A 104768-nucleotide genomic window follows, 5' to 3' on the forward strand; every position below is an offset into this window, starting at 1 on the left:
CATCATGAAGAACAAGGAACACACCAGGCAGGTCCGAGATACTGTTGTGAAGAAGTTTAAAGCCGGATTCGGATACAAAAAGATTTCCCAAGCTTTAAACATCCCAAGGAGCACTGTGCAAGCGATAATATTGAAATGGAAGGAGTATCAGACCACTGCAAATCTACCAAGACCTGGCCGTCCCTCTAAACTTTCAGCTCATACAAGGAGAATACTGATCAGAGATGCAGCCAAGAGGCCCATGATCACTCTGGATGAACTGCAGAGATCTACAGCTGAGGTGGGAGACTCTGTCCATAGGACAACAATCAGTCGTATATTGCACAAATCTGGCCTTTATGGAAGAGTGGCAAGAAGAAAGCCATTTCTTAAAGATATCCATAAAAAGTATGGTTTAAAGTTTGCCACAAGCCACCTGGGAGACACACCAAACATGTGGAAGAAGGTGCTCTGGTCAGATGAAACCAAAATTGAACTTTTTGGCAACAATGCAAAATGTTATGTTTGGCGTAAAAGCAACACAGCTGAACACACCATCCCCACTGTCAAACATGGTGGTGGCAGCATCATGGTTTGGGCCTGCTTTTCTTCAGCAGGGACAGGGAAGATGGTTAAAATTGATGGGAAGATGGATGGAGCCAAATACAGGACCATTCTGGAAGAAAACCTGATGGAGTCTGCAAAAGACCTGAGACTGGGACGGAGATTTGTCTTCCAACAAGATAATGATTCAAAACATAAAGCAAAATCTACAATGGAATGGTTCAAAAATAAACATATCCAGGTGTTAGAATGGCCAAGTCAAAGTCCAGACCTGAATCCAATCGAGAATCTGTGGAAAGAACTGAAAACTGCTGTTCACAAATGCTCTCCATCCAACCTCACTGAGCTCGAGCTGTTTTGCAAGGAGGAATGGGAAAAAATGTCAGTCTCTCGATGTGCAAAACTGATAGAGACATACCCCAAGCGACTTACAGCTGTAATCGCAGCAAAAGGTGGCGCTACAAAGTATTAACTTAAGGGGGCTGAATAATTTTGCACGCCCAATTTTTCAGTTTTTGATTTGTTAAAAAAGTTTGAAATATCCAATAAATGTCGTTCCACTTCATGATTGTGTCCCACTTGTTGTTGATTCTTCACAAAAAAATAAAGTTGTATATCTTTATGTTTGAAGCCTGAAATGTGGCAAAAGGTCGCAAAGTTCAATGGGGCCGAATACTTTCGCAAGGCACTGTATGTCTAGGGTTTTGTATGTCTAGGATTTTGTATGTCCACAGTCCGGAACCTCCACCAACGGGCCACAGTCCGGAACCTCCACCGACGGTCCACAGTCCGGAACCTCCGGCAAAGGTCCCCAGTCCGGGGTCTCCGGCGACGATCCGCAGTCCAGAGCCTCCGGCGATGATCCACGGTCCGGTTCCACAAAAGCGGAGGGGTCAGCATAAGGAGGTGGGGCTGCGTCCAGAACCGAGGGTAGATGCCCACCCGGACCCTCCCCTATAGGTTCAGGTTTACGGCCGGGAGTCCGCACCTTGGGGTGGAGGGGGGGTACTGTCACGCCCTGACCTTAGATATCTCTGTTTTCTATATATGTTGGTTAGGTCAAAGTGTGACACGGGTGGGTACTCTAGTGTTGTATGTCTAGGGTTTTTTTATGTCTCGGGTTGTTGTAGGTCTAGGGGTTTTGTATTTCTATGTTGGCCTGATATGGTTCACAATCAGAGACCGCTGTTGATTGTTGTCTCTTTATTCGGGGATCATATTTAGGCAGCCCTGTTTCCCACTTTCTGTTGTGGGATCTTGCCTATGTGTAGTTGCCTGTCAGCACTTGTTTGTATAGCTTCACGTTTAGTTTTTTTTATTTTGTTTGCTTGTTCAGTGTTCATTCAGTTAAATAAAAGAAAGTACGCATAGGACGCTGCACCTTGTTTCGATCCGTATAACGAACGTGACGTTTAGATATTTTTGTCAGATGTTACTATGGAATACCGAGGTATAATTACAAGCATTTCATAAGTGTCAAAGGCTTTTATTGACAATTACACGAAGTTGCTGCAAAGAGTCAATATTTGCAGTGTTGACCCTTCTTTTTCAAGACCTCTGCAATCCGCCCTGGCATGCGTCAATTAACTTCTGGGCCACATCCTGACTGCCCATTCTTGCATAATTAAGGTCTGGGGAGTTTCGTGGCCATGGACCCAAAATATCGATGTTTTGTTCCCCGAGCCACTTAGTTATCGCTTTTGCCTTATGGCAAGGTGCTCCATCATGCTGGAAAAGGCATTGTTTGTCACCAAACTGTTCCTGGATGGTTGGGAGAAGTTTCTCTCTGGAGGATGTGTTGGTACCATTCTTTATTCATGGCTGTGTTCTTAGGCAAAATTGTGAGTGAGCCCACTCCCTTGGCTGAGAAGCAACCCCACACATGAATGGTCTCAGGATACTTTACTAATGCCATGACACAGGACTGATCGTAGCGCTCACCTTGTCTTCTCCGGACAAGCTTTTTTCCGGCTGTCCCGAACAATCAGAAAGGGGATTCATCAGAGAAAATGACTTTACCCCCGTCCTCAGCAGTCCGATCCCTGTACCTTTTGCAGAATATCAGTCTGTCTCTGATGTTGTTCCTGGAGAGAAGTGGCTTCTTTGCTGCCCTTCTTGACACCGGGCCATCCTCCAAAAGTCTTCGCCTCACTGTGCGTGCAGATGCACTCACACTTGCCTGTTGCCATTCCTGAGCCAGGTCTATACTGGTGGTGCCCCGATCCCGCAGCTGAATCAACTAACAGTCAGTATCTGGATAATATTTTTTATTTGATTTGATTTAACCTTAATTTAACTACGCAAGTCAGTTAAGAACAAATTCTTATTTACAATTGACGGCCTACCAAATGGCAAAAGGCCTCCTGTGGGGAGGCCTTAAAAAAATAAATACAATATAAATACTGTTGAAGTCTGAGGTTTGCATGCACCTTAGCCAAATGCATTTAAACTCAGTTTTTCACAATTCCTGACATTTAATCTTAGTAAAAATGTCCTTTCTTAGGTCAGTTAGGATCACCACTTTATTTTAAGAATGTGAAATGTCAGAATAATAGTGTAGAGTGATTTATTTCAGCTTTTATATGTCTTCCATCACATTCTCAGTGGGTCAGAAGTTTCCGTACACTCAATTAGTATTTGGTAGCATTGCCTTTAAATTGTTTTACTTGGGTCAAACGTTTCGGGTAGCCTTCCACAAGCTTCCCACAATAAGTTGGGTGAATTTTGGCCCATTCCTCCTGACAGAGCTGGTGTAACTGAGTCAGGTTTGTAAGGCCTCCTTGCTCGCACACACTTTTTCATTCTGCCCACACATTTTCTATAGGATTGAGGTCAGGGCTTTGTGATGGCCACTCCAATACCTTGACTTTGTTGTCCTTAAGCCATTTTGACACAACTTTGGAAGTATGCTTGGGGTCATTGTCCATTTGGAAGACCCATTTGCGACCAAGCTTTAACTGATGTCTTGAGATGTTGCTTCAATATATCTACATAATTTTCCATCCTCATGTTGCCATCTATTTTGTGAAGTGCACCAGTCCCTCCTGCAGCAAAGCAGGCTTTTTATGGTGGTTATGGAGCAGTGGCTTCTTCCTTGCTCAGCAGCCTTTCATGTTATGTCGATATAGAACTCGTTTAACTGTGGATATAGATACTTTTGTACCTGTTTCCTCCAGCCTCTTCACAAGGTCCTTTGCTGTTGTTCTGGGATTGATTTGCACTTTTTGCACCAAAGTACGTTCATCTCTAGGAGACAGAACGCGTCTCCTTCCTGAGCTGTATGACAGCTGCGTGGTTCCATGCTGTTTATACTTATGTACTATTGTTTGTACAGATGAACGTGGTACCTTCAGGCATTTGGAAATTGCTCCCAAGGATGAACCAGACTTGTGGAGGTCTACAATTGTTCATCTGAGGTCTTGGCTGACTTCTTTTGATTTTCCCATGATGTCAAGCAAAGAGGCACTGAGTTTGAAGGTAGGCCTTGAAATACATCCACAGGTACACCTCCAAGTTACTCAAATTATGTCAATTAGCCTATCAGAAGCTTCTAAAGCCATGACATAATATTCTGGAATTTTCCAAGCTGTTTAAAGGCATTGTCAACTTCTGACCCACTGGAATTGTTATACAGTGAATTATAAACAGCTGTTGGAAGATTTACTTGTCTTGCACAAAGTAGATGTCCTAACCGACTTGCCGAAACTATAGTTTGTTAACAATATGTTTGTGGAGTGGTTGAAAAACGAGTTTTAATGACTCCATCCTAAGTGTATGTAAACTTGCGACTTCAACTGTATCTTGGTCAACAGGTGGGGCAATGGCATTCTTAATTAAGTGTCTTCTGAATACAGATTATCTTGTTGGAAGTCCTTATGTTATGTGGGCATCCTTGACTTATATCACTTTAGCTGAGCGTTTGCTGGGACTAGCTCAAATCGGGTCACATGCTCTTCATAATACCTGAGAGGTTCCAAAACCTGAGAAGGTTCCAAAGGTGTCAGATTTCTCTGGGTAGATCAACAACACTAGGGCAGTGCTCCAACTTCCATTGATTTTTTTACTAGAATAATGGGTGGGGGCATATTAGTCTTGGTGAGATATTTATGTATACCTTAATAAATAAGGCTGGCAAGAAGAACATGGAGACCATTTATTATGTTTTCCATATGACCGATTTAGTAAGGTCAGATTTTGTAGTTCTGAGAATATATTATGCCCACTCAAACTCAGCAAGGTTATCCCTGCTGTGTATAATTGATTGTGATTTTTAAGTGATCAGCTGGAGAAAAAGTTGAGGTCAAATCAAATGTTATTGGTTGCTTAAACATATTTTACAGATGTTATCGCAGGTGCAGCGAAATGCTTATGTTTTTAGCTCCAAAAATGCAGTAATACCTAACAATACAAAAACATTACACACAAATCCAAAACAGAAAACTAAAATAATTAAGAAAATCAGAACGAGCAATGTCAGAGTCCGGGAATATAAATATATACACTGAGTGTACAAAACTTTATCAACACCTGCTCTTTCCAAGACATAGACTGACCAGGTGAATCCAGGTGAAAGCTATGATCCCTTATTGATGTCACCTGTTCAATCCACTTCAATCAATTCAGGTGAAGGGTAGGAGTAAGGATTTTTAAGTGCCTTTGAATGGGGTATAGTAGTAGGTGCCAGGAGTGTCAACTGCAACACTGCTGGGGTTTTCACACTCCACAGTTTCCAGTGTGTACTGTATCAAGAATGGTCCACCACCCAAAGGACATCCAGCCAACTGTGGGAAGCATTGGAGTCAACATGGGCCAGAATCCCTGTGGAATACTTTCTACACCTTGTAAAATCCCTGCCCCGATAAATTGAGACTGTTCTGAGGGCAAAGGGGGGTGCAACTCAATTTTAGGAAGGTGTCCTTGTGTTTTATATAGTCAGTGTATGTACCGTATACTGTTTGATGGTGGGTATAGACATTATTGACAGTATATGAATAGAAAATATGTGTACAGCAGAAGTTATATAGGATGAGCCTTGGCTAGAATACAGTATATACAGTGGGGCAAAAAAGTATTTGGTCAGCCACCAATTGTGCAAGTTCTCCCACTTAGAAAGATGAGAGAGGCCTGTAATTTTCATCATAGGTACAAAATAAATCCAGAAAAATCACATTGTAGGATTTTTTATGAATTTATTTGCAAATTTATGGTAGAAAACAAGTATTTGGTCACCTACAAACAAGCAAGATTTCTGGCTCTCACAGACCTGTAACTTATTCTTTAAGAGGCTCCTCTGTCCTCCACTCGTTACCTGTATTAATGCCACCTGTTTGAACTTATCAGTATAAAATACACCTGTCCACAACCTCAAACAGTCACACTCCAAACTCTACTACGGCCAAGACCAAAGAGCTGTCAAACGTCACCAGAAACAAAATTGTAGACCTGCACCAGGCTGGGAAGACTGAATCTGCAATAGGTAAGCAGCTTGGTTTGAAGAAATCAACTGTGGGAGCAATTTATTAGGAAATGGAAGACATACAAGACCACTGATAATCTCCCTCGATCTGGGGCTCCACGCAAGATCTCATCCTGTGGGGTCAAAATGATCACAAGAACGGTGATTAAAAATCCCAGAACCACACAGGGGGACCTAGTGAATGACCTGCAGAGAGCTGGGACCAAAGTAACAAAGCCTACCATCAGTAACACACTACGCCGCCAGGGACTCACATCCTGCAGTGCCAGATGTGTCCCCCTGCTTAAACCAGTACATGTCCAGGCCCGTCTGAAGTTTGCTAGAGAGCATTTGGATGATCCAGAAGAAGATTGGGAGAATGTCATATGGTCAGATGAAACCAAAATATAACTTTTTGGTAAAAACTCAACTCGTCGTGTTTGGAGGACAAAGAATTCTGAGTTGCATCCAAAGAACACCATACCTACTGTGAAGCATGGGGGTGGAAACATCATGCTTTGGGGCTGTTTTTCTGCAAAGGGACCAGGACCACTGATCCGTGTAAAGGAAAGAATGAATGGGGCCATGTATCGTGAGATTTTGAGTGAAAACCTCCTTCCATCAGCAAGGGCATTGAAGATCAAACCTGGCTGGGTCTTTCAGCATGACAATGATCCCAAACACACCGCCCGAGCAACGAAGTAGTGGCTTCGTAAGAAGCATTTCAATGTCCTGGAGTGGCCTAGCCAGTCTCCAGATCTCAACCTCATAAAAAATCTTTGGAGGGAGTTGAAAGTCCGTGTTGCCCAGCAACAGCCCCAAAACATCACTGCTCTAGAGGAGATCTGCATGGAGGAATGGGCCAAAATACCAGCAACAGTGTGTGAAAACCTTGTGAAGACTTGCAGAAAACATTTGACCTCGGTCATTGCCATTGCCAAAGTATTGAGATAAACTTTTGTTATTGACCAAATACTTATTTTCCACCATAATTTGCAAATAACTTCATTCAAAATCTTACAATTTGATTTTCTGGGAAAAAAAATCTAATTTTGTCTGTCATAGTTGAAGTGTACATATGATGAAAATTACAGGCCTCTTCTTTTTAAGTGGGAGAACTTGCACAAATGGTGCCTGACTAAATACTTTTTTGCCCCACTGTACGTACAGTATGACGTGGGTAAAGCAGTATGTAAACATTATTAAAGTGACCAGTGTTCAATGACTAAGGTGCAGGTTAGAGTACCGGGTGGTAGCTGGCTAGTAACAGTAACTAAGTTCAGGGTAGGATACTGGGCGGGGGCCAGCCAGTGGTGACTAACAGGCTGATGGCCTAGAAATAAAGCTGTTTTTCAGTCCCTCGGTCCCAGGTTTGATGCACCTGAACTGCCTCCACCTTCTAGATCAGACTTGGGCAATTATTTTCCATGGAGGGGCCACTTTAGAATATATTTTTGAGCATTATAGTACAGGATTATATATGTGTATTACTGTGCTGACAGATATCTACTGTAAATCACGTCCAGATATGCTTCTCATTTTACTTTTGAACATACACAGAAATAAACCACATCCATTTTCTCCTTTTATTAAACATGCAATGAACTACACGCAGGGAAAAAGTACACTGCATTCAGCACCACGGACAGAACTCAAGGTAACGGGTATGCACAAAAACACACGAAAGAGAGAGCTCAGCATTACATTTAAACTACTCAATCAGTGTCAGGAGTGAAGTCTCTGATGGGCATTGACTATAGCAGTGAAGTCGGGTATAGTTTCTGACGTCGCTATGCGCTTGATTGTTGACAGTCAGTAAGAGATCATCTGTGCCTTGACTTGTTATATTTCATCACTGAAAATGTCTGTTCACATACGTAGGTTGAACCAAACAGTACAAACAACAGACTCCTAATCTTTGGAAAGTTTTGTTCATTGAGAGATGCATGGAACCTCATCAGTGACATTGTTTTGAATAGTTCTCCAATCACTGCATCAGACTGAAGATCGATAAGCTCAAGATGCAGGTCAGTGGGAGCGTTATCCACATTGAAGGTTAAAGGAGAGGAAACCAACAGCATGTTATTTTCCAACACTTTGAAATGCTCAAAACAAAGAGAACTCACCGTTCAAATCACGCAGCAGCGATAGGGAACAGACTAGTAGTGTCGGAAGGTGGGTGAGATTGTTGGCTTCTACTTGGTGGGTCAGGAGGACTAATTTTCCCTTGAAGGCTTTGACAAGGCTGTACATCTGATGTGCAAAAAGGCCCTTCCCTTGTAGTTTGGAATTCAGTTCATTCATGAGGGCCATGATGTCCACGTGAAGGCAAAATCAGCCAACCATTCTTTATCTTGCAGCAGAGGGAAATCCACATTTTCCTTTCATTTGCAAAAACTCAGCAATCTCTGACTTCAGGTCCCCCACCCTCTGAAGCACCTTCCCCAAACTCAGCCACCTCACGTTTGTGTGGTAGGGGAGATCTGCAAGACGCATCTATCTATTCCAACAGTGAGGTTTAAAGATGTTGCTCTTATGAAGTTTACCACTTTAGTGACTGTATCCACAACAGGGCTCATTTTCAGAACACATTTACAGAGCACCTCCTGGTGAATCATGCAATGGAGGAAAATCATTTTCTGATCTGGGTTCAGCTCAGCTTCTTGATCTTGTATCCTTTTCAAAAGGCCACTGTTTTTCTTGCTAATCAAAAATGGGCATTCATTTGGCTCCGTTCAAGTAAAAGAGCCGGCTCATTTGGCTCCCAAACAGCTCTATGTTGAAAATGGAAGAAAAAAAATAGTACAAGAACCTTGAAAAATATTGCAATAATGAAATGTAAAGCCCAAAAGGTAGGATACCATTATGTCAGATTGTGAAATGGTTGTTATAAAAGTTTAGCTATGACAATGGTCTGATGACATGTAACATAATACATTTTAGCTATGACAATGGTCTGATGACATGTAACATAAGAAAGTTTAGCTATGACAATGGTCTGATGACATGTAAACATAAGAAAGAAAGCTGTAATGTTACTCACTTGAACAAACAAGCTGAGTTGCAGTAAAACATTCTGTAGTAGAGGTTTGGCTTTTAAATTGACTTACCTTGCACAGAAATTCATCACTCGTTCATCCCCGATAATTGTATTTTCAGCCACCGGTAGCTTGTGGGTTCTTTATATGCGCTACAGTCAATTATGAATGCATGTCTACTTATATTAACTATATAATTATGAATATACGCCTACTGTATGATAGCTAGCAAATTAATTAGCTTACTAGTGTTAGCCTGCCCAGCTACTTCGGAAGAAGGAAAATGTTTTATTTCTACAATTTCCAAAAGCTAACCAAACAAAAACATCATTACTTTTATGAGACGTGTGTGTGCATTAGTAGCACAATTTCTGACTTATTTTAGTTTTTGCTTACACTTGTATGTTGACTCCATATTGACGTTGATGTTTTGGCTGACTTTTCTTAGCTGATTGAATTATTATTGGGCATTTCAGGCCCAAAGTGAACATAATTGTTCACTTGCTCAAGGACCAATGGAATTGCCCAAATTGACTTTAGTTGCAAAATGAATATAACTAGGTGAAAGAATAAGGGGAAAATAACAAATGAACAGATGAGTAAACTAAAAACTAGAAAAATATATATAATTTGTTGGTAAAATAAAAGGGGAAAAAAGGTTATCTCCGGCAAGTTTTTAGTTCAACAACATGAATCGCTCTCCATGATTCCAAATTGGTGCTCCATCTATCTTCTTTTGTATATTTTGCCACTAGTGTATATTCTGTATTTCAAAATATTAGGTGGTGATAAATACAAACAATAAAACTGTACCTTAGTTCCAGAAGCCTACCGTAGCCATTTTTCTATAGCTACCACCACATTCGAGGGAGGATGGTAACTAACTTCCTGTTGATGGCGTTGGGCTTCCCGGTTTCTTTTGTGAGGGTTTAAGAGGTGCCGCCCCCTGCTGTAAGTAGTGTGCATTTCTCTTTTGGCAAGGTTGTAGGAGAGTACAAATCATAGACTGTAGCAGGGTAGGAGGGTAAAAGGGGGGTAGTTCGAGTTTACCCTCCACTATCTACAGTTCAAAAGGCTTGACATCCCCCTAATTAAATGGCTATGGGTGCCCAAAGTTTAGCAATACTGGTTATTCATTGAAATGTACATTGCAAGTTGGAACATTGACTGTGGCTTTGATTTGAACATAGTTTGAAGAAATAAAAAGGCCATTGAATTAAATGTACATTGGAATGTTGGCTTTGTATTAATGGGCTCAATAAAATAGACTAGAGTTGGCTTCATGAGCACAGACAATTTCACCGTTCATGACAGTGATCAACACGGTGTGAAGCAGTTTAGGGAGTGACATCTCTTTAACAAAGCAACTGGAACAGTTGGTATTGCCTCAAATATAGCCAAGTAGATACAACTAATGAAATAAATGTAGGCTATTAATGGCTATTTAAACTTCATTTAACTGGGCAATTCAGCTAAGAACAAATTCTTATTTACAATGACGGCTTACACCGGCCAAACGCGGACGATGCTGGACCAATTGTGCGCCACCCTATGGGACTCCCAATCAAGGTTGGTTGTGATACAGCCTGGATTCAAACCTGACGCCTCTAGCACTGAGATGCAGTGGTCTAAAGGTGTACTTTTATATCATCCTCAATTATTTTAAATGCATTTTGTCCTCGTGTGTGGTTGTTTTTGTTTTGAAATGGGCAAATGAATCAAATCAAATTGAAATCACAGAAAATGTTACCTAAGGTTTATAGATCACAAATTAACAGTTCACAGCCTTCAGCTGGCTGTGGTTAGCTGGAAGGTGGTAGGCCGAATTTGAGATGAGAGAAATTCTTTCAAATGAACTCATGGCTAGATGGCTTGCCTAGGGCCTATAGCTGTCCTCTGAGTGGAGGCTAAACACATGAGATGCAAAAGCAGGCTGTTGAGGGCTTATAGCTGTCCTCTGATTCAGAGATGCAAATCACGTCTTGAGCAGCAAACTTCACCCCCTCGCTAGAATTTATAGCCTTGGGCATAGTGACAGCGGGAAATAGTACGCAGTGGGTCATTTTTGCTATCTGGGTAAGTGACCCAATGCCTGCAACCCTGCAGCTGGGTCATCCAAATAACACAGCATTTTTTAGAGTGCCATTAAAAAGGAGGATGACATACACTCAAAACAATGCTGGGTTGCAGGCGTTGGGTCACTTAGTTGGGTTGTTTTTTTTTTAAACTGTGGGGTTACTGATGCTGGGTTATTGAGAAGTGACCCAGTAGGTCAGCTCAGAAGACTAGAGGTGTGGCTTGGTGGAGGAGTGGCTTTTTGGCCACCCTCTACTAATGTAATTCCGGTTTGTTTGTTCTGTTGTATTGTTATCACATTTTAAGATTGAACACTGACACTTTTGAAGCTTTAATGAGGCTTACACAAGTGTATGAGTTCCTCAAGAGCCAATGCATATCCCAATGTTGAGGTTATATTAAAAAAAGACCCAGCTGCGGGGTCAACCCAACTGATTAAATTAACCCATTGTTTGGGTAATCCAAACAACCCAACATGTTGGGTTATTCACACAACTCAACTGGTTGGGTCTTAACAACACAGTGTGTGTTCTGTCCAACATTTACTGAAAAGTGCGTAGGAAAGGCATTCATTTCCTTATATTTGAATCAGGCCCTTGAGGAACTCATACTCTTGTGTAAGCCTCATCAAATATACAAAAGTGTCAGTGCTTAACCTTAACATGTGATGACAATACAACATAACATGGACAAAAATAACTATTTGAAAGCTGTGCCCTTACTAAGCCACACCTCCAGTCCATAGCTCAATAACCTAGCATCAATAACCCAATTTTAGCCTTTTTCATACTGCAGGCCTTAATGCTCAAATCAGTTTTGTTTTTCAAATCCGTTTTGGACTTCTGACTGTCCAAACAGCTAGTTACAAGTGACCAAATCAGATTTGTGTGTGTTCAGACAGTGTAAATTTGCTGACAAGGCCATGCTAGTTGTCATAAAAGCTTTGGGTGTGTGTGCCCGGTGGTGTATGCTGATTGGTGCTTGCGCTTCCTATCACTCAGAAGCTGTGTAGCAGGCTAAGGTGACAACAATACCTGCCAATGATGTTTCCCAGTTGCTTTAAATGTTCAAAATCATAGGGTAAGAAAACCTTTAAAGCCTCAAAGGATAAGACGATCCAACTTTCAAAATGAGTCCTAGCTAGGTAGCAGTTTAGCTTTCTAGCGCATTCATTCGTTTGTAAACAATCAACAAGCTAGTTAGCTCCCACATGCTCTTTTCAAACTGTCAACAGAGTAGCTAGCAAGCAACAATATATGCCAAATTAAAGGTCACATTGCTGTTCAGACATAAGTCACATTGACAGGAATCAGATGTGTATCTGACTTGAAGTCACCTATGAAGGTGGTAAGAAATGTGGCTGTTCAGCCTTCAGGAAAAAGACCCGATTCGAATCAGATATGTAAATAAATAGGATTTGAGTCACTTCAAACTGCCAATAAGAACATTGGTTAAGTGACGCAACGGCTGGGTCAAAATAAACCAACCAGCCTGTCTAATATCTACCCAGATTGGGTTGTTTTAAAACCAGCCTTTTTTTGGAGTGTACCTTTTGCTTTGTTCATGTCTCTTCCTAGTAGTATGTGCAGTTGGGTTGAATATTTTCCCAATATTTTACAAATGTTCCACCCTGAGAGTAAATCACTTTTCTCCCGGGTACACAGTATTTCCCACCAAAACTGGAAGTGGCATACAAAAGCATACAGTATAAAGCATACTGTATAAATAGGCCTATGTCTGCATTTGATTTGAGCTTTGATTTAAAAAAAGTCAAACCTTGATGCTACCTGAGCCTGATGAGCACTACATGAAATACATTTTATGAGCCCAAAAAATACTAAATGATTGTGCCGTTATCCAATACATACTGTATATGATATATAGGCTACTGAACATTATGCATGATAGAAAAACATAAAAGCACATAGATGTACCTAGCTCCTGCTATATGCTGTCTTGGGTAAATAAATGGAACAAGCTCCAGTTGTTCAAATCAGGATAAAGTGGGAGACAACCTGCGATTCTGGTGCAGCACATGCGGCCTACAAAGTTGCAAGAATAAGCTAGCGAATTAGATTTTAATTTTGAAATATAATAGGGCCTATTTGTATAGTTAGTAGGCTGACGCATATACGCATAAAGTATTCAGACCCCGTAACTTTTTCCACATTTTGAAATGTTACTGCCTTATTCTAAAATGCATTCGATTTGTTTTCTTTTCTTCTAATCAATCTAAACACAATACCCCATAATGACAAAGAAAAAAACGTTTTTTTTTACACTTTTCCAAATGTGTATGGATAAAATAAAATATCAAATGGACATAAGTATTCTCAGCCTTTATTTAATACTTTGTTGAAGCACCTTTGCCAGCGATTACAGCCTTGAGTCTTCTTGGGTATGACACTACAAGCTTGGCAAAGCTGTATTTGGGGACTTTCTCCCATTCTTCACTGCAGATCCCCTCAAGCTCTGTCAGGTTGGATGTGGAGCGTCGCTGCCAGCTATTTTCAGGTCTCTCCAGAGATGTTTGATCGGGTTCAAGTCTGGACCCTGGCTGGGTCACTCAAGAACATTCTGAGACTTGTCCCAAAGCCACTCCTGCATTGTCTTGGCTGTGTGCTTAGGGTTGTTGTTCTGGTGGAAGGTGAACCTTCGCCCCAGTCTGAGGTCCTGAGCGCTTTGGAGACAGTTTTCATCAAGGGTCTCTCTGTACATTGCTCCGTTCATCTTTCCCTCGATCCTGACTAGTCTCCCAGTCCCTGCCGCTGAAAAATATCCCCACAGCATGATGCTGCCGCCACCATTCTTCACCGTAGGGATGGTGCCAGGTCTCCTCCAGACATGACGATTGGCATTCAGACCAAAGTGTTCGATCTTGGTTTCATCAGTCTGAGGAGGGGCTTCCATCTGGCCAGTTTACCATAAAGGCTTGATTGGTGGAGTGCTGCAGAGATGGTTGACCTTCTGGAAGGTTCTCCCATCTCCACAGAGGAACTCTAGAGCTCTGTCAGAGTGACCATCGGGTTTTTGGTTACCTCCCTGACCAAGGCCCTTTTCCCCAGATTCCTTAGTTTGGCCAGGCGGGCCAACTCTAGGAAGAGTCTTGGTGGTTCCAAACGTCTTCCATTTAAGAATGATGGAGGCCACTGGGATCTTGGGGACCTTCAATGCTGCAGAAATGTTTTGGTACCCTTTCCCAGATATGTGCCTCAAGTCAATCCTGTCTTGGAGCTCTACAAACAATTCCTTCAACCTCACAGCTTGGTTTTTGCTCTGACATGCACTGTCAACTGTGGGACCACAGGTGAACTATATTCAAGTTGAAGAGACATCTCAAGGATGATCAATGGAAATGGAATGAATCAATTTCGAGTCTCAAAGCAAAGGTTCTGAATACTTATGTCAATAAGGTATTTCTGTTTCAGTTTTTTTATACATTTGCAAACATTTACAAAAATGTACAATATGTACATATGAGGTCTACAATTTGTTGAGGTCTACAAATGTTTTTTCTGAGGTCTTGGCTGATTTCTTTAACAGTTACACGGGCGGGCCCCAGTGGCAATGCATTTCTAAAACCAAAAGCTTAACTTGACTTGGAAGAGATCCAGTATTGGATAGCCATAACACGCTGGCTAACATATCTGTTTGATCCAGGTGTTTGAGTAGGCTAAACTAGCTAGCTGCATTCTCTAGATAAGTAAGTGAAAGTGATTTTTATTTTATCTCTCTCGCTCTATCTATTCCGTCTCCTTCATTTTTGATGAAATTAATGTTAACTGTTTGAGTCAGCTACTCAACACATGTTATTGCACTGCAGTTTTAATCAATTATTTGGTGACATGAATATATTTAGTCTAGTTTTATCTAAACAAGATCACTTTTGTAATGTTTCACTATAAAAAAAAAATGACATTCACTGTGGAGGATGGTCCTCCCCTTCCTTCTCTAAGGAACCTCCACTGATATATTTAAATCTTGAACAGAATTAGCCTATCTATTTTGGATGCAATTTGAATGGAATTCATAGAGAGAGAAAGACTACGGGAGAGTGCTTGCAAGTGTGCTGATTTAAAGCAACATTGTATGTTTTAAAACTCTGCAGCTTCAATAAATAAATAACATCTTTACACAAAAAAATAAGGTGTCCCCGAAAGCCAGATTATGATGTGTAAATTATTTGGTTCTTGTCAATGCAAATAGGCTATGCTGCATAAAATGTAGGCCTGCCTGTCACAAGAAAAAAAGATACCACGATGAGATGATACATGTATCGTGAACTGTGCTCCATACTGAGATGGGCTGTCTGTCCCCACCCTGAGCATTGATGATTAATCATGCAGAGAGAAGCCAGATTTAGACATTGTATATAATTGAACAGTTCCATTTCATTTTATGTTGTTCATATAAATAATTTATTAGAATTTACCAGTTTCTCGCAGTTATTTATCCCAGGAAACAGGAGTGGTTTTGGGTGGTAAATCTCGGTTTCCAGGATCCCGCCATTCAATCCTAATGTACAACCTATGGTTTTCTTTGCTTTCTCAAATAGCACACACAATGTTCTATCAGTGTTCCAGTAGGGGAACTCTGATAGTAGGGGAGTGTTGTGTTTACTTGTTTAAGGTTCCAAACATATGTAATTTTCTTAACCCACTGTCACGTATAATCCCTCTCCGCCCTCTAGGTCATCAGGTTCCTGATTATCCCGCACACTTGTCACCATCGTCTCGTGCACCTGCGCCTCATGACACTCACCTGGACTCCATCACCTCCTTGATTATCTTCCCTATATCTGTCACTCCCCTTGGTTCTTTCCACAGGTGTTATTGACTCTGTTTTTGTGTTTTGTGTTCATTGTTTCTTTTATTTATTAAAACACTCACTCACTGAACTTGCTTCCTGACTCTCAGCGCACTCGTTACACCCACCTAGTGGCTAAATGACAGCATAGGTTTGAAGTATCATGCTATCTAGTCTTGGGGGTTAGCCAGGGAGAAGTTACAGGAGAGATGAGTAGGACAATGTTAACTCATGACCTGGAATAAAATAAAAGCACAGTTCATTGTCTCCTCAAGTTCATACTGCTTTTATAATGTTAGCCAAATATCAACATGACTGAATGTTTGAAAATTATATATGACTATTAGAATTATGCCTTAATCAATTGACTTGATGAATCAGCTTCTCACATAAGCGTTTATGCATGTTAGTGGTTAAAAATATATGGGTCAAAGACGTATAAAGGTTTTCAAAGTGGCAACAAAATAAAACAGCAATTACAATTCCCTAAAAGGCTTTTTTTATGTTCATTGGAGTATCACTTATGCCCTTAAATTAGTTATTCAAGCATACGGCCAATAATTCATTTTTATTGATTCATATGAATGTACTCTAGTAAAATGTCATTTAAATATATATTTTATGCTAATTTTTCATAATCACAAGGTTCTATATCCATGTTTAGACTGGCAGAAATATAACTACCCAGAAAAAATGTCATTACATTCTTTTGAATACCACATATTTGATGTGTCACAGGTACAACTAAAAATTTGTTCTAGGTTTTTTACAAAAACTTCCTGCCTTACACTGATAAAAATGCAAAAATCTATGAAAATATCTTTCACATGACCCTTTGAGATTTATTTTTCTCTCTCTGAGTCAACAAAACAAAGTTATTATATTTAAATATAAAATACTGGTGTTATACTGTATGACAATATTTTGTTACCCTGAATGACATATCACTACAGCCCACAAATATTGAATGTGACTCCTTCAGCAATAACAATAATGATCCTATGAGCTATTATTAGTAGCAGTAATAGTATTTTTCTTTTAGGTTTTTTAAGTTATAAAACTGTGTAAAAAAAACAGGATAAGATGTTTAAAATGTGTAGACTAGCTGAACTTAGATCGCTTCCATACTAGAGAGAGAGAGAGAGAAATGACCCATACGGCACACACATAAAGAACATGGGATTTACTATGCAACATAGTTTAACTGACACATGAGGTTCAATTTAATTCACGTAAGATTAAATCAGCATTGAACATTTCAAAACAAAGCATTCATCAAAAACATTCCATAAACATAATTTAAATAAATGTTTTGCAACGTGTGCGAGTCGGTAAGCAAGTTCAGGGAGTGAGTGTTTTAATAAATAAATGTAACATAATACAAAACAAGAAAACATGAACAACGCACAGACATGACACTGGAACAGAAACAATAACGCCTGGGGAAAGAACCAAAGGGAGTGACATATTTAGGGAGGTGATTAAGGGCGCTGACACCCTAGACCCACTCCAATTCGAGTACCGCCCCAACAGATCCACAGTGGACGCAATCTCAATTGTACTCCACACTGCCCTTTCCCACCTGGACAAAAATAACACCAATGTGAGAATGCTGTTCATTGACTGCAGCTCAGCATTCAACACCATAGTGCCCACAAAGCTCATCACTAAGCTAAGGACCCTGGGACTAAACACCTCCCAAAGTGTTGATCCTCAACACTTTGGCACCTCAGGGGTGTGTGCTTAGCCACCCCCTGTACTCCCTGTTCAACCACAACTGCGTGGCCAAGCATGACTTCGAAACCATCGTTAAGTTTGCTTACGACACAACAGTGGTAGGTCTGATCACCGACAACGATGAGACAGCCTGTAGGGTGGAGGTTAGACACCTGCAGTGTGGTGCCAGGACAACAACCTCTCCCTCAAAACAAAGGAGCTGATCATGGACTATAGGAAAAGGAGGGCCTAACATGCCCCCATTAACATCGACAGGGCTGAAGTGGAGTGGGTCGAGAGTTTCAAGTTCCTTGGTGTCCACATCACCAACAAACTATCATGGTCCAAACACACCAAGACAGTTGTGAAGAGGGCACGACAACACCTATTCCACCTCAGGAGACTGAAAAGATTTGGCATGGGTCCTCAGATCCTCAAAAAGTTCTACAGCTGCACCATCGAGAGCATCCTGACCGGTTTCGTCACCACTTGGTATGGCAACTACTCGGCATTTGACCGTAAGCCGCTGCAGAGGGTAGTGCGTATGGCCCAGTACATCACTGGGGCCAAGCTTCCTGGCATCCAGGAACTATATATAAGGCCTCAGAGGAAGGCCCAAAAAATTGTCAAAGGACCAAAAGGCTTCTTAACAGCTTCTACCCCCAAGCCATTAGACTGCTGAACAATTAATCAAATGGCCACCCAGACTATTTGCATTGACCCCCCCCCCCCCTTTTTTTTTTACACTGCTGCTACTCGCTGTTTATTATCTATGCATAGTCACTTTACAAATGACTTCGACTAACCGCCATTGACTCGGTACCGGTACCCCCTGTATATAGCCTCGTTATTGTTATGTAAATATATTGAGTTATTTTTTATATTATTGTTTTTTTTAAAACTTTTGTTTATTTCTTGAACTGCATTGTTGGTTAAGGGCTTGTAAGTAAGCATTTCATGGTAATACCTGTTGTATTCGGCACATGTGACAAATTATATTTGATTCGATTTGATTTGAAGCTCAATTTAACCTGAGATTTTGGATACTGGTGCTCAGTTGGGTGCTCTTATAGACTTTGACCACCGTCCTCACATCTATTAAGCTGTATTCTCTGTGCTTGGCTAGAAGCCTATGAATGATGAAACAGTCCATTGGTAACAGCTGTAAAACCAGGTGGTATATTCAGTCGATTCACCTTTAATGGTGACAATAACACCCTTGCTGTATACTTTGGACTTATTGGAATAAGGCCAAAGCCAAATAACTATGGGGAACTTGATCAAATGTCTCTTGAGGTGTTGGCAGAATGTTTTAAACTTTTACAGTGACATTTGCCATATCTGACAGTTTCTGGAAAAAAATAACTATTGTAAATTGTTGTGGACCTGTGTGGATTTTATGGAGGTAAAATAGAGACATAAGCATGTAAAGTATGATTTGCACATGTAAAATATGAGTTGCACCTTTATAATCAGTTCTGATTTTTGTCACTAAGTGTGACTTGTTTCAGGAATCTAGGCTTAAAGGTTAAAAAAATTTATATATATTTAAACATGAGAAAAAAAATCCAGAAAATCACATTGTAAGATTTTTTATGAATTTATTTGCAAAATATGGTGGAAAATAAGTATTTGGTCACCTACAAACAAGCAAGATTTCTGGCTCTCACAGACCTGTAACTTATTCTTTAAGAGGCTCCTCTGTCCTCCACTCGTTACCTGTATTAATGGCACCTGTTTGAACGTGTTATCAGTATAAAAGACAGCTGTCCACAACCTTAAACAGTCACACTCCAAACTCCACTATGGCCAAGACCAAAGAGGTGTCAAAGGACACCAGAAACAAAATTGTAGACCTGCACCAGGCTGGGAAGACTGAATCTGCAATAGGTAAGCAGCTTGGTTTGAAGAAATCAACTGTGGGAGCAATTTATTAGGAAATGGAAGACATACAAGACCACTGATAATCTCCCTCGATCTGGGGCTCCACGCAAGATCTCATCCTGTGGGATCAAAATGATCACAAGAACAGTGAGCAAAAATCCCAGAACCACACGGGGGGACCTAGTGAATGACCTGCAGAGAGCGGGGACCAAAGTAACAAAGCCTACCATCAGTAACACACTACGCCGCCAGGGACTCAAATTCTGCAGTGCCAGACGTGTCCCCCTGCTTAAGCCAGTACATGTCCAGGCCCGTCTGAAGTTTGCTAGAGAGCATTTGGATGATCCAGAAGAAGATTGGGAGAATGTCATATGGTCAGATGAAACCAAAATATAACTTTTTGGTAAAAACTAAACTCGTCGTGTTTGGAGGACAAAGAATGCTGAGTTGCATCCAAAGAACACCATACCTACTGTGAAGCATGGGGGTGGAAACATCATGCTTTGGGGCTGTTTTTCTGCAAAGGGACCAGGACCACTGATCCGTGTAAAGGAAAGAATGAATGGGGCCATGTATCGTGAGATTTTGAGTGAAAACCTCCTTCCATCAGCAAGGGCATTGAAGATGAAACGTGGCTGGGTCTTTCAGCATGACAATGATCCCGAACACACCGCCCGGGCAACGAAGGAGTGGCTTCGTAAGAAGCATTTCAATGTCCTGGCGTGGCCTAGCCAGTCTCCAGATCTCAACCCCATAGAAAATCTTTGGAGGGAGTTGAAAGTCCGTGTTGCCCAGCAACAGCCCCAAAACATCACTGCTCTAGAGGAGATCTGCATGGAGAAATAGGCCAAAATACCAGCAACAGTGTGTGAAAACCTTGTGAAGACTTACAGAAAACGTTTGACCTCTGTCATTGCCAACAAAGGGTATATAACAAAGTATTGAGAAACTTTTGTTATTGACCAAATACTTATTTTCCAACTTAATTTGCAAATAAATTCATTAAAAATCCTACAATGTGATTTTCTGGGAAAAAAAATCTCATTTTGTCTGTCATAGTCGAAGTGTACCTATAATGAAAATTACAGGCCTCTCTCATCTTTTTAAGTGGGAGAACATGCACACTTGGTGGCTGACTAAATACTTTTTTGCCCCACTGTATATATCCTCCAAACACCAGCTTCGAGGGCATTATTACTTAAGGGGGTGGGGAAAAAGATTAGATGTGCAGTTGCTTCGTCTGGTTGATGCAGTGCCCAGACGAGATGAGAGCTAACTGCTACAGAGATAAAAGGTGAGAGCTATCTTGATTAGCTAGCTTGACGTCAATGTCGAACCAATGTCATTATATTCATTTCATTGGCTTACTATATGAGCTGCTTTTCCTGTAAATGTCTAACTGATATACAGTGCATTGCGAAAGTATTCGGCCCCCTTGAACTTTGCGACCTTTTGCCACATTTCAGGCTTCAAACATAAAGATATAAAACTGTATTTTTTTGTGAAGAATCAACAACAAGTGGGACACAATCATGAAGTGGAATGACATTTATTGGATATTTCAAACTTTTTTAACAAATCATAAACTGAAAAATTGGGCGTGCAAAATTATTCAGCCCCTTTACTTTCAGTGCAGCAAACTCTCTCCAGAAGTTCAGTGAGGATCTCTGAATGATCCAATGTTGACCTAAATGACTAATGATGATAAATACAATCCACCTGTGTGTAATCAAGTCTCCGTATAAATGCACCTGCACTGTGATAGTCTCAGAGGTCCGTTAAAAGCGCAGAGAGCATCATGAAGAACAAGGAACACACCAGGCAGGTCCGAGATACTGTTGTGAAGAAGTTTAAAGCCGGATTTGGATACAAAAAGATTTCCCAAGCTTTAAACATCCCAAGGAGCACTGTGCAAGCGATAATATTGAAATGGAAGGAGTATCAGACCACTGCAAATCTACCAAGACCTGGCCGTCCCTCTAAACTTTCAGCTCATACAGGGAGAAGACTGATCAGAGATGCAGCCAAGAGGCCCATGATCACTCTGGATGAACTGCAGAGATCTACAGCTGAGGTGGGAGACTCTGTCCATAGGACAACAATCAGTCATATATTGCACAAATCAGGCCTTTATGGAAGAGTGGCAAGAAGAAAGCCATTTCTTAAAGATATCCATAAAAAGTGTAGTTTAAAGTTTGCCACAAGCCACCTGGGAGACACACCAAACATGTGGAAGAAGGTGCTTTGGTCAGATGAAACCAAAATTGAACTTTTTGGCAACAATGCAAAACGTTATGTTTGGCGTAAAAGCAACACAGCTGAACACACCATCCCCACTGTCAAACATGGTGGTGGCAGCATCATGGTTTGGGCCTGCTTTTCTTCAGCAGGGACAGGGAAGATGGTTAAAATTGATGGGAAGATGGATGGAGCCAAATACAGGACCATTCTGGAAGAAACCTGATGGAGTCTGCAAAAGACCTGAGACTGGGACGGAGATTTGTCTTCCAACAAGACAATGATCCAAAACATAAAGCAAAATCTACAATGGAATGGTTCAAAAATAAACATATCCAGGTGTTAGAATGGCCAAGTCAAAGTCCAGACCTGAATCCAATCGAGAATCTGTGGAAAGAACTGAAAACTACTATTCACAAATGCTCTCCATCCAACCTCACTGAGCTCGAGCTGTTTTGCAAGGAGGAATGGGAAAAAATGTCAGTCTCTCGATGTGCAAAACTGATAGAGACATACCCCAAGCGACTTACAGCTGTAATCGCAGCAAAAGGTGGCGCTACAAAGTATTAACTTAAGGGGGCTGAATAATTTTGCATGCCCAATTTTCAGTTTTTGGTTTGTTAAAGTTTGAAATATCCAATAAATGTCGTTCCACTTCATGATTGTGTCCCACTTGTTGTTGATTCTTCACAAAAAAATACAGTTTTATATGTTTATGTTTGAAGCCTGAAATGTGGCAAAAGGTCGCAAAGTTCAAGGGGTCCGAATACTTTCGCAAGGCACTAGTTAGCTAGTAGTTGCTGTTCTCGTGTCTGTTAAATGTTTCAGCCGCAATATCATGATCATGTTGTCATGTATCTGCAGACCAGCGAGGAGTAGAAAAGCCTACCTTGGGTGAGCTAGCTAGAACAACATCAACTAGCTTGCTATAATATCAGATAGACACATGGGTAGAGCTAGCTATCTGTAGTAACATTAAATATTTGAAACCACCACATGCACATCACCTATATGTTTTACATGACATATTATGTTTTGATTTATTTGTACTGTATTGCGATCTGTCTCAAGTTGTACAAATCATTAGTATGAAGAATACTGAATTCCGCTGAATTATCAAGTGAACTGACTTCTGATTCAAATAATGCTGTGCCTATCTTTCAGATCTGTAAGCACACCTCTGTCTCACTAGCCACACACCCACTGCCTCAGAGTGGTTGGGTAATCTCCTTCCTGTCTGTCCCTGTCCAGGAGTGACATTGGACAGGGCCACAGTGTCTCCCAAACCCCCGTCTCAGACCTGCATTCACTTGGGGCCAAAGCCAGGCCACTGGTACTTTTCAGCTGTTATTTACGTAACAATGGCTAACTTTGAAGTTTAACACCTTATCACAAAGCAACTGTTTTGATTATGCAGAGGTTGTTGATTCTGCTCTTTTTTAGAGATTCAGAGTGTTTAATAGTCAAATGCACTGGGTTGCAGGTATGATTGCAGGATACAGTGACCATCTGGCTTCGAGCTACAAAATGCAGGACTAAGTTAAATAAAATAATTACAATTGTAATTAAAAAACAACAATAGAAATAGCACTATACAGCGCATTTGGAATTAATTCAGACCCCTTTACTTATTCCACATTTTGTTACATTACAGGCTTGTTCTAAAATGGATTAAATACTTTTTTTCCTCATAAATCTATACATAATACCCCAAAATGACAGTTTGCAAATGTACAAATAAAAAAAACGAAATACTGTATTCAGACCTTGCTATGAGACTCAAAATTGAGCTCAGGTGCATCCTGTTTCCATTGCTCATCCGTGAGATGTTTCTACAACTTGATTGGAGTCCACCTGGGGTAAATTCAATTGATTGGACATTATTTGGAAAGGCACACCCCTGTCTATATAAGGTCCCACAGTTGACAGTGGATGTCAGAGCAATTACCAAGCCATGAGGTCGAAGGAATTGTCCGGTGAGCCGGGATTGTGTCGAGGCAAAGATCTAGGGAAGGGTGCCAAAAACATTCTGCCGCATTGAAGGTCCCCAAGAACACAGTGGCCTCCATCACTCTTAAATGGGAGAAGTTTGGAACCACCAAAACTCTTCCTAGTGCTGGCCACCCGGCCAAACTGAGCAACCGGGGCCTTGGTCAAGAACCCGATAATCACTATAACAGAGCTCCAGAGTTCCTCTGTGGGTTCGGAGAATCATCCAGAAGGACAACCATCTCTGCAGCACTCCACCAATCAGGCCTTTATGGTAGAGTGGCCAGATGGAAGCCAGTCCTCAGTAAAAGGCACATGACAGCCTGCTTGGAGTTTGCCAAAAGCCACCTAAAGGACTCTCGGACCATAAGAAACAAGATGTTCTTGTCTGATGAAATCAAGATTGAACTCTTTGGCCTGAATGCCAAGCGTCACGTCTGGAGGAAACCTGGCACCATCCCTACGGTGAGGCATGGGGGTGGCACCATCATGCCATGGAGATGTTTTTCAGCGGCAGGGTCTGGGAGACTAGTCAGGATCGAAGCAAAGATGAACGGAGCAAAGTACAGAGAGTTCCTTTATGAAAACCTGCTTCAGAGCGCTCAGGAATCCGACTGAGGAGAAAGTTCACCTTCCAACAGGACAACGACCCTAAGCACACAGCCAAGACAATGTAGGAGTGGCTTCGGGACAAGTCTCTGAATGTCTTTGAGTGGCCCAGCCAGAGCCCGGACTTGAACCTGATCGGACATCTCTGGAGAGACCTGAAAATAGCTGTGCAGTGACTCTCCCCATCCAACCTGACGGAACTTGAGAGAATCTGTAGAGAAGAATAGGAGAAACTCCCCAAATACAGGTATGCCAAGCTTGTACCGTCATACCCAAGACTCGAGGCTGTAATCGCTACCAAAGATGCTTCAACAAAGTACTGAGTTAAGGGTCTGAATGCTTATGTATATGTGATTTTTCCATTTTTATGTTTAATAGGTTTGCTTTGTCATTATGGGGTATTGTGGGTAAATAAGGCTGTAACGTAACAAAATGTGGAAAGGTCAAGGGGTCTGAATACTTTCAGAATGCACTGTGTACATAATAACAACTGTGGCAGTGATTAATAAATACATGTCCATTGGGGTAGAGGCAGAGTACAGATTGCTGAGGGGGTATGGTGGTTTGACCATAGGGGGAGCAGCAGCATGACTATTGAGTGAAATAAAAACAAGAAACCTTTTTGGGCAGGGGAAAGGGGATGGCTTTTCAGCAGCCCGATGGTCTAGTCTGAGGGTAGAAACTTTTGGCAAGTCTTTCTGTTTTTGCCATGATGCTCCTGTACTGCCCGCGTCTGAGTGTTTGAAGCGGGGAGAACAGGGCATGGCTTGGGTGGTTGGAGACCCTGATGATCTACTTTGCCTTCCGGTGACACCTGGTGTTCTAGGTGTACTCTAGGGCCGGCAGTGTGCACCCAATGGTGTGTTTGCTCTCTCACACTGGCATAACAATTTACACACTAACAAGGGTCTAACAATGTCTTGATGAGTTTCTATGCTACTCTCTGTGCTCCAGGCAATTGAGCAGCTAGTGCGAACCAACAAGATCACTCGGCAGATCCATGAACGTTCCTTCTTCACCAAGCCAGTGCCCGGCATCGTCATGGGGGCATCTTCATCCAGCTATGTGTAAGTAACATTTGCAATCTAACTAATAATTTCTTTGAGCAAGGAGACTGAATTTGATTGATTGTCGAGTATCTGTTCCTGGTATTCATCATTTTCCTCGTCACCTCCTCCAAGGCCACCATCCTGCTGTGCTACTTCCACTTGTGTGCAGAAGTGGAGGAAGCCATACATACAGTACATGGATCTGGTTATCACAATAATGGCATACTGTGATCTTTCTCTTTGTATGTAAGCAATGTGCAATATATTTTTAATGGATTTTGTGTGAAGTCTTCATGACAACACTAAATCTATTTTAGTTTTATGAAAACATTCTAAATTATGCAAATGTTTCTTTCTAATATCACTCAATATCGATCCAAGCACCTAGACCTCACCGCAGTGTCCGAACCTAAAAAGTGTGTTGTGTTTTGTATAGGACTCACTGTTGTTGGTACTCCTTCCTGAACAGTTTCTTCATGGTAGTCTACCTGTTTGTCTACGAAGTGCACTACTTCTTCTCCAAGCTGCAGATCATCAGCGTGGCCGTCGGCCACTTACCATCCTCTACTTCACCATGATCATGGCGCTCATATTCTTCCTTTTCACAGAGGAGTCAAGGACAATGCCACACTACACAAGTCTAGACTCTAACAGATTTTTCCAGAGGAGCTCAAACAAATACAGTATCTCCTGATTTTAACTTTACCAACAGTGCTGGAGCTTTTGGCAGACTTTTGGCAGATTCTGGACGATTGTTTCCAGCCACCCCTCTCAATAGGAATTTTATCCACCTTTATGGAAATTGATGGTGCTGTAATAGCGAACCGAGCCAGTTGAATATATTGATGCCAGGGATATTTTTGGTGTCTGTGTGCTCCTAAAGTGCTATGGCCCTGTGTGCTCTTCCATTATTTTTGTGTTTTTATAAAATCATTTCTGGTACGCTCCTAGCTGAGCGGCATGAGGCCTGTGTGGCATCGCACTGTTAAAATCATCCCAGTGAGGAGATGAAACACTTGCGTCTTGCAAAGCCACATGCTCTAAGTCCTCTCTACTCCAGCTACGTGTTTTAATGGGCTGATATGGGTAATACTAATAAAGAGAACCATTGTAAATGTATTTTCTCCTTTTTAATGCTTTTTGCCTTTTTATGCCATTGCTTTTACCACTTCAATGCCTTAAAAGGCTCTGCATGGTAAATCTGATGTCTGAAGTGGCCGTACTACGATGAAGCTTCTGCAGACTTCAGGGCTTTCATACTTCTTACGTTTTTCAGAGGAGAGCTATTGTGAAGGAAGTTGTTGTTACGGCGCTCGTTTGTGGAATGACCGGACCAAGGTGCAGCGTGGTAGGTGTACATCGTTCTTTTTATTGATGACACCAAAAGCAAAATAACAACGACAAAAACGAACGCGCACAGTTCTGTAAGGCAAAATAAACTATACAGAAAACAAGATCCGACAAAAACCAAGAGGAAAATTACAACCTATATATGATCCCCAATCAGAGTCAACGATTCTGATTGAGTGATACTGCTATATACCCTTTGTTGTCAATGACGGAGGTCAAACGTTTTCTGTAAGTCTTCACAAGGTTTTCACACACTGTTGCTGGTATTTTGGCCCATTCCTCCATGCAGATCTCCTCTAGAGCAGTGATGTTTTGGGGCTGTTGCTGGGCAACACGGACTTTCAACTCCCTCCAAAGATTTTCTATGGGGTTGAGATCTGGAAACTGGCTAGGCCACTCCAGGACCTTGAAATGCTTCTCACGTAGCCACTCCTTCGTTGTTTGGGATCATTGCCATGCTGAAAGACCCAGCCACGTTTCATCTTCAATGCCCTTGCTGATGGAAGGAGGTTTTCACTCAAAATCTCACGATACATGGCCCCATTCATTCTTTCCTTTACACGGATCAGTGGTCCTGGTCCCTTTGCAGAAAAACAGCCCCAAAGCATGATGTTTCCACCCCCATGCTTCACAGTAGGTATGGTGTTCTTTGGATGCAACTCAGCATTCTTTGTCCTCCAAACACGACGAGTTTAGTTTTTACCAAAAAGTTATATTTTGGTTTCATCTGACCATGTGACATTCTCCCAATCTTCTTCTGGATCATCAAAATGCTCTCTAGCAAACTTCAGACGGGCCTGGACATGTACTGGTTTAAGCAGGGGGACACGTCTGGCACTGCAGGATTTGAGTCCCTGGCGGCGTAGTGTGTTACTTATGGTAGGCTTTGTTACTTTGGTCCCCGCTCTCTGCAGGTCATTCACTAGGTCCCCCCGTGTGGTTCTGGGATTTTTGCTCACTGTTCTTGTGATCATTTTGACCCCACGGGGTGAGATCTTGCGTGGAGCCCCAGATCGAGGGAGATTATCAGGGGTCTTGTATGTCTTCCATTTCCTAATAATTGCTCCCACAGTTGATTTCTTCAAACCAAGCTGCTTACCTATTGCAGATTCAGTCTTCCCAGCCTGGTTTAGGTCTACAATTTTGTTTCTGGTGTCCTTCGACAGCTCTGAAAATTACAGGCCTCTCTCATATTTTTAAGTGGGAGAACTTGCACAATTGGTGGCTGACTAAATACTTGTTTGCCCCACTGTATATCCAAAATGTCCATTCATAAGCGCGTTTGATCCAGAAAAAAAACAGCTTACATAAACGCAACTTCACTACAAAATATTTCAAAAGTTGCCTATAAACTTAGCCAAAATATTTCAAACTACTTTTGTAATACAACGTTAGGTATTTTTAAACGTTAATAATCGATCAAATTGTAGACGGGGCAATCTCTATTCAATACAGTTAAGAAAACAAACCAGCGCTGCTTTTCACGTCTTGCGCAACTCACAAAAGTGTCCCCAGTTCTGAGTTGGCCTACTTGCACAAAGGAATAACCTCAACCTGCTACATAAGTTCTGTTATACTCACAGACATGATTCAAACAGTTTTAGAAACTTCAGTGTTTTCTATCCAAATATATGAATAATATGCATATCTTATATTCTTGGCATGAGTAGCAGGAAGTTGAAATTGGGCACGCTATTTATCAAAAAGTGACAATTCTGGCCCCTAGCTTCAAGAGGTTAAATAAAGGTTAAATCAAATCTTATAGAAATATCAGGAACAAATTCAGTCTAAATACACTAGAAGCAGTATTGGGTTATGGTGTACTTCCTGCACTCTAAGGGACTTCCAACATCATTCAAAATAATAATTATTGGTTCAGTATAGCACCAGACAATAGACAATAGACCCTTTTAGGAAGTGTGTTTTTATCATAAGAAAAAGTACAGCATTAAAAGCCTTGGAACTAACCGGCTAATTTACTAGTGGTTTAGATCTGACCTGACACCCTGTATTCAAGTGTATGGTCTAAAACAACCATGTTAGGAGTTGTACATAACATACAGTATATGATCTAGCCTAATTGGGGTCTTTTCGGAGTACATGAATCTACCTCTGTGCCACATTTATTGTGTTTATCTAAAAAAAAAGACAACTGTAACATTATATCACCAACAGTGGCCATTGTGTAAAATGCCATGGCCCTCAGGGACCTAATCTGTGGTGGCCCCAAATCTAAGTATTTTCAGGGTTCATAAATCTAGCTCTGTGCTGAATTTGAAGCCTTTCTCTTCAAATAGTCCTTCTGAATTGTAACCATAATCAGTGGCCATTTTTAAATATGAATTTAAGGTTAATGTTAGCCATAAGGTTTGCAGTGTGGTTAAGGCAACGGTTCATTTTTAAATAATTGTAGAAATAGGCGAGGCTTATGACTGTGGCTGTGGTAACTAGTGAGGACCGGAGAGAACGTAGTTAATTCTCCCGCCACCAGCGCTTGAAGTAAAGTCCACCAGTGCACAAATGCTGTGTTACACAAGTTAACAAACTCCCATTTCAACAGACATTTTGGAAAATGTGTTTTGTCTGACTGCAAAACTTAAATAACAAATGTTACTAATTATACATGTTATGTCCTATCACAAATACATTTTATCTGTCAATTTCTTTTTTTTCAGTTATATAGCTAACGTTAAACTAGCTATCTAAGTCAGCTAGCTACCTCAAATCAACATCTTGCCTGCTAACGTTAGCTCGAGTGATAGCTAACAAACTATTTTCTTCTGTTGTGGTAGCTAGCTATGTTAGCTAGATAATGTTAGCCTCGCTAGCTTATTGGAGCTTACTGTTAACATTGATGTTTTACGTGTCACTGAATATAACTAGCTAAATATAAAGTTTTTGTCGACATCTGGTTAGCTAACGTTATCATCGTTAGCTAGCTAGGTAGCTATGTCAGTGCCTGTAGAAAGCTAGCTAAGTCTGACATTTGACTGGTGTCGGTCACTTTCACGTTGCTTCCATTCAGCCTCAAGAGCATTAGTGAGGTCGGGCACTGACATTTGGCGATTAGGCCTGGCTTGCAGTCGACGTTCCAATTCATCCCAAAGGTGTTCAGTGGGGTTGAGGTCAGGGCTCTGTGCAAGCCAGTGAAGTTCTTCCACACCAATCTCAACAAACCATTCTGTATGGATCTTGCTTTGTGCACAGGAAACAGGTAAGGGGCTTCCCACAAAGTTGGAATTGTCTAGAATGTCATTGAATGCTGTAGCATTAAGATTTCCCTTCACTGGAACTAAGGGGCCGAGGCTGAACCATGAAAAACAGCCCCAGACCTCATCCACCAAACGTTAGAGTTGGCACTATGCATTTGGGCAGGTAGCGTTCTCCTGGCATCCGCCAAACCCAGATTCGTCCGTCGGACTGCCAGATGGTGAAGTGGGATTCATCACTCCAGTGAATGCATTTCCACTGCTCCAGAGTCCAATGGCGGCAAACTTTACACCACACCAGCCGACGCTTGGCATTGCACATGGTGGTCTTAGGCTTGTGTGCAGCTGCTTGGCCATGGAAACCCATTTCATGAAGCTCCCGACAAACAGTTATTTTGCTGACGTTACTTCCACAGGCAGTTTGGAACTCGGTAGTGAGTGTTGCAACCGAGGACAGGCAATGTTTACGCGCTACAGGCTTCAGCACTCGTCCCTTTCTCTGAGCTTGTGTGGCCTACCACTTTGCGGCTGAGCCATTGTTGAGCCTAGACATTTACACTTCACAATAACAGCACTTACATTTGACTGGGGCAGTTCTATCAGGGCATAAATTTGACAAACTGACTTGTTGGAAAGGTGGCATCCTATGACAGTGCCACTTTGAAAGTCACTGAGCTCTTCAGTAAGGCAATTATACTGCCAATGTTTGTTTATGGAGATTGCATGGCTGTGTGATCAACTTTGTACACCTTTTAGCAGTGGGTGTAGATGAAATAGCCGAAAACTCATTTGAAGGGGTGTCCATATACTTTTGCATATATAGTGTACTTTTTGCCATAAAGAGAGTCAGATTTGTCCCCTAAAGGAGACAGCCATCCAGAGGGCAACGTGGATACATGAAAACGGGTCCAAGACCATGGAGGAGATCTCAATCACAGTTGTCGGATACTCCAGGCATGGTGGGTCATACTAAGCACCTCAGCAACAGGGTTAAAATCAAATTAATTTCCATACATGATTTAAAGTATACTCATCAGGGTTTGGGTCAGTTCCGTTTCAGTTCCAGTCAATTCAGAAATGACACCTAATTCTATATTGTCCTCATTGAATTATAGCATTAAAGAGAATTTTAATTTTAGTGTGCTCGAACCGTGATACTCATACTTGTCAGTAGGCAGAATTCAATGCGTGATTTCATTATTCTTGTGCCAGTTTCATGGATGTGCAAAATTATATGCATTACAGCTTAGATTTTGCCATTGAACGTGCTACCTTTCAATGTACCCTTCTAATTGAAATGATAAATAAATGAATAGATTTGTTTGTGTCTACCTGTTCTCCAGATTGCTCCAAATTTTGATTTACTCAACTTTGGATGTTCAACAAAGCTGACCGAAAATAGTTTTCACTAAGAAGATACTGCGTCAGGGCCGCAAGGATATTCATGCTGGACCTGCTGTCAGAGCTGGATGCAGACGTGATTACTGCAGGTACAAAGTGGCAGAGACTCAACACCATACATATTAACATCCTGCACAAAGCGATATACTTATATGAGTAGAAGTATATAGCATGTTCTGAGCAATAGGAAAGGTTTGTAATGGCGTGTACAATGTACTACTACTTTTGGGAAACAATTATTGGCTTAAGATCCTTTTTTTTATTTAGATTTTTTTTAGGGGGTGCTATAGCACCCCTGCTTCCTGCTGCAATGGGTGAATCAGAGAAAGTGGAAAGCTTTTCTAGGACTATAATTTCCTCCTCACACGTAAGCCTAGGCTATTGTTGGATTCAAGACGAGGTCGTTTTTATTGATCTCGGATTCTCAGTTTGTCCGTGTCAATGTAAACTGTCATTTCAATCATTTGTGCGGTTAAAAAAAATATTCTGCTAAAGTCTCCAATCATATAAAATGATGTAGAATTGTTTGAAATGGGTTTATAAAAGGCCAGATTCTTCCTGGACCCAAGTAATATTTTTTTCTCCCATTTGTGCAACTTCTGGAAGCACCTCTACTCCAATGCTCTATGCCACCAAGCAAATGCGATGATATGTATGCACGGCTTTATTTTTTTCTTTATTTTTATCCGTTTCGGTACCTCAGAGTCCCACAGGTCACCCCCCTCTCGCGCTCTCTTTTTGTTCTGGCACCTCACGGTTTACAGTTTAAGCATTGGAGTGCAGGCATAAATACCTTCCGTTTTGTGTGACGCTTTAAGAACAGAGTCTGCGCAATGAGAGCCCGAGAATTGCGGTTGGTATGCGTTGAAATTCAACCAGAGAAATTTAGGTAATCATTCTTCCTGTGAATAAAGCACGGACACAGGACATAAGACTGGAACTCGAACGCGGACTGAGGGGGGAATTTGGGGACAGTCATGGCGGGGCTTGGAGTGAAGAGGAGGAAAGCGGGGCTCCCTGGTTTTTGCTGGAAAACCTGCTACTTTCATATTTTATTCTGGGTTGTCTCGGTCTGTGGTGAAGAGAAGACGTTCATTGTTGAGGTAGGTCAGATGCACGAACAGGGATGCAATTGATTTATTCTATACAGCATCCTTACCGAAACGGACTGGGCAAAATCGCACAGCACTGTATTGCGCTTCTTTATAGCGCAGGTGGAAATACAATAAAATCGTGCGTTTGAATGTTTATCTGTGTATCGTTTATGAATAGCTTATCCGAACTGTTGACAGCTCTATAACAATTACATTATCCAAATAAATAAACCACATAAACAAGATGTCAGGCAGCTCTACCATTTTATTTATTGAGATTTTAGTGGCATTAGCCTATGTATCACCTCACCTCAAAACATCTATAGATTGACCTAGATCTACATGTTCAACTCCTCTACACATATTCACTTGAATGCATGTTGGAAAAAACATTGAACGCTTTTGTCCGTCGAATTGATTGTTTATGAACACAGCTGCCTTCACGATCATTAAGTTTAATTTCGCAATGAGAATTGTTTAACCTTTCTACTCGCATATTCATCCACTAGTGGTAGCCTAGTATATGGGTTGCAATGACAAATGACATACAAAGAGACTGATTATATGTTTTGCATGCATTGGAGAGGAGAATCATTGCGCCACAGCACATGTAGCAAATTCCAATTCGGTATCACTGTTTAATTTAATGTCACCTAGCTATGGTATCCCATATTTGGAGCTGATTTAAACATGACTAGTATTAAAATCAAGGTTACGTGGGTCAATGCTAAACACAACAGTCAACATTCATATATGATATGCACAATGAGTTGAAGCACAAGCTACAAAAACATTAGACCTTTCATAGGGTTCCCAGTTATCTAAAACACTGTTATTATCATAAGGTATTTTGTCAATAACAGCATATCAACAATATGCTAATAAAATAAGTCCTTCCACACAGAAAAAAAACTTATGTGCTTTGTTTTCATTTGGACAGAACAAAGAATCCAGAACTGTTACATGATTCCAAATATAGCTTCCTCCATAATTTATTGCAATAGCAGGGAGTAGAGAGGGCACTGGTGGCATATAGAGTTGTATATGACTTTGTGCTGTGTTTTGAATAAGCTGTTTGCAGTGAAAGCCTTTCCAATTGCTTGTAATGTAACAATTTCAAGATGATAGGTACACACAAAGATAGTTCTTTATAGGTGTTTGACAAAGCATGGTTGGTGAGTGTGGACAGTATGATATGAGTAAAACATTTTTTTTTAAATGGGGCCATGAAAAAAGAGAGTAACTGAACAGATGGACTTTTGATTATATATGTCAGTCCTGCTGCCTTTAAATCAATTTAATTAATCCGCACTGACATTATTTTTATTATGTATGAATGAATAGACCATTTCTATAGTCAGAGTCCATCATTTAGCATAATCCTCACCCGATCCTTTCCTGTGACATCACGTGCGTACCTGAGTGTCATGGCTGAACTTTAGCCTGGTGGTTAATTCTGTTTTTCCTTTGTTAGGCATGACAACAATAAAGGAGTTGACTAAAGCAGAAGCACATCTGGCTACCAGGCTAGATAAAGCTGCTGTTATAGCCTAGTGAATTTAGCAGACTGATAAACACGCAGGACCCTTTTAAAACCAACATTAAGCCCTCTCATTAGGCTCCCTTCGAAGGCTATAGAAATGTCCCGATTGATTATAGAATTCATGACCATCGGCCAGACAATATGTAATTATGATTGCAAATAAACAATTTAGAGATATGTTGTCAATCACCAGTGATAGATTGGACTCTCTAGTATGCTTCCTCTCTCTCTCTGACCCCCCCCCCCACACACACACATCATTATTTATATTGTATGCTCAGAGTATGCATGTATTCTTAATCATATTTATATAGTTCAGTGTTTATCTTTGAGGATACTGTACTGCTAACAGTAAGCCTATTTGTTCAGCTGTATGCCTAGATGACACCGCCATCTCGTTCCAAGTAAGGATAATTGATTGGCCAGTGTTTGCTTAGTTATAAATTGGCATTGGCTGTTTGATGAGAGATGACTTGACACTGTCAAGATTCAGAGGGGGCTTATACTGACATTAACTTGAAACCTGCCACCTGACCAAATCAAATCAAGAGGGAGACAAAACAACCGAGGGAAAGGATAGGACTTGGATGGTTACTAAGTTCAGCAAGCTAAATTCACATCACTCACATTTATACTAAATTCACGCAATCTTGTACAGCTCCAGTCATGCAGATATTTTGGTTCTCCCTGGTACTGTACTTGCAGTAATTGATCAGTAAATGTCACTGATGCCCTGAGTGCACACATCGAATAAAATACATTAATAAAGTTTACCTGGGAGTTATGTAACCTGCATTAAGGGCATAGCGCTTGACTCAATCATTTCAGTCATGTGATGTAATATCCACTGATGATGACAGAAGCTTTTGTGCTTGCAATATCATTTTAACACTTTCTGGTCAGTAGAATGATGTGGTACTGTAGCTTGGTACCTGCTCTGGATTGGATCTAATACGTTGACTTCTTGAATGCATGTCAGGCAGTTTGGAAATCAGCCAGTTAGGTTATGATATAGCAAGGGTTTCATGGTAGTTTGGTAAGATTAGACTGAACTGGGTTGTTGGGAATCCAGTGATACGGCAATGAGTTGTGTAATATTTAAACACTTGGCCTATATAGCCACAGTACAGTAACTGTAAGATGTTAATTTCCCGCTGTCTATTTGAGGATGATGTGCCCACCAACCAAACTGGAAATCTCAAGAGCTGAATACTTTAAAATACATGTTTAGCTAGATACAGTTTTCCCCCCTATATTAATACAGTCTAAAACTGCAGTATGTTACTAGTCTTTGTCTTTAAAGTAGTCTCTACCTCTGTTTTTTAGAGGGCCATGTTAGTATGTTTGATATTTTGTCTGCTTTGTGTTACACTTTGATCAAATCCTTTGTAAGTGCACAAACCATAGGCTGCTGCCAGTTTTGGAAAGATGGCAAATCTTTGGAGAATGTTCCTCCCCAAATAGTATAAAGAAGGTTGTTTCAAGATGTCAAATCCATGCAAATTCACTCAGCTAGCTCAGGACCATGTATTGCTGTCATCTACAACCCAGTTTTTCACAGTTTATTGGAATCAAGATACCACCTCAACCATTTGTCTGTTAATCATTCTCCCATAGTTTGTGCCAAAAGGCAATTAAAAAAATGCCACTGATCTTGCCAACAAATACAAGATTTTACAACTAGCCCAAATGCTGCTCTATCATGAACATCATAATCAATCGCTACATTCAGTGCTAATAACTGTGTTAACAACATAGTAGTTACATAGGTTTTACTATGGTAATAGGGTTGTTGCGGAAACAGTTATTACACAATTGGAACAAGGAATGTGTAATTACACATTCACTTGCTGAAGTTTATTCCACATGTGTAACTACTGATGTTATAGCACATTCTCTTGTTCCACTATGTAACACATTTTTTATAAAAATATGTTTGGAAGTCACCTGTGAATTACCATGTTAATAATTCGAACCAAAATTGGACATGGTTAGTAACTACAAGGTGCCACTACCATCAAATCCAAATGTAATACCAGGGTTGATAAATAGGCTAGGATCTGGTAACAACACTTGTAACAAGGCCCATCCTGTCATTAACTACAGTTCATTTTTAATTAGTTTGTTTCTATGTTATGACCTGGATGAAAGGCTATACCGAATCAAGTTTAATGTAAGAACAATGTAGTTAAATACGATATACTTGTAATTATCATGCACCTACCCAGGAGTAAGCAACTTAATGTAAAGTGAAGCCCAGTAGGGTATAATCTTTATAATTACTATTTAGTTACAATGTAACAATCTCTGCAGAGAATAGGCTAAACAGGAGAAATTAGGAGACAGGAGAGCAAATTAGGTATAACCCTTTTAGTTACATTGTAATTACAATGTAATAATCTTTAACAACCAACTCAGTAATTACAATGTTGTTACACGGGATATACATGTATTTAAAATGTCCTTACCCAGGAGCAGGCAACATATTGCAAAATGAAGTGACATTTTAATTAATTACTTTGTAGTTACAATGTACAAATATTTGCAGACACTAGGCTAATCAGGATAAATAACGACAGGAGAACATTTTTCACTTTTACTTTTCTTTCACGGATTTGGCAATGATTCATATTCAAAATATTGAAATTCAAACCCCCATTTCAGACTCAAAGCAATAACTATTTTAGTTAGTAAAATCCCCATCATTCACAAAATGTAGCTAGCTAGCTAGATGGCTAGCTAGCCATTGTTAGCCTAATGTCAACATGTTTTCCATGTTAATAAACAAAATCATCATAAAGCATTTATTTTACAATATTATTTCACTATTTATGAGACTTACATTGCACTTTTGCACATAACAAACCTTGAAGGGACAGAGGAAATGTTACTGAGGGGGAAGAGCCAGTTCAACTCAAGGTGTCTTAAAAAAATTGCACCTCCCTCCCCAACGTTACAAATATTTTCGCATTACCCTCACCTTGTACTGTAAAATAAATTGAACACCCTCCCCCTAATAGAATTAACTCAAAATAATGTTTATGACCACAAATTAGAATAACTGTAGCGACCCTGTGTTTATAAATGTGGATATCCACTTTGCCACTTCAACATGCTTTTGTGGCACAGTCGATGCCACTCAGGGCTACGGGCCAGAAGGTTCACCGACCAGCACAGACGAGCTCACTCTCCCTGCCTGTTTCATTACACTAAGATAAGAGCCGGCTACAGATAATGATCAGCAATGGGGAAATCAGATTTTCAACATTTCAATGCCATATTTATAATGATATAAAATATGTGCAATGAATTTTCCACCAACAGATTTCTGTGCCAATGCACAGAACCAATAAACAAAGCATACCAACTTCAGGCACCTCAATATTATGGTTTGCGTTTTCAACACCACAATAATTAGACTATATCAATCTCGACAAACAATAAATACATCCTCCCTACCTTTTAGGCTTATCGAAGGCTTGGCTTGACAATCTCTGAATGTCATTAAACGTTTTGGTGTTTTGTAACAGCTCTCTCTTTCCATTCATCAATTGGCAGCTGCACAGTTTGAAATGATTGATTGATTTTATTTGTAAGTTTAAAAAAATACATATACATCAAGATTTTAAAAAGAGACAGATTGCACAGTAAAGTTAGGGACTTATTTCCATTGTGGTCCCTATTTTTTACACAAATACATACATTTGCCACCTCCTGGTGACAGCCCAGCGTTCTTCTGGCTTCTAATTTTATATATTTTTCTTTTGAATGTGCAAACGTACAATTTCAATCACTAAATGGAATACATAAAAGCAAACTAAATGCTTTGTGGTTTTTTAATGATTTTTATAAATGAGAGTTCAACAGGAAGAGTTGTCACACTAATCTCTTACACTCTGCAGACAAAACCTCAGGAAGACTTGTTTCCCCATCACTATTATAAAGGTTTGTAATGTGCAAAAGTACAATGTATATCTCAAAATAGTGAAATAGTATTGTTAACTAAATGTTTCACAAGTTTTCTGATGATTTCGTAATGTTGGAAAACATGTTGACATGGTATAGGGCAGGGGTATTCAACTCCTACCCATACGAGGTCCGGAGCCTGCTGGTTTTCTGTTTTACCTGATAATTAATTACACCCACCTGGTGTACCAGATCTAAATCAGTGCCTGATGAGAGGGGAACAATGATATAAAGCAGTGGAACTGGCTTCAACGTCCAGATTTGAGTTTGAGGGGTATAGGGTGTCCACCCACTCTGCCCAGAGTGGAAGAAAACGTGCTTTGGTGATGCAATTTCACTTCCTTATGTTAGAAAATACATTTTACCAAGACAAATATGATTCTTTATGTTCTGAATCGATCAGTGGGGTCTTTCTCTAACATATCATTAACATGATAAGCAAGAGGTCTGATTTCGTAACCTAATTGTAATGGGTGCGTGCTGGTGGCAGGGAAGTCAGGCGCAGGAGAGTGAACTTGGTATAAACGGAGCAGTTTTAATGAATAAACAAAAACTCAGAAAACCAAAATATACAAAATAAAATAAGAGTGTGCAAAACCCGTTGCACACCAGAACATAACTTGCACCAATACATACAACAAACAATCACCGACAAGGACATGAGGGGAAACAGAGGGTTAAATACACAACATGTAATTGATGGGATTGAAACCAGGTGTGATGGAAGACAAGACAAAATCAATGGAAAATGGATCAGGGATGGCTAGAAGGTCGGTGACGTCGACCGCCGAACATGATGGAAGTCGTGACACTGATACCTAATACAATAATAAGGACCGAGGTCTGTTGACAGAGCTCTGCAGCTTTCTCACTTAAACTTTTAAGGGTTTACAATTTTGTGGTCATCGTCTTCCAAGTTGTTTCAGCGGGTCGCAAATAGCAAAATTAGCATGACCCAAGCTGAATTAAATGTAAAAGGCTTTGACAATAGAAGGCTGACGTACACTCCATTGGCATTTCACAGAGATACACTTGTGTTTGTGAAAGTCTTCGAAGAAGAACAGGAACTTCGCATTAATATGAAAATACTACATGTCATATCTCAAAATCGATATCTATACTACCTCTATATTGTGTTATATCCACCGGATTTGAGAAGAAAAATGACGAGTTCAATCGTAAATCTGTCACGTATCTTTAATTCTTGCACAGCATCCAGCCTAGCTGATGCGATGCTATTTCCAGATTTTTCTCTCTGGCCTCCATTGATTTAGTCGTCTTAATTTTGACCATCAAGGGTAAAAACTCCAATATCTCTTGAACGGATTAAGATAGAGACTTGAGAGTTGGACCATTTTTTTTCTACACAATTTCTACCCATTGGTCAAAATATGTGTTTTTTCATTGGACATCCTACATTGGGCCAGCTCTTAGCTAGCTTACATTAGTGAGTGATGGAAAAACGCTAGCTAGCTAGCTAGCTAGCTAGCTTTACCACCATCCTGTGTTAGTAAAACGTACTAACTAAAATAATTATTGCTTTGAGTCTGATATGGGAAATTTAATTTGAATGGTTTGAATATGAGTCTTTGTCAAATCTATTAAAGAAAGTTCAAACTGAAAACATGTCTCCTGTCTCCTTATTTCACCTGGTTAGCCTATTGTCTGCAATGGTTGTTACATTGTAACTACAAAGTCATCAAAATGGCACTTTAAATTAAATTGCTTGCTCCCGAGTAAGTACAGAGTCCTGTAATTACAGAGTTGGTTGTTAAAGATTGTTACATTGTAAGTACACTGTAACTAAAAGGGTTATACCTAACATTCTCATGTCTCCTAATTTCTCCTGTTTAGCCTATTGTCTGCAAAGGTTGTTACATTGTAACTAAATAGTAATTGTAAAGGTTATACCATACTGGGTTTTACTTTACATTAAGTTGCTTGCTCCTGGGTAGGTGCATGATAAATACAAGTATATCCAATGTAACTACATTGTTCTTACATTACATTTGATGCGGTATAGCTTTTGAACAAGGTCCAAACATAGAAATAAACAAATTGAAAATGACCGGTAGTTAAAGTGTGTAATTACAAAACATTAGTTACATAGTGGAACAAGATAATGTGTAATAACATCAGTAGTTACCAGGCATGTGCACAAATAGGGGTCTACCTGTGCCCTAAACACCTGCACCGTTGCCCTCCTACTTGCCAAGTGCCCTTTTGGGTGGTGGTATAGTATTTGTTAGTGTACAGTTTTTGTCATTGTTGCTCTGAACCCACTGCCACCAAGTCATCGTGACGTCCTTAAGTTTGCCACTCCCATCCTTACCCCTACCTCGTATGTTGGTCTGCCCTAAACAGAGCTCATATGCACCAGGTTGTGCCCTTTTCCAGTCTGCCCTGAACAGAGCTCATATGCACCAGGTTGTGCCCTTTTCCAGTCTGCCCTGTTAGCGGCAGGTATCCAAACATGCATGCACTGCGGGATGCAGTCACCGGTCGAGTGTGTGTACCAAGTTACCTAGTTTAAATTTCAAAAGTACTGCCACAGCAGCATACCATTTGATTACAAGTTGATAACACTTGATTTTCATCATCATTCATTTCCGGTCTGGTTGGCTGATAGCCTACCTGCAAACTCTTTTCGTGCCACTTCGATACAGCTACTACCAGAAGTGATTTTTGTAGCAGGTTAGGAGTGCATTTTCGCTAACTCTTTCCCAACCTTAACCTAATTATCCTAACCTGCTACGTTCATTCTCCTAAACACCTGCATAAGTTCTCCTAACCTGATACAAAAAGTCACTTCTGGTCGTAGCTGTTAAGAAGTGGCATGAAAAGAGTGTTTCTCTGCATGAAAAGAGTGTTTCTCTGCATGCAGCAGCACTTCCTTTATTTCCTTGTATAATCATAGCCGCAGGAAGGTGCTAGAGTTCCCATGATACATTGAAATAAATGTACCAAAGTTATTGAGTTACTGCTGTCTGTTCAGAAAGAAATGTAATAATTTAGAATAGCCTAATACACCACGAGTTGGCCTATAATTTAGCCACAGAGGATCAATAGCTTCTTCTTTTTTTAAATAGCTTAGCTGTGGATTGTGTGTAGCCCAATAACAAGGCATAGACTACAGTCGGGAACACACGGCAAATCTGTAACTGAATAGCATGAAGACAAAACCGGTCTTTCAGAATATTGAACTTCCAAATAGGTCTATTGAGCGTACGTTGTTTAATAAAGTAAAACAAGAGAGATAGGATTTTTATTCTGGAAAGTTTTTTAAGGACTATAATTTCCTCCTCATTTTGAACCATGTGTGTTTCCACACACCTAGGCCTAGGCTATTGATGGATTCAAGACAAGGTTGTTTTTATTGATCTCAGTTTGTCAATCAGCCTGTCATTTTGATCATTTGTGCAGTATTAAAATGATACAGCCAAAGTCTCTATTCAAGGTAAAATGACATAGAATTGTATGAAATATGTTTACAGTATAAAAGGCTACATTTTTACCAGACCCTAGGCTACAAAACAAATTCCCCTTGTGTGCAACTTCTGTAAACGCCTCTAACGTTACTCTACTGTTTTATACCACTAATGTGATAAGGTGCGTCTAGGTGGTAGGTGTAGGAGTCAGGCGCAGGAGAGCAGGGATGCCTGAGAAGCGTGTTTTAATAAGACAGTCCACCAACACAGGAATGGCACAATCGAAAAGGACAACGCCCTCTTTAACAGAGAACCCGTGCAAACGCACGGAGGAACAAAGTTTTGACACTCATACGCTTTACGTAACCGTGAAAACAAATAACGGTAAATCCAACCGATCACATCACAATAAAAGACTAATCCCGCACAAACTTAGGCAGGCAGCAGGTTATAATTAAACACACAGAAATTAATGCAAATGAAACCAGGTGTGAAAAAGAACCAAAGACAAAACAAACAAAAGGAAAAAGGGATCGGTAATGGCTAGTAGACCGGCGACGCCGGTGCGTTTGCACGGGTTCTCTGTTAAAGAGGGCGTTGTCCTTTTCGATTGTACACTGAAAAAAACATATAAACGCAACATGTAAAGTGTTAAAAGATCTCAGAAATGTTCCATACGCACAAAAAGCTTATTTCTCTCCAATTTTGTGCACACATTTGTTTACATCCCTGTTAATGAGCATTTCTCCTCTGCCAAGATAATCCATCCACCTGACAGATGTGGCATATCAAGAAGCTGATTGTCACGTGTGCTCCCTCTCCGGCCTCTAGGTCACCAGGCTGCTCATTATGACGCACACCTGTCACCATCATTACGCTCACCTGGACTCTATCACTTCCCTGATCACCTTCCCTATATATGTCACTCCCTTTGGTTCCTTCCCCAGGTGTCATTGTTTCTGTGTCATGTCTGTTTGTGTTTTCTTGTTTTGTATTATGCTACGTTAATTTATTAAAACACTCACACCCTGAACGTGATCCCGACTCTCAGGGCACATCGTAACAGGGAATCTTGTAACAGCAAGATCATTACACAGGTGCACCTTGTGCTGGGGAAAATAAAAGGACAATCTAAAATGTGCAGTTTTGTCACACAAAAAAATGCCACAGATGTCTCAAGTTTTGAGGGAGTGTGCAATTGGCATGCTGCACTACTTCCGGCACTGATAGAGATGGCCGCCTCGCTTCGCGTTCCTAGGAAACTATGCAGTATTTTTTTTTTTTTACGTGTTATATCTTACATAGTAATTTTAGGTTTTATTACATACAGTCGGGAGAAGCTATTGGATATAAGAGCAACGTCAACTCACCATCATTACGACCAGGAATACAAATTTCCCGAAGCGGATCCTCTGTTTTGCCCACCACCCAGGACATAGAATCGGATCCCAGTCGGCCAACCAAAACAACGACGCCATAAAAGGGGCAGACGATCTTCTGGTCAGGCTCTCCAGGCTCTAGAGACGGGCACATCGCTCACTGCTCCTGAGCATACTACTCGCCAATGTCCAGTCGCCTGACAACAAGGTAGATGAAATCCGAGCAAGGGTAGCATTCCTGAGAGACATAGGAAACGTTCTGTATAACGTTCTTTGCTTCACGGAAACATGGCTCACTCGAGACACGCTATCGGAGTTGGTAAAGCCAGCTGGTTTCTTCACACATCGCGCTGACAGAAACAAGCATCTTTCTGGTAAGAAGAAGGGTGGAGGGGTGGGGGGGTATGCCTTATGATTAACAAGACGTGGTGTGATCATAACAACAACATACAAGTCCTTCTGTTCACCTGACTTAGAATTCCTTACAAACAAATGTCGACCGTATTATCTACCATGAGAATTCTCTTCGATTATAATCACAGTCGTTTATATTCCCCCCCAAGCAGACACATCGATGGCCCTGAACAAACTTCATTTGACTATGTAAACTGGAAACCACATATCCTGAGGCTGCATTCATTGTAGCTGGGGATTTTAACAAGGCTCATCTGAAAACAAGACTCCCTAAATTCTATCAGCATATTGATTGTGCATATTGATTTACCAGCCCTGGTGGCTGGTAAAACCCTGGATCATTGTTATTCTAACTTCCGCCCTCCTTTCAGAAAAGCTGACCATGACTCCATTTGGTTGCTCCCAGCCTATAGACAGAGACTAAAACAGGTCTGTTCAACGCTGGTCCGACCAATCTGATTCCACGCTTCAAGATTGCTTCGACCACGTGGACTGGGATATGTCACAGGAAGGCCATAAAGATCATCAAGGACATCAACCACCCGATCCACCCCGCTATCATCCAGAAACCAGGGACGAGAGACTGAAAAACAGCTTTCATCTCAAGGCCATCAGACTGTTAAACAGCCACCACTAACATTGAGTGGCTGCTGCCAACATACCGACTCAACTCCAGCCACTTTAATAATGTATAAAATTGATGAAAAAAATGTATCACTAGCCACTTTAAACAATTCCACTTCATATAATGTTTACATACCCTACATTACTCATCTCATATGTATATACTGTACTCGATACCATCTACTGCATCTTGCTTATGCCGTTCTGTACCATCACTCATGTACATGTACATATTCTTCATTCCTTTACACTTGTGTGTATAAGGTAGTTGTTGTGAAATTGTTAGGTTAGATTACTCGTTGGTTATTACTGCATTGTCGGAACTAGAAGCACAAGCATTTCGCTACACTCGCATTAACATCTGCTAACCATGTGTATGTGACAAATAACATTTGATTTTGATTTGACTGCAAGAATGTCCGCCAGAGCTGTTGCTAGAGAATTTAATGTTAATTTCTCTACAATGTCGTTTTAGAAAATTTGGCAGTACGTCCAACCCAGTAGGGGCTCCTCAAGGGAGGAAGGGAGAGAGAGAGAAAGTGAGAAAATATATATATTTCATTGTATTTTTCCTCTTTTACTTAGCTAGCGAATGCAGCTAGCTAGTTTAGCCTACTTAAACAGAGAGGGATGCTATGTTAGCTAGCTGGCTATGACTATCCAACACTGGAACTCTTCTAAGTCAAGCTAAGCTTTTGGTTTTATTCATTTATTGCCACCTCGGCCAACTGCAGGTTTACTAATGCGTTAGTTCTAGTAGATATGTTGACTAAGTATGATGTTAGCTAATATGGTTACGATGTAGAAAGTGAACTGTGTTTTCGTGTGATCAGGAGTATATTCATTTCGCAGATTCTGTTGAAAAGCGTTACTTAAACGGAAACAAACAGAACGAAACAGGGATAAACATACAGTGACTTGCGAAAGTATTCGGCCCCCTTGAACTTTGCGACCTTTTGCCACATTTCAGGCTTCAAACATAAAGATATAAAACTGTATTTTTTTGTGGGACACAATCATGAAGTGGAACGACATTTATTGGATATTTCAAACTTTTTTAACAAATCAAAAACTGAAAAATTGGGCGTGCAAAATTATTCAGCCCCCTTAAGTTAATACTTTGTAGCGCCACCTTTTGCTGCGATTACAGCTGTAAGTCGCTTGGGGTATGTCTCTATCAGTTTTGCACATCGAGAGACTGACATTTTTTCCCATTCCTCCTTGCAAAACAGCTCGAGCTCAGTGAGGTTGGATGGAGAGCATTTGTGAACAGCAGTTTTCAGTTCTTTCCACAGATTCTCGATTGGATTCAGGTCTGGACTTTGACTTGGCCATTCTAACACCTGGATAATGGAACCATTCCATTGTAGATTTTGCTTTATCTTTTGGATCATTGTCTTGTTGGAAGACAAATCTCCGTCCCAGTCTCAGGTCTTTTGCAGACTCCATCAGGTTTCTTCCAGAATGGTCCTGTATTTGGCTCCATCCATCTTCCCATCAATTTTAACCATCTTCCCTGTCCCTGCTGAAGAAAAGCAGGCCCAAACCATGATGCTGCCACCACCATGTTTGACAGTGGGGATGGTGTGTTCAGCTGTGTTGCTTTTACGCCAAAAAGAACGTTTTGCATTGTTGCCAAAAAGTTCAATTTTGGTTTCATCTGACCAGAGCACCTTCTTCCACATGTTTGGTGTGTCTCCCACGTGGCTTGTGGCAAACTTTAACCGACACTTTTTATGGATATCTTTAAGAAATGGCTTTCTTCTTGCCACTCTTCCATAAAGGCCAGATTTGTGCAATATACGACTGATTGTTGTCCTATGGACAGAGTCTCCCACCTCAGCTGTAGATCTATGCAGTTCATCCAGAGTGATCATGGGCCTCTTGGCTGCATCTCTGATCAGTCTTCTCCTTGTATGAGCTGAAAGTTTAGAGGGACGGCCAGGTCTTGGTAGATTTGCAGTGGTCTGATACTCCTTCCATTTCAATATTATCGCTTGCACAGTGCTCCTTGGGATGTTTAAAGCTTGGGAAATATTTTTGTATCCAAATCCGGCTTTAAACTTCTTCACAACAGTATCTCGGACATGCCTGGTGTGTTCCTTGTTCTTCATGATGCTCTCTGCGCTTTTAACGGACCTCTGAGACTATCACAGTGCCGGTGCATTTATACGGAGACTTGATTACACACAGGTGGATTGTATTTATCATCATTAGTCATTTAGGTCAACATTGGATCATTCAGAGATCCTCACTGAACTTCTGGAGAGAGTTTGCTGCACTGAAAGTAAAGGGGCTGAATAATTTTGCACGCCCAATTTTTCAGTTTTTGATTTGTTAAAAAAGTTTGAAATATCCAATAAATGTCGTTCCACTTCATGATTGTGTCCCACTTGTTGTTGATTCTTCACAAAAAATACAGTTTTATATCTTTATGTTTGAAGCCTGAAATGTGGCAAAAGGTCGCAAAGTTCAAGGGGGCCGAATACTTTCGCAAGGCACTGTACCTGAATTTTTCCAATAAAAACTCTCGTTGGCAACTGTTGGACTAATAATTACACCCTAGATCATCTAGATGCAGGCAAGACTGTGCAAAGCGATATTGAATCTGTCACCTTGATTACTCAAAATGTTCCTCTCATCCTGTGCATGTGAACTTTCATTCATTCATAAGCTAGATTGTAGCAACCTCATGATAGATATTTGAGTATCATGTAGTAGCCTAAACCTATCGCTGTTACATTGAACTGGGTGAATGGAATATGAATGACAGTCATCCAATATGCTGTAACAGAAATAAGGCCATGCTCATAACAAAAAAAATGTCCTTCCTCATCTTAAACGTCACCGACCGTCACTGGTCCAACCGGGCCTCGCAACCGCAGACCATGTAACCGTGTAACCACGCCAGCCCAGGACCTTCATATCCGGCTTCTTCACCTGCGAGATTGTCTGAGACCAGCCACCCAGACAGCTGATGAAACTGTGAGTTTGCACAACCAAAGAATTTCTGCAAAAACTGCCAAAAACCGTCTCAGGGAAGCTCATGTGCGTGCTCCTTGTCCTCACCAGTGTCTTGACCTGACTGCAGTTCGGCGTTGTAACTGACTTCAGTGGGCAAATGCTCAACTTTGATGACACAGGCACGCTGGAGAAGTGTGCTCTTCACAGATGAATCCCATTTTCAACTGTACAGATGGGCAGATGGCAGACAGCGTGTATCGGTGTTGTGTGGGCGAACGGTTTGCTGATGTCAATGTTGTGAACAGAGTGCCCCATGGTGGCAGTGGGGTTATGGTATGGGCAGGCATAAGCTACGGACAATGAACACAATTGTCGTGTCATTAATCTGCTGCCATCACCTCATTTTTAGCATGATAATGCACGCAACATATCGCAAGGATTGTACAAAATTCCTGGACGGTGAAAATGGTCACCCATTGAGCATGTTTGGGATGCTCTGGATCGACTTGTGGTGGTCACACCAGATACTGACTGGTTTTCTGAAAAAACTGAAAGGTCTGTGCATGGCCCTGGTAGTTACTGTACACATGTGGAATAAACTTCAGCAAGTGAATGTGTAATTACACATTTCTTGTTCCAATTGTGTAATACCCAATTCCGCAACAACCCTATTACCATGTAAATGGCATAGTAAAACGTATGTAACTATTATGTTGTTAACACAGTTATTACTGTGTTAGTTCCATAATAATAAGGGCAACTTAATATAAAGTGTTACCTAATTTCATAATCCCAAATTGAACCTCCACAGCACCACATGGGCTTCATACTACTGTTAATACTTTATTTTCCGATTATTATTATTATTTTATCTATGACATAATGATAATGAAGAACAGTTGAAGTTACTTTCATCACTTCATACGGTCAGGTCAGGTTTGGATAATGTATCAGCCTTTAATTGTGAGTGAGAGTCGTACCTATTTCTCATCTCTTCTAACCTTCCATCCACTAATGATGAGTTAGTGATGTTGTTATTGTTGCTGCTGTTGAGCATTGGTCTCGCCCCTTAACTGTAGCTGGCTTCCTTTGTTTGCTGTACCATGTGATTTTTCTCCTTCAGCTCAGGCAGACTGCACTCCCCACCCCCATCATCTTCACTCTCCTTCCCTCTCATCTCATCTCTCTCTCTCTTGCTCTCCCGCTCCCTCTTGGATGGTTTGCTCTCGTTTTCCATCCCTCATCACTGCTCTGCTGCTCATGCCGTTTTCAGGCTCCCTCCCCCACACAAGCTGTGTGTGTGTGTGTGTGTGTGTGTGTGTGTGTGTGTGTGTGTGTGTGTGTGTGTGTGTGTGTGTGTGTGTGTGTGTGTGTGTGTGTGTGTGTGTGTGTGTGTGTGTGTGTGTGTGTGTGTGTGTGTGTGTGTGTGTGTTAAACAGGGAATTAAAATCAAATCAAAGGTTATTGGTCACATACCCGTGATTAGCAGATGTTATTGCGGGTGTAGCTTCTAGCTCCGTCAGTGCAGTAATATCTAACAAGTAATATCTAACAAATTACACAACATATACCCAATACACATAAATCTATGTAGGAATGAATTAAGACTATATGCATATGGACGAGCGATGTCAGAGCAGAACGGACTAAGAATAGAATAGTATAGAATACAGTATATACATATGAGATGAGTAATGCAAGATATGTAAATATTATTAAGTGAATGAGATGTATTTATTTTTTAACCTTTATTTAACTAGGCAAGTCAGTTAAGAACAAATTCTTATTTTCAATGACGGCCTAGGAACAGTGCCTGTTCAGGGGCAGAACGACAGATTTGTACCTTGTCAGCTTGGGGGTTTGAACTTGCAACCTTCTGGTTACTAGTCCAACGCTTTCACCACTAGGCTACCCTGCCGCCCCATACAGTAGAATAGTATAAAAAACAGGATATACATATGAGATGAGCAATGCCAGCTATGTAACCATTATTAAAGTGACTAGTGTTCCATTCCTTAAAGTGGCCAGTGATTTCTAGTCTATGCCTATATGCAGCAGCCTTAAATGTGCTAGTGATGGCTGTTTAACAGTGTAATGGCCTTGAGATAGAAGCTGTTTTTCAGTCTCTCGGTCCCAGCTTTTATGCACCTGTGCTGACCTCACATTCTGGATGATAGCAGGGTGAACAGGCAGTGGATCGGGTGGTTGATGTCCTTGATGATCTTTTTGGCCTTCCTGTGACATCAGGTGCTCTAGGTGTCCTGGAGGGCGGGTAGTTTGCCCCCGGTGATGTGCTGGGCTGACCACACCACCCTCTGGAGAGCCTTGCGGTTGCGGGCAGTGCAGTTGCCGTACCAGACGTTGATATAGCCCGACAGAATGCTTTCAATAATAAGAAACATTCACTTATGTAGGGTAGGGGGCAGCATTTGGATTTTTGGGTGAAAAGCATGCCCAAATTAAACTGCTTTCTACTCGGGCCCAGAAGATAGGATATGCATATTAGTAGATTTGGATAAAAAACACTCCAGAGTTTCCAAAACTGTTAAAATAATGTCTGTGAGTATAACAGAACTGATTTGGCAGGCGAAAACCTGAGAAAAATCCATTCAGGAAGTAGGATTCTTTTTGTTTGTTGTAGTTTTTCTATTCAATACCATAACAGTATCCATTGACTTAGGACTCAAATTGCAGTTTCTATGCCTTCCACTAGATGTCAACAGTCTTTAGAAATTGTTTCAGTCTTGTAATTCTGAAAAATGAAGGAGTAAGAGCAGTCTGAATGAGTGGACCCTGATGTGTCAGAACTTTTTCATGCGCACGACCAGAGAGAATGCCTTTCTTTGTTTACCTTTTATATTGACGACGTTATACGTTATTGTCCGGTTAATATATTATTGATCATTTAGGCTAAAAACAACCTGAAGATTGAATATAAACATCGTTTGACATGTTTCTAGTAGTGTGGGGGCTGTACTTTGACAAAGTGGGTCGGGTTATATCCTGCTTGGTTGACCCTGTCCAGGGGTATCGTCGGACGGGGCCATAGTGTCTCCCGATCCCTCCTGTCTTAGCCTCCAGTATTTAGGCTGCAATAGTTTATGTGTCGGGGAGCTAGGGTCCGTCTGTTATATCTGGAGTATTTCTCCGGTCTTATCTGGTGTCCTGTGTGAATGCTCACTCTAACTCTCTCTTTCTCTTTTTCTCCCTTTTCTCTCTTCTCTCGGAGGACCTGAGCCCTAGGACCATGCCTCAGGACTACCTGGCCTGATGATTCCTTGCTGTCCCCAGTCCACCTGGTTGTGCTGCTGCTCCAGTTTCAACTGTTCTACCTGCAGCTATGGAACCCTGACCTGTTCACCGGACGTGCTACCTTGTCCCGGACCTGCTGTTTTCGACTTTCTCTCTCTACCGCACCTGCGGTCTCTAACTCTGAATGATCGGCTATGAAAAGACAACTGACATTTACTCTTGAGGTGCTGACCTGTTGCATCCTCTACAACCACTGTGATTATTATTATTTGACCCTGCTGGTCATCTATGAACATTTGAACATCTTGGCTATGTACTAATCTCAACCCGGCACTGCCAGAAGAGGACTGGCCACCCCTCAGAGCCTGGTTCCTCTCTAGGTTTCTTCCTGGGTGTCTGCCTTTCTAGGGAGTTTTTCCTAGACTGTGCTTCTACATCTGCATTGCTTGCTGTTTGGGGTTTTAGGCTGGGTTTCTGTATAACACTTTGTGACATCGATTGATGTAAAAAGGACTTTATAAATAAATGTGATTGATTGAGTATGCGTAATGGTGGTTGCCAGGTGTGTGTAATGTGGGTTGTTGCTGGATATTAGCGGGAACTTACATTGATCCAGAGCATCCAAACATGCTCAATCAGTGACATCTCTGGTGAGTATGCAGGCCATGGAAGAACCGGGCCATTTTCAGCTTCCAGGAATGTTGCTGAAACATGAGGTGATGGAGGTTGATGAATTGCACGACAATGGGCCTCAGGATCTCGTCATTGATAAATGCAATTGTGTTCGTAGTTTATGCCTGCCTGCCCATACCATAACCTCACCGGGATTATGGGGCACATGGGGTACTCTGTTAACTTGTTATGGCTGCAATCCCGTTAACGGTATAATTGTCATCAACAACCGCTGAATTGCATAGCGCCACATTCAAACAATATTTCTAAAAATATTTATATTCATGAAATCACAAGTGCAATATAGGAAAACACAGCCTTTTGTTAATCCACCTGTCATGTCAGATTTTGAAAATATGCTTTACAGCGAAAGCAATCCAAGCTTTCGTGTAGGTTTATCGATCGCTCGACAAAACATTATGTACACTTAGCATCAAGTAGCTTGGTCACGAAAATCAGAAAAGCAATCAAATTAATCGTTTACCTTTGATGATCTTCGGATGTTTTCACTCACGAGACTCCCAGTTACACAATAAATGTTCCTTTTGTTCCATAAAGATTATTTTTATATCCAAAATACCTCAGTTTGTTTGGCGCGTTATGTTCAGAAATCCACAGGAAAGAGCGGTCACGACAACACAGACAAATTCCAAATAGTTTCCGTAATGTCCACAAGAAACATGTCAAACTTTTTTTATAATCAATCCTCAGGTTGTTTTTAAAATATATAATCGATAATATATCAACCCCAACTGTAGGAGAGGGAAAGGCAATGGCTGCCCAAACTCTGTTGTGTGAGCAAAACTCATGCAAACACCTGACGCGATGTTATCTTTCTGGTTCATTTTTCTAAAATAAAAGCCTGAAACTATGTCTGAAGACTGTTGACACCTTGAGGATGCGATAGGAAAAGGAATCTGGTTGATGTCCTTTAAATGGAGCAAAGGCAGGCTATGGAACATGGAGTTTTCAAAATAGAAGCCACTTCCTAGTTTGATTTTCCTCAGGGTTTCGCCTGCAATAACAGTTCTGTTATACTCACAGTCAATATTTTGACAGTTTTGGAAACTTTAGAGTCTTTTCTATCCAAAACTAATAATAATATGGATATATTAGCAACTGAGACTGAGGAGCTGGCCGTTTACTCTGGGCACCTTTTCATCCAAGCTACTCAATACTGCCCCTGCAGCCATAAGAAGTTAACAACGTTGACATCAGCAAACCGCTCACCATCTGCCCTGTACCGGTATAAACGGGATTCATCTGTAAAGAGCACACGTCTCCAGCGTGCCAGTGGCTATCGAAGGTGAACATTTACCCACTGAAGTCAGCCACGATGCCGAACTGCAGTCAGGTCAAGACCCTGCTGAGGACGACAAGCACACAGATGAGCTTCCCTGAGACGGTTTCTGACAGTTTCTGCAGAAAATCTTCGGTTGTGCAAACCAACAGTTTCATTAGCTGTCCAGGTGGCTTGTCACTGACAATCCTGCAGTTGAAGAAGTCAGATGTTGAGGTCCTGGGGTGGCGTGGTTAAACGTGGTCTGCTGTTGTGAGGCCGGTTGGACATACTACCAAATTCCCTAAAATGACATTGAAGGCTGCTGATGGTAGAGAAATTGTAAATTTCAGCTCATGAAACGTGGGACCAACACTTTCCATGTTGCGTTTGTATTTTTTTTTATTTTGGGGGGAGACAAACAGCTGACTGAAGACGGGACGGCCGGGCATTCATGCGGTTGAGTCCATTTCTGCGGTAACATTGACTTTTAACGTGATGAAACTTTGTTTCTTCTTGCTGACGGTTGCCTTCGTTGCACCGCCCCTCCCTGCACACATGCATATAACAAACAGAATCAATAGCACAGGCTTGGAACCTCTAACCCTGGCAATTTGACAGGTGAACTCATGGGTACACTTGCTGTAAAATAGGGGTAGGGTTGTAGAGAATCGAAGGACCATGAATGTAATAAGAAATCTTAGGTGCTGGCTTAAGGCCGGTAGCAACCACTACAGAATGTCCAGTCAGAAATAGGATGAAGCGGGTGTCCAGGTTCGGGGGAGTCTAATGGAAGAAGATGTCCACATTCACACATCACACACACACATCTGACCACTCATGGTTCAGATAACCGAGAATCATGTCCATTGAAAACTTACATTAACTATGCTTAATTAAACATCAGACATACAGGGATTTAGTCCACAGGAGGAAAAGTTCAGCAGGAGGGAAAACTGTGGAAGTGCTCATCAGGATGGGGAAAGCACGTTTCTGACCACACAGCGTGCTGGGGTCATAGACCAACTGAAACTGAAGTCCCGGGAATTAAGGCTGTTGATAGGCTGAACGAGATGTGATGATAAGTATTTGGCGTGACTTTGATCAATAAGACACTAACTAAAGTAAGGGCCCTCTGAATGGGAGACTAAACTGCCCGACTAGAGCTAACCATAAAGGATGGCCAGAATCAGCTGACTGTTTTAACACTTGCAAAGGCTGCCTGGTATTGTGATGCAATAATTTCCATAGTAATGTAGAATGTTAATTCGAATGATGTTAACTGGTGTGGATCATGCAATGGAATGTGTTTTTTGAAATGTCAGTTGAGTTGAATCAACAAATCACAGCACATATTGGTGGGTACACTTCCTTCTTTCACTTCCTGCTCTGCTCCTTGCACTGGCCACCAGTCCACCTATTATGCCATCATTGACATGAATGGGGACACCTATTCTATTCTTTCTATTTATATCGCAGCACATGCAGTCAGGAGTTGTAGAGGAGAAAATGTGTCCTTATAAAAAAAAAATGCTGTCGAACTGTTATTTCGGTGACCCCGGTATTTATTATGGATCCCCATTAGTTCCTGCCAAAGCAGCAGCTACTCTTCCTGGGGTCCAGCAAAATTAAGGCGTTTTATGCCATTTTAAAACATTAAAATACATTCACAGATTTCACAACACACAGTGTGCCCTCAGGCCACTACTCCACCACTACCACATATCTACAGTACTAAATCCATGTGTATGTATAGTAAATATGTTATCGTATGTGTATGTGTGTGTGTCTGTGTGTGTGTATGCATGTGTTCGTGCCAATGTTTGTGTTGCTTCACAGTCCCCGCCGTTCCATAAGGTGTTTTTTAATCTGTTTTTGTAAATCTAATTTTACTGCTTGCATCAATTACTTGATGTGGAATAGAGTTCCATGTAGTCATGGCTCTATGTACTACTGTGTGCCTCCTATAGTCTGTTCTGTACTTGGGGAATGTGAAGAGATTTCTTGTGGCATGTCTTGTGGGGTATGCATGGGTGTCTGTGCTGTGTGCCAGTAGTTTAGACAGACAGCTCTGTGCATTCAACATGTCAAGACCTCTCATAAATAAAAGTAGTGAGGAATTCAATCTCTCCTCCACTTTCAGCCAGGAGAGATTGACATGGATATTATTCATATTAGCTCTCTGTGTACATCCAAGGACCAGCTGTTCTGAGCCAATTGCAATTTTCCTAACTCCTTTTTTGTGGCACCTGACCACACGACTGAACAGTAGTCAAGGTGCGACAAAACTAGGGCCTTTAAGTCCTGCCTTGTTGATAGTGTTGTTAAGAAGGCAGAGCATCACTTTATTATAGACAGACTTCTCCCCATCTTAGCCTCTACTGTATCAATATGTTTTGACAATGACAGTTTACAATCTAGTGTTACTCCAAGCAGTTTCGTCATCTCAATTTGCTCAATTTCCAGATTATTTATTACAAGATTTAGTTGAGGTTTAGGGTTTAGTGAGTGTTTTGTTCCAGTTTTAGAAATATTTAGGGATAACTTACTCCTTGCCACCCACTCTGAAACTAACTGCAGCTCTTTGTTGAGTGTTGCAGTCATTTCAGTTGTTGTAGTAGCTGAAGTGTATAGTGTCGAGTCATCCGCATACATAGAAACTCTGGCTTTACTCAAAGTCAGTGGCATGTCACTAGTAAAAAATTGAAAATAGCAAGGGGCCTAAACAGCTACCCTGGAGAATTCCTGATTATAACTGGATTATATTTGATAGGCTTCCATTAAAGGACACCCTCTGTGTTCTGTTAGACAAGTAACTCTTTATCCACATTATAGCAGGGGTGTAAAGCCATAACACATATGTTTTTCCAACAGCAGACTATGATCGATAATATCAAAAGCAGCACTGAAGTCTAACAAGACAGCCCCCACAATTATTTTATCAGCCAATCATCAGTAATTTGTGTAAGTGCCGTGCTTGTTGAATGTCCTTCCCTAGAAGCATGCTGAAATTCTGTTGTCAATTTATTTACTGTAAAATAGCATTGTATCTGGTCAAATTTTTTCAAGAAGTTTACTTATGGTTGGTAACAGGCTGATTGGTCGACGATTTGAGCCAGTAAAGGGGGCTTTACTATTCTTGGGTAGCGGAATTACTTTAGTTTCCCTCTAGGCCTGAGGGCCCACGCTCTCTTGTAGGGTTAAATTGAGGAGGTGACAAATAGGAGTGTCAATATCGTTTGTTATTATCCTCAGTAATTTTCCATCTAGATTGTCAGACACTGGTGGCTTGTCATTGTTGATAGACAACAATAATTGTTTAACCTCCTCCACACTGACTTTATGGAATTCAAAAGTACAATTATTGTCTTTCATAATTTGGTCCGATATACTTAGATGGTAGTGTCAGTGTTTGTTGCTGGCATGTCATCCCTAGGTTTGCTTATCTTTCCAATGAAAAAGTAATTAAAGTAGTTTGCAATATCAATGGGCTTTGTGATGAATGAGCCATTTGATTCAATAAATAAAGGAGCCAAGTTGGCTTTTTTCCACATATTTCATTTAAGGTGTCCCAAAGGTTTTTACTATCATTCTTTATATCATTTATCTTTGTTTCATAGTGTAGTTTCTTTTTCTTTCGTTTAGTCACACGATTTCTTAATTTGCAGTACGTTTGGCAATCAGTTGGGCTGCCAGATACCTTTGCCTCATCCCTCTCAATCATACAATTTTTCAATTCCTCATCAATCCAAGGGGATGTAACAGTTTTTACAGTTATTCTCTTAATGGGTGCGTGCTTATTAGTAACTGGAATAAGTAGTTTCATAAATGCGTCAAGTGCAGTGTCTGGTTGCTCCTCATTACACACCACAGACCAGCAAATATTCTTTACATCATCATCATACTTTTTGTATGAGCTCTTATACACTATATTAGGCCCAGCCTTTGGAAATTTGGTTTTCGTAAATATGGCTATTATATTGTGAAGCTAATTAGACGTAGACTTACTCATGTTATTTACATTGTGCAGGGCGAGTTGCATAAAGTGGTCTTCCTACTATTGCACACCGCCTCAGTGCTGACAGTGTAGCTCTGGTTTATAGGCTCATGATTACTGCTTACAATAGCTGTAGGATAAACAGATGTATTCGGTGCAATTAGGGGTACATAAATTAAATGACTTAACATCATGTACATTTGATGCAGCATTATGACGACTCATTGTCGGGATTAACTGAGATTAACTTGGATCATTTACCAGTCATTGTTTCAACGCAGCCTTGAAATGCGTGGACAGAGTCCAGGAGCCAAGATGATTTGGATGGACTTCGTAATTCCTGTAGAGTATCTTCTGTTTCCAGAAGTTGTAAAAGTTATCTATAAAAGTGACTCCAGCAGAGCTACAGTAGTCTTTTAGCCAGATGTGTAATGCCAGCAGCAAATTTTTCACACCCGGCGGCCCAACGATGATACTGGACCTGAAATTATTGGTCTTTTTTTGTAGTCTGAATGAAGCTGAGTAGAAATGTGGAGGGGGGAGGATCTACTAAGAACGTAATTAGACAAGAGGACGGCAAAGAGTCACAGCCTTTTCCACTGGGTCAGGGACCAGACAGCCCAAAAACGACCACCGTGTTGGAGAGAATCGTCTTTACCTTCTTTGTGTTGTTACTAGCCCTTTTCCAATACCTCAGAAATGCACAATTATTTCCTTGAGATAATCACAGATCAGTGGTTACCAACCTATTTCTTTCACAAATCCAACCAATTCAGATATATTATCACTGAAAGGGAGGGAGGAAGGAAGGATGCATTTCAAATAGGGCCATAGTGATCCTGGGGAAGTAGCCTAGCTGTTGACTTTGGGGAGCAGGAAATGTCCTAAGGTCAACTGGGGTGTAAACCCTGGATAAGGATTGTGAGGGAGTTAAATCCTAGTTCATGGCCTATAATTTGATCACATCAGTGGCTGTTTCTTGAGTTATTGTTTCATTTTCAATACAAATAAAATGACATCCCTCTTGAGCAAATATTCAATGTTATTCATTAATCCGCTACTACACCTACTATCCCATATTTTCCTCTATTTTTCACACGATATTGCAGAAGTACAGTATGAAGTGGCCTGTCTTACTACCTGCTCATATTCAGCCAACATTTTTAAATTGTTAAGCGAGTGAAGCATGTGGCTATTTTTATTTTTGCTGTGGAAACAATAAGCCCACTGAAGCCTGTCCAAATTACTTATTGTTTTTCCTGGTATGGGGGATAAGGAACCCATTGTCTTGGTTTGTGGTGGCTTCATGCTACATACAGTGCCTTGCGAAAGTATTCGGCCCCCTTGAACTTTGCGACCTTTTGCCACATTTCAGGCTTCAAACATAAAGATATAAAACTGTATTTTTTTGTGAAGAATCAACAACAAGTGGGACACAATCATGAAGTGGAACGACAATTTATTGGATATTTCAAACTTTTTTAACAAATCAAAAACTGAAAAATTGGGCGTGCAAAATTATTCAGCCCCTTTACATTCAGTGCAGCAAACTCTCTCCAGAAGTTCAGTGAGGATCTCTGAATGATCCAATGTTGACCTAAATGACTAATGATGATAAATACAATCCACCTGTGTGTAATCAAGTCTCCGTATAAATGCACCTGCACTGTGATAGTCTCAGAGGTCCGTTAAAAGCGCAGAGAGCATCATGAAGAACAAGGAACACACCAGGCAGGTCCGAGATACTGTTGTGAAGAAGTTTAAAGCCGGATTTGGATACAAAAAGATTTCCCAAGCTTTAAACATCCCAAGGAGCACTGTGCAAGCGATAATATTGAAATGGAAGGAGTATCAGACCACTGCAAATCTACCAAGACCTGGCCGTCCCTCTAAACTTTCAGCTCATACAAGGAGAAGACTGATCAGAGATGCAGCCAAGAGGCCCATGATCACTCTGGTTGAACTGCAGAGATCTACAACTGAGGTGGGAGACTCTGTCCATAGGACAACAATCAGTCGTATATTGCACAAATCTGGCCTTTATGGAAGAGTGGCAAGAAGAAAGCCATTTCTTAAAGATATCCATAAAAAGTGTAGTTTAAAGTTTGCCACAAGCCACCTGGGAGACACACCAAACATGTGGAAGAAGGTGCTCTGGTCAGATGAAACCAAAATTGAACTTTTTGGCAACAATGCAAAACGTTATGTTTGGCGTAAAAGCAACACAGCTGAACACACCATCCCCACTGTCAAACATGGTGGTGGCAGCATCATGGTTTGGGCCTGCTTTTCTTCAGCAGGGACAGGGAAGATGGTTAAAATTGATGGGAAGATGGATGGAGCCAAATACAGGACCATTCTGGAAGAAACCTGATGGAGTCTGCAAAAGACCTGAGACTGGGACAGAGATTTGTCTTCCAACAAGACAATGATCCAAAACATAAAGCAAAATCTACAATGGAATGGTTCAAAAATAAACATATCCAGGTGTTAGAATGGCCAAGTCAAAGTCCAGACCTGAATCCAATCGAGAATCTGTGGAAAGAACTGAAAACTGCTGTTCACAAATGCTCTCCATCCAACCTGTTTTGCAAGGAGGAATGGGAAAAAAATTCAGTCTCTTGATGTGCAAAACTGATAGAGACATACCCCAAGCGACTTACAGCTGTAATCTCAGGAAAAAGTGGTGCTACAAAGTATTAACTTAAGGGGGCTGAATAATTTTGCACGCCCAATTTTTCAGGTTTTGATTTGTTAAAAAAGTTTGAAATATCCAATAAATGTCGTTCCACTTCATGATTGTGTCCCACTTGTTGTTGATTCTTCACAAAAAAATACAGTTTTATATCTTTATATTTGAAGCCTGAAATGTGGCAAAAGGTCGCAAAGTTCAAGGGGGCCGAATACTTTCGCAAGGCACTGTACATTGCCTGTGTGTTGCGCTTTAATGATGCTGTAGTAATTGTTGTATAATGGTACTGGTGAATTATTTAATTTGAGTCATTTCCCCTGAGCTTCAGTTGAAAGTGTTCTACATGCACATATACACAGGCACGCACGCACGCAGCACGCACACACACAAACACATGCACACACTTACACACAGAGTATTCGGAGGCTTTGAGACTCCATTATCAGAGGGAGGTTGTAGTACATTTGCTCTGGACTGGCTAAATGAGACCCAAGATGAAAGCAAGGTGTTGTTCCTCAGTGCAATACATACCAATTCAAATGAAATCCTATTAAGGTTTTTCATTGTTGATGATGTAATTGATCTTGTGTGTTACCAGACCATACCTTCAGTTTTATAATTTTCAGTAAACAGATATGATTGTGTATAAATCACTAATAAAATGTCTTAAAAAAAGAAAAACACCCTCAAAATCTAGACACCCAGCACCTTTCTTCTCACTTGACCGAATATTTACCAACGATTGATCGCTGTCAGGGGTGCAAAGGGTCAAAAGGGGACCACATTTAAATGAATGGAGCTGGATGAAAACAAAACAATTGGATAACAAACAAAATTCAGTGTACAAAACAAATGCATTACAAATCATAGGGGTGCTAAGCCTAGTTAATGTTAAGCCTCTAAGGCTTGACTCCCTTGTGTTAACTTCTATATATCAGCTACCTTGTAGTGTTATTATTGGTGCTGGATCCCCTACAGAAAGCACAGACAGCCTGTGAAACCGCCCTCTGTTAAAATAGTCATGACCAAAATGAGCTCAATTGAGGAGGGCCTTTTAAAGGGCCTTTTATACTGTGGCACGCAGTTAAAGGGGACCCTGCTTCCGCATCTGCTCTCCCCAACCGCCGTCAAAGAGATTAAAGAGAGAGACCCGAGAGGGCTGTCAGTTTAAGTGCAGTGATTTTGTGGAAGATTACGCAGTCACCTGTCTCTCGTGTTCTTTCTCCTCCACAGACATGGCTGAAGAACTATGGCTACCTGCTCCCCCATGACATCCGGACATCGGACCTGCGGTCAGAGAAAGCCATGCAATCGGCAGTCGCTGCTATGCAGCGATTCTATGGCATCCCAGTGACTGGAATCCTGGATCAGACCACCATAGAGTGAGTGTCATGGTCACTTTCTGATTAGCTTTAAAGGGGTAATTTACATAAAAATCAGATCCTCCTATACAAACGAGACGTTTTGTTTGATTTGACTATTATGCATTGTCTTACTACACTTTTTGAAATACTTACTGACTTGCCATGCTGTCTGTATTTTGGAGCTATTCAGTACAGGACCATGGCGATAAATCAATTTCACGGTTTGGATCAATACATTTAAATAAAAGGTTATTTTGTTACGTTACAGCCTTATTCTAAAATGGATTCAATTGTATTTTTCCTCATTAATCTACACACAATACCTCATAATGACAAAGCAAAAACTGGTTGTTAAATTTTGGCGAATGTATTAAAAATAAAGAACTTAAATATCACATTTACAAGAGTATTCAGACCCTTTACTCAGTACTTTCTGAAAGCACCTTTGGCAGCGATTACAGCCTCGAGTCTTCTTGGGTATTACACTACAAGCTTGGCACACCTATATTTGGGGAGTTCCTCCCATTCTTCTCTGTAGATCCTTTCAAGCTCTGTCAGGTTGGATGGGGAGCGTCTCTTCAGAGATGTTAGATTGGGTTCAAGTCCGGGCTCTGGCTGGGCCACTCAACAACATTCAGAGACTTATCTCAAATCCACTCCTGCGTTGTCTTGGCTGTGTGCTTAGGGTCGTTGTCCTGTTGGAAGATGAACCTTCACTCCAGTCTGAGGTCCTGAGAGCAGGATTTCATCAAGGAACTCTCTGTACTTTGCACTGTTCATTGTTGCCTCGGTCCTGACTAATCTACCAGTCCCTGCCGCTGAAAAACATCCCCACAGCATGATGCCTCCACCACCACGCTTCACCATAGAGATGGTGCACCATAGAGATGTGATGCTTGGCATTTAGGACAAAGAGTTCAATCTTGGTTTCATCAGACCAGAGAATCTTGTTTCTCGTGGTCTGAGAGTCCTTTGGGTGCCTTTTGGCAATTTCAAAGCAGGCTGTCATGAGCCTTTTACTGAGGAGTGGCTTCCGTCTGGCTACTCTACAATAAAGGCCTGATTGGTGGAGTGCTGCAGAGATGGTTGTCCTTCTGGAAGGTTCTCCCATCTCCACAGAGGCACCTAGAGCTCTGTCAGAGTGACCATCGGGTTCTTGGTGACGTCCCTGACCAAGGTCCTTCTCCCCTAATTGCTCAGTTTGGCCTGGCGGCCAGCTCTAGGAAGAGTCTTGGTGGTTCCAAACTTCTTCCATTTAAGAATGATGGAGGCCATTGTGTTCATGGGGCAACTTCAATGCTGTAGACATTTTTTGTAACCCTTCCCCAGATCTGTGCCTCAACACTGTCTTGGAGCTCTACAGACAATTCCTTCGACCTCTTCGTTTGGTTTTTGCTCTGACATGCACTGTCAACTGTGGGACCTTACATAGACAGGTGTGTGCTTTTCCAAATCATGTCCAATCAATTGAATTTACCACGGGTGGACTCCAATCAAGTTGCTGAAACATTTCAAAGGAGCATCAATGGAAATAGGATGCACCGGAGCTCAATTTCGAGTCTCATAGCAAAGGGTCTGAATAATTATGTAAATAAGGTATTTCTGTTTTTTTATATGTAATACATTTGCCAACATTTTTAAAAACCTGTTTTTGTTTTGTCATTGTGTGTAGGTTGCTGAGGGAAAACAAATATTTAATCAATTTAGAATAAGGCTGTAACTTAACAAAATGTGGAAAATACTTTCCGAAGGCACGTTATACTTTAGGTGTGTAATTATGTATTTGGGGTTGTGTCCCATTCTCTAAAGGTGGATGAGGAAACCTCGATGTGGCGTTCCTGACCACCCCCACATCAGCCGGCGGAGGCGGAATAAACGCTACGCCCTGACGGGACAGAAATGGAGAGACAGAAAGATCTCTTACAGGTATAGTTCATTTTTCTCTCTTTGCTTTGGGACATTTCAGTGTGTATGGCTTTGAAAAGGCTTGGGCTGATTGTGTTCAAACCTTTCCCATGGTTCTTCTTTTGTCTGTGCTTCTCTGTTGTTTTCTTGACAAATCAAATGAAGGGTTTAACTCCCCCTGAGAGGTGATTCACTCTAAGAACAGCTGTGTTTCCGTGGAGGTATTCATAGATAAAAACCTACCAAAGACATACAGTATTACTTTAAGGAGATACTACACATGTGGAGTATCTGTAAATTGCAGTTCTGACCTTAAGAATGTGCTACTAATATGGAATTATTTTTATGAGGGGGATGTTCTGTTATAGTGAACGAAAATATAAATGCAACAAGCAACAATTTCAACGCTCCTTCAAAACTTGAGACATCTGTTGCATTTTGTTGTGTGAGAAAACTGAACATTTCAGAGTGGCCTTTTATTGTCCCCGGTACAAGATGCACCTGTGTAATGAAAATGCTGTTTAATCAGCTTCTTGATATGCCACACCTGTCAGGTGGATGGATTATCTTGATAAAGGAGAAATGCTCACTAACAGGGATGTAAACAAATTTGTGCACAACATGTTTAGAGAAATATGCTTTTTGTGCATATGGAACATTTCGGGGATCTTTTATTTCAGCTCATGAAACATGGAACCAACACTTTTCATGTTGCGTTTGTATTTTTGTTATATATATATATATATATATACTATCATGACTGCTAACAGCTACACAAAGCCTACATCGTTGTCACCTCATAGTCAACATACACTATATGACCAAAAGTATGTGGACACTCGTCGAACATCTCATTCCAAAATCATGGGCGTTAACATTCTTCTGGGAATGCTTTACACTAGATGTTGGAACATTGTTGTGGGGACTTGCTTCCATTCAGCCACAAGAGCATTAGTGAGGTCGGTGACCGATGTTGGGCGATTAGGCCTGGCTCGCAGTCTGCATTCCAATTCATCCCAAAGGTATTCAATGGGGTAAAGGTCAGGGCTCTCTGCAGGCCAGTCAAGTTGTTCCACACCGATCTCAACAAACCATTTTTTTATGGACCTCGCTTTGTGCATAGGGGCATTGTCATGCTGAAGCAGGAACAGACCTTGCCCAAACTGTTGCCATAAAGTTGGAAGTGCAGAATGTCATTGTATGCTGTAGCGTTAAGATTTCCATTGACTAGAACTAAGGGGAATAGCCCGAATCATGAAAAACAGCCACAGACCATTATTCCTCCTCCACCAAACTTTACACTTGACACGATGCATTGGGTTAGGTAGCATTCTCCTGGCATCCGCCAAACCCAGATTCATCCGTCGGACTTCCAGATGGTGAAGCGTGATACATCACTCCAGAGAACGCTTTTCTGCTGCTCCAGAGTCCAATGGCGGCAAGCTTTACACCACTCCAGCCGATGCTTGTCATTGCGCATCGTGACCTTAGGGTTGTGTGCGGCTGCTCAGCCATGGAAACCCATTTCATGAAGATCTCAACTAAGAGTTGTTGTGCTGATGTTAATGAGTGTTGCAACCAAGGACTGACAGTTTTTACACGCCATGCGCTTCAGCACCTGTTTGCGGCTGATCCGATGTTGCTCCTAGACGTTTCCACTTCACAATAACGGCACTTACAGGAAGCTCTAGCAGGCCAGGAATATGACAAACTGACATCCTATGAGGTATCCCTTGACGGTGCCACATTGGAAGTCACAGAGCTATCCAGTACTGACAATGTTTGTCTATGGAGATTGCATGGCTGTATGCTCGATTTTATACACTTGTCAGCAACGGGTATGGCTAAAATGCCCGAATATATCAAGGCTCAGGAGAAGACTCAGATGCAGACAGTTTCGAAGTAAGAAAAGTTTATTACAGAAACAGGGGGGCAGGCAAACAACAAGTCAAGGGCAGGCAGAGGTCAGTAGGCCAGAGCAGAGTCTGAAAGGTACAGAACGGCAGGAAGAGTCAGGGTCATGGCAGGCAGGATGGTCAAAACCGGGAAAGCTAGAAAACAGGAACTAGGGAAAGACAGGAGCACGGGGAAACCGCTGGTAGGCTTGATGAAACAAAACGAACTGGCAACTGATTCTTCACAAAAAAATACAGTTTTATATCTTTATGTTTGAAGCCTGAAATGTGCCAAAAGGTCGCAAAGTTCAAGGGGGCCGAATACTTTCGCAAGGAACTGTATATATATATATACTGTACATAGGGTAAGGGTCATGGTCAGTTTTTGGACCAAAGGTAGCTTTCATGCCCGTGATCCATTTGTTGTCCCTGGGTGATGGGCTCCAAGATGGCTGTGTATGATGGACTGAGATCTGGGTTTGCTGGCCTCCTGTCTTGACAAGTTTATGGTTTGTTTATGGAATACATGTATATTTTACTATAAGCATATACTACCTTATTTTTCATCCTAGTCAGGACCTGCTCCTGTGTTTCTGATTAAATCTGTCAAGAATATTAAACAGCAGATATTGCTCCATAAGGAAGATGCTGCCGCTGAGACACGCAGACATCCCATTTAGCGGACCCACCATTACTGTACATTTCTACTCATCTATTTATTCATCTATCTTCTGTTGTTTTTCCATATCAATATTCCGGCCTACACATTTTTTTTGCTATATTTTTTGTTCAATTTATGCAATCCGGCAACACTTGCTGAAATTCTTCCTCAAGGCAGGGACATAAACAAATATTGTCTTGTGAAGTAGAACAGGAGAGAGGGAAAAGACATTTGTACTGCACCTTTAAATGTGTTTTCTTGACTGGCTGCGCTCTATATTTAGTCTGTCTGGGCGAGTGAATCTGATTTGATCTTTGAGGACTGTCACCCAGCATCAGAGTGAGGGATAGTAGGAAGGCCAGGCTCATTGCCATTCTTCCAGCGTCTCCACTGTTATTTCACTGTTATTAGTCTTTGTTTTCGGAGGACAACAATATACTTTGTTTTCGGAGGACAACAATATACTTTCTTTTCTGATTTTTCTTTTGTTGTTACATGTACATTCTACACACATTTTATCCATGGCACTTCATTTTACAATTCATTAATTAATGCATTTGTAATGTTAAAATATGTCATAAGAAACCTTAGGAAACCAAATGTCAATTATAATGAGTCAGACAATCTATTGATTGATCCAGATGCACATATACTGTAAATACTAAAATAAGACAATACTGTATTTTCTGACTGCACGACAAAATTTGATTCAAAATTCATGTCATTTTGTTATGTTGTTTTAAAGCTTTAAAAATACAAAGATGAAACATGGGAAAAATAATTTCATGTCATTGTAACAACAGGTGTAATATACATGGATAATTTACATAGCGGTCAATCTGACCGTCACCAGGGACAAAAATATAATTCATTAAAATGCTATTAGCTGATACATGAAGCAATCATAGCAATACAACTCAGTAGAACAAAATTAACATCCTTTTCTATTTTTATTTTTTTCGTATGTTGGGCTCATAAACATTTGAACTGGACGGCTAATAGCCAGTAGCCTAATGGTTAGAGTGTTGAGCCAGTAGCCTAGTGGTTAGAGTGTTGAGCCAGTAGCCTAGTGGTTAGAGTGTTGAGCCAGTAGCCTAGTGGTTAGAGTGTTGAGCCAGTAACCAAAAAGTTGCTGGATCAAATCCCCGAGCTGACGGATTGAATCGCCGAGCTGACAAGGTAAAAATCTGCCGTTCTGCTCCTGAACAAGGCAGTTAACCCACTGCCCCCTGCTAGGCCGTCATTGTAAATAAGAATTTAACTTGGTTAAATGTAAAACAACATATAGGTATTGGCCAAACTTTGTGCCCTGGCTCATACTGTTTAGTCTCTATAACCTACTCACAGTTAACACAAGTAATCACCGCATTCGTATGCATTTTCCACACTCTACTTTCTGGTGTTACAAGTTTTGTTCTGTTTGCAGTGCCTGCGCACTTCGAACTGCCTCCGCTTCTGCTCTGGCCGCGTATCCTCCTGATGCTGCAGCCGTTTATGCCAACCAGGTCAAATGTTGTAGGACACTGCCACTGGCCATCTTCGAGTACTGCCTTGGACCCTGTACTTGCACACCATTTGGTCCAGCACATCCACGCCCACCTTCAAATGAAATACAAGTTTATTAGTAGTATGCACTGGAATACAATACAGTACACCATATGCTACAATCAAATTCTTACTTGCAAATTCTATAGGCTACACAAAACAGTGCCAGTGTAAATACAAAGAATCAATGTAAACACAGCAGGAAAAAAATATATACGTTCATTGCATTGTAGTGGGCAACCGTCTCATGCTTCTCCTTTTGGCAACAGTTGGGTGCATCGTGCTGATGAGGCAGACGTTCTTTCATTGTTTACCCTGGTAAATGGTCAGTGTGGCATTCTCACATTTCAGCACCTGTGTGCTGAACAGCTCCATCTGCTCCTTAGCAGAGGGGGGCAGTTCCTGTCTTGACTTGTTTACTGTTCCCACCAGGCAGTTTTTGTTTGGAGAGCAGTGCTTTGGCGAGGTCAAGTGAGGTGAAGAAGTTGCCCGTAGTGATGTTTCTTCCCTTCCCCAGGTAAGGATCAACCATCTTCAGCACCATCTTTGACCGGGTCTCCGTGTCTCATGCTTTCTCAGGTATGCCGTTCAACATGTACTTGCTCTTCACATCTGTAGCCAGCCAAAACTTTATACCAAACTTTTCTGGTTTGTTCACCATGTATTGACTAAAGCGACAGCGTGCTTTGTGGGGAACAGTTGCTCATCCACAGTGATGTCAGTACCGTGCTTGTAGCAGGTGATGCTGTTCTGAACAAGTTTCACTCACACCTCGGAAACCAGGACAAATTTGTCTTCTTGGAGACATCTGCCTCGAGTTTCTCTCTTGTCAAAATGCAGGAATCTCATGATCTCCCTGAATCGATTCCGGGACATGGTCCTTTGAAGAATGCATAGCCATAGTCAGCCGACCAGAAGCTCTCTAATACCAAACTCTTTGCGCCTTGAAGATATACAAAATCGAAATGAAGGCTTTTAGTTCGACAACAGACATGTCTCACGAACTGTTCTCCTGTTCTCTGTGCCACGATGCAGTCCCTGATGTGGTTCAGCATCCCTGTCACACCCTGATCTGTTTCACCAGTCTATGTACTTGTCACCACTCCCCACCAGGTGTCTCTCATCTCCCCTCATTATCCCCTGTGTATTTATACCTGTGTTCTCTGTTTGTCTGTTGCCAGTTAATTTTGTTCGTCAAGCCTACCAGCGTTTTTCCCCTTGCTCCTTCGTTTTGTTTCTTCAAGCCTACTAGCATTTTCCCCTTGCTCCTGTCTTGTCTATAGTTCCTGTTTTCTAGTTTTCCCGGTTTTGGCCATTCTGCCTGCCCTGACCCTGAGCCTACCTGCCATCCTGTACCTTGCCTCACCACACTGGATTATCGACCTCTGCCTGACCTGGCCTGTCATTTTGCCTGCCCCCTTTTCTAGGAATAAACTTTTGTTACTTCGACACTGTCTGCATCTGGGTCTTCCCTAAAACGTGATAGTACGGACTGGTCATGACCGACCCAGCAGACTCAGACCAGCTCCACAATGCTGTCTCCGCTCAAGGATCCACCACTGGACGACACGAGGAGTTACTGCAATGTCTTATGGAGGAACTCCATACCCTGGCAGAACTCCATGACCAGGCATTCGAGACTTTGCTGGAAGCGGGTCACACCCGTAATCTCCCAGCCTACCCCAGTGTCCCGAGAACCCCGCTTACCTCTTCCGGAACGCTACGCTGGAGATTCCGGAACCTGCCAGGGTTTTCTCTCCCAGTGCTCAAGGATAGAGTACATCATAACGCTGATGTCCGGTTGGGCACTCGTCTGGGCTGGGCGGTGTGGGAGCAACAGTCTGCCATCTGCAGTGTTGGCAGACTGTTCGGAATATGTTTGATACTCAGTTGTCCGGGAGAGAGGCAGACTATGCAGTGGATTTTTGCACGTTGGCGGCTGAGAGTGCCTGGAACCCGGAGCATTGTTCGACATATTCCTTCACGGATTATCTGAGGTGGTCAAAGATGAGCTTGCAGCCCAGGAGCTAAACATTGACCTTGACTTCCTCCTCCTTTCTGGATCGATGGGCAGCATCGAGAACATAGGCGGGAAAAGGAATCTGTGCCCTGTTGCCCTTGTTCGCCCTCGATTCCCACCTTGCCTCCAAAGAATCCCAGAGACCCCCGAAGTCTGCATGTTCGAGCAAACCCGACGTTCTCTCGGGAATCACAGAGGGCTGCCGACTCGCCTCCTTCGGAGTCCAGGCACCTGGGAAGGGCTAGATTGTCTCCGACTGGGCGCTTACGCCGACTCCACACCCAGAACTGTCTATATTGTGGAGCTACGGAACATTTCATAGCTACCTGCCTATTAAAAAAACAAGTACTATGGTGGGCCTTATGGAGAACTTTTCATCTCCCCTTACTCACACCCCTTTCTATGCCATCCTGCTGTGGGGGAACCAGTTGATTATCCAAGATGGCATAGCAGTTCAGACGTCTTTTGTCCTTGTCTTGTCGGGTCCCGTATATATATATATATATATATATATATATATATATATATATATATATATATATATATATATATATATTTGCAACTTTCTTCGCATACCCTTTTATATATATTTTTTATTTTAAATAAACTCATCTTCAAAACACTCTCCTGCAACCCGCCTCACCAATTTATATTTTTTAAAAAGAAAGTATTATTTACCTCAAATCTGTAATCCTCCATAGAAGCTAATCCAGAAGCTAACCAGAAGCTAGCCAGAAGCTAATCCAGAAGCTAGCCAGAAGCTAGCCAGAAGCTAGCCTGAAGCTAATCAGAAGCTAGTTAGCTTCTTTACTGGTTAATCGTTAGTATTCAGCTAACCACAGTTTGTGGTCATCAGCTATCCTTTAGCTCGAAAATCTATCGCCAGTCTTGTACGGTGCGGCTCGGACCGGAACATAACGGACCTGTTTTTCTCTCCATGTCCCCGGATTTCAACCGCTAACTCTGGACATTTATACCTGGATCTCGCAGCTAGCTAGCTGCTATCCGTGTGACTATCGGCTTTCGTCGATTCCGGAGCAAACATCAATTATTCCTGAGTTAGCCAGCTGAAGAGTTCCATCAGTCACTCCTGGGCTACAATCACCTATCCGGAACCGTTTTACTGCCACCGGGCCTTCACAACTGGACTACCGGCGTTATCTACCCGAGGGAGTTATCCGGCTGGCTCCTCCGTCGCGACGTTACCTGAACGCCCATCTGCGGGCCGCTAACCTTTAGCTGTCTTATCGGCTGCTATCTGAATAGACCTATCGGACAATTATTATTATTATTTTTATTTTTTTATTTTTCTTGGGCCTCTATATATATATATATATATATATATATTGCAAATTGGATTCATCCCCTCTACCACATGGAACCCCACTAATCCTACCGACGGAAACGCACAAGGTGGCTAATAACAGACCTCCCTCCTATGCTAGCTTGCTACCGATGGCCCGGCTAGCTGTCTAAATCGCCGTGACCCCAACCAACCTCACTACTCACTGGACCCTTTTGATCACTCGACTAAGCATGCCTCTCCTTAATGTCAATATGCCTTGTCCATTGCTGTTCTGGTTAGTGTTTATTGGCTTATTTCACTGTAGAGCCTCTAGTCCTGCTCACTATACCTTATCCAACTTATTAGTTCCACCACCCACACATGCGATGACATCTCCTGGTTTCAATTATGTTTCTAGAGACAATATCTCTCTCATCATCACTCAATACCTAGGTTTATCTCCACTGTGTTCACATCCTACCATACCTTTGTCTGTACATTATACCTTGAAGCTATTTTATTCTATTGCCCCCAGAAACCTCCTTTTACTCTCTGTTCCAGACGTTCTAAACAACCAATTCTTATTGCTTTTAGCCGTACCCTTATCCAACTCCTCCTCTGTTCCTCTGGCGATGTAGAGGTGAATCCAGGCCCTGCAGTGCCTAGCTCCACTCCTATTCCCCAGACGCTCTCTTTTGATGACTTCTGTAACCGTAATAGCCTTGGTTTCATGCATGTTAACATTAGAAGCCTCCTACCTAAGTTTGTTTTATTCACTGCTTTAGCACACTCTGCCAACCCGGATGTTCTAGCTGTGTCTGAATCCTGGCTTAGGAAGACCACCAAAAATTCAGAAATTTTCATCCCAAACTACAACATTTTCAGACAAGATAGAACTGCCAAAGGGGGCGGTGTTGCAATCTACTGCAAAGATAGCCTGCAGAGTTCTGTCCTACTATCCAGGTCTGTACCCAAACAATTTGAACTACTACATTTAAAAATCCACCTCTCACCGTTACCGCCTGCTATAGACCACCCTCTGCCCCCAGCTGTGCTCTGGACACCATATGTGAACTGATTGCCCCCCATCTATCTTCAGAGCTCGTGCTGCTAGGCGACCTAAACTGGAACATGCTTAACACCCCATCCATCCTACAATCTAAGCCTGATGCCCTCAATCTCACACAAATTATCAATGAACCTACCAGGTACCTCCCCAAAGCCTTAAACACGGGCACCCTCATAGATATCATCCTAACCAACTTGCCCTCTAAATACACCTCTGCTGTCTTCAACCAAGATCTCAGCGATCACTGCCTCATTGCATGCATCCGTAATGGGTCAGCGGTCAAATGACCTACTGGGAATGTGATGAAAAAAATAAAAGCTGAAATAAATCCTTCTCTCTACTATTATTCTGACATTCCACGTTCTTAAAATAAAGTGGGGATCCTAAGTGACCTAAAACAGGGAATTTTTACTAGGATTAAATGTCATGAATTGTGAAAAACTGAGTTTAAATGTATGTAAACTTCCGACTTCAACTGTATATCATAATATTTTTTGCTTCTGTTTGTCCGGAGTGATTATGTGTTTTCATATTTGCTAAATAAATACCTGAGGAAAGTGGAAAGCCTACTCACGCAAAGAAAATGTGCTGCGTCAAGCTCTCTCTTTAATCTAATGGATGATGCGATGGAAGATATCAAATCATTTGGAATTGATTTCGACATCCCAGAAAAGACAGTTGAAAGTTCGATATATCCGTAAAGTAAATCATTGTTACTTTAATTACCTATGCAAGCTCATTGTACTTTCGCTTTTCGGCGGAACTTTCCCTTTCGTCGTGTCCTCTAAAAGCCAATTTGTGCATGCCCAAAAATGCAGTGGTGTTGATAAACAGCTTGAGAACATCCCTGTTTCTTCTAACGTTCTCGTTGTATCACGTAGCTTGAATACTCAGACCTTCGTCATGATGCAGCTTTTTCCCAGAATTTTGAATCTGATGTGGGCATTTATATGCTGCCTGCTGAACGATCAATGTTCTTCAGGTTACTGTACCCCTCTTTCGCCCAAGGTTTTCAGACTTTCCAAAAAGCCGGCAAGGCCAGCAATACAGGCGTCTTGATGAAAGGCTCCTTGTTAACCAGCTATCATTTTTATACCAATTGGTATTGAACGCCCTCACCTTTTCATCCTTCTTCATGAAACTGATCTCAGGCAGAGGTCAACCCTCACTTAATTAGCACCATGTACCCCAGGGTTTTTCAACAAAAAGTCCAGAACATTTTCGGCAACGTTGGACCTACTACCATTCTGGCAGAGAACTGCATACTTGCGCTGGTAGCTAGCTAGCTACTGAAGTTAGCAAGGCAAATTTAAATAAATTGTGCTAACTGAACACAAAAATAAAGTTTGAAAACCAAGAAAACAATTTATAATATACTTCCCTCTCCTGTAAATCGAAAACACTAATTTGAATTGAATAATATCAAACAAATGCTCAACTATCACTTTTCACTCTTAATCTCTGTCCAACAATGTCACCAAGCTTCTCAACACATAGAACCCCCATAATGCTCTGTGGCACAATCCCAATTACAACTCAGTAGTTTCATTCTATGATCCTAATTCTATGATTGGATGGACAACATGTCAGTTCATACTGCAAACGTTTTGATTAGTTGGAGGATGTCTTCTGGAAGTGGTCATAATTACCATGCATGTCTATGGAAGGGGTGAGGCCTACGAGCATCCTAGGTTTTGTTTTGAAGTCATTGTAGCCAGTGGAGGATGGAAGCTAGCTGTCGTCCGGCTACATCATGGTGCAACCTCAGACAGTGCTGTGGAAGTTACTGTAGACTTTCATTGCAAAACAGTACATTTTAATCAATTATCTGGTGACATATGAATATATTAAATACAGTTTTATCTAAAAAGGATAACTTGTTTAATGTTTCATTATTTTATTTTCATGAAATTTCGCTGAGGATGGTCCTCCCCTTCATCTTCTGAGGAGCCTCCACTGGTATGTAGACACCTGCTCGTTGAACATCTCATTCCACAATAATTTATATTTAATAGGGAGTTAGTCCCCCCATTTGCTGCTATAACAGCCTCCACTCTTCTGGAAAGGCTTTCCACTAGATGTTGGAACATTGCTGCTGGGACTTGCTTCCATTCAGCCACAAGAGCATTAGTGAGGTCGGGACTGATGTTGGGTGATTAGGCCTGGCTCGCAGTCGGTGTTCCAATTCATCCCAACGTATTTGATGGGGTTGAGGTCAGCGCTCTGTGCAGGCCAGTCAAGTTGTTCCACACCGATATCGACAAACCATTTGTGTATGGACCTCGCTTTTTACTCCTGAAACAGGAAAGGGCCTTCCACAAACTGTTGCCACAAAGTTGGAAGCACAGAATTGTCTACAATGTCATTGTATGCTGTAGCATTAAGATTTCCCTTCAATGGAACTAAGCAGCCTAGCCCGAACCATGAAAAACAGCCCCAGACCAAAATGTACAGTTGGCACTATGCATTGGGGCCGGTAGCATTCTCCTGGCATCCGCCAAACCTAGAATCGTCCGTCGGACGTGATAAATCACTCCAGAGAATGGATTTCCACTGCTCCAGAGTGCAATGGTGGCGAGTTTTAAGCCACTCCAGCAGACGCTTGGCATTGCGTATGGTGATCTTAGGATTGTGTGCGACTGCTCGGCCATGGAAACCCATTTCATGAAGGTCCCGGCGAATAGTTATTGTGCTGACGTTGCTTCCAGAGGCATTTTGGAACTTGGTAGTGAGTTTTGCAACCGAGAACAGATGATTTTTACGTGCACTCCCGTTCTGTGAGCTTGTGTGGCATACTTCTTCACGGCTAAGCCATTGTATCTCCTAGACGTTTCCACTTCACAATAACAGCACTTATAGTTGACCGGGGAAGCTCTAGCAGGGCAGAGCTTTGACAAACTGACTTGTTGGAAAGGTGGCATCGTATGACGGTTGAAAGTCACTGAGCTCTTCGGTAAGGCCATTCTACTGCCAATGTTTGTCTATGGAGATTGCATGTCTGTGTGCTCGATTTTATACACCTGTCAGCAATGGGTGTGGCTGAAATAGTCAAATCCACTCATTTGAAGGTGTGTCCACATACTTTTGTATATATAGTGTATTTAGAAGATGTCAGGGACAGGTGGGTTCAAGGTTGTTTTTTTTTATAAAGTTTTTAAAATGACAAAATGTTAAACTATCAGATTGACCGTCTTTGCGATTCTAGTGTTAATGAGTTTTTGGTCATATCCTCCCATTGCTCTCATGAATACAGATTACAGACTAGAATCACTCACATCATCCAATGTTGCATAGTTTGAAGCGGATATTCTCTTGCTTGCTAACCACAATGTATTACAAAAGGGCCCATCTGCTTACCACTGTCACAGCTAAATTGGCTGCATCTGTATTCTTCACATATTTCAGATAATTTATGAAGATAAACTATTACACAGCAGATGAGGCATCATGTGTTCATATAATGTGCATATTTTTTATTCATTGTATGTGTTTTGTATGCAAAAATAAGGCATTTGGTCACTGCATTTGTCTTAATAGCATCAGTAAAATTAACTTCCATTAGGTTACAGATCCAGCAATCTGCTCTCAATTATCTTGAACTTGTTTATACTTTATAAAATGAAGCAAATTGTTGTCACTCTTAACTAGTTCATTACAGAGCACATAATCAGCTGTGTTACAGTTGCTGGAATAAGCTTGTGATTTGTGTATGTTTTGCTAACTTGATGCTCATTTAAATTATCTCTAGTTATCCTTCTTTAAAATATTCATATTGTGATATTCATTCACTCCTGAACCCCAAATTAGCTTATTTGGTAACCCAGTACTGGGTAAGTATTGGACAGAACACACGCTGGGTTATTATGACCCAGACAGTTGATTTGCCTGAATAACGCAATATGTTGGGTTGTTTGAAGGACACAAACATGGGTTAATTTAACCATCAGTTGTTGTTTTTTTGGTTGGCCCAGCAGCTGGGTATTTTTTAAGTCAACCCAACATTGGGATATGCATTGGCTTTTGAGAAAGTCATGCACTTGTGTACGCCTCATTAAAGCTTAAAAAGTGTCTGTTTTCAAACTCTACATTTACAATAAATCAGATGAACCAGAATTACATTTACTCTCATGGGAGGCCAAAAATAACTATCTGAAAACCACGCCCCTACTAAGCCACGCCTCTAGTCTTCATATCTGAATAACCAAGAATCAGTAACCCCACAGTTTTTAAAGAAAACAACCCAAATAAGTGACCCAACGGCAGCAACCCAGCCATTGGGTCAACCAAACAATCCAGCATTTTTGTGTATGGCAGCATACCATACTCAAAAAATGTTTGGGTTGTTTGGATGACGCAAATGCTGGGTTGCAGGCATTGGGTCACTTAGTTGGGTTGCTTACTTTAAAAAGGGCAAGGTTGGGTTGTTGATGCTTGCTCATTGAGATATGACCCAGTGGGTCAGATCAGATGACTGGAGGTGTGGCTTAGCAGATTTGTGGCTTTCATAAAGTTATTTTTGGCTACCCGTGAGAGTAAATATCAATCCAATTGATTTGTTCTATTGTATTGTTATCACATGGTATGGATGAACACGGGCTATTGTGTAGCTTTAATGAGGCTTGCACAAGGGTTCTGTACTAATCCAAAGTTGGCATAGTTACCACTTTGTTACAATATGTAAATAACAATGTTAGGAATATTAGATAATGTTAAAAAAAATATTAAAATTAGATTTTTTTTTTTGCATTGTTCAAACTTAACATGATGAACAGGAATGACATTTACTCTCTCGATTGGCCAAAAATAACTAATCTGAACGCTACTACCCTAATAATAACACACCTCAAAATAACCTAAGGATTACATGGTGGAATCTGGAATATGGTGTAATTGCAGACTGCAATTTGGGGCTATTCTTGATGTGGGTACATATTAAGACCTAGGTCTCTTTTACAAATGTGCCCTTTATATACAACATAAATAAACACATTATACTCTATCTATCTATCTATATATAAAATACACATTAAAATACAAAAACACAGTCATGGGGAGTACAAATCATCCAGAAAGACAGTTGCATTCCTCCACAAATAAGTCCCCAATCAATACTTTCAAATCACCGAACACATTGACACCTGCCGTTGGACTAGTAACCGAAAAGGTTGCAAGTTCAAATCCCTGAGCTGACAAGGTACAAATCTGTTGTTCTGCCCCTGAACAAGGCAGTTAACCCACTTGTTCCTAGGCTGTCATTAAAAATCAGAATTTGTTCTTAATTGACTTGCCTAGTTAAATAAAGGTTAAATATATTTTTTAAATAAAAACAATTTGTCCCCGACACGAAAGAAACGGCCACCGAACATTGACAAACATCAATATGTGTAACTTGATATTAAGAAATGCCCGATATCAGAAAACACCCTTATAAAACCTCTCTTGGGTAGGGGCTGTATTTTGAAGTTTGGATAACAAACGTGCCCAAAGTAAACTGCCTGTTACTCAGGCCCAGAAGCTAGGATATAAATATGCATGATATTATTGGGTAGAAAATACTCTAAAGTTTCCAAAACTGTTAAAATAATGTCTGAGTATAACAGAACTGATATGGCAGGCGAAAACCTGAGGAAAATCCATCCGGGAAGTGGGATATTTTTGATATGGGTACTTGTCTATTGAATACAGTATGTATTTGGATAGGACCCAAATTGCAGTTCCTATGGCTTCCACTACATGTCAACAGTCTTTAGACATTGTTTCAGGCTTGTATTCTGAAAAACGAGGAAGAATGAGACATTTTTTTCAGTGGACTCTAAATTAACCAGAGCTGTTTTGAGCGCGTGACTGATTTCCGTGCCATTCGTTGTTTTTCTTCTCTATTGAAGACGCTATTGTCTGGTTGAAATATGATCAATTATTTAGACAATAGACAACCTTGAGGATTAATTATAGACTTATTTTGACATGTTTCGATGAACTTTACAGGTACTATTAGGATGTTTTCGTCTGCATGTCGTGACCGCCTTTGAGCCAGTGGATTACTGAACAAAACACGCCAACAAAACATAGTTTTTGGGACATAAAGAGGGACTTTAACGAACAAAAATAACATTTATTGTGAAACATGGACTCTTGTGACTGCAAACATATGAAGATCATCAAAGGTAAGTGATACATTTTATCGTTATTTCTGACTTTTGTAATTCCTTACTTGGTTGTAAAATGTTTGTATGCTTTTGTAAGCGTGGCGCTGTACACAGATAATCGCATGGTATGCTTTCGCCGTAAAGCCTTTTTGAAATCTGATACAGCGGCTGGATTAACAAGAAGTTCATCTTTAAACCAATGTATTTTATGAATGTTTATTATGAGTATTTCTGTATTTTCAATTTGGCGCTCTGCAATTTCACTGGGTGTTGGCCAGGTGGGACGCTACCTAAAAATTGGCGTTGACTGATCAGATCAAATTATGACATAAAGAGCCGTTGTGTTGAAACACCTTGCGATGTTTATTAACAGTGAGAATCGCAGAATGGTGAACTTACTAAATGACTGAGAGTTTGACTGTGTGATATTAGATTGTTTCTTGTGTAAATATTTTCTGTCTGGATTTTAATGATTTGTATCATTAAATAAATTCTGCAGAACGCAGAATTAACTGCGTTCTGCAATTACAGCCTTCTCAGCTGCTGGGTCAATCCAGAATGAAAGTCAATAAAAACCCAACTGATGGTTAAATTAACCCACGTTTGAGTAAACCCAACAAGTTGGATTATTCACACAACCCAACTGGCTGTGTCAAAATAACCCAGCTAGTGTTCTGTCCAATTTTTACCCAGCGCTGGCTTACCCAATAACCCAATTTGAGTTGTTTTTAACCCATAATGTTTTTGAGTGCACTTAGTCTTCTTTCTTATTTCTTTCTTTCTTAATACCATACTGCATACAGTACTCTGTACTCCTTTATTACCATGCTTCCCCTTTCCCATTCTTCCTTACTGTAGCATACACAACTTTACCCCTAAAGTGGGGGAGAAAGACACGCAGAGAGCCATACGGCAGGCCTTTGACGTGTGGCAGACGGTGACCCCACTGACTTTCCAGGAGGTGGCCTACTCCGAGATCAAGAACGAGGGGAAGGAGGCCGACATCATGATCTTTTTCGCCTCTGGATTCCATGGTGATAGCTCTCCCTTTGACGGAGAGGGGGGGTTCCTGGCCCACGCCTACTTCCCGGGCCCTGGGATCGGAGGGGACACTCACTTTGATTCGGACGAGCCCTGGACACTAGGCAACGCTAATCATGATGGTAAGTCAGTGACTACTTTGGCTTGTTCATGTGTAGTGTTGAACCCTTGTATTTGAATGGATTATTAAATGTATAATGGGTTTTACATACTGGTTTATGCCACCGTAACTTTTTTTCCAAAGTGCTTCTGATTCTATATACACTGAACAAAAATATAAATGCAACATGTAGTGTTGGTCCCGTGTTTCATGAGCTAAAATAAAAGATCCCAGAAATGTTCCATACGCTAAAAAAGCTTATTTCTCTCAAATGTTGTGCATACATTCATTTACATCCCTGTTAGTAAGCATTTCTCCTTTGCAAGATTATCCATCCACCTTACAGATGTGGCATATGAAGAAGCTGATTAAACAGCATGATGATTACACAGGTGCACCTTGTGCTGGGGGCACTTAAAGTCCACTCTAGAATTTACAGTTTTGTCACACAACACAATGCTATAGATGTCTCATGTTTTGAGAGAGAGTGCAATTGGCATGCTGACTACAGGAATGTCCACCAGAGCTGTTGCCAGAGAATTTAATGTCAATTTCTCTACCATAAGCTGCCTCCATCATCGTTTTAGAGAACTTGGCAGTACATCCAATGGTGGTCACAGCAGATACTGACTGGTTTTCTGATTCACCCCCCCCCCCCCACCTTTTTTTTAAGGTAAACAAACAGATGCATATCTGGGTTCCCAGTCATGTGCAATCCATAGATTAGGGTCTAATGCGTTTATTTCAATTGACCGATTTCCACATATGAACTGTAACTCAGTGAAATTGTTGCATGTTGCGTTTATATTTTTGTTCAGGTTGTTGGTTAACAAGTGTTGTTCTACTCAAAAGCTACCAAAGAATAGTGCATACCAGGATGAAGAAACCTCTTTCATTGGCTGATGGTCATTGCTGAATGATTCAGTGATCAATGATCAATAGTTGAATACCAGTGAACTCTTGATAAGTGTGTGTGTGTGCCATCTGAGTGACATAGCACTGGACAATATGAACAAGTAAGGGGGATACTCCAGGCTCATTATTCAAAATAGCAGTGTCCAAAATGTATCAGTGAAACAATGCTGCAAAAATACATAGGAAGTACAAATTGTACAAATTGATTCCAGCAACCCACAAGGAAGTTGAGATATTTTGAAGTGTTTCAAATTATCATTGGGATCTATTTACAAGGGGAGATGTCTATTGAACAAATTACCACGGTATCTCTGTGAAGCTGTCATTTTCTTACACATTTTTTTGACTCTCACAGATAAATAAAAAAAACACATTTAGTCTAATTCACGTGGTAAAACTTTTGCAGCATGGTTTCACTGATTCAGAGGGGTTGGGTTAAATGCGGAAGACACATTTCAGTTGAAGGCATTCAGTTGTACAACTGACTAGGCATCCCCCTTTCCTTTCCCTTTCCCTTCACTGATACATTTACCACTATTATTTTGAATAATAGTCCAATGCAATATGGTCCAATGCAATGTTTTTTCTCTCCAGGTAATGACCTTTTCTTGGTGGCGGTACATGAGCTTGGGCATGCCTTGGGACTGGAGCATTCGAATGACCCCAGTGCCATAATGGCTCCCTTCTACCAATACATGGAGACACACAACTTCAAACTGCCCCTCGATGACCTCCAGGGTATCCAGAAAATATACGGTACTTTGTCACTTGTATATTTTTTACACTACTTAGCCAAGCTAAGCTAAGCCGAACTGTACTGAGCTGGCCTGGTTACTCATCCACCATAGTCACTGGAACATTGTTGAAAAGATCAATGTTATCCAGGCCCATAGCCGCAGGAAGTAGGGGTGCTGAGGGTGCTGCAGCACCCCCTGAAAAATATGAATAGAAAAAATATATACAGTACAATTGAAGTCGAAAGTTTACATACACCTTAGCCAAATAACTTTAAAATTAGTTTAAATGTTTCACAATTCCTGACATTTAATCAGAGTAAAAATTCCCTGTCTTAGGTCAGTTAGAATCACGACTATATTTTAAGAATGTGAAATGTCAAATTAATAAGAGAGAGGATGATTTATTTCAGCTTTTATTTCTTTCATCACATTCCCACTGGGTCAGAAGTTTACATACACTCAATTAGTATTTGGTAGCATTGCCTTTAAATTGTTTAACTTGGGTCAAACGTGTCGGGTAGCCTTCTACAAGCTTCCCACAATCAGGTGAATTTTGGCCCATTACTCCTGACAGAGCTGGTGAAACGGAGTCAGGTTTGTAGGCTTCCTTGCTCGCACATGCATTTTCAGTTCTGCCCACAAATTTTCTATGGGACAGGTCAGGGCTTTTTCATGGCTTTGTTGTCTTTAAGCCATTTTGCCACAACTTTGGAAGTATGCTTGGGGTCATTGTCCATTTGGAAGACCCATTTGCGACCAAGCTTTAACTTCCTGACTGTTGTCTTGAGGTGTTACTTCAATATATCCACCACATTTTTCCTCCTCATGATGCCATCTATTTTGTGAAGTGCACCAGTCCCTCCTGCAGCAAAGCACCAAAAAGTATGATCCTTGTAGTCTGGCTTTTTTATGGCGGTTTTGGAGCAGTGGCTTCTTCCTTGCTGAGCAGCCTTTCAAGTTATTTCGATATAGGACTCGTTTTACTGTGGATATAGATACTTTTGTACCTGTTTCCTCCAGCATCGTCACAAGGGCCTTTGCTGTTGTTCTGGGATTGATTTGCACTTTTCACACCAAAGTACGTTCATCTCTAGGAGACAGAACGTCTCTCCTTCCTGAGCGGTATGACGGCTGTGTGGTCCCATGGTGTTTATACTTCCGTATTATTGTTTGTACAGATGAACGTGGTACCTTCAGGCATTTGGAAATTGCTCCCAAGGATGAACCAGACTGGAGGTCTGCAATTATTTTTGGCTGGTTTCTTTTGATTTCCCCATGATGTCAAGCAAAGAGGCACTGAGTTTGAAGGTAGACCTTGAAAAAAATCCACAGGTACACCTCAAATTGACTCAAATGATGTCAATTAGCCTATCAGAAGCTTCTAAAGCCATGACATAATTTTCTGGAATTTTCTAAGCTGTTTAAAGGCACAGTCAACTTAGTGTATGTAAACTTCTGACCCACTGGAATTGCGAAACAGTGAATTGTAAGTGAAATTATCTGTCTGAAAAACAATTGTTTACTTGTGTCACCGACTTGCCAAAACTATAGTTTGTTAACAAGAAATTTGTGGAGTTGTTGAAAAACAGAGTTTTAATGACTCTAACCTAAGTGTAAGTAAACTTTTGACTTCTACTGTATCTAAAAAGATTGGGGGGAAGAAATGGAAAAAAATCACAAAAGTAGTGCACTGGGCCTTTACCAATCCTTAATTAGCGGTTCGATATAGCCATCTGTAGTGTGCCAAAAACAAAATCCAGCGCCACGCGGGATTTGGCAATTAGGAGGTGGGGAACCCTCTTTTTTGGTGACCATTGCTATTCAAATATAGGTTGTGATAGCTGTAAGCCTAATTGTTATTTTCATTTATTCACCCAGTAGGCTAGTATAATTTTGGTTTCATGTAGGCCTACTGGTATGAAAATAGACTATTTAAAGCATTTCCCCAGAATGCATGTCTTGTTTTTGTCTTCAAAGACAATAACAATTGTAGGTTATAACAGTGCAGTGACAGAATGATAATTGAGGTAATGCAAATAATTAATGATTACCTAGTTGGGCTAACTTTTTAAACTTTTTGCTCTAGGCCTACATCATCATCCTCTGCCTTCATCCCTACCTGTAGTATAATGTATTTCCACCTCTCACTCTATCAGTCTTGCTTGGCAATCTTCCTGAATTAAAGTGAGATATTATAACAGATCAATCTAGCTGGCAAAACATCATTAAATATTACTAACTTGGCCTCAGAGGGGCACAGCATCGCAGTGCTAAAGACGTCACTACAGACCCGGGTTCGATCCAGGGCTGTATCACAACCGGCAGTGATTGGGAGTCCCATAGGGCGGCGCACAGTTGGCCCAGCTTTGTCCAGGTTAGGGGGGTGTTTGGCCAGGGAGGCTTTACTTGACTCATTGCGCTCAAGCGACTCCTTGTGGTGGGCCGGGCGCTTGCAGGCTGACTGCGGTCGTCAGTTGAATGATGTTTCCTCCAACGCATTGGTGCGGCTGGCTTCCGGGTTATGAGGGTGGGTGTTAAGAAGCGCGGTTTGGCGGGTCATGTTTTGGAGGACGCATGACTCAACCTTCAACCTCCTGAGCCTGTTGGGGAGTTCCAGAGATGAGACAAGTTTGAAATTGGGGGTAAAATAATAAAAAATATATATATATTGCTATTTAATTATTTATTTAGTTATTTAACTATAGGGTAGATGTAGGGCTGTTTTTTTATATAATGAGCACCCAGATGCTGCGTAGGAAACAGAATAATATCAGACAGAGACAAGCTGGCCCGGTGAAAATTTGCCAGCGTTGGCTACTCGATTGCAATATTAATATGTGACCGACCGGCTCAATACGATCTTATGTAGCAACATTTGAAATTGTGTGTTTTACATTGGAAAATAGTAGCAACTCAGAGCTAGAAAATTGCATATCATACAATACAGTTGAGGAACAATGGGAAAGTAATTCTGCTTTGAAAGTGAAACTTTATGGTAGAAAGTTAAACTTGTAACCCCACTTTTTAGAAAATGGTTTGGCACAACTACTGGAGAGCTCTTCTTCATCCACACCCTCTTAAGCCTTAGCCCCACCCATCTCTTTGACATTGACATGTGAGGCCATGTGCTATACAGAGTGAATACGGTAGTTTAGTAAAAACAACCAAAGATTTTGAAGGCTGGTTTATACTACGTCTATAGACAGTTGTCGCAGTGACATCATGAACATGCTATTGTTGTCCCACATCAAACTTGTCGTTGTCGTTATGAAAAAATATGAACACAAAAATGACAGGATGCATGACATCAGCAGCCTGGGGTTCAAAATAGCACACCTGGTGTGTTTTAACACCAATAAATCAATTAGTTTAAAAATGAATCTAGTAGATATCAATCTAACAAACCAGGAAACTAAAACAATGTTTTGGTTAGTTTCTAGCTTGTTAACTAGCTCGCCAGTTCAAATAAAGACCATATCATATAGCATACAACGTCTTAACTTGAGCTAATTTGTAGTCGTTATTACAGGAAAATAAACTCACAACAAGCTAATTACAGAAAATAGCGTATGGTTGTGATTGTGACAAAATAAAAGCAGGGCATTCTACTGGAGAATTTTAGAACTTGGACACTATCTCGGTGGCCTAACGTTATATCCTAATCTGACTTTGTTCTTCACATGTTGTTCTTCACGTTACCATCTCTGGTAAACAAACACTATAGCAAATAAAATCAAAGCTTATTTGTTACATGCACATGATACAGAAGGTGTAAACGGCACTGTGAAATGGTTACTTGCACAGTGGAGTCTTTGTTTAGACATGTAGCTAGCTAGGCTAAACAATGAACCATAATCCCAAGTCATAATGTTACTACCCTGCATGAATCTGTTGGTAGCTCTAACTAACCAACTAGCTAGGTTCAATGTTAGCTAGCTAGCTAACCTTTGGCTGTAACTGGCAATGAAAATGGATCTGAGATATAAATAATATTACTACACAGATCATACACGTAATGTTAGCTAGTGAGCCAGCCAGCTAACATTAGCTATCTAGCGAACAGTACGCTTTAAACTTTCTGACAAAAAAACATGTAGCTAGCTAACCTCTCTTACCCGTATTCATGTATGAGCGCTTCTCCCTCTTTGTCACGGATGCCATGGTTGCCCTTAGTTTGAAGATATAATCCGGAGATGTGTTTTATACAACAGCCTTCTTCTGTGTGTTCTCTTTTGACTACCTCCACATTGTTTGCAATCAAACACCAGAATTTCCAAAAAACACATTTTGATAAAAAATAAATGTTTTAAGTTAAAATGCCACTCCTGTGAAGCAACATACGCCTAGTTTCCTGAAACTAGTCACATATTCTCAAAGCAGTCTCATTGATACAAAATTATTCAATATTATTTGAGCCAACTCGTTCATGGATACAATGTTTCAATATTCTCAGAAACCTTGTTGATGCAATGCTTCAACATACATAGAATGTTTCCCTTCCCTGTCAAATAATGCAAATACAAAAATGAGCTAGGCGCACACATTACAAGGAACATCTCTGAATGCAGAACAAATATTTTGGTGCAAAGCGCACGAGACAATGACACTGTCATAGTACACTGTATGTGCCGTTCCACAAGGGTGACTTCATATAGCCTATAGCAGGGTGTCTGCAACCTTTTTCATAGGAGTGACAATTTACAATTGATCCTACAATTTCTAAAGATCTGCGTGCCAGTTATGAATTTCATATAGGCATTGTAGACTACTCAACTGTGCCCAGAAAATGTCTAACTTCCCACAAACTGAATAACCTAATTCTAGCTGGCTACTAGACAGAGATGCTGTCCATTCAGTCACACCCCACAGAGCTCCACTATGCCTACCTGTACTGAGGCACCTTTGTGTGTAGATTTTTCTTCATTCCTTGGTCGAATTTGTTTGTTTTTCTGTTTTTCCTTGTCGGTTATAGGCTATTTGGGGCTATTGTCTCCTAAACCACAAGTCTATATACTAGAAACACATGAACAACATGGACACAGAAAAAAATATGAATACAAAGTTATTTAGGCATAAATTACATCAACATAAACATAAAACATAAACGTAAACATAAAACATTGCAACATTAAAAACTTCCCCTACGAATGATGCAGCGCCCTCCCCCCCTTGGGCCAATTATTGACAAAAATTCAAGCTCAAACGGGACAGGAGATATGCTTTTTCAAAGTCTGGATTTTCAGTTGATTACTATAGTGCCCCCCTAGGGCCAATCAATGTAATCTATGGCAAGAGACCTGGCATGAAATATCGTGTGTGACTAATTTATGTACAAACAGACTGAGACAGATCCATAGTGGCAGGAGGGTAACCTAGTGGTTAGAGCGTTGGACTAGTAACAGAAAGGTTGCAAGTTCAAGTCCCCGAGCTGACAAGGTACAAATCTATCGTTCTGCCTCTGAACAGGCAGTTAACCCACTGTTCCTAGGCCGTCATTGAAAATAAGAATTTGTTCTTAACTGACTTGCCTAGTTAAATAAAGGTTAAAAAAATAAAATATTCCCCCCCTCTGATTTCATTGTGGACAAATTGGTGTTAATATACTGTTATCACAGCAGGAACTAGACTAAAGTAGAGGATAGAGAGATCTAGGAATGACGAGAGCTTTTTGAAAGCCTGTTCTTATGAGTGTGCCTCTGTGTGCAGGTGTCCCTACAGCCATGCTGGAGCCTACACGACCACTGCCCACCTTGCCCGCTCGCCGGACCCACCCCACCTCAGAGAGGAAACATGACCGTCAGTCCCGCCCGCCACGTCCGCCCTCCGGTGACAGGCCCTATTTCCCCACTGGCAAACCCAACATCTGTGATGGCAACTTCAACACCGTGGCCTTCTTCAGACGCGAGATGTTTGTCTTCAAGGTGAGACCAACGACGTATATAAACCCTGGATTGCTGATGCCATGTATTGGCCAATGAGAGACTTTTGAATCCACCAGTCGGTCATATTGGCACTCCTCATAAAAGCAGTCATCCATAGAAATTAATAGAATTCCACAGTATTTCATTTAAATGTTTCAAGGACAAAAATGTGTATATTTTTTCATTTTGATGTTTAGCTCACATAATATCATTTAAAAGTATGCATTAAGGTGTTTGTAATAAAATAAACGTGGCAAAAACAAATCATTTTTAACTGCATTTCTATAGCTTTATAAATATGTCTTACACTGCTGGGGGAGTGCTAAGATGGAGGCGCGGTGACTTCAAAACAGCGCCCCCTGTCATGTAGTGTATATATAAATCATTGGGTGAGACTTCCTTTACAAAGCGAACACTTTACAAAGTGTAACATTAAGTCTGTGTAGTGTAGGACAATCCTTTTATAATTTGGGGCAGCAGGTAGCCTAGCAGTTAGAGCGTTGGGATAGTAAGCAAAGGTTGATTGTTTGATCCGGCAAAGTAGCCATGTCTGCCGTTCTTGAGCAACTGACTACGTTTTCCCTTTCCCAAAATAAACACTTTTTGAGTATTGAATTTAACACAATAGGAGTTGCTTTAATTTTGCCTTGTTCCCAACTCAAAAATGTGTCAGCGCCATTTTCCTCCAAGAGTGGTTAAATATCTCCTGCACATTCAATTTGTTCTTCAGTTCACATGCCTTGGTTGGTAGTGGTAGTGTAGTGTTTTATTTTCCCGGAATTAAAACCAAATTGAACCTTTTTTTTGACTTAAGGGTTTCAGCAATGCTGAAGAGCTTCTCACACTGTAGGGAGCTCTTAGATTTTGCAAGGGTAAAAAGTATTGGTTCTCTGGTTATTGCATATACAGTAGTATGAGTTTGTATTCTAGTATTTCTCTCATGATCGGGTGTAGAAGCTCCCTCTTCAGATCACTTTTTACAGTAATACGCTTATCTGTAGCTGGTGTCACACTCAATGGGCCTTTTCCCCATCACCAAGTTAGTCACCAGATAATGTGCTTTAATGAAGGTAAACTTGCATTGGTACTTGTCTTTTTTTTTTCATACTGAGCAGTGCGTAGAGTAGACAAACCCTGTTTGATGCATTTGATCTTTGCCTAAATGTCCTAAAAGGTCACTTCTCCACTATCTGATGAATGTTAACACACATCAATAAAACCTGGCCTTTATTGATACAAACTGTATATTCCTGTTTAGGAGCTCTTTTTTGGAGGCATGTTTAACGCGTATGAATGGACACACAGTAAGTTTACTTACTACAGCATAGTTACATGTTCAGTGTTCATAAACAAATCAATAGGAAATGTACCCATGTACATAAATTGAATACTTGGTAGTAACCCCTGCCACTTGCAATTTGTTCATAATGGAATATTTAGTCACATTTTGATGATAGTTGACTTATATCAGAGTAACCATAATGGTAAAATCCCTTAGTAAGTACAGTACTATGAAGTAATGACATTACTAGGTGACCCTCGCGATGCTGGCCTTCTTTGTAGAGTTCATCTGTCCAGTGTCTGTTCTTTTACCCATCTTAATTTTTTATTTCTTTGGCCAGTCTGAGATATGGCTTTTTCTTTCTAACTCTGCCTAGAAGGCCAGCCTCCCGGAGTCACCTCTTCACTGTTGACATTGAGACTGGTGTTTTGCGGGTACAATTTAATGAAGCTGCCAGTTGAGGACTTGAGGCATCTGTTTCTCAAACTAGACACTTATGTACTTGTCCTCTTGGTCAGTTGTGCACCGGGGCCTCCCACTCCTCTTTCTATTCTGGATAGAGCCAGTTTGCACTATTCTGTGAAGGGAGTAGTACACAGCGTTGTATGAGATCTTCAGTTTCTTGGCAATTTCTCACATGGAATAGACATAATTTCTCAGAACAAGAATAGACTAACGAGTTTCAGAAGAAAGGTCTTTGTTTCTGGACATTTTGAGCCTGTAATCGAACCCACAAATGCTGATGCTCCAGATACTCAACTAGTCTAAAGAAGGCCAGTTTTATTGCTTCTTTAAATCAGAACAACAGTTTTCAGCTGTGCTAACATAATTGCAAAATGTTTTCTAATGATCAATTAGCCTTTTAAAATGATAAACTTGGATTAGCCATTGGAACACAGGAGTGATAGTTGCTGATAATGGGCCTCTGTACGCCTATGTAGATATTCCATTTTTAAATATCAGCCGTTTCCAGCTAATTTACAACAATAACAATGTCTACACTGTATTTCAGATCAATTTGATGTTATTTGAATGGACAAAAAAATAGCTTTTCTTTCAAAAACAAGGACATTTCTAAGTGACCCCAAACATTTGAATGGTAGTGTACTATATATATAAATACGATATATATATTATATATTGTGTATCTTAAATTTCCATCATTAATAATAATGATGACAGTTCATGCAAAGGATTGTGACCAATAACCAGGATTGCCATTGCATCACATTTTTGTCAAGCAATTATAATTTTTTGCAAACAATTGGGATTCATCCTATATTGTCCCTAAAATCCTTACCCCCTAGCAACAGATGTGGGACACACACACACACACACACACACACACACACTAAACAGTTGTTGCATCCCAGAGCCAACTCAAGAAAGGACTTGATTTACGAATGCATATAAAGTTACAGCCTTTTGAGAAAGCATGCAAAATGTATTTATTTCACCTTTATTTAACTAGGCAAGTCAGTTATTAAGGACCAATTCTTATTTACAATGACGGCCAACCCCGGCCAAACCCGGACGATGCTGGGCCAATTGTGCGCCACCCCATCACAATCACGGTCAGATGTGATGCAGCCTGGATTCGATGTGTGTGTTTCAGGGGAAGGAGGCGTATCTGATCTCCATCACCTATGACTTGACATTGGTTAATCAAATTAGACTTAGAATATGTGGACAACTACAAATACCTACAGTGCCTTGCGAAAGTATTCGGCCCCCTTGAACTTTGCGACCTTTTGCCACATTTCAGGCTTCAAACATAAAGATATAAAACTGTATTTTTTTGTGAAGAATCAACAACAAGTGGGACACAATCATGAAGTGGAACAACATTTATTGGATATTTCAAACTTTTTTAACAAATCAAAAACTGAAAAATTGGGCGTGCAAAATTATTCAGCCCCCTTAAGTTAATCATTTGTAGCGCCACCTTTTGCTGCGATTACAGCTGTAAGTCGCTTGGGGTATGTCTCTATCAGTTTTGCATTGGTTCTGGGATATGCAACAGTTTCTTTTCTCACTCACTTAACGCCACACAAAACACACACCACACCTTCCATGACAATACATCCACACATCCACATACTGTGCCTTCTATGTCTTCTGTTTGCTATATTTTTTATCTCCACCATGTTGATTGAGTACTTTTGTGTTCCAATTCGTTATATTTGAAGACGTATTATTTTGCTAGTTATCCTTTCTTCGAATGCCGTCTTATCCATTTATAAAATACGATAAATGGAAAAGTAAATAATTATTTTACAACAGTCTCTATCTTGAATGGTATAGTGTAGTTGTATTTTATTTAACAATTGTTTAATTTTATTGTTTTATCTATTTTTTTAAATTATTATTCAAATCCCTAACATGGCTAGTATTGGTTGTTCTATTATTCGACCCCTCTGTGAGAACTTTGTCATTTTTAGAATACCCATGGAGTAGTCTTCAGGGCACACACTTAATATGTTGTGAAATCTGATATGAATGTATTGTAATGCTTTAAAATGTATAACTTCCTTAATTTTGCTGAACCCCAGGAAGACTAGCTGCTGCCTTGGCAGCAGGTCCTTGAATACCAGGCCATTAGGACCTGATGGAGGGACAATAGAGCCCTGAGTACCAAACCATTAGGACAGGATGGAGGGACAATAGAGCCCTGAGTACCAGGCCATTAGGACCTGATGGTTGGTAGCAAGTTGGGTACTACCAACAACACAAGTCCAGAGTGCATAAAAGGAGATTACCGTGACTCAACGGTCACGCAGAATTTTACTGCGGTCATGACTTATGACTGCCAGGGTGGCGGTAATACGGTCACCGCAGTAGCCCTACGTCTGGCACCTACTACCATACCCCGTTCAAAGGCAATTCAATCTTTTGTCTTGCCCACTCACCCTCTGAATGGCACACACACGCAATCCATGTCTCAATTGTCTCAAGGCTTAAAAATCCTTCTTTAACCTGTTTCCTCCCCTTCATCTACACTGATTGATGTGGATTTAAAAAGTGACATCAAAAAGGGATCATAGCTTTCACCTGGATTCACCTGGTCAGTCTATGTCATGGAAAGAGCAGGTGTTCTTATTGTTTCGTATACACAGTGTATATTGACAGAGTATATTGACAAAATAAATCATGTACAAATATAAAGGATTATATTCTATGCTGAAACACGTTAAATAGCAACTATATTCACTATATTGAAACAGTGCCTTCAGGAAGTAGTTCACAGCTCTTGATTTTGTTGTGTTACAAAGTGGGATTAAACATTTCTAAATATATATATAAATATGAAAAATAAAACACTCATATCTTGATGAGATAATAATTCAACCCCCTGAGTCCAATACATGTCAGAATCACCTTTGGCAGCGATTACAGCTGAGTCTGTCTGGGTAAGTCAGCATTTAAATTTGCCCATTATTATTTTCAACTCTGTCAAATTGGTTGTTGATCTTTACTAGACAACCATTTTGATGTCTTGCCATAGGAAGAGTCTTGGTGGTTCCAAACTTCTTCCATTTAAGAATGATGGAGGCCGCTATGTTCTTGGGGGATCTTCTGTTTCGGAGCTCTACGGACAATTCCTTCAACCTCATGGCTTGGTTTTTACTGTCAACTGTGGGACCTTATATAGACAGGTGAATGCCTTTCCAAATCATGTCCAATCAATTTAATTTACCCCAGGTGGACTCCAATCAAGTTGTAGAAACATCTCAAGAAGGATCAATGGAAACAGGATGCACCTGACCTCAGTTTCAAATCTCATAGTAAAGGGTCTAAATACTTATGCAAATAAGGCATTTCTGTAAATAAATTTGACAAAATGTTTAAAAAAAGGTGTTTCACTTTGTCACCATGGGGTATTGTGTGTAGATTGCTGAGGATTTTAACATTTTTGAAAATCCATTTTAGAATAAGGCTGTAACGTAACAAAATGTAGAAAAAGTCAAAGGGTCTGAATACTTTCCGAAAGCACTGTAGTTACCCTGCAATAAGGCCTCTGCTACGCGAATCATTTGTGGCTCTTTGAGGGGTAAGTGTGGGTATTTGCATGTGGGTAGCAGTCAGTGGGGAGTTTGCTCAGCCGTGCCCTAGATTTACTGGAGCCAAATGATAATGAGCTGTGATTGATGTGAGCTCTCTCCTCTCTTTTTATTCTCTTTAGGACCGATGGTTCTGGCGACTGCGGAACAACGAGGTGCAGGAGGGCTACCCGATGCAGATTGAGCAGTTCTGGAAAGGTCTACCGCCCCGTATCGACGCCGCCTACGAGAGATCGGACGGCAAATTTGTATTCTTTAAGGGTATTTTAACTCCCTTCTCCTTTTCAAATGTGATATAGCCCTTTTTGATCAGTGTTATTGTTAGCTAAGTCATTTTCGCTTTAGGTGAATAAACCTGGATTAGAGAGAGAGTACCAACTATAAAACCCCAATCTCTAACACGGTCCTTGTACGGTAGTTCAATTTCCAAGCCCTGAACATGCCCAATAGTTGAGGATTCACAATACCACTTTGACCTAGGTCATGTTCATTAGGGCACGCGACAGGAAACATGTAGCCCTTTCCTGTAGTCAAATGACCTAGTGCCCTCATGGGTGGAATGTTATTATAATTTCATAATTACTAAGCATTATTTAAGAAATGACGCCGAAAATCCTGTGTTTCTATGTCTGGGATGAATATAGTGTAATATTGGGATGCAAAGAAAACATTTAAACTCTATTAACAAACCTAAAGCAATGGTAAACCACAACTTGCTTTAAATAGGTTATATGTAAATACACTTACAGACAAACATAATTGCTTCCTGTGGGCATGAGATATTAAAAGAATGCAGACTACAGAGGGTTTTACTGTAACGGCCGTTGGTGGAAGAAGGTGAGGACCAAGGTGCAGCGTGGTACGTGTTTGTCATTTTATTAAATAGAACTGAACGCTAAATACAAAGTAACAAAAGGAGCAACTGAAACAGCTCCGTCAGGTGCAAAACACACTAAACAGAAAATAACTACCCACACCACACAGGTGGGAAAAGGCTACCTAAGTATGGTTCTTAATCAGAGACAACGATAGACAGCTGCCTCTGATTGAGAACCACACCCGGCCAAACACAGAAATCCAAAACTTTGAAAATTAACATAGAATGCCCACCCTAGTCACACCCTGGCCTAACCAAAATAGAGAATAAAAACCTCTCTATGGCCAGGGCGTGACATTTACATACATCCAAACGTTTCACAGTAGCTGGACAAAGATCCAATATAAAGAGAAAGGGAGAATGTCCACTCAGCGTTATACTGATGTTTTACATACAGTACCAGTCAAACGTTTGGACACACCTACTCATTCAAGGGTTTTTCTTTATTTTTACTATTTTCTACATTGTAGAATAATAGTGAAAACATCAAAACTATGCAATAACACATACGGAATTATATAGTAACCAAAAAAGTGTTAAACAAATCAAAAAATATTTTATATTTGAGATTCTTCAAAGTAGCCACCCTTTGCCTTGATGACAGCTTTGCACACTCTTGGCATTCTCTCAACCAGCTTCACCTGGAATGCTTTTCAAATAGTCTTGAAGGACTTCCCACATATGCTAATCACTTTTTGGTTGCTTTTCCTTCACTTTGCGGTCTGACTCATCCCAAACCACCTCAATTGGGTTGAGGTCGGGTGATTGTGGAGGCTAGGTCATCTGATGCAGCACTCCATCACTCTCCTTCTTGGTCAAATAGCCCTTAAACAGCCTGGAGGTATTTGGTCAGGTACAGGTCATTGTCCTGTTGAAAAACAAATGATAGTCCCATTAAGTCCAAACCAGATGGGATGGCGTATCGCTGCAGAATGCTCTGGTAGCCATGCTGGTTAAGTGTGCCTTGAATTCTATTTTTTTATTTTTTTATTTTATTTTTACCTTTATTTAACTAGGCAAGTCAGATTCTTATTTTCAATGACAGCCTAGGAACAGTGGGTTTAACTTCCTGTTCAGGGGCAGAATGACAGATTTGTACCTTGTCAGCTCGGGGATATGAACTTGCAACCTTTCGGTTACTACATGTGTTATTTCATAGTGTTGATGTCTCACTATTATTATACAATGTAGAAAATAGTCAAAATAACTTGTCCAAACTTTTGACTAGTACTGTACGAATTGAAAACTTCTTACAGATTGCATTCACACTTCTCCAGAAGTTGCATTACATGCGTGCCATAAATTCCCACCATAAAACCAGGACAGTGAATCATTCGAATTAGTTTGGGTTGAATAAAATTCAATGAAAAACAAGTAATCTGTTAATTTTTTCAACTACAATAAATGCAGTACATGTAAAATGTAATGATATCATAAAATCACCATCATAAAAAAAGGCAATGCATTGCAGTTGAACCAGCCTTTGTTATAGAAGGCCTAGGGTAAGGGTAGCCAACGGTGGGCTTGGGTTTCAAAAATATGAAACGAAAAACAAACAATTGTAACAGGCAAATAACTTCTAAATATAAGGTTCATCGGTATTCACTGAGGTTCTCATCTCTCGTTTCATGATGAGCATGAACACATGTAGCCTACATCATGGAGGGGGTTTTACGCACATCCAAAGCATAGCTAATATAATGTCAGCTCACTGTTTTGCTCCTCTCAAACTTGGTATTTTAATAATTCTTTAGTGATTTAAGATTTATTTCCCAGCTGTCGAACACTTTATCGACGGTTTTGACTACATTGGGCAGGACAAAAAGAAAACAGACTTATTTGAGAGGGGGGGGCACTATGCTTTGTTTTTAATAAAATAAAATGGGGAAAAAACATGTAATTTATGTTTCTAAATATGAAGTATACAGGCACCAAATCACATCTTGTTCCATGCGCATATGGGCGGTGCGTGTCAAGGCTGGATCGGCTGAGCTTCCACTGTCACAACTAATGTCATATCCAACTGCATTACCGCTAAAACCAGATTTGGTTGGTCTTAAATATCCCTACCAGCGCTGCCTGAAATTAGCACTTTGGATCATTAAGGACGTGCCTCAAATATTTCCACCCCTTCCATCTGAGCACAAGCATGCTGATGTTCGACAGGTAAATTGCTAAACCTGGTGTTAAGGCTGGAACATGCCAGTGCGCCATGCCGAAAATAGAGCCCTATATCTGACATGGCACAGGTGTCTTCTTATTCTTAAGCCCATAACCATGTGTGTGAGGTGTATACTTTTGTTTCAAAGTAGATTTGTTTAAACTACCAAAAAACACCGAGACCCTGATCTAGCTCACTTCAGTAAAAGGTTAAAACAAATATTTAAAAAAGTTTTACAATGGAAAATGAAAATAGTTTGAGATAATCTCCCCGTTTCAGTCGGTTTTCCTCTGTTTAGTGCCTAATGAACATGACCCTGTTGTTGTTTACCCCACAGGTGACAAGTACTGGGTATTCAAAGAGGTGACTGCTGAGCCCGGGTACCCCCAGAGTCTGGTGGAGCTGGGTAACTGTCTCCCTAAGGACGGCATTGACACAGCACTGCGCTGGGAGCCCGTGGGCAAAACCTACTTCTTCAAAGGGGACCAGTACTGGCGCTACAACGAGGAGAAACGCATGGCCGACCCGGGCTACCCCAAACCCATCACTGTGTGGAAGGGCATCCCCGAGGCGCCGCAGGGAGCCTTCGTCAGCAGGGAGGGCTGTGAGTATAATTATCCACAGACCATGTGGCTACCGCCTTGAAGCATGCAGAGGGACAGGGGTTTGGCTTCATGCCATCTCAATAACGTCAATTCGGGGAGTAATTTGAAATTCCAATTATTTTCATTGGGGAATTGGAATTTCTGTTTACTTTATGAATTAACTACATTTGGTACTGTAATTGCTATTACAGTAACAAAGCACTTGGACTGTTATCGTAGTGACGTACATAAGCTGTAATTGCACATTGAAACAGTAACTGAAGTCTTACAATAACAACATTGCACTTTTATTTGAGTCTTATCAGAAGGCCCCATTTACAACTTGCTAACATGTGGGTTTTGTGATCAAAGTTTGTGATCAAAATTAAAATATCTGTCCACATTGTTTTCCTGGTGACCAGATATCCTGGTGCCTCCCTTTATGCATATTATTTAACAGATATATTTTCAAAATTATATGAATGCATTTATTTTAAGACAATTATTGATGCCTGTCAATGATTTTAGAGGCTGGTAATAATGATGATTTTCATGGTTTGTCAATCGAGATCTAGGTCCCTGACTACCTCTGGAGTAAAGTGCCAATGTTAGAGTCGGCCTACTAAATATGTATACAGAATATTCATCAAGCACGAGGTAAATATTATACGAGATCGAGCTTCAAATGTGTTGACAACACATTCGTAACACAGCAGAAAATAGTTCATCATGTACACACTAAAACATTAGGGTTCCTCAAGGGCTCTTTGGGAAGGGTGAGGGTTCTATGTGGAACCTTACTGAAACAAAAGGAATCTTTCCTCTTTTAGTGATAATTAAAATGTAGGGGCGGCAGCTCATTAGAATATTTTGGGGCGTGGTTTGTTCACAGCTTTTTGTGCAACCGTGAGTGAGTGTCATTACAGTTGATTTAATCTGTTGTGTTATGCTAGTACATGTTATAACTATGGCCAGTGACAGTGTCTTGTGAAAGACTCATGTATGTCCTTGTGTCAGTTGAGAACTGTTGACTCAGTAGTTTTCAATTCTCTCCTCGGGGATCCCAAGCCATTCCAGAGCTAGCACACCTGATTCAACTTGTTAATAAGCACAATAATAAAAGCGATGGTATTTTAACAATATAATTTGGCTATTAAACCAAAATAAAAACATGTTTGGTTCCACAAAGAACCTTTGAGATTGAGAAAGGTTCTTTTTTATAGAACGATTCTCAATAAAGGTTTTATAAGGAACCATCAAAAGGGTTCTATATAGCCCCAAAAAGGGTTATAACCATAGCGGAACCCTTTTTTGGTGCTATATAGAACCTTTTTTTAATGTTGCTTTATAGAAGTTAATGAAAGGGTTCTTTTATAGCAACATACATGTTCCATTTAGAACCTTATGAGCATGGTTCTTTATAGAACCTTAAAAAAAGGCTCCATATAGCACCAAAAAGGCTTCCCCGATGGTTCCATGCCAAAGCACCCTTATTTGGAACTTTATAGAGCCATTTGTTTTTAGTGTGTATTTATGAAGTCTCAGCAGCTTGTGTGAGTCAGAATTGCTCACCGTTCTCTGAGATGCTTTTGGCTAATATTAACCCATCTGTGAGAACCATGTCAACATCAGATAAGTGGCCCTTCTGGCCAGAGGGCTGTCGCTGAACTGTTGGCCGTCTGTGTCAGAGGACTGTTTGTGCCATGAGTGTAGTGGAATTGGCGGTGTCAGGGTCAGAGGGTTAACCCAGCCAGAGGCCTCAGCCCCGCCACTCATTTGTGCTGCTCTAGCAAAAAAACGCTGCACTGCCTCGGCACCTCCCGGGAGACTTCCTCTGGAAGGAACTATCATCACTTTTTGCGAGTCATGTCACAACCTCCTGAAACACATTCCACAAAGGACTTGAGACCATGAGAGGTGGAAATCAGAGGGGGTGGCATGGTCCATTTGGCTAGTCCGTCTACTAGCCATTTTCTTAAGGGATCTGGAGGTGCTGTTTTGGACGGCAGCAGAGGGGAGTACTTCATCAATCAGTAGCCTCCAAGGTTTCTGTGGTCCTCTGATTGCCACACATTCTCAGTCCGTGTGCCTTTTCTCCCAGGCATTGCATAGTACAAAGAACTACCCCTCCAAAACAAACAGGGCATTTAGAGAGTTATGGTTTGGAGACTGCATTTTCGGTTGTAGAGCTTTGATAGCATACCGTTATGATATGACAAATAGATAATCAGGTACAGTGTTTATTTGGACAAGGGAATGTTTGAGTAGCCTGATTACCAATCCACATCGCTCCAGGCCAAACGCCACGCCCACTAGCGTTTCTTCTCCACAATTGAATGTGTGGAGAATGTATGGCGTGAGTGATCGAGCAGCAGAGTTAAATTCAGGATGAGTTGTCAGGCAGAATGTTTGAGGTGTTAGATTTGCAAACTATACAAGTCAATCTGTTAGATACAAATGAATTTGTACTTTTGCTCTCTTTTCCCCTCTTTAGTTTATACCTATTTCTACAAAGGGAAGGACTACTGGAAGTTTGACAACCAGAAGCTGACCGTTGAGCCCGGCTACCCCAAGTCTATTGTCAATGACTGGATGGGCTGCCACCAATCAGACATGGAGAAGAACAAGGACCGGCAGCTTCCCCACGATGACGTGGACATCATGGTGACCATCAATGACGTGCACAGCACTGTCAACGCCATCGCTGTGGTGATTCCCTGCATCCTGTCCCTGTGCATCCTGGTCCTGGTCTATACCATCTTCCAGTTCAAAAACAAAGGGGTGCAACAGAACGCCACCTTCTACAAACATCCGGTCCAGGAGTGGGTATGACAGGCTTAGGCAGCGCGCCGCCACTTACGATACGAAACTGCGCTGAGAGGGCTACAAAAACTCTGAGCACCATGTGACAGGGTGCCTGTCTTGCACAAACCCTTTGCGAGAAGGGAAGGAGGGGAATTAAGTTACTCCCTTTCATCCACTGTCAAGGACCTCTAGATGAACATCGCCAAAATTGAGTATGTTGAATATTAGCATGAGGCGATTCATAGGACGCTGGGAGGCTTTGAGGGTAAGGACAGAGCACAGCAAATCCGATTGCTCTGCCTTTTGCGCCTCGTCTATCTGTTGTCCATTCTTATCTGGCTGTTTCAGTGGGGGTTGTCACACATACTTTACCTCGATGGGACTCCCATACACTTTTTCTCAGGGGGAGAGAGAGGGGGAGCCTACCCTCACATAGCCAGGTACCAGTAATCTGTCTGAGTCCAGTATCAACTTGTACATGAACTTCAAGTATTATCAAGTCAAACAAGATATTTAAAGAAAAAATTTAAACTTGAACAAAAAAATGTAGTAGAAAGGCCATAGAAAAGAATACCAAGGATTTTTGTGGATCATTTAATATTTTCAGTTCGAGAGCTTGGAGTTAACAAGAGGAGAAACTTTGTACATCGCAAATGATAAATGTCTTCATAGCCAGACCTCTGCCTCTAGCGATGGACTCACCTAAGCTAGAGGACTGAGACTATAAGTATGTCTGCTGAAGGACCGCCGCTATACCAACATCCCCCAGCACAGACTCCCTGCTCCTCTGCCTGGACCAAGGGGCGTAGGGGAGAGTGAGTTAGCATTTAAAGACATTGGTCACAGTTATCTTTCTTAGAATTATACTTAGTTTTATTTATCTTTTACATGCCCCAAGGTGTAGAGGAGTACCTATGCCCGTTTCCATAGGCTAAGCACGTCAGACCAACATTGACTAGGCACAATGAACTGCTGTTGAGGCAGCCTGAATTCCACTCCATACCCCTCTTCATTCCTCCTTATTTCTCTCACTTTCTCTCTTCCTCCAACTGTGTCGCTCTCTCTTTATATACAGTGCCCTCCGTAATGATTGGGAAAATGAAGCTTCTTCTTTTGTCTCCTCTTTACTCCAAAAGTTTGGATTTGAAATCAAACCATGACTGAGGTTAAAGTGCAGACTGACAACTTTAATTTGAGGGTGTTTTCAATCATATCGGGTGAACGGTTAAGAACTTACAGCACTTTGTGTACGTATTCCCCCCATTTTAGGGCACCAAAAGTATTGGGACAAATTCATGTGTATTAAAGTAGTAAAAAGTTAAGTATTTGGTCCCATATTCATTACATGCAATGTAGAGAATCTTTCCTGTACAGTAGGAAATGCAAACTTAGTTTATTTGAGGTTTTAAAAAGGCCTCTAAAGTTTGTAATTTCCAGAAACATCTACAAAAATGTCCTTTAATTATAATCCACATAATTCACATTTCCCATTGCTGCAAGATTATTAGCCTGCTGTAGCAAACTTAAGATCCAAGATTAAGATCTGTATAGTCCTTGATACTGTATTTTCTGACCCCAAGCTTGTGACTCTACACATTTGTTGGATGCATTTGCTGTTTCTTTTTATTGTAAATAAGAATAGAATATGTTTCTAGAAAGTTACAACGCACAAATATCATACCCTCCCTAAAAAAATGCTAACTCCCCTGTTATTCTAATGGTGAGAGGTTAGCATGGCTTGGGGGGTATGATATTTGTGCATCTGTAACTTTCTCGCTTTTCATTATTCACGATTCATACCCTCAAATTAAAGATGACAGTCTGCACTTTAACCTCATAGTCATTGTTTGATTTCAAATCCAAACTTTTGGAGTATAGAGACAAAAAATGTAAATGCTTCACTGTCCCAATCATTGCGGAGGGCACTGTATCTAACACCCTACATTTCATTGAAATGCTGTCCTCATGATCTAATTTACAGTTTTGTTTTTAACCTCGTTTTCAATAGGAAAGATGTTCAATGGGAAAGTGAAGTTTAAAAGAAAGATCCAGGTAGAGTCTTTCTGCACTGGGGTGCATTGGTACACTGGGGTAATTACCATACTTTGTCTATCTCTGTAGGGCAGGTCAGGATTTCCTGAGTTCAGCTGTTTCTTACCCTGATAAAAACAAATACACAGATGACCCATGATAAAAGCAAAGTTATTTCATATGTTTAATTCATTTCCCTGTATTTCTATTCACTACTTTTGCTACAGTAGAGAATTATCATGTATTCATCTCACCCAGATAATAATGTCAATGCAGTTGCCAGGACTGAAACCAGAGAATCTTTCCTGTACAGTAGGAAATGCAAACTTAGTTTATTTGAGGTTTTAAAAAGGCCTCTAAAGTTTGTAATTTCCAGAAACATCTACAAAAATGTCCTTTAATTATAATCCACATAATTCACATTTCCCATTGCTGTAAGATTATTAGCCTGCTGTAGCAAACTGGCTCAAATTAAGATCCAAGATTAAGATCTGTATAGTCCTTGATACTGTATTTTCTGACCCCAACGGGGTTTGGTACCACACATCAAACATGTAGTCTTTAGATTTTTTTATTGACTTTTAAAAGTTTTTTTTATTTGCTTTATTTGTACTTTTATTTGCTGTTGAAATGATGTATTATCATTAGCGAATATCCCGCTCTGGTTGTATGTATCCTATCGAGCTAGTAAATGTATATACATTTTTTGCAATCACAAATATGAGGAATCGGTTGAAAGGAGACTTGACTTTGCCATTTTGTCATTGCATTGGCAATCTGTCAAATTGTTCATTGTTGTTAAAAAGTTTTGCTTATTTAAATGATGAAACATGACGTGACTAGTCTCATTTATACTGAACAAAAAGAAATGCAACATGGAACAATTTCAAAGATTTTACCGAGTTACAGTTCATATAAGGAAATCAGTCAATTGAAATAAATAAATGAGGCCCTAATCTATGGATGTCACATGACTAGGAATACACTAGGTAGGGACGTGGATCAGAAAACCAGTAAGTATCTGGTGTGACCACCATTTGCCTCAAGCATCCCGACACATCTCCTTCGCATAGAGTTGATCAGGCTGTTGATTGTGGCCTGTGGAATGTTGTCCCACTCCTCTTCAATAGCGGTGCAAAGTTATTGACAGGCCGGAAGAACTGGGACATTTTCAGCTTCCAGGAATTGTGTACAGATCCTTGCGACATGGGGCCGTGCATTATCATGCTGAAACATGAGGTGAAGGCGGCGGATGAATGACACCACAATGGGCCTCAGGATCCCGTCATGTGCGTTTAAATTGCCATAGATTTTTTTTTACTGTGTTTGTTGTCCGTAACTTATGCCTGCCCATACTGTGACAATCCTCTTCAAGGTTAGGAGTGTTTGTACACAAACTAAGCGTGAGACCGACACAAAATCAACGTTTGTTTCTCCGGCCTGGACCAACCAGGCCGCAGGCGTGATCGAGGATAGCAGGGTTCGGTACACAAATTGGCTTCTCAGTAGATCAGGGTCCAAACAACCAACAGGTAAGTCCAGGTCATACACGTTAAATCCAGCCGATATATTATCACTTTCTCTTTTCAATGGTTCACAGCTCCTTGCTCTTCCCCTCTTCCTGGTGTGGCTTGACCCCTTTATATGTTGGTCGGCCTAACCTTGCGCCTTCCCCTTGCTTCTGCGGTCGTCCATTTTGTGCTTTGTGGTTCACCATCTGGCCACCCCTTAGTGAGAGGGCAGAGCCCATTTATTAGTTCTACCCTCAAATATCCGCCATTTATCACTCGGCCCCCTTCTTTGCCACAATACCATAGCCCCACCATTCTGTTCACAACATTGATATCAGCAAACCGCTCGCCCCCACACAACACCATACACGTGGTCTGCGATTGTGAGGCTGGTTAGACATACTGCCAAATTCTCTGAAACATTTCTCTATAGGCTTATAATAGAGAAGCACATTCAATTCTCTGGCAACAGCACTGGTGGATATTCCTGAAGTCAGCATGCCAATTGTACACTCCCTCAAAACTTGAGACATATGTGGCATTGTGTTGTGTGACAATTGCATTTTAGAGTGGCCATTTGTCACCAGCACAAGGTGCATCTGTGTAATGATCATACATTAATCAGCTTCTTGATATGCCACACCTGTCGGGTGGATGGATTATCTTGGCAAAGAAGAAATGCTCACTAAAATGAATGTAAACCAATTTGTGCACACAATGAGAGAAATAAGCAATTTGTGAGTATGGAAAATGTCTGTGCTCTTTTATTTCAGCTCATGAAACAAGGGACCAACACTTTACATGTTGCATTTGTATTTTTGTTCAGTGTATTTGATAATGTATGACAATGACAAAATGACCAAATCTAGACTTTCCTTTTAACATACAGTATTCCTTATATTTGCAAATGCAAAAAGCATATGGGCTGTAGAATGGGATACCTGGACAGGCTACACGATTAAGATATCTTATTAAGAGATTAAGATCACTTTATTGGTCAATTGCACACAAATGCCCAACCAGAATTTGATTTACCCCAACCCATCCGAAAGACACACAAAGGTTTTGGAGAGGTGTGGTGGGGCTGCCACACTGGGGGTAGGGGGCTGTTGTTGTGAGAGATTAAGTGCCTTGCATAAGGACATGACGTAAGTCAATGGCATCTAGGATTTGATACCAGCAACCCTCCGGTTCCCTGCACACTTCACAACAGATTTTGGATTCCAAATGGCAACCCTCCTGTTGCTGGCTCACCTCTCTAACTGCAAGGCTACCTGCAACCAGAGTGGGACTTCCACTTCTAATGGGTCTTAATAGTGTGATAATCACTGGCAAAGTGTTGTTACAATCTTAAGAATAGTATATTTAAACTGTTAATGTTCTTTTCCTAATAATTTGACATGCTTTTTATTTAATCATGCCTTTGAAGTACTTTTCTTAGTTTATCTGCGATGTTACTACGTCATGGTAACTCTTGTGAGATTCTTCTCAGTTTTGTGTCCCTCTCTCCCCGTTCCTCACACACACACACACACAGAGAGACTCAAACGCCATGTAAACATTTGGATATTACACATTGATAAGTGGAGTTGAATAGTTAAATGGCCTGATGTTTCGTATAAAGCTATCTGAAGTGGACTTATTATGGTGAGAATTTGAAATTTTGACAGTTTTCTGGAAGATGACTTTCTCTTGTTTTTACATATTTGCCTTATGGTTTTTCACAACCACTGGAATCCCTATCAGAATTCTAATAACATGTACTATGAAATTACATTGAAAGTAACTGCATAGATTTGACAAATATTTACTCATTATCCACATTTTTTTTTAATAATCTCAGATGTGCACACTGATGTTACCGCTATAACACTGCTCACTCCTTGTCATAATGTAGTACTACTAACAAAGCAATTACATCTATGGTTTTATTCGTAACTAAGTTGGGGAGAGCTTATATACTGCAGATATGGCTGCGTTGACAAAGTGCCAAATCACTTTCTCTCCTCCCATCATCCATTTCAAAGCATATCCCATTCCCAATCATTCATCAGCAAAACCATCAGCTGAACAAAACCATCTGTTATGTGGCTTTTGTGTAACATCCCCAAGGTCTCTGAGAATGGGTCTATACTATCTATTCAGCTCTGCCACCATTGACCCCCTCTCTGTATCCTTTATGCTCCTAGTCAAGAGCTCTCTAGTTCTGTGTCGCACTGAATGTGTGAGCAATATGTAGTAAGACACAACAGCCCTCTCAGTCTGGTCTTTGGCTCCGTTTTGGAGGACTTAATCTCCAGTAAGCAAAGATACTTTTGTTATGTGAGAAATCTGCAACTTGAAAATATGTAATTTACTGTAAGGCTACCCTACTTTATTTCTACAGCCCTAATCTGCTCTAGGTCTTCCAAAATAATCTCCACCATGAGATCTTTACTGAAATAGTGTAAATGTCTGACCGTGTCAGTGTCTGCCTTAATAGCCTCTGCTGGTACTTCTGGAAGTTGTGCCTTGTCAGACTTTGCAGTGGCGCGCTCAATTGATGTGCTTTTTTATTTGACGAACATATACCTCTAAGGATTCTTTCAAGGAAAACAGAGTTAACATTTGTATGTTTTTTTGTATAATTTGATTTCAAAGGTGTATTTTCCTCCAATATTTCTCACACTACGAAAATGCACTCAGTTCATGGATTTTCCTCGCTCTATTATCTTGTCTTATTCTGTCGTTTTCGTTTTGAGCAGTTTAGCGAGTGGCAGAGACATGGCACTGAATCAGAGCAGACTTAGTGTGTTTGCCCATATTTTAATAACTCCATTTCATGATCTTTAGATAAATCATTGGGCAGACTTTTGGGAACATTTTTGGAGAGGCTTTCTGCATCTATTTTCAGGCTACAGAGAGCCACAAAAGGAATAGCGAAATAGTGATATTCAATTTCTCCCTCACCGTCAGAACATAACTTCTAACTTAAGACCTGTATGTCTTTATAGGCAAACATTGTATGGAGTGAAGTATCCAACAAAACAAGGTTTAATTAGCTGGTGTTATGGGCGGGATCTGAAACCAACATCTTAATTGATAGCGACTGGATCAATTGGCGATTGAGTATTTGATGCAGATTACGGAAAATCTGATTCTGACAAAATAACCCATTAAAACAACCACTCAGTGTATGTGGAACATGCTCATATGAGTAGGAAACCTAGGAGTACAATCATGCTTATCTTATAAGACCATGTTCTTGGTATTACTCAACTCACATCTCAGCTAAAGATGATGGCAGATGAATGGGAAAGATACAGGGTATTAGCCAGGCATTGTTCATTAGATTAACATTTTCCAGGCAAAGCCATTTTCAATCTGCATGGTTATCACGTTGTTAAATCCTATTGTGGAAGGGGGAGCTAAATAAATCTCATTCACCATATGCTTCACGCTACAAAAAGGACATATCATATTGGAGGTTACATCCAATTGTTCCAAAGTCCATTTAATTTGTTCATCGATTTCATCACAATGATTGAGTGTACCTACAGAGTAGTCAAGGCAAAACTGTGTAATGTATATATATATATTTACTGAAACGTAAAATCCGATCTGACATGTCCAAAAGAGTACTAATAAACCACAACATATGTATCGGGCATGGTTGTGTTTGAGAAGATGTAGGGGTACTTGAGATTCATTATAATGACCTTCACGTTCAATTGTTTATTGAACACATGAAGACAACTTTTATTCTAAGGTGCCCCATGCCTTTCCACTTTTCTTTCTCTCTTATTCATTGTAATGGTTTCTACTATTCTAGGGGGCGGGGCGACGAGTCCTCTTCAGTGGGCCTCTGTTAAGGATATGCTGGTGGCTTTCACTTGCCTGTTGTTGCCTTTTGTTTCTAATGTTCTTTTTCATAAAATAATAATGAGGTTAAATCAAAAAGGTCCAGATGTTTAAAACGATGACATTGAAATTCTTTGGATACTACTGATCAAGGGAGATTTTATCAGATACAGCTTTAAGAGAAAATGAATTTGGTGGTGTTTCTTATAACATTTTCTGTACATACGCTTTGATTAGTTTGTCGATTTAATTCATTTGGTAAAACAACTTGGTAAATTGCAATATTTTGTGGTGGAATCTTATGTAATTTACAATCAAATACACACAAGTATGTGGACACCCCTT

General features: G+C 40.8%; 1 protein-coding gene across 2 annotated transcripts; it reads left to right on the forward strand.

Moving 5' to 3' along the window:
• Positions 1 to 32157: 32157 nt before the first annotated feature.
• Positions 32158 to 99906, forward strand: mmp24 (matrix metallopeptidase 24). 2 transcript variants are annotated; one of them, XM_021568354.2, is made up of 9 exons: positions 32158 to 32466; positions 59901 to 60049; positions 61841 to 61957; positions 77416 to 77720; positions 79208 to 79369; positions 85069 to 85271; positions 90737 to 90875; positions 93990 to 94256; positions 96731 to 99906. In XM_021568354.2, exons 1-9 carry the CDS (start codon positions 32341 to 32343, stop codon positions 97066 to 97068), a joined length of 1806 nt encoding a protein of 601 aa, XP_021424029.1. In that variant the 5' UTR covers positions 32158 to 32340; the 3' UTR covers positions 97069 to 99906. The 2 variants fall into 2 exon arrangements, with proteins under 2 accessions (XP_021424029.1, XP_021424028.1); XM_021568353.2 differs by having other exon boundaries at positions 32160 to 32466; positions 85057 to 85271.
• The last annotated feature ends 4862 nt before the right edge of the window (positions 99907 to 104768 follow it).

This window comes from Oncorhynchus mykiss, chromosome 17, assembly GCF_013265735.2.
Source record: "Oncorhynchus mykiss isolate Arlee chromosome 17, USDA_OmykA_1.1, whole genome shotgun sequence".
Taxonomy (NCBI): Eukaryota; Metazoa; Chordata; class Actinopteri; order Salmoniformes; family Salmonidae; genus Oncorhynchus; species Oncorhynchus mykiss.

Coding starts and splice junctions, on each gene's coding strand:
- mmp24 (XM_021568353.2), top strand. CDS start 32,341: ATGGCGGGGCTTGGAGTGAAGAGGAGGAAAGCGGGGCTCCCTGGTTTT. Junction 77,721..79,207: donor AGGCAACGCTAATCATGATG/GTAAGTCAGTGA, acceptor TTTTCTCTCCAG/GTAATGACCTTTTCTTGGTG. Junction 90,876..93,989: donor CAAATTTGTATTCTTTAAGG/GTATTTTAACTC, acceptor TTTACCCCACAG/GTGACAAGTACTGGGTATTC.